This window comes from Rhyacophila brunnea, unplaced genomic scaffold (assembly GCF_057557595.1).
Source record: "Rhyacophila brunnea isolate RB1 unplaced genomic scaffold, BYU_Rbru_1.0 scaffold_1, whole genome shotgun sequence".
In the NCBI taxonomy this organism is placed as follows: Eukaryota; Metazoa; Arthropoda; class Insecta; order Trichoptera; family Rhyacophilidae; genus Rhyacophila; species Rhyacophila brunnea.
This window is the reverse complement of record NW_028232751.1, coordinates 29018602-29162780: the sequence shown is the minus strand read 5'-3', so window position 1 is coordinate 29162780 and position 144179 is coordinate 29018602. Positions and strand designations below refer to the sequence as shown.

The 144179-nt window shown below is 32.5% G+C and overlaps 5 protein-coding genes across 13 annotated transcripts in view; 3 read left to right on the top strand and 2 right to left on the bottom strand.

Moving 5' to 3' along the window:
• The window catches only part of Flo1 (flotillin-1), a 26504-nt gene extending 924 nt beyond the window's left edge, over positions 1 to 25580 (top strand). The window contains exons 2-9 of one of the 2 annotated variants that reach the window (XM_085943014.1): positions 7090 to 7256; positions 8469 to 8648; positions 11074 to 11157; positions 14263 to 14481; positions 17197 to 17357; positions 18825 to 19059; positions 19605 to 19769; positions 24830 to 25580. In XM_085943014.1, the coding sequence (XP_085799140.1) occupies positions 7090 to 7256; positions 8469 to 8648; positions 11074 to 11157; positions 14263 to 14481; positions 17197 to 17357; positions 18825 to 19059; positions 19605 to 19769; positions 24830 to 24847 (1229 nt within the window). In that variant the 3' untranslated portion in view covers positions 24848 to 25580. Of the gene's footprint in view, positions 1 to 7089; positions 7257 to 8468; positions 8649 to 11073; positions 11173 to 14262; positions 14482 to 17196; positions 17358 to 18824; positions 19060 to 19604; positions 19770 to 24829 lie in introns of both variants that reach the window. The other variant, XM_085943007.1, reaches the window with a different exon arrangement.
• Positions 25581 to 26993: 1413 nt separating this feature from the next.
• LOC147079663 (sulfhydryl oxidase 1-like) lies at positions 26994 to 44115 on the bottom strand. Its single transcript, XM_085942996.1, has one exon. It carries the CDS (start codon positions 43907 to 43909, stop codon positions 42062 to 42064), a length of 1848 nt encoding a protein of 615 aa, XP_085799122.1. The 5' UTR covers positions 43910 to 44115; the 3' UTR covers positions 26994 to 42061.
• Positions 44116 to 48199: 4084 nt separating this feature from the next.
• Positions 48200 to 92252, top strand: LOC147079662 (uncharacterized). Of its 6 annotated transcripts, none has more exons than XR_015070053.1 (10): positions 48200 to 48369; positions 49103 to 49165; positions 49757 to 49883; positions 54269 to 54539; positions 60075 to 60115; positions 75716 to 75793; positions 83200 to 83296; positions 83476 to 83587; positions 85247 to 85287; positions 90821 to 92252. XR_015070053.1 is itself a non-coding variant. In XM_085942974.1 (9 exons), coding segments are annotated over exons 1-9 (852 nt in total). In that variant the 5' UTR covers positions 48200 to 48308; the 3' UTR covers positions 90823 to 92252. The 6 variants fall into 6 exon arrangements, 3 of the variants coding, with proteins under 3 accessions (XP_085799100.1, XP_085799083.1, XP_085799092.1); XR_015070052.1 differs by lacking the exon at positions 90821 to 92252 and adding an exon at positions 88102 to 88300; XR_015070054.1 differs by lacking the exon at positions 90821 to 92252 and adding an exon at positions 85523 to 85627.
• Positions 92253 to 101279: 9027 nt separating this feature from the next.
• On the bottom strand, positions 101280 to 119741 carry LOC147079661 (rho GTPase-activating protein 8-like). Its single transcript, XM_085942945.1, has 9 exons — positions 119410 to 119741; positions 115136 to 115258; positions 110905 to 111026; positions 109671 to 109879; positions 107385 to 107702; positions 106484 to 106728; positions 103816 to 104016; positions 102432 to 102538; positions 101280 to 102030 (listed from the first exon to the last, which is right to left on the bottom strand). Exons 1-9 carry the CDS (start codon positions 119429 to 119431, stop codon positions 101860 to 101862), a joined length of 1518 nt encoding a protein of 505 aa, XP_085799071.1. The 5' UTR covers positions 119432 to 119741; the 3' UTR covers positions 101280 to 101859.
• Positions 119742 to 123497: 3756 nt separating this feature from the next.
• Positions 123498 to 140280, top strand: LOC147079660 (uncharacterized). Of its 3 annotated transcripts, XM_085942931.1 has the most exons (7): positions 123498 to 123585; positions 128998 to 129059; positions 129971 to 130042; positions 132102 to 132200; positions 138851 to 138895; positions 139284 to 139351; positions 140209 to 140280. In XM_085942931.1, exons 2-7 carry the CDS (start codon positions 129033 to 129035, stop codon positions 140213 to 140215), a joined length of 318 nt encoding a protein of 105 aa, XP_085799057.1. In that variant the 5' UTR covers positions 123498 to 123585; positions 128998 to 129032; the 3' UTR covers positions 140216 to 140280. The 3 variants fall into 3 exon arrangements, with proteins under 3 accessions (XP_085799057.1, XP_085799044.1, XP_085799050.1); XM_085942918.1 differs by lacking the exon at positions 123498 to 123585 and having other exon boundaries at positions 128855 to 129059; XM_085942924.1 differs by lacking the exons at positions 123498 to 123585; positions 140209 to 140280 and having other exon boundaries at positions 128855 to 129059; positions 139284 to 139491.
• Positions 140281 to 144179: the final 3899 nt, after the last annotated feature.

Here is a 144179-nt window from a genome sequence, read left to right as displayed (position 1 = left end):
TATTTATTGTCAATGACCTTGAAATGCTGCTAATATTTATTATATTTATACTATGCTTTAATCATATATAGGAGCTATTGGAACAGTTTGACTTTACTGTTTTGAACCGAAATTTAGCACCTGCATAGGTACTGGTAAAGTGAAATAATATGCCCATTATTACTATGGCAGTGTCTTTCTAGTCTTTCTATAAAGAATGACTAGGTATAGACTAGGTATAAATTTGAAGAATAGGATTGTAATAAATGCTAATATGAATATTGAAGTTATATTGTGATTTCGCACAGTCTTACAATGGTACGAATGATGTACTACAATAGCTCAAAATACATCTTTATCTTGAAACTTTTGTTTGTTCTTACAACCAATTGACGGCTATATGTTACGACCGTACACCCTGGATAAACGTCATATTTATATAGTCAATACTTGAAAGCATCTAAGTGAGATTTTTTGAGCATAGACAATCATCGAAAAAACCGCTATTATATGGCGAAAACGCTATTATAAGCGTAGACAATAAGTAAAAATATAAAAATCATTTACAATGTAAGTATAAAATTCAAACATTTTAAATTAACAAAATTCGCCGTGTAGCATAATAGAGTTCGCCAATGCATTTCATAAAATTTAAACAATTATAAAGTAACCTAAAACATTCGTGCACACACCAAAGCGAATTATTCGCCAATCAAGCTCGTATTGGCTTACGGGAAAGAGCACGCGACGTTCAGATTTCCGAAGGGAATTAAGTTATTATCTTACAAAGTTCAATATGGGGCGCTGCGATTGTTTGATGTTTCGGTATCGAGCATTCAAATAATATATCAATAATTTTATATTATCATTGATACAATTATTTGCTCCGACACTGCCATCGATTCGCATTTACCACGTCAAAATAACCCGAAAAAAGCACCCGCATCGATATGGAAGGTCCAGTCAAAAGAGTCTCAAAAAATAGCCAAATATATGACAAATTGATGGCTTTCATTGTATCTTTTGATCCCCTGCGTGAATAAATGTTACGTTTGTTCATTAACAACAGGTAAGTAGGGAGCATTACAGCGGCATTGGCTTTTTTGAGACTCTTTTGACCGGACCTTCCGTACCGATGGCGGGTGCTTTTTTCGGGATATTTTGATGGGGTACTTGGTGAATATTCGCGATGGTTTGTGCGAGCCTTACCTTCACATAAAAACGCTCTAAATAGATAAGTAGGTATGCGAAAATAAGGAACATTTTTCAAAATAACGTTATAGATAACAATATTTTAAATATAAAATTGAGCCGTGTTAACTAAACGACATTGTTATAATTTCTTAAATGGATTTTATTTACTCTTTGATTAGTGATTGTTCATAAAAGATTGTAATATTTATATCCATAGTCAGTATTCCGTATTAACGCATAACCGAGAAAATTAAGATTAAAAAAAAATACGAGGTTAGTTTGGTATAATATTTAATATGAAAGATAACACGCTTCATGCATATTTATGATATGTATATTATGTCGAAAGGTAAGTTTTAAGTAGGAAAAGTGGCATTTTAATGAAAACTAGTGACGTTTAATTTCAATCAGTGTGAGCCGTTTTATCGAGGCTATTTGACCGGGCTATTTGTTTGTGGAAGCGAAATGTTAATTATCATAAACTGGAGCCTGTTTTATTTATTATACATTTAATTAAATGAATACAAATTAAATACGGAATACTGACTATGGATAAATATTATTATCTTATAAAAACAATCACTAATCAAAGAGTTAATAAGAACAATTCAAGCCATTTTCACTCGTATTTCTTATTTTATTGATTAACTTTGAGTCGAAATTATCTGAAATAATAACAATATCGTTTAGTTATGTAACACGGCAAAATTTTATACAAAAAATATTGTTATCTATAACGTTATTTTGAAAAATATTCCTTATTTTCGCATACTTACCTAACTTTTCAGAGCGTTTTTAGACGAAGGTTTAAGCACGAGTGTCTTTGTGTCAAAGGTTACTTTATAATTATTTAAATTTTATGAAATGCATTGGCGAACTCTAATATGCTATACTGATTTTTGAAAACGGCGAATTTTATTAGGTAATTGAAAATGTTTGAATTTTATTAGTTGTAAAAGATTTTTATATTTGTTCTCATTGTCTAAGCTTATAATAGCGTTTAAGCCATATAATAGCAATTTTTCTGATGATTGTCTATGCTCAAAAAATCTCGCTTAGACGCTTTCAAGTATTGAGTATAGAAATCTGACGTTTATCCAGGGTGTACGGTCGTAACATAGAGCCCAATTGACTAAGGACACTTAAAGTAATCATGGCTTAAAAATAAACAACAACAAAAAAGAGATTGACAGTGCCATGCGGTCGTGAAGATTTGATACAAAGCGATTATTTATCATTCATCTAGAATGCAAAAGTAATTTCAATGTAATCTAAACGATATACCTATAAAAAGGCAATTACCAAAACCAGCGCGAATTGATTTATTATATCATTTACAAGTAATGAAATGACAATGTGAGAAACTTTTTTTTTTTTTCGACCATGTCCGATCCTAATAGGATCATATGGGCCTCCACATGGTAGAGGTTTGTATTAACAGATTTTGTTTTTTACGAGAAATGGATGTCAGCCATTTGCTCAACCTATTAGGTCCATACCCTGACTCACACACAAATTGAAAAACAATATGTGTACTTGCCAGACCCAGGATTCAAACCTGAGACCCACGGCGTTATAGTCCAACGCTTAAACCGCACGGCCACCATGGGCGTTAGATGCAAGCCATACGAAGCAAGCGAGCTAAAATATACGACTTTTATGACCTCAAATTTTTATCGAATCAGTTAATAAAAAATAAAAACTTAAACATTCGTGGAAAAAAGGTAAATTGGCTAAAAATTAAATGTCTTAAATATGAAAAGGAAAAACCATTTACCATTCAATATAAAAAATATAATTTTAGTGATGCGTACGAAACAATAAACGTTTTAAAAATTAGAAATGCTTTGCGTATCAACCAAATTTGTTTTGTAGGAATCGAAAACATTCCACAATTATATAAAAATCCATTAAAAATAAGTTGTGCCAAAAAAGGATTTGTTAGAATTGTGTGAAAAAAAGTAATACCGGACATTTTTCATTGGTGACCTCGACTTTCGTACGTTCTACTTTCGTACAATTCACTATTTCGTACATTTCCTAAAATTTAGATTTTTGTTGATAATGCAAAAAATGTGCGCTTGCATGCAGTCGCTCTTCTCTCCTCCGCTCCCCGTCACCTTCTCAAATACGTAAACAAGTTAAGTCTTGCGTTAGGTGCTGTGGAAATTGTGGAACTATATCTTCAAAGATTGTTTCCAAAACACATAGTGATGGATGAAATGGAAAGATCCTTGTCATCATGGATTGATGATCAACATCAAAAAGACTTAAAGTTTTTCAATTATTCTAGCCAAGGCTCTTAGTTTGCATGAAGATTGGAAGACTCAATTAAAAGAAGGTTATATGATGGAGTTTCAAGCAAGTAAACGCTGGTTCGACAAATTTAAAATGAGGTATTCTCTACACAATATTAAATTCACTGGAGAAGCTGCCAGTGCAGATAAAGATGCTGCAAATGAATTTATTTCCAAAATGACAAAATGTTTTTATGCTGAGGTCAATTGGGTTAATAGTTCCACTTATCAACACATTTCACATCTTCAATTTATGTAGGTATCAACAACTGAAAGTAAATGGTAGTAGTAGAATATTGGTTGTTATTAGTGTTGTGTAGTATCTGATCAGGAAAAAAATTTAGTACCTACATTACTAACGAGACTATATTCGATAAATTGTAATTGTGGATTGACACCAGTGACGTCCCGTGGGGGTAGGCAGATTGAGCGTCGCTTGGGGGCGGCAGTTACTTGAAGGGCGGCAAATCGGGGAGAATCATTTAGAATTAGCTACTTAAACTTAGTAATAACGAAAATATATTTCCATTAAAAAATCAGCTCACTAGTTGGATTTGTTTCAAACCAACTTATTAATTAACATAAAAGGTTCAACAGGTCTGTATTTTTTTGTCGCATTCGCGATGTCTAGTTTACTTCCGTTGCTCTTCGACATCCATGGTGACGAGAAACAAGACGTGCACAGATGATGCAAAATACTGTATAAAAATGGGGCGACATTTTGGCGCTGCCCAGGGGCGGCATTTTGTCTAGGGACGTCACTGATTGACACAAATATGCTTGATAGTGTTTTGAATATTTACTTGTATACAGATATTGCAATACTATCTCTTAGCATACAGATCTTCTGCGTGATATTGTAGGACAGTGATCAGCAACCAGCACCCCTGGATGCAGTCAATAAATGGTTCATCAAACCAACAACATACATTCTGTATATTTAATTATTTAAAAAAAAAAAATGTTAGTGGTAGAATTGGTAGTAACCTTCTTGTGGGTCCTGTTTATAATTGTCAAGCTTTGGCAGACTGTGTTAACGTTTTGTTATTATGTATGTATGGCATATGCGATTTTTTCTGATTTTTCATCTAAATAATAATAAATTAGTGTATTTGGCTGTCTATCCTATAAAATATTGGCGCGATCTTTATATTGTAATATTGTATGCTTTGGTTCCGATACAAGCCTAACATGTTTCATGTTCGAAATGGTCAACGTATATAATATTACCAAATTAAAATGCAGAGCCCCAACCGCGATACGAATGTTTACCCTGGACCAACGGGACGCGGCCGATACGGTTATTTAGAAAGCGCGGCGCAACAAGGTCCAGTCCCCCAAGGCCAAAGTACCCTCGACAACAGGTACCCGGCATGTTGCGTAAGCTCGAAAAACAAAAAGCCCATTACAGAAAAGACATACGTACCAGCGGAATAACCTGACTCCCCCCAGAACGAACTCGACCCCACCGCTCGAATATCCACCCCAATTGACTTAATAATGCGACTAATTAATGTTATGACCACCCGGGAATTATAATTGCGCCGGCATCTTTAAAAATATCAAACTTTCCCGCCGCAGTCAATGGATCACGAGAACGGTCATCCTAACGCCACCTCGTGACCGCTAGCGGTAAACCTAAACAACAACCCAGAAACTGCATTACCGACGACTCTCCGAGGATCCCTGACACCTAAGCCAAAGGTACGACCCCAAAGCCTGCAGAACCAGGGAGACAAACACCCAAGTGGACCCCCCGAAATACCCTCGGCAGACCTAAAAATAATCTGGTTTGAGATAAAACCTGCAGAGATTCGCCCCTAGCGGCGAATAGAAAACTCACGCGACCATTCAAATGTGATAAATCATCCTACGAATAATGATTGTTTTATAATAATTATTGACCTAAGTGTAAGGTAGTATTTTTTTTAAATATGCCATTTCTATTGGCATTTCCCAGTGGTTAAGCTACAACATAAGGCCGTAGCCATAAATTTACAAACGATAACTGAAGTAGGGAGTAAGATCATGCTAACGCGCGTGTTTGAACATGTACCTAACCGAACAAAATGATTTTTTAATATTTTATTTATGTAATAAAAATAGTTTATGCAGTCATCAAATGTTTAAAATAAATATAAAGGATAATAAGGCTTCAAAATTATATAAATAGATTATCTACAACGTTTAAGGAATGTTCAGGCTAATGCTCTGAAAATACCATAAAATCTCCATTTTGACCTACGTTGGGCATGTGGGCCGTTAAGAATATGTACTCTTTTTAGTATTACCTAGGATTAAGACTAGTAATATTACTTCTATAATTTAATATTGTGTATTACCTCTGTGTGCTGTATTAATAATTGTTAATCCATCTCTTTATCTGTCTTGTTTCAAAACTACCGTGCGATGACTGCCATCCGTCGGAAGTCGTCGCATTGTATTTAGCAGGGACGCACTCGTTTCGAGTCTTTGTCTCGATCTAAATGATATTAGCATTTCCTTTTTTTTGTTTGTTTGCAATAATTTAGTCATAATAAATATAAACATAATATTAGATAGACCTAGAAGGGGCTGTGCCTTACTTATCACCCGGCAAATTGACTAATAATCGAATAAATTGCTCTTATTTTTAAGTTTTCTTGTACATTTTTGGGTCTAAATATCGTAAGATATAAGTCTCTGTTTGCCCCAGGTCGGATTAACAACCGACGCAACCATCTACACGGTTTCCTCCCCCTAACAACTTTCCAACCATCATTCAAAAAGAACGATAAAGTCAGTCGTAAATGTGACCAACTAGACAAGTTGACGGATTTATATGAAAAACAAACTCCCAGAACAGGAGACAATTTCACCCCCTCTTGTAAGGTACATACTCAAGGGTTGTAAGGTGGTTTTGGGCAGCCGAAACCCTAAAGCTTAGACCAGTGGTTGCCTTTGGCCCATTATCTTCAAACAAAGCCTTATATTGACGGTATAAATAGTGTTAATTTCGTAATAATTTTTGTTAAGTTAAGATGGGACTAGAATAAATGTTTGATAGGCCAATGTATATTATAACCCGTGTAACCCATTCATAAAGTTTTGCCTTTGTGTTCTCCCCCCCGGCCAACCGATTCAAATCGTTTTATAATCCGTGTTAGACTAAGAATCGGACGATAAGTATTTCTTATGTCAATGCCCCAACCTAGCTTATACGATATATTTATAAATTTTTAACTCTGTATTTCCGTTGTCTTGTTGCATAATAAACGCCTGCGTGGCACTGTCATCCGAGCGTTTGATTTCCCCTTTACCTCAATAAGTAATCAATAAGACTATCATCCATCCGTAACAAATTCAATTTTCATGGCAAAATCTTTTCAGTATATTATGTACATTTAATAATTTTTGGAATCCACTGATTGAACCAATCTAAAATTGCCTTGAAATGCTTGCGATTTTTCACAGATGAGTGCGATAATGTGTAAAGTGTGCTTCAAATGAATCCACTTTGTCGAATAACGTGCAGTTAATTTAATCATTAGTAGCCCTTTTTTCAGTTTCACTTTGATATATTTAGGGTTCATCTATATAGAGAAGGTTTTCTTCAACGTCTTTGGGTAAATCTTTATAGGATGCTGCTACTCGAAACCACTGTTGGTGCCTGGAGGCCGGGCATTCGTCTGGCCATCCATTCAGAGAGTCCAGAGAATTTCTCTCAACACCATGACTCTTCAAGTAGAAAGTCCAACTGTCTACACCAGCCAAGGAGTGCCTATTTCCGTCACTGGTATTGCACAGGTATATGATAATACGATTATTAATTTTACTTTGTAAATATTTAGTATATGCTATATTAAAAATATTATACATTATTTTCCATTAACATTTTGGTGTTTGTACAGTTAATGCCTTGCTTTATGGCTGAGATACGTTTATGTAAAGTTTGCCATAAAGTGAAAGCTGTATTTTTAGAATTTATTTTTGTTGAAATTGCATTTATTTATTTCAAAATCACATTCCCATTTCAAAAATAAATGCGTTCTTCATTGGGATCGATTTGATTCATTCTTTGTTCAAAATTTCCCGTCAGGTGCCAGTCTTGAATATCGAACATCAAACGCCCTCACATCACTGAGAACCATGATAGGGAGCACTCAAGGCAATATGGTAAAATGGAGGTTCTCTGATGAGCAAGCTTAAAAGTGTGGTGAAATGAGAGGCTTAGAATACCTATTTTTCTGCAGGCATAGCACTAAAATGCAATGTAAATATCGTCACCGTTCAGGCAAAAGTCACCAACCCTAAAAACATAGTTTTGAGATATCGCAATTTGAAAGTTTGAAAATGCAGGAAAAATCAGATTTAAATGTTTTTAAGATTTTATCTACATTACATTATTTTCTCATGTGTTCTTAATAATTCCTTTAAGGTACTTTTACTTTTTGATGCTAATTAAAACATCTAGAAGATTTTGAAGGAGGTAAGGTAGCTCAATTATGGTTTGGTGACTTTTGCTTGTTAATAATCTGACCAAAGCGATCTTATTATAACAAGCTTAGGTAAACTATTCCTGTTTGGTTATTTTTGCGTATTTCAGACAAGTGTTAGAAGTTTTCAAATGACAAATCAGTAAAACTCACCATCCATAGTATAGTGACTTTTGCTTGTATATTTATAACGAAGGATTTATTTTTTTAGAGTCAATAATGTCTATTCACCTATAATGACTTTTGCTTGTTAAGATTTTATCGAAAGTTATTTAGTGGAAAACAAATAATTCGGATTTAAGCAATATTTTACTAACTAATGTACCGTGGTGACTTTTGCATCTTAAAGAACATAATTTTACGCTTCGTGTGACATACTCAACTCAAAACTGCCATTTTCAGGGTTGGTGACTTTTGCCTGAACGGTGACGATATGATCCTACAAGCTGAGATAGAAATAACACCCTGTGATGACTGAATTTACATGCGAAGAAGGGAGAATTCAATAATTTTTTTTTTTCAGGTTAAAATACAGGGTCAAAACTCCGAAATGTTGCTGGCTGCCTGTGAGCAGTTCCTTGGGAAGAGTGAGGTGGAAATCCAGCATATCGCCCTTGTCACACTTGAAGGACACCAACGAGCCATTATGGGGTCTATGACGGTCGAAGAGATCTATAAAGACCGTAAGAAATTCTCGAAACAGGTAAATTTACATATACAATATTGATAATATAAGCAACACAAATCTACAAAAACAATTAAATTCTGTAACATTCTGATACACATACCACTGATGTATAGAGCAAGCCTTATGGATCCGAAGGCAAAAAAATCTCCATTCCACAAAACCTAAGGCTATTTCTCTTTCTTTCCTTTATTTTCTGCTTCTTAAAATGTGCAGCACTAAGTAGTGCATTGCCTGCTTAACCCACGAAGTGTCACTGTGTAACCATGTTCACCACATCGTTTTCTCAAATCTTGCAATCAAACTAGTTACCGCTGCCCTCAGATCACGATCCATGTAAATGAATTAACTTGAAAGCATTTTTTAAATAAGCTATGGTAACATAGGTGCTTTCCAAAAACAATTTTTATATCATGTGATATAAAACTATTGATAATGTGGTGTGTATCAGCAATTAAAATTGTCTGAAATTATTCAATTTGTTTAACAGTCTGCAACGCAGTTTGATTATAATTACGATATGTAATGATCTATAACTTCCATAATCAGACAAAAGCATACTTTTTAAAAAAAATATATCTCAATGACTCACAGGAATATCATATTTATTGCTTGCTATATGGGATGTATCGACTCATAAATGGGCATATATTAAAAATTTGTAAGTACAATGTGATGGAAAAAGAAACTGATGCTAAAACCAATCATGCCACAAATTTTAAAATAGACACCCCAAATAATAAATTATATCTAATAGATTGTTAGCTGATTGATAGATAGCTTGTGATGGCTGAGCAGTAATGTATCGTCTTATAAAATATCAGGTTCGAATCCCATGTTTGACAAAATCACATTTGTTGTTTTTTCAATGTGTGTTTGGACCCATAGCATGGATCTAGTAGGTTTAGCAAGTGTCCTATAATCCTATTCTCGTTAAAAAAAAATTGTTACGAAACCTCTTCGTGAGACAGCCAAAATTCAATTTATTTGTTACATACCCTACGTCGAGAATATGTAGGAAATAGTAGATATTTATGATTTTCTTCAACAGCATCCCTATAGCAAAATTCACCTCATGTCACTGATATATTTTTTTTTAAATATGGTTCATTGATATTTGTGTTGTTCCCTTATTACTCTTACCTGAATATGAAAAATTGAGAATATGGTTATCAATCAATCTTCCAAAAAATATGTTTACATATTATTGTTACATGTTTCCTTCTTCACAACGGAAATCTAACATGATGTGTCCGTCTTCTCTAAAATTTCTTTCGAAATTGGTGATGACACTTAATTCAATTATCTATCAGTTCCATATTATATATCGACTGTGTTTAGGAAAAAGGGTGTAACCCTCGATTTTTCGAAAAGTGCTTTTATTAGATATTAACAATGTATACAACTAAATACACGTTCTGTAAAAAGGAAGTAAGCCACAAATGCTGATTTATTATCTAAATTCAGGTTTTAATCGAGCTTTAATTAAATTTTAATTTAAGGAAAAAAGCATTTACCCTCAATTTTAATGATTTTATGTAATAACTTCTTTAATTATTAGTAGAACGAAAATATATAACACCAAATCATTAACCATCATGCACCCAATGTCTGTGCCTATTTTTTTTATTAATATTAAACCAAAATCATTCAAAAAACGTTTTTTGGCTCTGCTGTAAAATTTGTTCTGTGTGGGTTACGCCCTTTTTCCTAAACACGGTCGATAGATTTTTTTTTTAAATGTAGATCCAATGTTTTTAAAAAATTCCGTATAAGTTGAAGTTTTTAATATTAACCTTTTTACTGCCTGTCTATTTCAATACTAAGTATGTGACGACATTCCCAATATATGTCGTTGTGTGTTCAACATATTTGTATGTTTAAAATAATGGATTTACCCCCCCGTTTCCCGTTTAAAGCGGGTCCTCCAAAGACGTAATTTTTGTATGAGCGGCGTTCCGTTCACGGAAAAGTCCGCGTCTTAAGACGTCATTGGCAGCCATCCGGTTAATATGGTTATCCAGAGGAAATTTACTAGATGTATGCTCAGTTAATAATATTATATCCAACGTTTACAAAACAAATATAAACGTATCCATGTGTAGATATGTTTTTTCAACTAAGGAATATTGTTGACTGACTGATTTGAATTGACCAATTCATTTTGCTCATCTAAAATAAATGAAAAAATCACAATAAATTGACTAAGGAAATCATCATTCTTTGCATAAATTTTGCATACAGGTATGATTTTTCAAATATTTAAAAGCAATTATAAAATATAATATGCATTAAATCAGGAAATATAATAAAACAAATATAGAAATAGATATAAAAGAGCCATACTTTGAAATTGGTTTGTCTCAAAACTGTGGGTTTATTAGCTGCACTAAGTACGCTTAGGATGTCATGTGCTTGATCGACTATCAATTTATTTACTTAGGTGTTCGAGGTGGCCTCAAGTGATCTGGTCAATATGGGTATAACGGTAGTATCCTATACACTAAAGGATATTCGAGACGAAGAGGTAAATAGTACTCATGTATGTAGGTCTTTTATTTTTGTTTACACATTTAAGTTATTGATGTATATTTGGCAGAATTATATTGAGTTTTTATTTCATTGAGCGGAACATTACGTGATTAGCTGATATTTGATTTGTGCGTAATGTGGTCTATGTATTAGGTTAAATACCCATATTAGCGATGCAGTAAATGTTCTCTGATATGCAGTATTCATATCAGATCTTCCAAATCAGGTATTATGGAGCTTTAAAAATTTTAATATAATTTTGTACGAATTACTTACGTTAAGTTTATTTTAAGTTCTGTGTTACACTTTTATATTCTTAAGATATTTCTCTGATTGTTTTCTAATACTGTGACTTACATTGTACCGTTGTGAACATACTATTATTTAGTCAATGACCCAGACATAATTTGATTTTTTCTTTTTTTTGCGACAGGGGGCCAAGGTATGTCTGACCATTAAATTTTATCGTCATGTCACTTCGTCAACATTCATTAAACACGCAATATTTGGCTAGATTCTGACCAAAGTATGTTATGCTGACAATATACCAGTCTTAAATCAAAAATACCTTGTTTCAAGATTGACACTGCTGCTGTAAATTAATTTGTAGCAACATTAATTTATTCCACAATACTTAATAATATGCCAAGCATGTTAACATAATGTGATAAAATGCTTCTTAAAATATTAAGTACTTTTTCAATGATATTAAAATATAGATAGCTTCTACATTAGACACTATTGTTTCAGTAAGTTAGTACACACTGTGTGGTGTTAATCAATTATTTATATAACACATTAATTAATGTGCCAGCACACTGCATATTATAATATTTAGCTACATATAATCAGCAGGCTTTCAATTGGTTGGCTCTTTAGTTGAATTTACGCCAAATCGTTTCACTCATTGTAACTCATTGTAACACTTGGCGATGCTTGTATTTTGGTTTTTATAGTCTTTACAGGGTTCTTCAGATTGAGCAGAGAGATAGTAATGAGGACAAAACTGTTCAGTTAGCCACTGTTATTCCTTTAATATCCATAGCTGTCTGCTTCAAAATTTAGGTTCAAATCATTACAGATTTTTAATTGAAATGTGTACATGTAGCTTTCTTTTGCATACAGATATCGATATTATTTTTGTATACTGAATATTTTTTCTAATATATTTGTACCATAGGGTAAACATTACTAAACCATATCGGGCAAATGTATATATTCATGATATAAATTAAAAGCCTACTTCTGTAGGACAATGTTGTACATAAATATTATTTTACGCAACAGTTTTCATTAATTATAATTTTTGAATATTACATTTATAGCAAATTAATACTGATACATGAAGATGCCGTAAAGCGAAATTCCGGTCACTTAAAGTAATTCCTATAAAATAGTACATCAATTAGAATTCTGTTTCGAATACAATATCATAACATCTATGTGGAAAAGGAAGGAGATAAGCTAAAAATTGAATAATTGATTAAAAATGCCAAATCAACCATAATGCATATATGCGTAAAGAGACAGTTCAGACCAATGCCCTGAATTGTAGACAACATAATTAAGTAACATGCCACGTTGTCCAAAACTTATTTTGGTCACCCCTGAAAAGTAGTGTTTTATTTTAGACATTTTATCCCTTTTCCTTTCACTCACAGATGTATTAACACAACCATTTTATTTGAAACAGTATTATCTTTCCCAGCATAACAATAATATTATTATTATTATTACCTATTCCCTAAATTCCCTTCCCATCTACCCTCCTGTCAAATCGCAATATGACACCATGTACATAAATAAACTATTCACATTTGGAAATGTTATTTGCACGATACATATAAACTCTTTAGGGGATGTATTTGTTATGTTGGTGGAATAGGTTTATCAATTTTGGGTTGCATGCAATTTTTTGTTGTCAAATGGTTTGTCTAGATTAAATATACTTACACAAGTTATTCCAATCAGTAAACAATTATCATTTAGATTACGTTTTATGTCCAAACTTTAAATGTTAAGTGTATAGAAAAGAAAGTCACACAAAACACGCTTTTTATGTTACACGGGTGTTTCACATTTGTTTAATAGATACTTACATACATTTTTTTTTTTTTACAATCCAACGTTTGTGTTTTTGTATATTTTTTTTACTTTTATCTATATATTTATAACAAGCCTCTTGAGAAAACATGGTTGAAATTCTATTATGCATGCGGGGGGTGTGTTACATATATTTTAATCTTCTTTATATCACTTTAAATTAACTTTTCAATGACCAATTTTGTCAGAGCACCATGGTAATACTTCCACTTTGTATCTGTTCGATGTAAATACCAAATATAGCTTTTCAAAAACATTAATACATATAATAAAAACAGTTTGGTTAGAAGTCAATTGAGTTAGCTTAGTAAAAATATCTATAATAGTTGGTGTTTTACCGACCAAGTATTATAATGTATATTATGTAGCCGTAAGTGGTTTTTTGTCTTCCTATTCCTTTCTTCTATCATGAATTTTCAGAATGAATTTGACAATTTATCATGTTGGCATTCTAATTGGAAACGTTATCAAGATGTAACATATTATATCTAGCAATAGAAGCTTTGATTAGTTAATTAACTAGTTTAATTCTCGATATGAAATCTTTCAAAATAAATTAATATATTTTCTATAAATGAATGTAGTTTAATTGTCTGACATATTGACAATAACATGTTTTGTAAATAAGTAGAACTCCCACTTCGTAATTTATTAAGTGTTGAATGAAACACGCAGAACAAAAAACAATATAGAATTACAATTACAAGACTAATTTTAGATGACGCAATCATTAATCAGTGAGTGTTACTAATTGTAACAATACTACAATCGGCAATATTTTACAATAAACAATTGTACGAAAAAAGGCAATTATATCTATATGCAAGTTATAATAGTTCTTAATGGTGATCAATCATATTCATACTTCTATTTGACTTATCATTTGTTAATGAAAAAAATTATTTGAGTGATTTTGATGGGTTTATTGAACTAACAATTGAAATATTACTAACACCTATTATGTGATTGTAAATCTTTGGCTAATTCTGTCATTCAGGGATATTTGAAATCATTGGGCATGGCTCGGACAGCTGAAGTGAAAAGGGATGCTCGTATTGGAGAAGCCGAAGCTCGTTGTGATGCTCAGATCAAAGAGGCTATCGCTGAAGAGCAGCGCATGGCTGCACGATTTTTGAACGACACTGAAATTGCTAAGGCCCAGAGAGATTTCGAACTAAAGAAAGCCGCTTACGATGTGGAGGTTCAAACTAAAAAGGTGACTAATTCAATTTCACACTCATTTACTATGTACTCATTTCATGATGCTTTGCAAAATAATGCTAATTTATCACAACATATTGGGATATTAATCGTTATGTCGCAAAACTTGCTCTGGACATTGTTAAAACCCCCTATTTTATAAATTTCATGACAGTAAATATTATGAGAAAATAAAATTCTAGACATTGACGTGTGTTATGAAGTGAAAACTGCTTTTTGTGATTTTTAATTAACCCGATCGGCGCGATAAGTTTCCATACAAAAGATGTGCTGTCCGCGGTAGGTTTTTCGAAATGTTATTCTTCGCTGTATTATAATAAATACGGCAGTTAAAAATTGTGGCTACAACTGTTATCATGCCTAGATACATAAGGATCCAAGTGCCACACTAAAACACATAATGGAGTGTTGAATTTCACTGCTGTGTTTACTTTAACCACTTGACTGATTTGCCCGAGTGTGGCTCGGGCGCGGATTCACTCGGCACACCGACTTGCCCGAGCCTCGCTCGGGCGTTTTTTTTGTTAACTTGTCAGGAATGTTTATCACGAGCCACATTCGGAAAGATCATATTTCAATTTGTTACGCAGTTTTTTATTTGTTTTGACTGATGTGTGATTGATATATGAGACATTTATGTCATAATACAAGCTTTATTTACAGCCGGGCAGAGTGGTACTGAGTATATTACGATTAGTCAATGACCTCAGTTGTTCATTCATAGTTATTTTTGTGTTAGGTATGTCGCGTGTTATTGTAATTTGAATTTAGTTACTTTTGTCATTGTGCACATTTTAGACGTGAGTTCGTAAAAAATAAGTATATATTATTCGTACTTATTTAGCTTCATTTTAGTTTTAGCCCACTACTACTAGCCTACTAGACAGTGCAAAGTATGCTGCTCACATAGGAATGAAAACGGCAAACGAATACGGAAGGAGACGAGATACTACTGTCCGGATTGTGATGTAGGGTTGTGTATTGAATGTTTCAAAATTTACCATACCAAAAAAACTTATTAAATTATTTCCGTAAAATTCAAAACATTGTAAACCTACATATCGGTTGTGATAAAATGTAAAAAAAAAACATGTAAAAAAAAATATAATAAAACGTTAAAAGATAATTTGACATTTTTCATAAAATTTTAAACATTGTAAAAAAGTGTTAATTTAATGTGAAAATTTTTAATAAATTGTTTAAAAAATGTTAAAAAAAATATCTGACAATTTTTAGACACTCTTCCTCACCAAAATCAAACTGGTAAGTGGTTAACAAAACTACCGTATTGTATTGCTTTGTTCGGATAAACTCTGTAGCCATTTTCTATGACAAAGCACTCGACTTCAAAACAAGTGCATGAAGGCAATTAATCACTGACTAATTTTATTTTACTCTTGTTAAAAACACTTAAAAATGCCATAAAAATTATTGAAAATAATAGCTTTTATTGGTGACTTATGAATTATTGTTAATTAGTGTAAATTTTATTGATGACAAATCCATTAAAATTGGATGGTAGTCACCAGTTTTATTTCGTGGCATAGATTGTGTCAGCATTTTACATGTTTTATGGGCCATTCTAATTTAAGCGTAAAGGTGAGTCCACACTGGTTGAAAATATTATAATAATTTTTTTGTTTTTTATTTTTAGTGAAACTTGGATTTTGTAGATTACTTTTCAGTTTTATTGAGCATTGTATTATGTTAGTGATTGTCATTTTATGTTTTGTAAAAAAAACAATATTTATTTTTTGAATTGAATTGCTATAAAAACTTTTTTTTGGGTAAGGTTTAAAAAATTTATAAGCATTAAATTGTACGCGAAGATAATATGTAATATAGTTGAAAAGTCAATATTCCATGATTTATATTATATTTTATACCTACCCGTGTGTGTTTTTTTAGCAAAAATTTATACGTTTTATATATTCCTTCATAGTAATTCGTAATTTATTGGTAAAACTTGCAATCCTCTAAAATATAATAATATATATTTTTTCATTCCGTGTGGACGCATCTTTACTAAATATTTACGACTTTCAAAAATGAGCTCGATTTATGACTTTGAAACAATTAGGGAGACACATGAGTAATAAATGACATAATCCAGAACACAAGTTCAAGTACATTTTTAGAAATATTACAACAAATTTCTTTTCGTTTTTTGGTTGTCTTTTTCGTATTCCCGCACATGATGTAAAAATCGCGGTGAATTCAACTTTACACGGTAAATACTCGGCGCACACTCAACTCGAATGAAATATATTTTGTATACCTACTGCGCAGCCGCGAAAAATACCGCGTAGATTTGAACTGATGCAATCGTACCGGCGAATCTCGATAGATCGAGGGGGTTCGAAAGATCGATGTTTATGAAATTAAAACAACATATTTTTGACAAAGTTATCGATATGGCGGTACGAACACGAATCAGAGCATTTTTCAATACAAAAATTAATACTATGCGTGAAGTATTTCCTACTTTACCGACATTTCAATTTTCGATATCAACAGTTGCGACATCCGCCCAGTATCAGAGCTTATGTAAAAAACAACATATGTCCCATCCGCGGCGATCGGGTTAAATACAAATAATCTCCAGAGCGGGTTTTGTGACTCGATGACAAAACAGTTTTTTAAAAGGCGAAACTACTCTATACTATGGAATTGAATAAATTTTAGATTTATACAATTTCTTTATCATTAGGCCGAGGCGGAAATGGCATACGAACTGCAGGCTGCTAAAACAAAACAGCGCATCAAGGAAGAACAGATGCAGATCAAAGTGGTGGAGAGAACTCAAGAGATCGCTGTCCAGCTACAGGAGGTGCAACGTAAACAACAGGAATTAGAGGCTACAGTCCGCAGGTTATTACTAGTTTCCTTACCTTTTTCACTTTCATACAAAATTTTATATTGTCAATATTATTATACTGTTAAATGATCTAAAATATTAAATGATGACTAAATTATCTCTATTCAACAATAATTCTTCGTGTCATTTATTATTTTGAATAGTCTTGCTGTTAGCTTTTATTGCAGTCATCGTCTGTTAGTGCAATTATCTCACTAAGGCTCACCTTCATTTTGCTAGATAGTATACACAGTAGCAAAAATCAAATCAAATGCAGGTCTGTGCATAACAGGTACTGTACGACAACATTATTTAGGCAACAACAGGAAGTCGCTCTTATCGCGTATAGAATATTTCACAGTGTTGTCATTTTTTGAGAAAACATATCCCGCGAAATTAGGTTTTAAGTTTATATCAATTCTATTCTCAGTAAGTTTATAAGTACATTAATTTATAAGTCTAATTATTGTTCAATAAATATCAATAGAATTTTTTTTTCAAATAATTTCACCTCTTAATTATTACTATTATATTAGGTTAATTAATACAGCGTAATTATTGAATTTGGAAGGAAATGTATCATTGAACCCACATTAACTGATAATATTGCTGCAGGTATTTATTAATTAAATAACTAGAACACAAATTATGAGTAAAAAAGTAGAAGTGAAAGATATAACATATTCAATATTATATTGATGACCCAATCACATGTTTTATAATTTACAAATGATGTCTTTATATCATATTTTTAGTAAAATTGTTGTAGAAACACATACTGTGAAAATAATTTTCTATAAATTAAATTATATCCACCTTACATAAATTTTAAAACAATATGTACCTACTTATCGGTTTAAAAATTAGGAAAATAATTAGGAAAAAATAGGATAATTCATTAACTAACTAATGATCATTTATACTTAATTATTATACGTCTAAAAATATTAATAAAATAGATTACGATACACATAAATTTATAATATACAAACATAATTTCCAGTATTTGGGGAAATATTTCTAGTATTACAACACTGAATTTTGACATACCTGACATGACAGGAACCCGTAAAATGGGCTTGTTGAAAAGTATTGTATAAGCTCGCCTTTTAAATACGACTCTTTTTCTTCTTCGCAATAAATCAAAAGTTTACTGATAATAATTCGAATATCATTTCGTATTGTTTTAGACATCTTTTGAATATAAAAAGCTTCAAATTACGTAAATCGATAGATGCGTCCAATACGAAGTGTCAAAAATGTAATGAAAAATTTGGGGGCGTTCCTAATTTGAAACCGGAAATTCGATTAGCTGTACGTAGTTCACAGATTTGCCACGTAGCCAAGATGAAGTTGCCGGACAATATGCGCTTTCATGACAGAAATACAATATATCTGTATATATTATCTTTGTTGGTATTTGGGTTGTCACCATGTTTTCTATCTCCTCCTTACTATTTCTTATAATCTTCCGCTTTCAGACCTGCTGAAGCTGAGAAGTTCCGCTTGGAGAAAATAGCAGAAGCTCACCGTGAGCGCACCATTCTTGAGGCGGAGGGCGAGGCTCAAGCTGTTCGAGCCCGAGGAGAGGCAGAAGCCTTTGCGGCTACAGCCAAGGCCCAGGCCGAGGCTGAGCAAGCTGCGAAGAAGGCTGAAGCCTGGAATGAGTACAAGGAAGCTGCTATGCTGGAAATGCTCTTAGATACTCTTCCCAAGGTATGTAAAATTCATCTTTATCAGCGGTTTTTCAAAATACCGCACTTTTAATTAGTCACCGTAAGGACCTAAAAAAACGACCATTTAGAACTCTCCTTCTTGATTGTTCCCTCGTGGCTGAGAATTATGACCACCTTGGAATATCGTCATCTTTTAACAGACTGGTTAATTAATACTTCTGAGGCATCCATGGCCGAGGCAGGTCCAATATCACATATTTTATTCTCTAATTATTATATTCGCAACAGAGTCATGTTAAGTTCAGTATGTGGTTGCTCAGCATACATTATGGTGTCTTATTTAATATATTTACGACATGAAAATGATGTTAGTGTTTTTCATGGTGTATATTGCATAATATTAGGTGCTTCTGTGTCAGTTTACATCAGTAATATGAAACAAATTAACCCAACTGCTCATAAATAATTATTTGATACATCGTGTCTCATGGACTGCTGCAAAAGAATTGTTTTACAGATGGTATAAGGTTTTGTCAGATAATGAATAATTCAAATTCTAATACTATTTTGTGAATTAATCCACAGGTGGCAGCTGAAGTGGCCGCGCCGCTATCTCAGGCACGCAAGGTGACAATGGTATCTTGTGGCAATGGAGATATTGGAGCTGCCAAGCTAACTGGAGAAGTACTGGCTATTGTACAGCGCGTACCGGAAGTTGTTCGGGCCTTAACTGGCATCGATATTTCCAAGGTAAAAAGTCATTTCAGATGTACCAAGAGTATAACCGCGTTATTTTGAAATTCATCATAACTTTTTTATCAATTTTACCTTATAATAGTGGTTTTACATACAAAAAGTACATTATAAACCTAAAATATTTATCATTTCGTTATTCAAAATGAATTTTGATCAGATCAAGCAAAAAATACTAAGCCAATCCAAAAAAATGTAATTTAAAACCTTTTTCCTAGATAAAACGATGGGCATTTATATTATTTACCTCAGCATGACAATCGCAATGACATTATTATTATTAATTATAATACAGTGAGTTCTCGACTTACGACCATTTGCACTTACGATAAACATAAAATGTTTTTTTTATGTGTTGTCTTCCCACATGCGCTGCTGTAGTATGTAGTTAGTCACTCTATGTGCGCGCTTGTGAACGGTAGCTTTCTCACGGTTTAAATTAAGAGTTCTACTTCGTTTTTACATAATCTATTTATGATTTTTTTACTCCCAAAATGGCTAGTAAGATTTATAAAAATAAGAGAAAGACAATAGACAATAGAGCTGACAATAAAAATAATAAAACAGCATGAATGAGTAGGAGGAGGCGGGGCTTGTTGTTACAAAAAAAGAAAAGGTTAAATATCTGAAATCCGTTTATCTTAACACGTTGATCGCCATGGGGGTCACCGGTGACCGGCATTGGATTACGTTCAGGGGGCCATGGGGGTCACCGGTGACCGGCAAAGAAGACCTGCGTAGAGTTGTTCTACAGCGCCGGCGGGCATGCGCGCAGTGCATTTTTCGATACGCGGTGACCGGCATGGCCCTTCTGTATATTACTGCCACTTGGCCTGAAAATATATCTTCCCAGTCACAAAATATAGGCTCACTAATGTAAAGAAGGTACATAATGAAAAAAAAAGTTTTCCTTTTAAATTTTAAATGTGTTTTCGTTGATATAAAAATAAAAATTAAATAGATTACAAAAATGTAAGTTATAAAAAATATGTAAATAATAAAAAAATAGAATAAAAAAAATGATTATAAGGTATGTATACCTATATTTCCAGTTTATGTGTATCCAGGTATTATACTACCCAATTTGAAAACTTTTATTCCGTATTTGTGCCTTTTCTGTTTATTATACTATCTACATCTAAATATAATTCGACCGCGAAATGGCACCATGCTCTCGTCAACACATATGGACAGGTGACCGGCGAAGTGGCCGGCCCGGCGTAATAGAATAAATTAACTTGTTGGCGCCGCGACGGACACATGTGGCCGGCACATCATAAAAACCAATATTTACGTAAAAAAATCATCAAAATGAAAAAAAAACATTATATTCTTTCATTACCTATCAAATAATACCTTAGAGACAAATAATCATTTTTTAACTATTTTATGTAAAACTAGTTGGCGATCAATGTGTTAAGACACATATTAATTATTACTAATTCTACATATATTTAGCTATTACAATACGGTTTATTTGTATCCATACATAGGTACCTTACAAAAATTACAATTGCATTAAAAACAAAAAATGAAAATTATAACAATGTGCCCCAACCGGGGGGGGGGGGGGCAAGTGGTTACAGTTTACCAACTAAAACAATAATTGAAAATGTATGTAAAAGTGAGTTTTTTCCTTGTGATTTTCTTTGCATTTATATTTAGTCACTAAAATCATAATTCTGACACATGAAATTAACTTTATCCCCACGAATACAGTAAATGTGAGCCCAGGTTTAAAGCAAGTATGATTCTCTAAATAGAAGCATTCTTCATTCTCTGAGTCCGAAGAAGATAACACCACTTTCTTTTTCAGTTTCTTAGTTCCTTGGGCCATGAAATATTTTGCTAAATTTTCTTATGTATGTTGCAAGCTCGTTTTCGTGATTGACAGAAAATATTTGGCGAGGTTTTGCGTAACCCACTAACTTGGAAGTGGTCGGACGGTTATCTTTACGTTCTATATAACATTGTAAGGTCATAAATTTTACTTTGTATGCTTGGGCAGTTTTTTTTCTAAGAAATATTCTGTTTTCAATTACTCCTTTAGCCGCTCTGTTGTAAGTTTCCTGGGAAATTTTACCTCTATCGGTTTTGTTTTTGTTTGTCCTCACTGTTGTAAGATTGTAATCTAGAAGAATAAAATTAGATGGTATAAGTACCTACCTATTGCAAATAAAGAATTTGTAGTAAAGTGGTAGTGAGTGGAGTTAATTCTTACAGTAACAACCTGCCCCCCCCCCCCCTCACCTCACTGTAACAACTAGCTCCTTTGACCTAAATAAAATTGAAATTGTTATAATATTGACACGGGAAATGTATTAACATCGGTAAATAATGAAAATATGAGCATAAATATGTAGATTTTTAATAGCATACTTTAAAAAAACTTACCTCTTATAGTTTGGTAACAATCAAACTTCAAATTCGGCCAACAAAAGTTGCTTTGAGACACGAAATTCACTCAAAATGGTTTTATTTCAACTGCATACAATCAATGCAGGCGACCTTTCGTCAGCAACTGCGGACAGGATGTTTACATCTCCTATGTGACACGTACGCCATAGGACCTTATAGCGGGAGAGTTATCTAGGATGTAACAACATGCCCCCGTAACAACTAGCCCCGCCTCCCCCTATGGGAAAACAGTGTCAAGCCTGTCACAGGAATTTATATTGTCACTAAGATTTGAAGAGGGTGATAATAATGTGAATATACATTCAAATAGAAACTAATTGCATGCCCAGTTTTAAAGAATGTAAAGGTCGTGTAACCTTTTTGTTGGCTGTAAATGTCACTGGCTATAGTACTTTTTTTATTTATCATTCCATAAGTCCAAGAGCCTTCAAGGGAATCGATAAGTCTACTTTACCGCTACATTATCGTTGAAATAAAAAGGCATGAATAACACAATACCTTTTTCAAGACTGGTTTGACAACTGTTTCATTCCAGAAATAAAGAAATGTGATGAAAAAATACAGCTTTTAAAATGTAATAGCACCAAAAGAACTAGATGAACTTACAGAACCACCCAAGAAATTTGTTCTAAAAGACATGGCTGCAGCTTTTAACCAAATTAATGATGCAATTAAAAAAATTAAAGTATGGACTCAGATACCAAAGGTACGCTGCTTCATTCAGCAAGCACTTGCCTGTTATAATGAAATTCGACTTATGACCTAGGTGGCTGCACGGAATCCCGTCATAAGTCGAGAACCCACTGTAGTCTCTCTGAAAACTAAGCCCTCCACCTTTTTGACTTCCTTATCGCTTGAAAATCACTAATAGAAATTAATTTCATATAACCATTGTAAAACTTTGGGTGATTAGCTGCTGAAACGCACTTCCCCTGATGGCAGTTCGTGCCCTTGTTCACATGTGTATCAACGCGTTGCCGTGAAGGAACAACACGTTTGATAATAATATGAGCTTTCTTAAGGAGGAAGTTTAGTATTACCCAGGGATAATACCTCTGTGAAGTGGTTATTCTGTTAGTATAGCCCTCTATAATTGGATTGTGTGGCGAGAACTCCATTGGCAAAAGCCGTTCCTTATCTCAGAAGACAATTGTCACAATCTAGTTAGTAGATTTTGTCATCTTGAATTTTTAGGGTGGGTAGTCTTATGGTTCCACTGTATATAGCAGTTGCAAGTGGTGGGTGTGGATGTAGGCTGTTAAGATCTGACATAAATAGTGCACACTAAACTGTATCAGTCCAGACTTCTTGGTATTCATTGAACTAAGACTACAAATTGCTGATGTTTTTAATGTTTCAATAAATGTAAAGCATTTGCAAACTCATATTCAAAATGTACCTACATTATTTTTAATTGTTTATATGAATTTACCCACCTTCTTTTTGCTTTTAAATTGAATGCTAGTTAAATTTATGAAATTAAAAGTTTATGATACAATAATTAGGCATTGAATCATGAAATTTTAGTTGGGATTGTTTTTATTATTGACAATTACCAAGTATGAAAATTATGATGCAAATTTCAAAAATTCACAAGGATGTTTGCAAACCTATGCAGAAGATATTTATTCATAAAATAAAATATTATCTTACTACCGCTAAATATCACGAAACATCAGTTTCCATCACTACCTAACCCTCATACAAATTTATGAAGAAAAAATATATAACAATCTATAGTATTTCGGATTCGTAGTAAATGAAAAAATAATAAATGTAGTCTGTGAAATATTTAATAGCTATTACAATCGATTTCATTTAACGATAAATACATTTTATATCACATACTCACTCTATCATCTCATTACCCTTTTTGCGGCTGCATATACATGACGGGTGAAGATGTGGTAACACAAATCAGCTCAGTGATGTCGAGTCTTTTTGATCAACTTTGATCATCATCCAAAACCACTTACCAGCTTTATTACAAACTTTTTAGAACTACATGACAATGGTTTTGAAACAGTTTTTAAATTGTATTCATAATCAGACAATTTATTTTAGCACTTGCAAAAATAAAATTCCATCCAAAAGAAAAGTAGTCGTAACATATTATATTAAAATGGTAAGTGGTATTTTGAGGTGTAATATTTTCTGCCATGCCAGATATTTCAATTTTGAAATATATTATTTCTACTGAATACTCAATGACATTTTCAAAAGATTGTAGTGTTGCTGTAATTCTCATCACATAGTGCTGTAATTCTCATCACACTAATTAGTGCATATAGTTGAATATAGCCAATCAACACATCACATTTTGTCTTTTAAGAAACAACACCGCGTAAGTCCCCATTTGGCGGTTTTGAGTTTTGAATAACATTCGGTAGGTAAAAAAATCCTACACCGTGTTCCTTCTATGGAAAAATTCTTTTTGAATGAAAAAAAAAATATTTTTTAACTCAACAGAAAAAATAAGTTAAAAGGTATCAATTTTCAATTTTTTGAGACGTTTTTTGTTTCCCCTGAAAATTTTAATTAATTGACTTCCGCGGTGTTGTTTCTTAAGCGACGATTTGCTCCCATATGGAAATTAACAGCAGCTTTATATAAGATATTATGTAATTATTTTTTTTCAGTCTGTCCGAGCTGCATAAGATGCTCCCCAGTTGCCTGCAGCTATTGTACCTTGAGTACCAATAAAGCCATTTGTCCAAAGAAAACATCAATGTTGTTAATCAAAAATGCTTAATTAATATTATATATTTATATGATGTACAGTATAGCTAGCGCAATGCTATTTTTCTACATGTTGTAATTTTATCTATGTTTATCCAATGATGATATTTAACACTTTTTTTCGTTTTGATATAAACATAAGAATCTCTTCTAATTGATGTAATCATCCCATAGAATAGTGTACTTAATCAGCGATTTCAATTGTTTTAGTTATTACTGTAATTCATGTATTGCTGTTAAGAATTGGAATATTGTGTTTGTTGTAATGTATTGTAATACCTCGTGGTACTAAATTTACCATAACCTCAGGAAATTTTCATATTATGTTCATTTTCACAAAAACATGTTATTACAATTTTAAGTGATTACATTAATGAAAAACCTCGCGCAAAATTTCGCCAAAAACGCATATTATATTATCGAACATGTTCTGTATGCTTCCTTAAAGGGGCCATTCTCAAAGTGTCATAAATATTAACAATGCCGTAACTACTGCAAATAAATTTTTAAAAATACAATATTACAATATTGATTTCTATAATCGTAAAAAATATTTTCTTTGACCTATTATGTTTTTACATGTACGCATGAAAAGTTTATTAGTCCTAAGATTTTTGTTGGGTATTTTTTCAATAAATATATTATACTTCATTTAGTTGGTTTCATTTTTCAATTCCCAGCTATCTTGTGAGATTTTAAAAAAATGATAGCATACTCGTTACATGCATCCTAGAGTATAATTTAAAAAAAATACCATTTCCGTTTCTAAGCGGAGCATATGGGGTGGAGATTATGTTAACTGACTTTTTTTAACTCATTGAGTCCTAACTCTGGTTCACAATGTCTCAAAATGTTTGCGAGATGCAAGATTCGAACCCACACACATGGCTTCGGAGATGGATCCTCTATTAAATACACCATCATGCTGTAGAGCAGAGCAGGGCTTGACACTCTTTTTTTAAAAAGACCTTTTAAAAGAGAATAAGTACAATGAATAAGATTTTTTCCAGGACGATGAATATATTTTTATTGGACTGGTTGATTTAAAGCAGTGGCACAACCTATTTGACAGAAGGTCCGCAGAGAGTGCAAGTGTTGAAAAATAATGATTGATTTAAAGTGACTTGATAACAAGCTATATTCTTTTTTATTAAATAGAAAAGAACAGTAAAGGTAGAATGTTTGAGGCTTTCACGGTTGTTTTTTATCATAGTAGATTTTTGGGTTTCCACCGTGTGTCCTTCCTTCTTTACTCGACATTGCAACGAGCCCAAAACATCGACTAAAGAAGGAAGGACACACGGTGGAAACCCAAAAATCTACTACGATAACAGTAAAGGTGCTAGACCAAATGAACAAGAACATAGAGCTAGAGCATTCTGTTCCTGCTCGCCTGGTGAACTAAAACCACAAAACAAGTTTAAACTAAAAGAGCTAGAATATAGAACACTGTGAGAGAATGCTCTGGCTTTCTTTCTGTGTTTTTGTTTGTTTGATTTAATCTATTACATTTGTTTGTTCGTGAGTGCACGACTTAATCGCGTTTTTTGTTTGAGTGCAATGATACGCAAAAGTGATGCAATATCTAGTAATCGTAAAGGTAGAGTCCGACCACGCAAGGTGTTGTGTGTATTTCCTGTTTGAACACGTCACAAAAAAAAGATTGCAAGAGTTTGAAAATTTAGAATTCCCTAATAGGTACTCAATAAATAAAAAATTCAAAACATTAAAATTGTCTTTCTTTTCATTAGTTTCAACGATCTACGCAACTTCCGGGTGTAAATGGAAGCATTGTTTAGTTTACTCGATAATATCGACATATTTTTACAAGTTTTACACCATACTTGAATTGCGACCGCTTTTCGCTGTCCCTGGTATAGACAATACTTAACGAATGTTAATTTTCACTATCAACGGCTGAAGCGGGAAGTGCACACCTAGACTGATAGCAGAGTACATTCAATTTATTAATCTCTGTATGTCAGTAGTGCATAATATGACAGCGCATTACACATTATATTGAGTAGCTAGATATGGGAGTATTCAAAAGGCAATTTTGAAAAAATAATTTATTTTAAATAGGGTTATTTACAAATTACAGTTTAATTTATAATAGTCAGTTTCTAAAATATAGATATTAACACAGGAAATTTAATTTTCTGTAAGGGACAACATATTATGTAGCTAATTGAATAATTAGGATTTTATTTTTTCACAGCAGCCAACTAACTAGTCATTTCAGAGCATTTTTTAATGTAGAACATATTTTAACCATATTAAGTGCAATTCTTAGCAGTAAGATATGACATTAATGAAACCAAAGCAAAATATATAGTACTCAATCCATATAATTTAATAACAATCATGACCAATTTCTTCACCTACTACACCAGTAATTACCAAACGTTGAAAAACCCTTAGAATGCTTTTGTAAAATCTCAGATAACATCTACTTTGTTGGCACATCATTTCAGATTTGACAATAGTAAAAATAAGGAAAAATATTTTCACTTTACATCTGAGTCACTGGGTACAAACAATTCTTTGTAAACATAATATTGAGGATGCTAGGCGAAATGGGCATCCTTATCAAAAAACGAGTTATTTAGGAGATTAGACTGTTCTTCAACACCGGAAAGTGTCGCAGCCGAAATTGTACTGAGACAAAAATACAACTATTTTTTGGTAGGGTATTTTGTGAAAATTGCAAAATGTCACTTCAGTTCATAATATCCGTCGTAAGTTGACGAAACCAGATGTGATCTTTATTAAATAATTCGGATTAAGTACTATAATTTTGTTTTAATCAATATTTATAAGTACTGCGGTGTAATTTTATTGAAAAGTTTGGCACAACAAAAAATGAACTGTTTCCCTTACATCAATTAGAATTTTAAGTGCCAGTGTACTAATAGTTCTCATGTATGCGACTAATGTCCAATTCAATCAAAGGACATGTTACATAATTCAGTGTAATAATTAGTTAACAATTTGGTAATCAATCACTTAGCATTAAGAGAAATGATTTATTTATCTACAGTGGGCGAAAGGGTAATATTTAATAATGGAATGTGTTCACAAAAATAGTAATTAGGGTATTTTTCTGTTTAGGATATATTGCAAATTAAATTATTCAAAGGGTAACCTTAAATTCAGTGAACAATCCAATAATGGAATACGTTTTGATACAGATCAGATGAACGATTGATCATGTGGATTTTTTAGAGGGCGTCCATGGACTGAAACCGTATGCGAATTAGAACCGTGTGCCCTAAACTTATGATTTCTGTTCATGAAATTATATTTTCACTATGTTTGTAAGTGTATGGTATAAATAAACGGATACGATCAGATGCTTATAATATACTTTGTGAAAATATTTATTTCTATGAACAGAAATCATAAGTTTACCTTGGCACACGGTTCCTAACCGCATACGGTTTCAGTCTATGGATGGTCTATAAGTTTCCAAAAAAAAGTCCACATGCTGAACATAATACCAAAACATTAGTCAGTTTCGATATAAACCAAAATTTTCAAGTACATTGTATAACTAAGTAAAAAAAAATAATGATAACTATTGGAATTTTATGTATGTTTCGAATGGGTATATCAATGTATATATCAAATGTCATATTCTATTGATCCCTAATCGATTGATTATCAGAAATATATGAATAGCAATTTAATTTTATTTTTTGTAACTATGTGTCAGCGAGTTCTTACAGAATGACCTATAGGTCATTCAGTATGATGAATATGACATCATGTAAGAAGCAGTATACTAGTACACTACGCAAACCCATATTGATAATAGATTCCAGATGATTTTGGGATCAATATTCGGTGACAGTAATCAAACAGCTTTCAGGTACAATGATAAATACTATATAACAAGCAATAGATAATATAATGACAACATTAATCATGAATTGTGTACGATTCAGGAATAGTTCTCAATACCATTTCAAGATAATTAAAATTAATCAGGAAACAAAAACTTTAAATTTATTCAATAGACCCATTAAAAATCTAAACTTATCAATACTTCAGTAATAAATTTTCAAGCCTTAACGATAAAGATAAGGTAAAAAATTACTTTGGTTCAAATTTTTTTCTCAATTCAATCTGAAAAAATTTCATCATTTTAGTTTAGATTCTGGAATAATCTTCTGTACCTCAGAACCAGAAAAGTTCAATTTTGCCAAAAGAGTTATTTATTTTATATCTGTCAAGCCCAACACAGTTTGAGTATATTCATAACAGAAACCCAAAATTCTTAAAGCAATATAGCCGTAATTACATTAACTTTCAGGGCATCAAATATCTTAAATTTAGTGTTCTTTTTAGAGATAAGGTAGTCTGGCTCTCAGATACAGATTAAATGTCTTTTACCTATATACAAGTTTTTATTTTGATATACCTAGTTATAATCATGCTCCAGGATATTACAGAAATATAATTTAAAACTTATCCTTCATTCCTGGGGACCTATTCTGGCAGTTGCATTAAACATTAAAATGCCATTTGGACACATGCATACTCACTCACTACTGAAGTGTATAACCATTCCCTGTTACTATGGCAATATTGTTTATGCGCAGGTGTAAGTTTTAGCTATAACAGTAAATGCGCCTGCAACAATAAGCCGGCTGACATTTCAATTTTATTTTCCTTTAGTTTGCATAAATTGGAAATTGTTGATAGAATTATGTAACAATATTTGACTATAATTAAATATCTGAGTTTAATATTTACAAAGGCATAGGTGTGATTTTTATTTGATATAAATTAAACATGACATTATAATTAAATCTATCAAAAAATGTAGAATCTCATTTACTTATGCTTATTAAAAGAAAAAAACATTAAAGATTGTTAACTACATAATATCATATATGAACAAAAAACCATTGAAACTTAATAGCAAGCAACTAACACAATTTTGTTACATGTACAAAATTAGTTGAGCTTATGGTTTATTTAAAGATTTAAACCTTGCATTGCCATATACACCAAAATAATAAATTTACATAACTATCTATACATCCATATACATTCAGCATGATAATAAATACAAGTTATTGTTTCATTATACTTAATCAGTGATTTTCAAAAAAAACTCGTTTCACAGCGCCTTTAGTGTATAAAACCCAATAATTAGTGGGATAGGTGAGCCTGTGTTCACAGTTTCTCAAATTTTGAAATCAATCTAAAAATTACTACATATCATCGGCAATTTTCTACAAACACGTATCTCAAAAAACACAACTTTTCAGGAGAGGCAAATAACATCTTTATTCTCTCAATTTTTAATTCAGAAATAAATTTTCTTCTATGAAATATCCATTTAGTACAGTTACACACATTTTCATGAAAATAATTTTATGTTTCTTCAATCTATCGCACTATACTTTCGACTGATCAGTCATATTGTCGGAAATACGAGAATGCGTTGCAACTTTACTGTGAATCATTCCACAATATTACTGCAGTAAACACGTATCTTGAGACTATTCACGAGAAAGAACTTCAGTATAATCATCTGTCGGAGTTCAGTATTCTGTGTACTTATAAACACGAGTTTATAATATTTATAAAAGTCTTTTATTATGATACGAGTTTCTTCTCATTGCTTAAATCTATTATGTCATATAGTATGTTTTGAGATATGTGTTAGTGGAATATGTGCTTATTCAAATTCTGAATTCATTACATCAAACAACTCAAAACTGACAAAAATTGAGATACGTGTTTGTAGAAAATGAACGATGATATGGTATCTGATATAACTCTGCATTTCATGTGATGAGGGATGAGCAGCCGGCTGCATGGAACTTTTGTTATTGAAAAAATACAGCCACCGAAGCATATGAACCTATCATATTAATGAAAATAAATCAATATATTAGAGATACTTCACTTAATATAATAAATATCGTGACATTTTTAACTAAGAAAGATTCATCAATTCAGAATGCCTTGCTAAGCAGCTAAGCAAATAAAATCGGTCCTGACATTTTCAAATGTATATAGAATAAATATTATATTGATCAATTCAATGTCTTTCCACCAAGAATTGGCAGTTAACAATAAGGTAATTTATTATATAGTTCCATTATTATATTTTGATTATAATATTCAATTAAGATTGCCTGGGATTCGTATATCCTGCAGTACCATTGGGAATTAAACTTGGCATTGAGACGCACATTTTGAAAACCTCTAGGATTAATAGGCAAGAAATCGTTCTTTATCTAACTAAGTATAAAACCATTTAAGGCATGGGTGGCCAACCTTTTCAGCAGCCGGGCCAGATTCTAAAAATGAGATTTCCTACCGGGCCGCGCAACCGATTTTTTTTATTATACAAAACAAAAAAGAAATATATAGGTATCATATATATTAATAAAATAAAACAAAAATGTGAATCAAAACATATTTATTAGATTAGACTTTTTTTAAATAAAAAATAAACAAAATAGTATAAAAATAATTACAAGATAAAAAGATTATTTTTATATACCACGTTTTTAAATTTTCTGTTGAATCATATAAACTTGACAATTATATGTATTAATTAATACTTTTTTTTGTACTTGATAGAAATACTGAATAAATATAGAATACTGAAATGTCTTTTTGACATTTCATATTGATTTCCATAGTAACGCACGTATATATTATTAATTTAGTTGCTAGGACCCACATAGCAACCAATAATAAATTAATAGTGAGTAGTAAATATTACTTTTAACGAATTTTTTTCCGAAACATACAAAACAGAATTAACTGAAAATGAATTCAATTCTGCTTAAAGATGGCTAAAAGTATTAAAAGAATGCATTATCGTCGTGTTCTGATATATTCTAAAAGTTTCAAATGTCTAGCTAGTCGGGAAGTTAGTTAAAAATTTCAATCGTCCAATACAAATCTTGGACAAACAAGAAAAAATTTGTACTGGAGAAACAAGAATACAAGCTAATAAAAACATGGTAATAATAAATTTTAGTGAGAAGTTTGATTGTGTGTGGCAGAACTAAGTGCATCAATATCGAAATCGAGTGAGGTTGTTCCTACACGCAAACAGTTTTCCAAATGCACATCAGTGATTCGTGTTCTCACTCGGGATTTGATATGCTTCATTCGACTAAAAAGCTGTTTTCAGGTGTAAGTGTTTCCAAATAGCGAAGTCATCATTAGAGCATGTTTGTAAAATGCAGGATATTTCTCCTTGTCCAAATATTGTTGGTAAAACTTTTCCAAACCAACCTCATGGAATTTCTCCATCAACTGTTCATCGCAACATATTTCACAATGTTCCATTTGTAAATTTCCAGGTAATAAATTCATGTCTACTGAGAATGGCGATGCAAATGCAGCAATAAGCACACGGTGCTTTTTAAAATCTTGAAATCGGTTTTCCAATTCAAGGTTCAAGTCGGATATCAACGAAGCTCCTGTGTCATGTCTGGTTGCAATAACAATGTAGGAAACTGCGTAAAGATTTTTGTCCTTAACTGTTGTTCCCAAATCCCAAGTTACGTCTGGAATGCGGAAATAATATTATACATGTTATTAATTAATTGATATTTTCCTTGTAGACGAGTATTAACATCATTTAGGTGGCTAACTATATCGACCAGAAACACAAAGTCGCAAACCCACTCCTTGTCTTCAAACTCTGGGATACTTTTTGACTTGCTTGCGAAGTATGATTGTATTTCTTGCTTCAAATCAAACACTCTTTTCAACATTTTGGCACGGCTCGGCCATCTTACTTCTGCATAAAATGTAACGTCATCATACTCTGAATCCAAAGACTTGAGAAATTCTTGGAACTGACGGTGATTCTACCCCTTTGACTTAATGAAGTTCACTGTTTTGATCACCACCTTCATGACATGGTCCATTTTAAGGGACGTGGAACATAAATTCTCCTGATGAATAATGCAATGAAAATTTAGCATCGATGTATTACCAACTTTACAGGCCTCATTTTCAATAAATTTTACTAAACCTCCATGTGTCCCAATCATTGCTGGAGCACCACCTGTTGTTAAACCCGATAGGTTGATGAGTTGTAATGAAAAGCGATTCAATGTCGATATACCAGCTCCAAACGAATCTCGCGAGCAAGTAGAGTCCTTAAGTGGATACAGTGCCGCTAATTCTTCTGTTTTGTTAAAATGGACATCAATACCCCTGATAAAAATCGCTACTTGTGTGGTATCTGTCAGATCTGTGCTTTCATCGAATGCTAGAGCATAACATATGAACTCGGATGCTCGATTTTTCAAATTATCTTCAATATGTTTTCCAATGTCGTCCACACGCCTAGTAATAGTATGACGAGAAAGGCTTATTTTTGAGATTTCTTTATTTTTCCAGACACAGAATTTCAACGACACTTTCCAAACATCCCTTAACCATTTCACCATCTGAATATGGCTTTTTGCTAGTATCGTGGCAACTACATAACTAGCTTTTATATAGCACGATGACTCTTGAGCTGCTTTAGTAAATATCTGACGTTGTGCAGAAAATTTTCTTTTTAAGTCATTTACTTGGTCTTGTCGAAATTGCCCTTTGTACTTCTCAAAATTAGTTGCATGTTTAGCCTCGTAATACCATTTAACATTACACTCCATCAAGACAGAAACACAATCATTGCATATCAAGCATAAATGGGCTTTGTTTTAAATTCCACGAAAAAATAGTTTATAGTCCATCTGTCTTGAAAACTTCTCAATTCTTCTGTGACTCTTCTCTTGTTTGGTTCAACATCTTTACTACTTGACGCCATTGTGGGTCTTCGGTTTTAACTAAAAAAAAAAAAATACCATCAGTCATATATAACTTTCTGACAAAAGATGAGATGGCATTGGAGAATTGAAAAAATATGTAAAGTCCATAAGGATCTGATTCGGGCTGATTCATTAGTAAAATTAAAATAATGTAAAACACTAAAAAAGGCCTTGAATTTTTTGTACAAAAAAAGAGAAATCTACAAAATTAAAGCCAAACATCATAGAATAATTAAAAAATTAATAGCTGGGTTTGCTTACCTTCACTGCACTCGAGCGACCCAATATCGAATCTCAATTTGCAAAATTAGCACATCTGATATTATTTTATTTTCGGGCCACAAGTTAACACCCAGCAGGTTGGCCACCCATGATTTAAGGTGTGTAATTTTACATGGATTAATATAATTTAATAGACTAGGTAGATAAATAATAACTATTCCGCAGAGGAGTCAAGTTAACAATAATTATTAATAATAATAGACAGTACATAAAGATTACCATAATAAAAATCTACACTAAAATTCTTGAAAATTATTCTAATAAATCAACTTTATATTTCATAAGCAAGGTATTAGGTAGATACTTAAGTTTATAATATATACAATATTTAATGATATTTTTAATATATTTTTTTTTCATGTTAAACAAACAATTCCATGAAAATTCAGGTAAAAAAACCAATATCACTACTTGAGAATGATAAAAATTATTTACTTCGAAACTGGGAATTGAATATTCTTATCAGCCACGTCTTGTCTTGAATTGACCCTTTAGTTAGTTTATCACTCAAATGAAACGAAGATTATCTCCCGTTCATTGCCCCGACAACGTACATATTTCTAAGTGATAAAATAATTTTGCTACAAATAGTACTAGTACACTTGCAAAATAGGTTTATACAACCACATACTTATATAAAATTATATTTAGCAAGCGCTTTATAAATTAATGTTGAGTTAATTAAAATTATGCATTTATATGAACCAAATATGTTCACTTCCAAAAATAAGAAATACATAAGGTCATGCCATAATTATTGTTTGCAATATTTTGTCGATATAATCCCCAGACTCTTTAAAACATCTCGTTATATATTGACAGTTTCAGAGATCACTATAAATAATGACGCAATATGTTAGCTAGACAATCGCAAAAACTATTATTCTACTTTGTGTTTATACATTGTGACATATGCTAAAAGAAGCCACTTATTAATTCTAAATTCACAATACTATTACAGTTAAGAAAATATTCCAACACACGGCAGCCTTATATTCTGATATTTTAACCAACATTAGATAATTAAAAAGATTTTTTTAAATATACTGAAAGTATTGCAAAAACCAAACAATACCGTAAAGATTTTAAACATACTGTAGGACATTTATGGAGCACATAGATAAAATTGACATCGCTTCCACGATACTTTTAAGAAAGGCACATATTTTAGTTTACATTTTAATTTCAATTACTTTACATTAGTATTATGGTGTATTTATAGCACTAAAACAAATGAAAACATGCTATACCCACCAATGTAACTAGAATTAACGTTAAATATTACTTGTATGCCTAATATATTATGAGCAAAAATGCTAATGCGTTATTAAGAAAAAGAGAAATTGTGACATAGCCTATCAACTATCATAGAATGTGTAGACAAAGATTTGCTAACCTAGGCCACAAAACATTTGAATTGCAAAGGATAATTTCAATCGACATTCACGCTTACTTGTCAGGTATGGATATAATATAAGGGAGGAATAAACCATTCAAAATAGTTGGAATAAATAAACAGAAATCGCGAACATGGCAAAAGATTTTGAAATTAATTAAAAAAAATACATGCAGCCATCTGCAAAATTTCTAATACAATAAATCTCATGAATGCAAAATACGCACTGCTTATACATATTATGTTAATGTGTGGCACATGCTTACCGAGGCCTTCATAAGTGGGAGATTTTTCTTCCCTCTATGGTACAATAAGATTTCTGGCTGGTGTTTAAACTTGTTACATTCCCTGCAAAGAATGAGTTATAACAAGCTTAAAAAGAGAATTCAGTAGGTAAAATGGGTACTTACATTAAAACTTGATATTTCACACAATCAACAAGATTTTTCTATTTGTCCCACTAGGAATAATTAACTTGATTTTATTAAAATATATGAATAGTCTAAGCCAGGTCAGTCAAAAAAGCATCAATACTTTCATACTTTCCTCAAGCCCAGCGCACATTACAATGGCTAAATGTGAATACAAATCGCAGGAAGTCACAAGCTAGGTGTACATTTCATGGATGGTTCAGATATGGGGATATTACTCCAGGGGGTGCAGAGTTGTCACACGCCGATCAATCCACAGTGCGATTAACAAGTCATAAATGTCCCCAAACAACACTGTCCAACCGCAGTCCTTTTGATTGCGCCGTGGATTGATGGATGTGTGACACCTTTGCTTCCTTCCGCCGAATAGTTCATAAAATGTACACCTAGACTGCAACTTCCTACGATCTGCAATAATATCTAGCCGTTGTAGTTGCGGCAAGCCTTATGGTTGCTGTGTTGACTTAGGATATGAAAAGAGTATTGATACTTGTCAGATTCCTTCTGATATACGTAAAAATCATATTTTTTTGCCAATATTGAATGCTAAATTCTATCAATACGATATCGATTTTCTATTCTGTTTTAATTACAGTATGTACACTTTCTTTACATATGATATTAAACAAATTTTCTTTCGATATAATGATGACTAGGCTAGTTTGCAGTTTACCCAATTTAATAATTCAAATATGAATTATTTTAAGGTGTAGCAATATGTGTGTGTTAAAAAAAATCATTTAACTGTTAAGACGATACATCAGTGAAACTGCAAATAATTTTCAACTATAGGCATGACAAAATTTTGGACTCGCTGGCATTCGGAGAGCGAACGTTGAGGTGTCAATACGTCAATTTGTTTCGTGATGGCGACGGGGGTATTAATTCTTAAATCGTGTAAAGATGACTAAAAACGTTACCCATTTACTTGAAAAAGAAAACATGTCAATGAATATATTATTATTGTTACTAATAGAACAATAAACAGAACATTAAATGAACGCATGTTGGATTTATATGACAAATTATATTTCGTTCGGCATGCGTCATTTGCACCCACGACCCGCAATCCACGCATCGCCTAGCCACGATCTTTTTAGACAATGCCTCAACTGAGGTATAGCCTTAAGTTAAATTGGACAAAATATGGGCTGCAATAATTATATTGTAAAACATTAATAACACGTACATAAACAGCTAAGTTCAATCAATAATAATTGACAGTTGATATAAACGCTTTCTTAAGGAGTGTACATATAATTATTTGGCAATTTGAAAAGATTGTAGGAAACGTAGATCATCCCACATTGAAAACAAACAAGGATCATTCCAACATTTAATTATTAACAAATAAGGGCCGTATGCATGAGATTCAAAATTACCTTCAACCTAAATAGTGCCAATTTGCATGCATGAACGCAAAAATTAGAGACACACACAGTCACATCGTAGTTAGTATGTGACGTCACATTGCGTCATACGTCAGAATTGTAGCCGTTTTTAACATGGAACATGTTTTACTCATGATCTCTGACGCAAAGGCGTTACGAAAAATAGACGTAGAATAACTATAGACGCGCAGCCCGCGCCCCATCCCTATTACTTACGTGTGTTGATTATTTTCATTTTACGTTCAGTAGCCTACATTCTGTGCAACGTATTGTTTGTCTGTTAGTATTACTTCTTTAGTTTTATTATTCTAATTACATAATTTTCAGAAAAGTTAAATTGTTTGAATCCTTTGGATTCGGTTACTTTGACAAACAAATTTTCTTTCAAATCTGGACAACCAGCATTCAGAGAATCAGTAGGCAAAGCATGTTCCATGTTTAATAATTTTAGCTGTCAGGGTTTAAGTAACCATCATCTGAGGGGGCCGGGGGGGCTAAGCCCCCCTGCGAGGAGCAAAGCGCCGAGTTTAAAAAAAATATGAATATAGACCCAGTGTAGGTCAACCTATTTTAAATATTTATTCCCTTTTTATAATTAAATAAATGAAATTGTCAAGAAGTGTGGAATTAGTGTCCGAGCTGCACTGTATAAATTGAATAATTATAAATGAATAGTTAATATAAACTATAAACATTTTTTTTTACAACTGTACAGTGTTTTTATAATAGAATTGAATATCGGACAAAGTATTCCCAATAAATATTTATTGAGTAATCAAATGGCAACATAGGTTTGCTTTCTGCAGCTAATATCACGTATATTAAGTAGGTATATTACGACTAACTTCATTTCTATTATTACATGTCAAAACGGAATAAATGACGGAAATGAAAATGGATTAAGATAATAATATGTAATGATCTCTGTATAATATTATCATTTTTATACCAATCACCGTATGACAACCTTAATGTTACCAGTGTGTTTGAGACTTTTCCCTTGTTTATTACAGTTATCTTACAATTAACTAAGTACCATAATATTTTGAAAGAATGAAGAATGCTTCCAATTCTTCCAATTGCATATTTTAATGCCAGATACAGCAGTATCTTTGAGGTCGTTACGTAAATCCATCTTATCTCAACATGGGAAATACTACGTTTTTTGATGCAATAGAAATACGAGAGCATTGTATCTACTATCTAGATTTTAGACTAGAAGACTTAGAAGCAAACGTTTGTTGTAATGAATGCATTATTAAAATGACATATAAAGCAGCCATTTTGAATAAGCAGTGATGACGTGATGTGACGTCATATGGCTACGACAGAAACAGTAGATCAACCGAAATAGCGGAAAATCGGATATTTAGCTTGAACGTAATTTAAAATCTCATTTATACGGCTCTTAAAGGGGGACATGCTCAGCGTAGGTCAAAATGGAGCTTTTGTTCTATTTTCAAAGCATGATCCTGGACATACCTTAAACGTTGTAGATAATCTATTTATATAATTTTGAAGCCTTATTACCCTTTATATTTATTTTAAACATTTGATGACTGCATAAAGTATTTTTATTACATAAAATAGTATTCTTTTAAACCTCTCGATCTAATATTTTAGAATATAGTCATTTTTCAGTACATCCATGTGCAGTGATATTAAGATTTTTTACATTTATTAATTTTTAAATGCATTTATAAAACCATTAGTAAAATTTATGTTGACTATATTTTAGTGAAATACTTACGATAAAAAATTATATTGATAATCTCTGTGATCCCAAATTTGACAAGAGAATTAGGCATCATAGGCATTATCAAACACGCGCGTTAACATCATTTTACTCCCTACTTCAATTATAGTTTGTCAATTTATAGCTACGGCCGTATGTTGTAGCTTAACCACTGGGGAATGCCAAAAGAAATGGCGTATTTCAAAAAACACTACCTTATTCTTAGGTCAATAATTATTATAAAGCAATCATTATTCGTAGGATGTTTATCACACTTAAATGGTCAAAAACATAGCTTATAATTAGTATCTTTAGAATTATCTTCAAATGTGTTAATCTTGCCCATTTTTTGAATAATAAAATGCCTAATTCTTGTCAAATTTGGGATCACAGAGATTATCAATATAATTTTTTATCGTAAATATTTCACTATAATAATGTCGATATAAATTATAAGGCTTCAAAATCATATAAATAGAATATCTACAAAGTTTAAGGTATGTCCAGGATCATGCTTTGAAAATAGAAAAAAAAGCTCAATTTTGACCCACGCTGAGCACGTCCGCCCTTAAGTGTAAATATTCTAACAATAAACGATATAAAAAATCATAAGTACTGATATTATATTTGAATCAGTATTGACAACCGCACTATAATTATTATAGTACAATACTATATATTTGATTCCACGCGAAGAATGTCAAACACTATAATTTTATTACAAATATGACAAAATACTAAAATTTTGATGATGAAAAATGTGAGAATAATCCTTTGTAATGTGAATACCATCCAATAGGTGAGGGCTCTAATAACAGAAGTGTCAGTTTCCACTTTCATAACATGTTGGTAAATTAACAAAAATGTTTTATTTCTTTCTTAAGCATAAAACCTCCCTGAAAGAAGTATTTAAGGTGTAACCTTACCGTTTCAATATAATTTACAGTCTTAAATGAAACATTTTTTTGCTTCCAATCTTGTTTCCCACTATACAAAACAGCTGCATTTGTTATAAACACAACAGTTAGGAACCACAAACCTTCTTTAATTTCTTTTATTTTGTTAACTGTCAATTCATGGTGGAACTGCATTGTATTGAGTTGTTTTTATTAAATAAAAACAACAACACAAACCTTCTCTAAAATAAAAGCCAAACCTAGGGGCCTTTCATCCAATATTTTCGAATGCGATTTTACGCCAGATGGCGTGCAAAACGTATAATTCCGTTCATGGAGATTTTGTACATAAGAATCTCACCGAACCCGAACACCTAATGCCCCTCTACCATAAGTTTAGCGAACCGATTGCTAAATTCGGCAGAGTCGATTTTTGACAGATTGCAACTGACAGCCCGCGTTTGTTGATAATTGTCATACCTAGGTACTTGTTTTCTTCCCTATTTCATTATGATTCAGTGAATTATTTTGATTATTGTCTAATGGTATTATCTATTTTACAATTGATCCTTTAATTGGTGCTTCATTTTATTCAATCATGAATGGTTTATTTATAGGTACTAAACTTTGCTTTCGTAGATGAAGCTAATTTACAATGCCGCAAATTTCGTGAAAGCGGCGACGCTTTCGAATGTAAGAGTCTCGTTAGTAAATACACATCAAACGTAGATTCATGAAAATCAAATAAATATAATATAATATTTTTAACAACTCAATTCACATGATTATGCTGGAATCGATTTATGCATAATAATTATATGGTAGGTAGGTATACTATCACGATAACCATTTACTTTCATTAGTTTATATTGTAATGATTATATTTATTCAATAACGTTTATTCGGTATTCGGATTATCCAGCCATAATGTAGTATTAATCGAAAAATATAAGAAATAATGAGTATGTAAATGCTACTAGAAAAATACTACTAGAGGTATCTCGCGGCAAAATACAAAAATTAAGTCCTGTGTCGTTTTTGTTTGACGTTTAAGCGTCCATAGACATCAAACTTGTTAAAAAGTGACCATAGAGAAAGATATTCTTCTGATTTTGGTAGAATGAATACTTGATCCAAATATGCGAGCATACCCGAACACTATGATTTGAGTGAAGCATAACGGAACACGAAGCGATGTCTGTATACAGTTTCGCAAGCACTTCCATGAACACTCGACTAGTTAGTAAATGGTTGTAAATGGAAACAGCGTAAGTTTGGAGGGTAATAAACGATTCGGTTTGGCTTATTCCATGGATAGGGTACTAGTTTAATGGGAAAGACGAATTTGTACAGAGCTATGTGTGCAGTTCACATGTTAAGTCTTCATTTGCGAATACTCTGGAAACATCCGTTTTGTTACAAATTCGATTTTAATTTCACTAATATAATACAGTCAAATTTGGTTATTACGAGGAAGATGGGATCGACTGAATTTGCTTGTTATAAACGTTACACGTTATATCAGAGAATAGGTATTTTTAAATGAGCGGCCACATAACACAAAAAGTCGAAAATAAAAAATCTGAAAACTATCGTAAAAATCCATAAAACAAGCATGGCATTCATAAACTACAAAAGAAGTTGTTTATTGTACCTACTGACTTCACAAACCTTGGAGTTTTTACTTAATTCAACAATTTTGTCAGCGAAAACACCAATTAGGAAGGTACTTAGACACTTAACTAGTGTCATAAACGTAATGCAATCCCGGCGGCATCCTGTCCAGTCCCGATTTTATTACTTAGGGTCGAAATGTTTTTAAACGATTGACACATTAACAGTTTCAAGAAAATTTTTGACAATATTTTAGCTCAGTATATCCGATATGTTGCTCGTTATAACAGTGAATGAATGTATGGAGAAAATCATAAACCAAAATGTTAACAAATGTTTCCTCTTTACATCCGAGATCTCCCTATATCCGTGATCGTAATAACCGAGCTCGACTGTATATGGATTAGAAATTGTTTTTTTATAAAATGACTTTACCATGATGTATGTAGTTGTTAGCTATAGTCTATCACTATCTGATCTAAGTTTTTGGACTGAATATGGAAAGTCACTTTTGTTTCTAGAGCTAAAATTATTAACTTGAAAAATTTGATTGTGATCTTCAATGAACTTGCAACCATTTTTAAACTTTACCAAATGTATCATGAATGTACGTTTTTTTCTTATAAATCCTTTTTGACAGAAATAAACGTATTATAAATATTAACATGATAGCTGAATAAATATAAAGCAAACCAAAGAGAGCCATATCAAGGGAAGAAAGTGGAAATGTCAAGGGAGGGTGAGGAACAGCACCGGTTAAATTCAGCTGAGAAGTTCCGTAAACATCTTTTAGATAAAGCAAAACTTCTGTGAGGTCCCAACCGCCGGCAGTATGACGACATTTGGGACAATGTTCTGTAACTGGGAACTGCTTTTTTGGATGTTGAGGATCTTCTGTTATATCCCCAGCTAGACGATGATTCACTTCATTGTGAGCCACCCACAACCAGAGTATTGCTCCGTCATTCTCTGCAACTGTGGTCAACTTGTTACGCACAGCCAACGATTGAAAGTGTTCTGAACAATCACTGCACCCGAAGAAATACTTAACATAACCATGCATGGCGCGAAGAACTTCCGATGAATCTGATGTTTTTAAATTGGCAGCATTTACGGTCAAAACATGAAATATTGTCCATAGTGCGCAAGTAAATCCTCTAAAGTGTGGAGAACTGCCTTTACAACCGATCCATTCTGATAATGTCGAGTAAATAGGAGCATACTCTTCTTCCAATTTACCAATTGTAACAGACAGCTCTTTTCCTGTCCACTCGCTTTTATCTTGTAACACTCTATCTCGTAACTCAGTGACAAATATCTTTCCATTAGCTGTAAAAGGAAAATATTTTGAGAGTACTCTCAAATAATCCCTTAATGCTTCTAGGGATTCACCTGATATAGATTTCTTTTGTGTAATTTCATGCGATAGCGAATATCTGAGACCTGTTTCAAGATCGGCTTGGTACGCTACATCACCCAATTCAATAACTTTCTTGTTTAAAAGTATACTACCATTGTGAATATGCGATGAGTAATTAATTAAATCTTCACTAATAAATCCCTGTTCAGCAACTGTTTTCGGAATTATCAGTTTCTTTGATTGCATATACATTAAAACAGCTTTTCTGAAATTTATTCTACTAGAGTCCTTCGGAGTGAGTGCATTTGTAGATAGATCTCGTTCGATCGCCACTATGCTTGGAAATCTTTCGATGATCAAAGATTTTGCCAGTTCTGAAGTGCTGGAAACTCTCCTGATTGATATTCCAAACACAATTTCCAAGTCAAGGATGACTTCACTTCCTACAGTGGAATTCACAGTCTCAAAAATTAAAAACACGGCTTTTATATTGGGTGGTAAACCTGTCCATACATCGGCTAAATTACTAAAATTCTCCAAAATGAGGGATGGCCATTGCTTGCCTTTCCCATCAGCCTGCTCTTGTTGCAATTTAACAATAAGTAATTCTCGCAACTCTTCAGCGTTATTGCCTTTCTTTATAGCCTCACCGAATTGTTTTACCCCTTCAGTATAATTCTCGTGAAAGTACTTTATGGTCGGGTAGCCGAAAATTTCAAATTCTCTGCAAATATACTGGTTCTTATCATCAGCACAATCGATGGCTCCGATTGTCACAATATGGTGCCAATTATGCACGTCCGACGCGAATTGCCGCCATTCTGGGGCGAATCGTTTACAAAAGCCGCACCAGCTGTTATAAAATTCAATCACCCATGCATGTTGTTTACCATAAACTTTTAAATTAAAATTGTCTTTTGAAAGTATTTCCAATTTGTCGTCAGCATTATACAACCCCTGTGACTCCAAATTATCCTTATTCTTGGCTTTCTCAAAGAAATGTAAAGAGCCGCTCTTTACATTCGACAGCAAAGATAAAACGATGACGGAAGTAAAATAAATTTTCATGGTAGATTAAAATAAAGAAAATATCACATAACAATGGGTTACGAAGGTTTCTAAATTGAAAATATCACAACGAAAAAGACGCGCAATTAAATATCGTTTCACATTTTCATGTTATCTAAAAGTATGTTCTAATAACTTCCACTAAAAACTTTCCCGTTTACAGGCCACGAAGTGAGTGACATTAGTCAAGTCTCAAAATTAGTGTACACTGCGATCAAAGTGACACTTGGGGCCAGTGCTGCCAACTGCCATCCTTACAAATATTTGTAATTTATGATGGAGACACACCGCAAACCAGTGTTGCCATATTTTTCTTTGCTGATTATAGTACAAAGACGTAAAAATTATAGTATTTCTGAAAAATATATAGTACAGGAACATTTTTCGTCTTCAATCCTTTAAAATTATAGTATTTTGGTATATTTGGCGTAAAATTATAGTATTTTACATTTTTCGCGAAATCAAAATTATAGTATTGTACTATAATTATAGTACGGTTGGCATCACTGCCGCAAACTCGCAAAATTTACTTAGCCCAGGCGCGCACGATGACAGTTTCGTCGCTGTCACTGTATTATCTATGGTCACTGTCTTCCAATCGAGCGCGCGCACGGTGACTAAACTGTCACCCGTCACGCTTTCATTCTAGCAATGGATTTCGAAGACGCGGCAGTGATTTGTGCTCATATAATCAGACATAGAAAAAATGCACGAAAGAGACGTTATTGGGTACATCACATTAATAATGAGAGGCTACTCAAGGGAAAGTTTTACATTTTATACGAGGACCTCCGAACCTGTCTTTTTATTAAATAAAACATAAAAGAATGGTGAAACCTACAATCATTATTTTCATTTATGTACCTAGATATATTAAAGGTGAATTATAACAATAAAAAAACAACTATAACAGTAGGTATGCACCCACTGAGCTCGTACATAGATGACAATTTTTCATTTTGTAACAAATAAAGTAGTTAAGTAATAAAAAGTTTACCGACAAAGTCAATGCTTGAAATATAAATAAAATGATCAATTCAATAAAATACCAGTTACCTACAAAAAAAACTAAATAATACTATTATTTATACTTCAGAATTAAGTGCAAAACTGAGGTTTAAAAAAGCTAGAAAAAAATATTATAAAACAAAAATCCTGTTGGCAAATAGGTACTGCATAATATTTATTTTTTACATTATTAATAACCATGTCTTTGCTTTTTGTACCTACAAGGTGGTTGTTAGTAATTTTGAAGAATCACAAACACCCAGGCTTTGAGAAAAACACATAAATATTGTCTCTAGGTACCTACTGCAATTATTAAATATGATATTTTCTTAAGTTTATTTGACTGTTTTAGGCAATGTTATGTTAAAAAGGCAAAGTTGTAGCATTTTACGGTACTAGGAACTTTAAAGGAGGAGTTGGGATATTATCAGATCATATTATTATGTTATAGGTCTCCGATTCATCAGCGATACTGATGCTATTTGTATGTCCTCCCGTCGAGCGTAGTGTGTTGAAGTGTTGTGTGCGCGGGCGTCTATAAAAAAGTACAGACACGGTGACAGTTTCGTCACTCAAAAGTCGCCGGCTGGAGGAACTAAAGTCACCCCAATGTCACGTTGCTTCGTGCGCGCACCTCCATAATATTATATTATATAGTATATTATACTTCAATGTATTTTGACACAGTGACGAAACTGTCACCGTGACAAAAGTCAGCGTGCACGCTCGGGCCAACACAAAAAACTAGTTGTATAGAGAGTACAGAGACTGAAAAGTTTAACATGAGGTCTGGCAGTGGCGCTTGTGTCGTATCTTATCTATGATTTTCAAGTTCGAAGATTGTGAATACTGAAACGCGAGAAGAGGGGATCTAGTTCTTCAAGCCGCCGCCCATCACCGTAAACTTTTCGCACTGTACCTACCTTATAAAAGCCGGCCAAACATTTAATTTAAAAATATATTTTTTTAAATAAAATGTTAATATGTTAAACACTGAAGCTAAACACACTAGTATGTATTATTAAGTGTGTATTTGAAAACTTACTGGATGAATAGGTACTAATAATTTACTATATAGCCGTATTACAAACGTCTCAAATTATCGATAAAACAGTAAGCGCTTGGCCGTAGTCATAGGGCGTGTACGACGCGGAATAAGTGCGGGGACGGGCACGGGTAGAGTGTCCGTAGTAGCCCGCGCGCGTCCGGTCGTGTTCAGCGTCAAATCAGGGATTGTAAACCATAAACACAGAAAAGTTTTTACTGGAAAACTCCTATTTGAAATGGCAAAACTTTGCAGCAAAATATGGGGCCAATGAAATCAATATGGGAAGCACTTTAACAGAAGAATTTTATAACTTATACAAGAAACTACGGGAACAACCAGACAAGTTTTTTGAATAAGAGTAACATGATAAAATATTTGATTAAGTATATTCTAATTTTATTGATCTAAGTTTTTTACTATTCTTTTTGAGTCATTTTTTGCAATCCGACTATCGCCTTTCGGCATCTTCAAACACCACCAATGGTGGATACACACTATCATCTAATACAGTTAATTCCTGTTTATTTGGTAAATTTATATTTATGAATTTAAATTTAAATTCCATCAAGTACCTTTTGGTCGATTTTATAATTTGATTATATATTGGATAATATTATATAAGTTAAAGTTTAAAAATGACTTTTCGATTCATATGGTGTGAATATAGGTGTAGAGTATACGCTTCATAACTTTGCACCCCGGTTCTAGGATGGAAATGATGTACCTATTTAATATATTCTAAAAATATTTTATTTTTATTATGTTTATATTTTTTTATTATAGAAAACAAACAGTTACATAGATTACAAATATGTATAAAATAGACTAGAAAAAAGATATTGCAACCAGCAAAGTTTCCATATAAATTATAATATAGTTAAGCATATTATAATTATTTAAATACAGAGAAATTAGATAAATAGATAAATGAGAAAGAATATTGAATACCTAATAATAGACAAAAAAAAACATTTTTTAAGTACCTTTATAAATATAAGTAAGAAAAGTATACAATATTATATGTGTATTAAGAATTATTGAAATTTAAAGATATTATTTTTACATAATATAATATTATCTATTTATTTATTTAGTACTACATATTATATTAATACATGTGAATATCATTTGATATAATTTTATGCGACGTAATAAGGCAAAGAGGCGTATCAGTGTAGTAAAAAGTGCAAATTTATAAAACGTATAGGTACCTATTTTACATCACTTCACACTATCTATGCTTTGCGAAGATAATACCACAAATGCACCTGACGCGCGCGGTAAGCTCATGATGGTTTGAGACACCCGCTGCTCGCTCGTTTCCCGCATTGTCGCCCGTCCATTCAGTGCGGACATCTCTATGCGCGCAGTATGGGAAGAGCCCGCCGCATGTACGATCTTGTCTGCGCCAAGATACATGCGCGAAAACAACACGCGCGAACACCCGTCCCCGCGCATTGTCTACGGACATGTCGAGACGTGTTCATACGTTTGAGTTGGACGCACCGCCGCCGCCCCGCGCCCGCCAAACCACCACGTCCGAGCACTAACTTAAGTGCAAGAACGTAGTGGTCGCGCGGGGGCGGCGCGGCGCCGTCTTGCGAAACTCAAACATATAACCGTGTGTAACATGTTCGTAGACAGTGTGTTTTTGGGGCATAATACACACGGTTATACGTTTAAGTTTCGCAAGACGCCGCCGCGCCGCGCCCGCCAAATCACTACGCCCTACGGCCGAGCACTTTGTCTTTTGTATATAGTGTTATAATTTTGGAGGCTCTGTACTGTATTTCCACTTTGAAAAGATGGCAGCACTGCTCTCTTTTCGTTTCATTCAGTATTGCCATGTCTACTGAAAATTCAGTAAATCTACTGATATTTGTGTTTTTCCGTAATTGTAAGTAAACTGTTTAAATTTTAATAATAAATGTGAAATGATTTACGTACGCCCTTTTTTGATGTGTGACACTTCTACATTGACAAAAAAACATTGTAACTCTACCCAAGAGCGCCATATTACCCACTAACTGACTAACATAATCATTGTTTATATACAATGAATATTATAAGTTGTTGTTATTCTTATTAGTCTTAAATCATATATAATATACCTAGTACTACATTTTCCAAAATCTACTGATATTTTATGGAATCTACTGAATTATTTATCAAAATCTACTGAAATTTTTAATTTTGACTTGGCAACACTGGTTTCATTTGTAATTTGCAAATTTGTATACAGCGTGATACAGCGGTAGACGTAGAACGATCATTATTACAATATAGTTTTCGAATTTATTAAATTATATAAATATAAGTTGGTGTGTGCAATGGTATATTGAAATGGATCCATCTGTCAAAGATTCATCAGGGCTAGAAATTCCGAAAGGAAAAGTTGTCCGAGGTTTGTTTTTTGAAAGTTTTTCTATGGTACTTGCTTGTAGGTACTTGTCAAACTTCGTTGAGTTGTCATTTTTGATATTACACCTAGTAATTTTTCATTGTTAGTCATAGGTCAACAATCACCTTCGATGGTATTGAATTTCTCAATATATTGTCGGTTAATTGCAATATTATATTATGCTAGGAGTTATAATTTATTTAATTTTCAATGGTTGGATTTTCGTAATACACCGCTCGCTATTAACAAAACAAAACAAACTTATTATTCACGCTCACACCATTCGACTAGACACATTTTAATAAATATTCGGTCATTTTATAGTACTTTATATTGTTTTTGTGATCGAGGTCTTTTGAGATGAAAAACCAAACCAAACACTACTAAGTAGTACTGTAACCCAAAAATAAGTAGGTTGTGTTTGATTTTGGTATGGATTTTCGTCTCAAAAAACCTTAAGGGGCCCATAAACGAGCATCAAAAATTGCAAATTGCCGATACAATAAACAAATCTAAAATTAAATAAGGATTTTGATCGTGTCCTACTTAAACAAACGTGAGACAATAAGTAATATAAACCAGAAATTAGTTGTTATTGATAATTGTTTTCAGATTAGAATTCATAAAAATTTTGATTACTGATGTAAGTGATTGATTTATTTTTGTCAATAGTTATCTAAACAAAATTCCTATCCATTGTCCCTTGTATACATTCTACCTTTTCTTTTTTGTTTAGCTCGTAAAGAATGGTTACTGCGGACAGATGAAGAATTGGCGCAACGGTTACAAGAAGAAGAAGGTATATTTTAATTCTATAATGAGTTCATTCATCTTCCTTTGTTTAACTTAATAATCTTTAACATCTCAGGCCTTGTAAAAGTAGTAAAAATCAGTCTTTCATTCATTCCATATACAGGTAGCCCTCGATTCTACTTTCGCACAATTTGCTATTTTGTATATTTCTTATAATTCAGATTTTTGTTTGTAATTCAAAAACTGCGCTTACATGCAGACGCTTCTCTCTCCACCGCTTCTCGTCACCTCATATATGTAAAAGGGTGGTATTCAACTATCTCTTGTCAAGTTTATAAAGAAAACACCCGATTGCTACTACGCCTCGTTAACTTTATTATACCCATTGAGAAATATATATTTTAAAGTACACTTTTGATGTTTTTTTTTACATCCCTCTTCTTTCGAATATTCAATATTCGAACATATTTTCAGGAACTAATTATATGCGAAAGTCGAGGGCCATCTGTATATTAAAATTAATGACTTTTGCATATTGTCTAATGATTTGTCTGCCCCTATTGGGCACTGCATCAAACTTGGACATAATGTTGCCAATAGTATACCAGCTTATTTATCATGGCTCCATTACTTTTAGTTACCACCCACTTACTTCATAATTCTTCGAGGAATCAACAAATCAGGAAAGATTTTCCTACAGCTGCAGCCGCTCAATCAAACATTCTTGAAATGGAAGAAAGACGAGCATCTATTAGAATACAGCAGTAAGTATATCAGATAATTTATCCTAGGGAGTCTGTACAAAACTGTAGCTCAGGTGGTTTAACAGCTGAAACCCACATTCTTCGATAGTAGCTTTGGCCATTGTGATGTGCTTGGCATATTGTGAAGGAGGAATACTTGATGTGAGCCTCCCATGACTGACTTTTTGTCACCATCTTGGTATTTCAAGGGCTTTTGATTGCAAAATATTATGTTTAACTTAGAATTAGTATTTGGCACCAAAACATGTTTAAACTAAAAATAAATTAAATCAGTTTAGGTGCAGCTCAATATTTATTTGCTCAGAAAAGGCTCATTTGTCAAAATATAATTATATATTTGATTATAATTTGTTTTTAAAAAGATCTCATATAACCATTGTTAATATGTAAAAAAATCAACACAATCCATGATATACTAAGTGCTTATTACAATATAAAATACTGGGTACACAGTATTGTACTTATATATTTATTTCTTCACAAAACTTGACTCATAAAATATTTTACTTATTTCAAACTAAATCAGATGTATGGAATAATTCAGGTAAGAATATTGATTTTACAATGTAGTATTACACCTTTAGCTTTTTTTTTTATCTTTTAATTTTTGAAAGATAGATTTATTTATTTTCAATTTTGGTAAATGGATTCACAGTATTATATTATCCAATCATTCCCCAACAGAAAATCCTAAGATCTTGATAGTCTGTGGATTTGATTTGAGTTGAGGTAGACCTTTCATTTACATAAATCACATGGTTATTTTATTGGCAATAAAAACTCAGGGATTGATTTTATAGACGGCGGCAGCAGATGATTTATTTGTCAAAAAAAACATATACAGTTTTACATAAAACGATTTTTTTTCTAGAGTGAAGTGGTTAGATGTGTAATGTATTTTAGATTAGGGATGTGGGGAATGTTCTTAATTTAATTGTTCTTGAGGTATAGTATTACAATGTTCCACTTGATTATATTACATGTTAATTCTTATTATTTATTTATCTGACACTGGGTTAAACTTATTTTTATATTGTTTTAAATGCAATTGACTGTTGACTATTCTTACCCTTACTCATGTGGGTTCTTATTCTTAGTTATTTTTAAATTACTGTGGAACCTGGGCTAATCATTAACTTAAATACGAATACACTAAATAGATCAAGGCTTGAGTGATCGCCTACCCGGTGAATAGGGGTATTTTCTCTTTCATCCCGGTAAATCGACTGAATTTAGAGGTAGGTTAGGTTATCGAGTTTTAGAATGTTGTGTCAAAAAGTCTTCAGTTACTAGAAAACTTTTCTAAAATTGACCATTGAACGCTTGATGGAGAAATGTATCCCTCATCCAACTATACCGTTACATTGATTCCTGGTATTTTGGAAAATCTTTTGTCGTGGGGGATGTAAGTACCTGTTAGTCATGTGTCATGCAATTATTTTGTGAAATGTTCTCAAATTATTCAACGATTCTATTAGATTTTATTTTTCCCTCTAGTACTCTGCTTTTATGTTCAAAAGTGAATTGAGGCACTATTAACACATCCAGTTATCACCAATTATTTTCATTTTATTTATATATTGTTGGTTTTTGCATTATATAATATCATTTATAAGATGATAGTATCGCGCATTACATAGCATATCTATATGACTAATGTTATATCCGCGCAAGAATTTTCAACCTATCATGAGCATTTTGTGTATGTAAAAAAAATGTTTACCGTTTTAGGCTTGGTAATTATTGTTATAAATGAAATCCAACAAGTTATGGCACTGGCAACATATCTGGTGTAGAGAATGAAGTTTATGAAAAAAGAAAACAAAAATTAGACTTTAATGGGTTTCAGATGATAATACGATTGAATTTTAGTAGGTAAACTTAATTTTTCCCATTATTTAGTTATGCTAATTCTTATTCTAATTTATGCAATTTTGTTAGGATCACCCATGATGTACCAGTTCAACATCACTGATATAGTATTATAGCAAGTATATACCTACTGGAATCCTAGCATTCTAGATAATAATTAATATTCATCAAATAACATTGGTTTTCCGACATCAATAGTATTAGTGTTAACCTATTTCTTGAATTACTGTGTTTGAGTTCCCACAATTGATTGCGTTTTGGCTAAGCGAATGTTACCTTTCAGTTATTACCTACCACTGTCAAAGTAAAATATGCAACAAGTAGAAGGTACTCAAAAGCATCAACGCTTCATATTCCCTTATCTCATCTGCACTGCGGACTTCATCTATGTATAATTGTGAACCTTATTTTGACTGTGGTATTGTATGCTTATAGCATTCCGTGAACATCTTTATTGCCCTCTGCGACTTTACATAATTTTCTGTTATGTGTATTGATTTATCACCATTGTTTAAATTTGCGTAAATTATGTGCGTTGATAAGTTACAAATTTTCTAAAACACCTTTTACCAGCAACCACGTCCTCAAAAGTAAAAAATATAATGATCACTCTCTGGAAACACATTGTATGGTTTCTTTTCTTCATTTTAGTGCTCCTCAAATTGTCAAAATTTGACAACCATGCTCCTGCATTATTTTTTATATATGAACTAATTTTCCATAAATTTGGAGGTGAAAGGTGATGTGTAAAGATAATAAAACTGAAGTGACCATTACTTATTTATTTTAATATTGATTTTTCTAATTTTTATTAATTGTTTCATTGGTTGCATTTCTTTCAAATATACTGATGTTTCCCCAGATTACTCGCGACCTCCAGAATCTATATAAAACCCCTGATTTAAGTACCATGAATCGACAACAAGGGTGACAGTACATGCTTCGTATGATTCTCAACATGCACTCATCCGGTTATTGCTTTCGATGATATTGAACGTTTTGCTAAGAATTAGAGCATTCATAGAATGTCAAATTACCTTCAATCTAAATAACATAAATTTACATGCATGGACGAAAATACAATGACGGTCGCTAAACCTTACTGTTCGGCTTCTATATATTGACATCTGTTTGACGTGTACGCCCCGATATAGAAGCCGAAGTCTAGTTAGTGATGTCATATCAGATCATCACGTCATCATCATGGCCAATTTTTCAATTTTGATTCTATATTAATTTAAAATTTTGAAATTGTCAATAGGTGTGAAAGTGTTCATAATTATAAATGAATAATTAATATGAACTTTAAATAATTTATTAGTTACTTTATCACATTTATTTTATAGTTCTAATGCATGAATGGATAAAATATTTCTAGTAAACATTTTCAAATGGCAATACGATCTTTGCGCGTTTGTATTGACATTTGGTACCTATTATTATTGATCTTTCTTTGATATCTGCCGATGTAACGAGAGTTTTTGTTAAATATATGATGAATGCAATGAATTAATGAAAAGGAGACATCTTTGGTTGACTGTGTTCACTGGGAGATGTCAATCGTGAATCCACGTTTGAACATGTCCGTAACCGAAAAAAGTAACGAATAGCATTTCAAAAGTTAAAATTCAATATCCCCTCCCCGTATCTAGAGTATGAATTTACCATATCTCTGAGATAACCTTTTTGCAGTCGTGATCGTCTATTCGATTCTATTTCCCGATTATGTAGATGCCTTATGGAATTTGCAATATGAGCGAGGGTGTCAATTCTCGCAGCAAATGCTTGTAGTCATACTTCTAGTGCACTCTTTTTTGACTGACAGGACTGGAGGCAGCCATTTGCATTTTGTCTACACACACATTGTATTACGCAGTGATTCACATTGTGATTACATTTTTTATGAGATTCATACCAGTATTTAGTTTGAGTGAGGTTGCAACGTATCATGCATATGGCTCTTAGAAGAGTTATCTAAAAACAAAATTCATGACTACAATAATGAAGAACAAGAAAAAATATAGCTGTATTATGTCCTCTTTGTAATAATGGTTGCAGACCTCTGCTTTTGAACATTGATAAATTTCTAACATATTATACATAGCATAAATGAGAATTCTACCATTTTGGTTAATATTAATTTATGTATCCCTGATAACTACTTGAAAAATCTAATCATCAATTGTTTCAAAGTGTTTCTCACCTGCGATTAATAATGGTACTTTAAGAACAATCATTATGTTCAAACCAATTGTTTTAGCTATATGTATATATTAATTTATTGAACATAACTTACATGAGAGTGCGTGTAAATGTACATTTGATTAGTAAATAAATTGTTAAAATAGTGTGTTTAACTCACTCGATAGACTGCTTACTGCTGCCACAGCTCATTGTATGTTTATTATAATACTCCACCACCATTTTCTTAAATTATGTTGTTAAAAAAATTATAGCGTGTAACTAATATTATTAACTACTAATATGTCGTTTAAAATAAATGCATTTTTCAGGACGAGGGAGGATGAATATTTTGCTAGAGAGCTACAAATGAAAATGAAAACGGATCTCTCAAGTCAAAAGAATTCTTCACGTCGTGTTTCGAACCACGACAGAGATATTGTAACTTTAGGCATACCCTCCAACGACACAAGCCTAGAGCTGCCCCCGCGGAATGATACCATTATTAATAATGATCTAGATGAACTGGTTGGTGCATTGGGAATTTGCCATGAAGAACTCATTCAACAACAACAGAAAATGTTACAAGAACAAAGAGATGCTGTGAGTATTTAATTTCTGGTAGCTTATATAGAACCATTACCTTATGCAATTGCAAATAACATAATATCGATGTTGAGTTGTTAAAACCTCCGATTTAAGAAGGCAGACTTTCAATTTTTGTATTGTATGTGTCTGAATAACTTGATTTGCCTAAATAACAGGCAGTGGGAGGCCCATCATCATCAAGTGTTTGTAATGGCTCCATTATGATGACCATGTACATCTGAGGTACTACAATAAGTTATAATAAGCACATTTTCTGCCATTAGTTTTAGAAAGAATAAAAGTGAATCTAGATAGTTTGACGAAGGGACAACCCAAAAATTACATTTAACAGAAGTAATGCATAAGTTGTAATTCATATTTAATGTATTATTGATTTGAATGTAAGTGACTACACTCTCCATCTTCCCTTAAACACTCCTGACTCTACATGGTTTGACTGTCGATCAGCCTTCTCAACGGGTCACCCCGCTCCTCTCGACATTCTACTACGCATCAGTGAACGACTTCATGAGTCGGTGTAACCATCTGAGGCATGCAATGTTTGCTTTTAACATCCTGATACAGCATGCCTGAAAGACAAGACAGCGCGGACTACACAAATGGATGTTAACGGCACTAATAATAATTATGACCAATGTGGATGCGAGAAGTCGCAGTAACTCTAACGTGAGCATCCATTGTTACAGTGGCAGTACAAGTATTTATCGCTAAACTATAAGTGCAAAGTCTCTGGGTATGGAAAATGCATTCGGAAAAGTATGGTGGTCCACGGCTATATTTTGTTAACTACCCGTGCTCTCACGCCACCTTAAGGGGGATCATATATGCCAACAGAGAACCTAGCGGAAAAAGCTTGTAATTTGAGATTTTTTTTTGATAATTTACAATTTCAACTGTATTAATTAACCTTTCAGCTGCCCGGCCGATATACAGAGTTTATACTAACAGGGCCCAAGAATTATATATTTCAATAAAATAAAAAATTCTACATAAAAATATAGCACTCACATTGATATGATGTCATGAAAAGCTCCAAAAACAAATTATTCATACGAAATCTCGTAAATCTGTCATCACATTTGCACTAGAATTAGGGTTGCCACAAACCACTTCACTTAAAAAAAATAGTTTCACGAATAAAATAACTTCACCAAACAGACAACGATAAATATTTACAATAAAGAAAGTTTATAAATATATTTACTACACTATATTTATACTATATTTACACATATAAACAAAAAAAAAACACTAAAAATTTTCTTCCGTATGGAAAATTTCAAAACAAGGCTCGAAACATAGAGCAATGTCACATTGTTTACATAAATATCTAGTTTCTTTACGTTTTTTATCAGTTTTGGAATTGAAACACACATAACATCGTCGAGTAGCATTGGTGTTTTTTATTGTCGACGGAATTTTGCCCAAAAAATGGCGTTCGGTAAGCCTAGCTGGCAATGGAGCCTTCCGTTTCAAATTCTGCCGTGGTTCAGTCTTATGATCTTCGATCAACTGTGTCAGGACATGTATTTGAAAATCTCCCAAGGGTTGATTCTTGCCAGTTTTTTCTTGGTGGATGACGTGGGCATTCAGTAGACACAGATCAATAAGGTGAAAAAATACCTTTTTGTACCACTTGATCGTTTTTCTGGCACATGTGACGGAAGAAATGACCATGTCACCATGATCCACTGCACCCATGTTTTTGTTATACTCTACTATGCACTCGGGTTTCACAATCGGTTCTTTCGATTTGTAATCGACTTTTCCTGTCGGCTTAGTAACATTGGTATGCAGAGTGGTCAACATTGTCACATCTTTTTTATCTTTCCAAGAAAGAGCCATCATATCGTCCGTGTGAAACGATCCGGTTTCACCTTTTTTTAATTTGGTGGTTTTTTTTGGCATCCCGAGTCTATTCCGTCTTACTGTTCCGCAAGCATTTGTCCCATTTTCATGCAAAAATTTGCAACTGGTATAGTAGTCCAACAGTGTTGGACTACTATACCAGTTATCGATATATAACGTGTGGCCCATGTTCAAATATGGCTTCAGTAAAGTGGCCACAACATTTCCTGATATGCCAATATAGTTTAGCTTGTCGATCTCCGTTTGTTTTCCCGTATATATAATTATATCTAAAACAAATCCAGTATGGCAATCGGCCATTACAAATATTTTTATCCCAAATCGACTAGCCTTTGTTCGGATAAATTGTCGAAACGAAAGTCTACCTTTGAATAAAAGAAGACTTTCGTCAATACATATGTTTTGATGAGGGTACAATAGATTTTGAAAAGTGTTTTTCAATGAAGTTAAAACCTGTCGAATTTTAAATAAACGATCTCCTGAAACCTGTGCTTCGTTATCGCAAAAGTGGAGCATACGAAGCAACATTTCAAAACGATTTCTTGACATAGACTCCGAAAAATACGGTGAAAATAAGCATCGTTTTGTTGACCAGTGTTCTGTTATTTTATTTCGAGAATTCCGCGACATCAATAAACAAATTCCCAAAAAGGTATAAAAATCATCGGTGGTACAGTCTACCCATCGCTTCAAACGGTCACTCAGTACACGCATATTTTTGGTGGCAAACACAAATTGTCTATTCGTTTCACGAACTATCATCTCCACAAATGATACACTAACAAATAATTTGAAATAATCCGATTCACGAGCATTAGAAGGCAAATCTGATTTGCCTCCCGAAATATTTGAATCGAATGAAAAGATACGAGGATCAAATGGGTCCGATTGCCATGAAAACGATGGTCTTTCGATACCATTTAAAATGTCTGCAGGAATATCGTCATCACAATCTTCAATATCATTTTCGTCGTCACTCGGTTCGTCTTCAGATTCGATTGTTTCCACGAGCACTTCAATCAAATCATCATCCGAATGCTGCATCAAATGCTCATCCATTTTGATTACAAATCGTCAAAAAATACGTGTAAAATAACTTAAAATCACAAAAACACTAAGAATACACTAATATTCAATGAAATGTTGTATATTTATAACAAAACTAAATACATCGAAGCAATCACACAAAGTTCTACTAAAATATCACGTAAAAAACTTCGTTACAAATTAAAATAACACTAAAGTACACAATAAATGTCAGATTTTTTGATAATACGTGGTTATAGAACTTGTATATTGAAAACAAAATTAAAATAACTGAAAAATGATCATTCGCATGTGAAATAATACACATCAATGAAATATTCCGAGCGCGCGCGTTCAACACTAAAAATATGGGCAGAATGGCGGGCGATAGTTTGGGATTTCCCAATTTTGGCAGCCCTAATTTCGTAGAATTGAAATATGTCTGTGGTCACTGTTTTACCCACGATTTGTTTCGAATTATTTCAATAGATGTCACTAGCAACACCAAAATTGAGAAAAAGTCACTTTGACATTTAAAAAGGCGCGAAAATATGAATGCGTATTTCGTACGTCACGGGCGTGTATCGCGCGATCTACTATGACGCTCGTCGTACGTCACGGGCCGCTATAAGGTTAATAAATATGTATCTAAAAACATTAAAAAGATTTTTTTTTTTAAGTCAAAGATAAACTTACAATTATTGTAAAAAAATGTGAATTTGTCTCATACCTATTTGGTGGCTATAGCTTTCGTTATTATTAGGTACATTATTTTTATGGTTATATTTATTATTAAAATTTAGTTTGGTAAGTTTTAAAATTTTCGCCGTTTAGATTTTTGACTAATTCATAGTTTTAATATTTTTTATATCTATTTTAAAAAACATCAATTTTTATAAAAAATAATAATGTTTCCAGATACATATTTATTAATTAATACAGTTGAAATTGTAAATAATCAAAAAAAAATCTCAAATTGCAAGCTTCGTATTTTTCCGCTAAGTTCTCTGTTGTCATATATGATCTCCCTTAAAATATCAATAACAACATTTTTCTGTGTGCGCACGCCTGTGTAAATTTGAAGGTTGCCGACCCCTGGTAGAATGGACTGTAATGTATTTGAATTCCTTTGAGCAGCTTGTTTAGCTTGCCTACTCCACATGCAATTTTGTTAGATGAGCAATATTTCTTAGTTCTCACTAAGCTCTGAATAAAACCGAATTCAAATTTAATTTAATTTATAAGTTGAGAGAGAAAATACGAATTCTCAGGATAATCAAGTTCTAGCAATCATTAATCAAAAATACATTTAAAAAATGACACTTTCATTATCATTAAAACGTAGTTTTTGTGGAAGTAACAAAAGATAGGATGAGTATTTATTTGATTTTTTTTAAAATCTTCTTTAAAATGATAGGATTGTATGCAAGTGACAGTATTTGCATCCTTCTTTTTTTTAAATCTTGAATAAAATGGATATCAGAATAATACCTTGAATTTCGAATGGTTTCAATATGTAAATAATGAAACATATTGATAAATATCCCTTAGATTGCTTACACGTTTAACCCTTAACACTCGAGTGCCGCCATATCGGCGGCATTAGAAGTTTCCCGTATTACTCGAGTGTCGCCGTAGCGGCGGCACCGCCTATAAAGTCATTTTTTGTAATATTTTCAGAAATTTTTATAATGCGATTTCAATCAAGTTAGAATGAATAATAATAGGTTATGTTATTACATTTATCTGAGAAAGAAGTCGGCAAAAGAATACTGCGTGCCTAATTTCAACATAGTATTTTTATCGGAATCTTCTCTTTTTTTATTCGTAGGTCGTCGCTTGCAAGCAATGTTTTTTTGTCACATAAATTTTATTTATTGAACGTTCCCAGACTAGAGTGAAGTGTTTGTCACGCATGATTTTGAAGTGTGTTTATATTTTTTATTGGTTCTCGCTTGCGCAGGGGCGTCTCGTATAGTTTACAGTTTTATATTTGAATACTGTTTTTGATGACAATACTTACTAGTATATTATGCCGATTCGGAACCTATATAATGTGAAATACTCTAATGAGTCAAATGAAAATTATTACGTATCGATTTATTATTTTTTGAGAAATCTTTTGATAATGTGTAACGCACTGGGAATGAGTTGTTATGAGCCCGAAACTAATTTAGGAAATTTATGAGACAGCCGCTTATATTACAAGTGTATTTGAAGGCAATTCATTTGTATCATATTTACAGTCATAATGGACGATTTACACTTTATAGCCAGTTCTCTACATACCGCTATTTCATTACGATTCTGTGATAAGCCAGGATTACATATTATTGGAGATTGCTTTGTGAAATACCACACAATGAAGAATTATAAATAAACTAAAAATAAGTACAGTATATTCATTATAAATTTATTTTACAGAATAAAAAAAAAAAAATTTTTTTTACATTTTTTTCACCAATTAAATGTTTTATATTGAAATTATGCTTTGTGCGGGAAAAAGTCTCGAGTGGGTGGTATGTACCTATAAAAAAAATTTCGAGTGGAAAAGGTTAATATATATGATGATTCTGGGTAGCAACAACTTTACAGTACAAAAATTAATTTTAAAATTATTTTTTATGTACACAGAATAGATACTGGTGGTCAAAAGAAGAAGAAATAATCCACAAGTAAGTATAGGCATTATAATATGTCTGGGCCTACATTGTCTGTACGTAAATAAATGTCTTCATGTGTCTATGTGTTCAATTTCATGTGGTTTTTGTTTGTTATTATTTCTCATCATCTTTGAAAGACCATAACACTTATGAAGGGTCTTAACCCTTCTTACGTGGCAACTGACTTTAGTCAGCCTATGATGCCAGCCAGACTTTAGTCAGCGGATGACCCGCGCGTCAGCTGACTAAAGTCATTTCGATTTTTGTTTTCCTAGTACTGCTTTCGGCCAGGTGTGAAAAATTTGAATATTGATTTAATGTATTCAGAAATCATCATTCTCCTGACATCTGTCGATGTATAGTATAATCTTTTGCTCTATCTAATTTAAATAAATATTTTTCGGGAGCGTGTCTTGGCTAAAAAAATATCACTCATCAGGTCACTTCTAATTTTCCGCGTATATTGGTTGGATCGCTACTCAGTGCATGTGCGCTGAAGACATTTTACTGACGCGTTTGTAACCATACGAGTTCGCGATATAATATATTATATTGTTTTTTAGTGATTGAAAAACTAATTTGTGCGTAAACTGTTAAATAGAATATTCGAAAGTTACGAGGGTGGGTCAATAAGTCCTTAGAAAAGCCGACAGGTGGCGCGACTAGTACTGTAAGCGGTTTGTTTTCATGCAGCGGCACTACCGATTCAGTATGCTGCGAAGTTTCAATCAGATTGGTCGGGTTGTTGTGTGTTTCTCGTACATTTAAAAAATAAATTTGCTTGTTTACAAAAATGGAGAAAATTGAGTTTAGAGCTGTTATTAAACATTTTAATATAAAAGGGTTAACAGCAAAGGAAATAAAAAATGAGTTGGATTTAGTTCACGGCACATCTGCTCCTTCACTTGCAACTATTTATAACTGGTTAAATGAATTTAAACGTGGTCGTACATCAACAAAGGATGAACCACGCTCAGGACGTCCTGTAGAGGTGACTACACCAGAAATGATCAATAAAATCCACGATATGGTGTTAAGTGACCGAAGATTAAAGTTGAGTGAGATAATTGAGGTTACAGGGATCTCAAAAGGTAGCGTCATTTCTATTTTACATGACAAATTGGGCATGAAAAAAATTTCTGCAAGATGGGTGCCGCGTTTGCTCACAGTCGACAATAAACGCAATAGGGTGGTGGCCTCTAAAGCCCTGTTGTCGTTCATGCAACGCAATCCGGATGAATTTTTTCGTCGCTTTGTGACTGTAGATGAAACATGGATACACCACTATACTGCCGAGACGAAAGAACAGTCAAAGCAGTGGATTGCGAAAGGCGAAATGAATGATGTCCAAAGAAGGCGAAAACCGTAAAATCAGCTGGTAAGGCTATGGCTACTGTATTTTGGGATGCACGTGGAATTATTTTCGTTGACTATTTGGAAAAAGGAAAAACAATAACAGGGGATTATTATGCATCTTTATTGGACCAGCTAAAAAACAAAATTGAAGAAAAACGGCCTCATTTAAACAGGAAAAAAATCCTCTTTCATCAGGACAATGCCCGTGTTCACACATGTTTACGATCAATGGCTAAAATTGAAGAATTGAAGTTCGAATTGGTCGACCACCCACCGTATTCGCCAGATTTAGCCCCCCCCCAGTGACTTTTTCCTTTTCCCAAACTTAAAAAAATGGCTAAGTGGTCAACGTTTTTTTTCAAATGAAGAAGTCATCGATCGGACAAATGCTTATTTTGAGGACCTTCCGAAAACTTATTTTTCTGACGGTTTAAAAAAAATTGAGAAACGTCTAACCAAGTGTATTGAGCTCCAAGGAGATTATGTTGAGAAATAAAAAAAAAAATACAAAAATAAAAACTGTTTTAATGCTTTTTTCTAAGGAATTATTGACCCACTGAGATCCCCGGGGTTCCAGCGGCTAGCTCAGGAGTCCATCGAACCCCGGATTCACAAAAAAAAGAAGTTATAAACGATTGGAGTGTAAATAAAACACGGTCTTTCGTGCTCGTAACGTGGTCTTCTTAAATTTAACATTTTCTTTAAACGTTTACATATTTTGTTTTAACAATAAGTTTCGCAGGTCCTATCCTCTCGGAAAGAGGACGCTTACTAATTACTTTTTTTCTTTTTCAAACTTCGCGTACCCACGCCATTCCAGCAAAAAGGACTCTCGTGATTGGCCAAATTTTATCGCGTGATCTTTGATTCGGCGAATCACGAGCCTGACCCTGGCGCAGGCGCGTCGAAATTTGGTCGTTGCCGACAAGCGCGGCAAAATTTATTATATTTAAATACTTATATTTAGTCTTAAAATTATCGCTTTCATCCATCATCATTTATACTTTTTAAATTAAAAAAAATACTTACGTGGTTGAGCAAGGAATCAGATTAGATGTTTTATGAAGCCGTTTCTAGAGGTCAGGGTTACGTTTCGACTTGAGCTACTAAATGATTATTTTACACCGGGAGAAGCCCGCCTGTAACAGGGGTGTATCATTCGCCCCATCTGGATTAAAGTCGAAAGGTATGCCCTGATCTCATCGGCCACCCATCCAATTCCTTGTTCATCCGTTAAATACATGGCATGATAACAGTTTATATAAAAAAAATTCAACTACAATCTAACTATTCTAACAAAAAAAAAAAAAACAACTAACTTTACGTATTGTTTCTATATTTATTTTAATTACTACTTTCCTGCTCAAAGCAATGCTCCTGAATAAGTCAGAGTTTGATTTATTTTCCTTTCTTATCATTTGTCATAATTTATTATTATTTTATTTTTCTCCTGTAATGTCGTGCGTTTATTTTGTTTTCGTAATGTTTTTGTTATTCTTCTCGTTCTTTTATACTAGTCAGCGGAGGGGTCGTGGAGCTGCAGTCTTCGACTCTTGGGCTGTCCAGTTTTTTTGTATTCCGAGAGGCTACATTTGTAGACGTTTGGCCCTCGTTCGGAATTATAGTTTCGTGTTACGTTTTTCTTCTTCTGGTGCAATAGGAGCGTACCTCGTTTGGCGTCGTCTGCCTTTGCAACCAGGGCGTGGTAGTGGCGTTACTATTGAGCCAGGCTCGTTTCGAGCAGCGGATATCTTTCTGTGGAAAGTTTTCCACTGATCTGCTGGTCTCTGGAGTATCACCTCATAGATGGACAGGTACTGTGTCTCCATCTGTTCCTATTACTGCGGGCAAGGCATCGTATAGCGGTACAACGGCCAGGCTCGTTGACGGCGGCACGGCTTTCTCACAGGTACTAAGTAGGATGGTTTTTCACAATAAGCATCCATTTCCATTTCTTCTTCTTTCTTTTCTTTGTAGATGGTTACACTTCGGAGGTACCTCTTGTTGTTTCACGATATCTTTCAGGCGTCACGTCCCTAGACTTCTCATGAACCTGCGACGAGAAAGGAGAGTGCGCACTCTCCACACCAATCAAGCTTTGGTATCATGAATTTTTCAGCTACGCTGCCTTCTGATGCGCTTACTTCGAGAGGTGGCTCTCTTTATGCTTCCAAATTGTCTTCATCTGTATTTATTCTTTTTCTTTCTTTAGTAATTTATTCGTTCATTAGACTTCCTGTACTTCAAATTTATTTGAATTTACTTTATTAATTACTCCTACCCCATACATTAAATAGCTACTAATTTTATATAAAATCTTCCCATTGTACTTATGGTACTTACTATCACTTTTAATATTTTACCCTAATACCCATAATTATTTTGCAACATTGTATTGACTGTATAAATCACATTGATATTAAAAATTGAAATATTCCACCCTCTCATTATATTTATTTCTGAATCAGTACACTTAAAACTGTGTAATTAACTTTATTTTTAGTGAAACCCGTTTTATTTAAAAAAAAATTGTTGTTTCGTTTTACGCGCCCGACATCCTATTCCAAAGCGCGCCGCGCCGATTTGCGGTGCCTCTCACGTTTTATTATTATTATTATTTTTTTTTTTCATTATTGAAACCCCGTTGAGAAATTTACGGCTTATTGACTCATTTTTTTTTTTTCACAAGCATACAATCTCTACTTTCATCCTCTTATACCTAATTTTAACTTATTATTAAAATTTAACATAACAACTATATATATACACTTCGTCGAGTGATGCCGTATTATTCCCGTTCCGTTTTCGCTGTGTTAAATTTACGATTGGTAATTTGTAAAGAAATAATAGTGACGGTCGTATACTATTTTCTTCGTTTCTCTTTGGATTCAAATTATTAACACGGCGTAACTTTGAAACAGGTTTCGCGCTACTGTAGAATATCCTCTTTCCCGTTTATAAAATTGTTTGCGATTTTCAATGTTAACGTTTTCGAATTCATTCATATTTACTTTATTTGAACGGAAAGAATTGGCGTCACTTTGCGAAGCGTTATTTTTAAAACTAGAATGTACATTTTTCTTACTAATGAACTTAAGTTTACAAGGCTCAGAAAGTGGGTCCTTAATTAACTTTGTATCCGTAATTAGAAGAATTTCCGGATGTTTTATTCGTATAATCTACACATTTCACTTCCAACAGGAACTCGGCGTTCACCCTTGACTCGAGGGTTGGCGACTGGTCCTGCTTCATCTCCTCGTGGTCGAGCCTGCGCCCGCACAGCTTCTTTGATTCCTCTCTGCTTGCGCGCCTTCTCAGCCCTCTTTTGAGGCTCCCTGGCCTCCCGTTTCCTTTTTCTCTCCTCACCGAATATCCCGTGGTCGAATAGAGTACACAACATGTTAGTGATACCCTAGGAAAATCGGCATTTTGCTCGCCGTTTTTCGTCGCGAGTGGGCCGTGGCCTCTACGAGCCCTCCTCGCTGGATACCGTCGATGATGTGTCTGGTCTCCATAGGTGGGATTTGTGCAGCCATTCGCCGTACTTGAGACGCGCTGGTGCTACGGTCTCCAGCACGACGCTAGGCGCGGTCAGCTCCGTATGTGGACTGTCTTCGAACACCAGAGGAGGGCTCTCCCGGTTTGATGTTGGAGACAGCACTTCTTCTTTGATAAGGGTCACGTCAGAGTCCACTTTTTAGTTAACCATTTCTTGGTTGTTCCGGCTCCTGGATCATAAACTTTTATTTAGCGTTCGCGGGCGTAAATTTTATTTCGCGGGTTCGGAAGAATCCATGCGATTCTTCGAGCTTCACGTTGCCAAGGCGCCATTGAGATCCCCGGGGTTCCAGCGGCTAGCTCGGGTGTTCATCGAACCCCGGATTCACAAAAAAAAGAAAATTCAAACGGTTGGAGTGTAAATAAAACACGGTCTTTCGTGCTCGTAACGTGGTCTTCTTATATTTTACATTTTCTTTAAACGTTTACATATTTTGTTTTAACAATAAGTTTCGCAGGTCCTATCCTCTCGGAAAGAGGACGCTTACTAATTACTTTTTTTCTTTTTCAAACTTCGCGTACCCACGCCATTCCAGCAAAAAGGACTCTCGTGATTGGCCAAATTTTATCGCGTGATCTTTGATTCGGCGAATCACGAGCCTGACCCTGGCGCAGGCGCGTCGAAATTTGGACGTTGCCGACAAGCGCGGCAAAATTTATTATATTTAAATACTTATATTTAGTCTTAAAATTATCGCTTTCATCCATCATCATTTATACTTTTTAAATTAAAAAAAATACTTACGTGGTTGAGCAAGGAATCAGATTAGATGTTTTATGAAGCCGTTTCTAGAGGTCAGGGTTACGTTTCGACTTGAGCTACTAAATGATTATTTTACACCGGGAGAAGCCCGCCTGTAACAGGGGTGTATCACCACCCTCGTATATTCATCAAATTGAATTTACAAAACATTTTTACAGAAGGAATTGATAATATATTATCCACGAATAAATAGTTTTGGAAAATAATTTGAACAAGGTGTAATTTAAATATACGAGTCCGCGATTTAATATTTCTCTTTGTTTATCGTTGATTAACATTTTTAAATACTATTAAGTAAAATGGGAAAAAATTGTTTATTTACCCTAGTTATCAGTCATTCATAAAGAAAAGTGAATTAAGTGAATAAACATTTTCACACAATAAAAAATTTCTGTATCGGAAAAATTAAAAACATTGTGTGATAGCATATTTTGTGTGTTCGATTTTTTGTGATTATTTTAAAATGGATATCCCTGCTAATTTGTGCGATGAAATGAGAGAAGCAATTCATGATCCTGATTCAGATTACAAGTTGAGTGAAAATGAGTACTACGATGATTCAGATACTTCCAGTGCCCCATCAGAAAGTTTTACTGCCGCAGCCTCTAATTCAAATGTAAATAGTAATGTTGATGATCTGTATTCGTGGACTGCTGGGCCTTTCATACCGGTTGTTCACGAATTTGATGATTTGTTTTCTGGAGTCAGCCCGCACACAAATTTATCAGATAGCTCTAAAGAGATAAATTTTTTGAATACAAATATAATGGACAGAATCATAATCGAAACAAATAATTACCTATTATACAGAAGACATTAAAAGACGAGAACCGTCGCCGAAATCACAAATGCATAAGTTTCGGAAGTATTCAAGATATATCTGTTCCAAGTGCAATGTGCCGTTATGTGTATGTGTTTTAGACAATATTATGAAAAGCTTAATAATTATTGAAATTTTGAAGTGCTAAAAAAATATTATTACGTAGAACATTGGTGTTGATTTTATGTGTTCTGTTTAGGTTTAGTGTAGGTATAGTGTCATGATTAATTATTATCAAAACAAACTAATAATATTTAAAAGTGGGGTGTAAATTATATGTTTGTTGAAATTTATTAAGTGGTTTGGGTAGATAGAATACTGGAGTGTTTATCATCTGTCATCGGCGCACTTGTCCAGCGACGATTAGCATGTGTCATGGCGGCACTAGGGTAAGCTGGCATTTTTTCTATGAAGCTTATTTTTAGAGTCACATAAAATATTAGGTTCAGTCATAATCATTTTTGAACTTGACACCAATTTTTTATGACTCTCTTTGTGTATGTTTGACTGACATTAATTACGATTTATTGATGCTTGAAATCACAACGTGGACTGTTGTATTAAGCCGGGATTCGTAACGCTTTGAAAGGGTTAATTAGCATCGACCTTAACCATTTAGATAGATTTCAGAGGTTTTGTAAAAATATTAAACTATATTTTATTAGGCTATTACGTAAGTAGATAGACCTAACTAGTGCAGTCTCCCTGTTCACTGCAGAGCTCAGCATTGTATCTTGTCCCCAATCGTTGCTGTCATCGATTGACCCATAAATATGGCAGAGAGATTTCATTCAAAAACGTCTAGTGCTGTCTCATTTCCAGTTCATGTTCAGGATTCCGGTTTGTATGTTTACAAGGGCTTTAAAAGTGTCTTGTCATAATCTTCATTGTAAAGTATTGGTGAGAAACAAACTCAGTTTGGCACAGAATGTTCCGGTAATGGATTCAGAGCCCGAAATAAGTATGAATAGCTCCAATTCGAAACATGAATTTTAATATACTTACAATATACACTACATTTTATAAATTATGAAACCGCCAAGGAAATGTGGAATCTCTTGAATAGTTTAGTTAATAATATACAGTCGAACTCAGTTATTACAATCACGGACATAGCGAGATCTCGGATGTAAAAACATTCGTTGACATTTTAGTTTATGATTTTCTCCATACATTTATTCACTTTTATAACGAGCTACTTATCGGATATTCCGAGCAAAAATATCATCAAAAGTTTTGTAAAACTGTTAATGTGTCAATCGCTTAAAAACATTTTCGACTCTAAGCAATAAAATCCGACTGTAGACCGATGCCGCCGGGATCGGATTACGTTTATAACACTAGTTAAGTGTCTAAGTACCTATTAGGTGTTTTCGCCGACAACATTGAAAAAGTATCCACGCATATGATTGAAACTTCATGTAAAAAAGCCAAGGTGATGTCAGTAGGTACCTACCAGCGTTCATGACAATAAACAACTTCTTTTGTAGTTTATGAATGCCATGCTTGTTTCGGGCAAAAATTCTAATTGTGTATTTTTGTTTGAATTGCGACTTTTTGTGTATGTGACCGCTCATTTAAAAATACCTATTCTCTGATATAACGAGCAAATTCAGTTGGTCCCATCTTCCTCATAATATCCAAGTTCGACTGTTGTTTATATTTGAAGGAATGATGAGGGTATGTAGAGATAAAGTCGTAGTTACTCGAATGACCCGAGGAGAGAGGTTATTTATTGATACAAGAATAAATAAATACATAAAGATGACAGAGTAATGTTATAATCGCGTGTACAGATGTACTGATAAGATTGACTATATTATTGAACTGACTGACTATGTTCCGAGATGATTAATATAACCGAAAGACTGGGAACAAGTGAGTGACCATGGTCTAGTGAGAAGTGAGAGTGACTGTTATCACGCTGTCTTCGCTATTTATATAAAAAAAACAATCAATACCTTACATGAGTCACCGTTTTTTATCTAGGTTAATATTGAGAAACCAGTTGATCGCAATGTTAAAGGACTTAGTGGTAATTTAATAAAAATCGCTGATGCTAGATGAAGAAATTGATAGATAAGTTCCTTAGCTATGCCAATTGAGGTGCGGAGGATGAGCTAATACAAGTTCACCGGTGACCAAGTCAAGTAAATCGACTTCAATGTTGCATAATATCAAATTGTACATAACTTTTTCAACATTTTGTAGATCATGATAAAATATTTACGTCTATGTTTAATAATGTTTTTAGCGTTTGATGGAGGACAAGTCAAGCCAAATATTCAAATCATATAGAATTTCTATGAAAATAATTATTAATTATGACATTTTATACACCATGTCCATGGGATGTACATACACCAATGTTGGAAATAAAATGGTTATATCTTTTCATATAAAGAAGTTACATGTTTGAATCTTGTTCCACGTATAAAGCGTATAGATGGCATGGGGTAATGTGAAAATGATCATATTCATTTTTTAATTATATTATGTCACTTGTACACGTTTAATCTTCTACACCTCAATTAGTCCAATGAAAACAAATAAGTATGACTGACAAAGTTCATTGTACACGATTTATGTCAGATCTCCACCCTTCACCACTGCTAGATAGCTGTTGGGTTCAGATTGTCATAGTATTTTTAGATATGTTCTTTCATAAAATTCATTTAGGGTTTAAGTAGAATAGAGTGTGGATGTTTAAATGATTATTTTGTGATTTACTCCTGTTGACGGATAATTAGTAATGATTACCTACTGAAAAATGTAAAATTAAATTTGAGGTAAGCAATTGCAATTATTGTCGTGTATTGTGCTCAAAATCAGTGGTTTTATTAAATTTGCATAACCACCTAGCACCGTCTATAAGTCGTGTTTGTAATTTAATTAATGATCTAGCTTGATTAATTATAAAGCTGCCCTCTCCACCTTGTCGAAGATAATAACTTCAGACCACATAATATATTAGATTTAATTTGCATGAATCATAGACAAGCCAATATTCAAAGGCTAGAGCAGTCTAGATAACAATAATGTCAATCAAGCAAAATAAATGTTTGCTCTTTCCGAAAAGTAGGTATCTAGTATTTTTTTTTCAAAAACGAAAACAATTTTATGGGAAATTATCAAAAAAATGCAAAATTCAAAAAAATCCTGTCTTGCTTTCATATTTATCTATTATTTTATTTTTTCGTTTCGTGTCTTTCTCATATAATAAAATCACCCATTTTAAGTGTTCCGCCAATAATTTTAACAAATCATTACACCACATCTAACCAGCCGTAAGACGCGATTTACTAGTTTTGGTAAATGGATTTTGGAAGTTTAACTAAACATCCTTATGCCGCTTTTAATTGGTCACTTATCAATAAATTATTGTGAGATGATACCAATCCTAGTTTATTATAAAAATGTGGTAAAGCTCTATAAATTACAAAATATAATAATAATTATAATTTGGTTGTTAATTCCTTCCAACATGAAATACCACTAAATAAAACTATACTCTATAATCGGTGAAGGTGGACTGAATCAGTGGCGGCTCCTGTAATAACATGCAAGTGCAACGCATTGCCTGAATTTTTAAGACATCGCTCAACTTTTCGTTGTTATTCATATTATGTATACCACTCATTTCGCAAAGTAGAACATGTAGCAGTATTATGAACATTATACTCCTTTCATGTGCGCAAAGCGATTCCGATCCAAATACGATTTTCAGTTTGCAGAGGATTATTGTAGTCATTGTATAATTTTAAAAAAACGGTGGTCCTATGTTCTGTAGTGGCGTTTTGTGTAGCATTTTTTACACAGTTTAGATTGTCGCACTAAATTAGGGCTCTAGAAACAAAAACGCCAGTTCCTGTTTTATAACAATGTTAGCGAGTTAATAAAAATGTTTTATATCTCTTTTATATTTATAATTTCTAAAAAAATGTATTATAAAATGTCATATATCGACACCCCCAACGAACAAAGCAGTCACTCAATTTTTGCTGTTTTGAGTTATGACATCACGCATACTAAGAAAAAAATACTCTTTATGCCTGTATTAACGTTGTATCTCTATGTATACCAGTTGCAGAGATATGAACTCGAAAAAGGTTGTAATTGTTCGTAAGTCATTGGTGTATCGTTTGTATTTTATTCTGATAATTGCAGTGGCCAGAAAAAAAATTGAGTACTGTACGACAACATTATTTAGGCGACAACAGGAAGTCGCCCTTGTCGCGAATAGAATATTTCACAGTGTTGTCATTTTTTGAGAAAACATATCCTGCGAAATTAGGTTTTAAGTTTATATCAATTCTATTCTCAGTAAGTTTATAAGTACATTAATTTATAAGTCTAATTATTGTTCAATAAATATCAATAGAATTTTTTTTTCAAATAATTTCACCTCTTAATTATTACTATTATATTAGGTTAATTAATACAGCGTAATTATTGAATTTGGAAGGAAATGTATCATTGAACCCACATTAACTGATAATATTGCTGCAGGTATTTATTAATTAAATAACTAGAACACAAATTATGACTAAAAAAGTAGAAGTGAAAGATATAACATATTCAATATTATATTGATGACCCAATCACATGTCTTATAATTTACAAATGACGTCTTTATATCGTATTTTTAGTAAAATTGTTGTAGAAACACATACTGTAAAAATAATTTTCTATAAATTAAATTATATCCACCTTACATAAATTTTAAAACAATATGTACCTACCTACTTATCGGTTTAAAAATACTAGGACATTTCATTAACTAACTAATGATAATTTATACTTAATTATTATACGTCTAAAAATATTAATAAAATAGATTACGATACACATAACTTTATAATATACAAACATAATTTCCAGTATTTGGGGAAATATTTCTAGTATTACAACACTAAATTTTGACATACCTGACATGACAGGAACCCGTAAAATGGGCTTGTTGAAAGTATTGTATAGGCTCGCCTTTTAAATACGACTCTTTTTCTTCTTCGCAATAAATCAAAAGTTTACTGATAATAATTCGAACATCATTTCGTATTGTTTTAGACATCTTTTCAATATAAAAAGCTTCAAATTACGTAAATTGATAGATGCGTCCAATACGAAGTGTCAAAAATGCAATGAATAATTTGGGGGCGTTCCTAATTTGAAACCGGAAGTTCGATTAGCTGTACTGGAGGGATTGTAGTTCACAGATTTGCCACATAGCCAAGATGAAGTTGCCGGACAATAGTTTTCTGTATTTACTCGTATGCTGTGAGGGTTTTAAAAGTTAATATTACCCACAATTTTTTGGAGGTTGGCCTTACACGAAACAAAGGGGATTCAATGCATGCCCTTATTGAAAAGAGAAAAAGAAATCAAATTATATATGTGCAGCAACAATGGGTTACTCTAGTCAGATGTGCAAAAACAAACGGAAAACTATATTGTGTGATTGAAATGAACCAAAGCAATATATATAATTTTAAGCACCTTTTGCCAACCAAACGTAATTTACTATATGATACGAACAGGGAGAAAGTAAAGTGGTCCAAAATAAAACATGTTAAAAGAACAGTTGATAACCCGCCGGAAGAATTACAATTACAGTATGATTTTCTTTCCGATAAATTGGTTTATATCATCTTAGCAATTCCGCTAAATCAAAGATTTCAGGTAACAGAATGACACGGTCAACAAAAATAAATACTCATTCAGAATCAATCGATCGAGCAACAATGCCCACTGATATTATAATACCTTTCGCATACAACGGCAGTTTGGCTATTACAAATGCAAAATACAATGACTTGAAAACCCTCTGTACATTTAAAGTCGTTCCTGAGATATACCATGAATATTATAATACTCTTAAATACACTGGAATTACTGAAGAGAACGATCCATCATCAGAATCTGAATAGGAAAAAGCTTCAAATATTTTTCGCCATGTCCTTTTCACACATGTTCATGGAAAATAATCAATCTTGCATTCAACTTTGTCAAAAATTAGACAAAACATTAATATACTTAATTACCAGCACTAACTACGTCTTTTAACCATATTACCAGTTATTTCCTTTGCATTTCGATATGAGAACTTTTTAAACATTCATTTTGTTATCTTGAAAAATGAACAAAAGTGAGTTACAGCTTTGTTCATTGTAGGTGTCTATATCAATACGTTAGAGGATGAACCACGGAAGTCACGTTTGGACTTTTGTTCAGGAGAGTGATTTTAGTGTAGGTTAAATGTTTGAAACTCTATAACTTTTTAAAGAACTATAGTAATTAGGGTCTGTAAACGGTATTATTCATAATTAAATTTATTTTTTACCATAGTATAGATAGAAATACCAAATTATTTAGAATTAATAAATTAATGGACTTCCGTGTTTTATGTTCTAACACATAATGTAGAAGTACCATTAAGCAATACTTCACCTATAGATAATACACGGAAGTCCATCAAGGTATAAATTATTTTTATTTCCTGTACATCATATTATTAATAATTATTTTATTATAAATACACAAAATATTTCAGTAAGTCTAAATATGAAAAGGAATTATATATTTTTTAATTTACATAAGTACAAGATTATTTGAAATTTATTATTGCTCTAGAAAAAATCAACGCAATGAGAATTATTCCGGGACATTAGCTGATGAGGAATTATGTGGAATTCTATCATAAAATTCTTGAAATTCTGGAGATATCCATTGTTTCATAGTTTTCAGATCTTAACCGGACACGGTGTTTTGCCTCGAATCTCTTGGTCTAATAGAATCTCCGACTTGCAAGGGTTTTATCAATCTTATTTAATTGCAGCTGCTTCCTGTATGCGGTCTTCCAAAAGGTGTCTTTGAATTTCTTTTTCTTCAAAAGAAATATGTATTGACATCTTTAAGACTCATCTTAGGGCTATCGCAGGCATCACAGGTATCATTGCTTGGCAAATCAAACCCGAATTAATTTTTTATTTTATTTAATTAAAATCCATTTTGAATAGCTATATGGTGATAGAGCCACAATTTTGGGTTCATTTATGTGGTTATATTCTTTGAAGAATAAATCAAACATTTTGTAATACTTATTTATGTATAACTAGCTGTATCACCCGGCGCTGCCCGGGAGTTACGTAGAGTGCAAGAGATTGAATTTTAAAAAAAATATAATATTTTAGATTTTTATTTTTTTGTACATTTATTGCATTTAAATATCTAAAAAAGTAGTATAAATTCTTTTTATTGTTATAAAACTGTCCCCGGGGTGCAACGGGTTAAAAATGAAATTCAAGACCCCGACCACGCACTCCGGCTCTGATGCGTCCCCGGGGTGCAACGGGTTAAAACTGAAATTCGAGACTCCGACCACGCACTCTGGCTCTGATGCCACTACATACAATTATTGTCTGTGAGTGAGGCATTCCGATCTACGCGTAACACGTCGCCCGCGCCAACCTGGCGGTTATTAATTTTTCTAGTCTAACTTCCTCTGACCTCCAATCAAGCTGAAATAAACGCCAATATTTTTTAAATGTACACATTCTAGCGACATTTTCAATAAAAAATGGGGATTGCAGCTTTAACTTCCGCGTTTCAAGACCTTGTACGCGGCGACTTTTTTTCCGCAAAAACTGTAAAACTGTCCCCGGGGTGCAACGGGTTAAATCTGAAATTTGAGACCCCAGCTCGTCAGCCCCCGTCTACGGTCCAAATTTTGTCGAAATCCGACTGCGCGCGTGGAATTTTACAAAGAAAAACGAAAATTATAGTATAGATAATACATACCTACCTAACGTTTGTTGGACTTCCGTGTTTATGGAATTATTATAATGGTTTATTAACATTTTTCTTAGAGCATAAATATCGTAAAAAGGACACCCGTTGTTTATGCACTAAAGTGAATTGGACTTCAGTGATTTATTAATTAGCTATATCGGTTAATTTACTACTTATGGACTTCAGTGTTTCATTCATTTGTGTAATGGAATAAAAGAAAATTTTCTGCATATTTAACTCAGAAACGGTAAAAACTGGACTTCCGTGGTTCATCCTCTAACATACAGATATTATTAGTACTTATATAAAGAATATTTATAAATACTTTTTTTCAGAAATTGTACCTATAAGAAAGATATGAAACATTTTGAATAACCAACATTTTACGAAAATAGAAACTGCCACATTTTTTTCTAAACCACTCAAATACATGCTTTTAATAACATATAAATACATTAGAAGTTAACTGAGTTTGAATGAAGGTTGATTTACAATATAATATTATGCTAGTTCATTCTATAATTTCACATAATTTAATAAAAATGAGATAGATTGAAAAATAAAAATACTGCTTTGCACTTTTAACAAAGTGATTTACCATGACCTCATCCGATTTACTTCAGTTTCATATTTGGCTGACTAATTACATGAAGCAGAAAGCCATAAAGCTAGACATTTTAGATTGTTCATTGATTTTAAATCACTCTAGATGTTCATTAGCCCTCTATTATCAGAAACAGCAATCTCATATAATATAAGTAAACACTAAATACAATATTGATTCTTCGCAATTTTATGAATGAAATCGCGAGTAGTTTTTTAACATGAATTTTAATTCATGTTAAGTGTTTTTTCTAATCTAATACTTTTTTGAGAAATAGATTAAATAAACCAAGCAAATTTAATTTACCTTTTGAAGAAGTTAGACGTTTCAGCCATTTTACACTAAACTAGGTAGGTGTCTTCTCTTTATAGAAGGTACACCATTGCGCACTACCAGAAAATACAATTCTGAAGAGCACCGGCCGCCACTGGTCTGAATAATCAACAAAATTTTGAATGTAATTAACACCCGTGCGATTTACATAAAATTTCGTTATAATCGGGAAACTTTTGAAATTTGACATGCAAAAACAGTTTGTTATATTTCAAAGTTCACATTAATCGGGTTCGCTATAAATCAACAAAATCATATAATTCTTGTGGAACTTAATTGTGATCCGGCCTTTTCAAATTGTTTCGTTACAACCAAAAGTTCGTTTTAGCCAGGTTTGTTATAAGTGATTACTACTGTAGATGTATTTCAATTATTCTGCCTGTATTTTAGGAAATGGCTCGACTTCTTGACACTGCAGAGACTTCGCAAAATTCTGATGAGAGAATTGCAAGAAGGTTACAAAAAAAAGTAAGTTATCTTATTACTTTTGATAGGTATAGGCATTGAAATAAATTCGTAAAACATAATTAAGTACGAATATAAATTTTAATCAATATGTACGACCATACTTTCAAAATTTATAATAATTAAGGGAGTATTTAGTTATATATCAGTATATTTGACAAGTCCAGTAAACTTTTTTGACGAGTGACGTATGCCCAGTAAGTAAACAGAATGTGGTTTGAGATTTGACGTTTCCGTAACAATCTGACCACTTCTGACAATCAGAAATCGTTTGATATGAAATATCAAACTACTTTTCTCTGATGCTTTTGACTAAAGACAACCTGTCAATATGACAGTTATCAACACAGGACCAGGATATTTCGTATCCATCATTTTATCGACATATTACGTGACCTATGAAGAGTATAATATTATTTAGGATTAAGAAAAATTGAGAAGCTAAATCAGGACTTGACATGTAGACACTTTCGTAGACCATAGAGCATTTGGGGATTGCAATAACTTGCGATGTTATTTTTTATCTCCGTAAAACACAGAAATTACATCTCAATTATTTCGTGTTTTTAGTATGCAATTAAAAATATTGATCAGGTATTCCTGCCTATTAATTTTTCTGTTAACACACTTTTTAATTACATTAAATTAACTGCATATTTAATTAACATAAAAAGTATTTTTCTGTAGGTAGGTACCTACTTAAGAATGATGTACCTACATATCTTTAGGATTATGAAAATAAAACAATATTAACTGTTAGTATAATAATTGTTGGTCACCCTATTTTCAAATAAATAAATCATAAAAAAGGTCTTAATTAAGTACACATTTTTATTGCAGTGTTACTAAAAACCCTGGTTAGGCAAGTATATTGCATTGTTTTTAACACAAATGCCATGTTTATGCATTGGAGTAAGAAGGCAAACAATATATTTTTTTTATTCTCTTTGAGAGGTAATAATTTACATTACATTACATTTTCTGTTTCACCATGCGCTAATCAAAAATGACATTTTTGCCGGGGCCTAGGACACTGCATTCTTCGGCATTTATACATTGTGAGATATTAATATTTTAGATATTTACACTGTAGGAGTTGTATTAAATTAGGTATATTATAGTTTAGTAATCAATACCTATTATTCGTAAGTTATCCTATGCGAATAAGAAACCGCTTTTGTTGTTACTATACAATTATTCCAGCCATATTCTTCAATCCCAATATCCTTCAAGCCAATCACATCATGTTATTATGTTGAAGTCCAACAATTTATTAACATGTATATGTTTTACCGCCCGCCACGACTATGAAAATAAAATTCTGTGCACAAATTTCAAATGTAACGCAGAATGTTACCAGCCGAGTGGTCGAACGCTCTCTTCCAATCACCGAAGTGTTGTGAAATTATTCAAGTATTTTTCAAACGCCATAATAATTATTACATTATTCTTTTTTTGGTAGATTTTCAGTTTGATGCGTAATTTAGTGGTTTCATGAATGTATTAAATGTTTCAAAGCTGACAAAAGAAATAATTTAATTGAGACCTATGGTTTCTTTCAGTACATATTAGACTTTTAATAGTCTAGAAAGGTGAAGAAAAAAAATTCAAAATAACTAGCAGAACGTGATTTCAATCCACGGGCCTCTGGGTTATGAGCCCAGCAGGCTTCCGTTACGCCACTCTGCTGGGTGTCATGAGTGACAAAATTAACGTATATAAATTTAGACGACTATCTCTAGGCTAATTTTTATTTATTACTAATATGTATTTCTTAAATTATTTTTATATTTTATTTTATTACTAGCTGACCCGGCGAATTTCGTACCGCCTCAGAATCAATAATCTTGTGTTAACTTATTAGCTGAATTAAAATACTCAAAATGAATTAAGTTCAATAAATGTGCAAATATCAAATCAAAATGAAATAGATTAAATAGTTTTGGTTGGTTCAGATTTCGAAGCATGATAACTACCAAGTCAATCTTCAGTTGTAAATTGTGCGGTGGCAAGCCAGGCAGATCCAATAAGTTTAAAAATTCAGTTGGATAGTTAGTTGCTTCGTCTTCGTTTATTACACAGTCGATAGACTTGAAGGAATGCATTGGACCAACGATTTGATTTTGAATTGTGAAGTTTAAGTGATCCACATCTTTGTTCTTTACCGCAAAAATTGCTCGTTCACTCAACCAATTGAGATTTTTGTGGTTAGCAATGACGTTCGGGAACACTTTGTTGATGAGGTTGTCCTTCGCTGAGACGAAATTTAAAAAATTCTGCGGAAACGAAATCAATTCGTTCGATTCCTCGACAGGAACACGGCAGTTACCGATAGTCAGCAATTGCTTAGAGAAATCTTCGGCAGATGGATCGTTTAGCAATGCAAATCGCATGTTCGTCGTCAGCTGAAGTTTCTTCACATAGCGCCACAGAGTCTATGATTTGAGGCAAGCGTTCATTTCATCGGCAGCGGTCGATCTTGGAATGACTGGTAGTGTTTGGCGGAAATTGCCAGATAGTAGAATCATTGCGCCACCAAAACATCTTGAGTAATTGCGCAGATCTTTTATAGTTCGATTGAGTGTTGCCAATGCGCATTTGTGCGCCATTATGCATTCATCCCAGGTGATGATTTTACTTGCTACCAAAACTTTGGCCATTGCTGAGTGTTTCGCAATACTGCTTGTCGGTGTTTCAGTCGTTTGAAGGTTTAACGGCAATTTCAATGCTGAATGAGCCGTTCGGCATCCTTCTAACAACGTGGCCGCTATCCCAAAAGAAGCATCTGCTACAGAAATTTCGGATCTCGCACGAACAGTGGCCAAAATCAATGACATGAGAAATGTCTTCCCAGTTCCACCAGGCGCATCGAGGAAAAATAAACCACCATTTCCATCATCAATTGCCTTCATTAACATATCGTACACTTCCTTCTGTTGGGGGTTCAACATTGGTACATTCGATCGAACCGATAGGTTCAATGCATCTTGATCATATTCACGTTCACGTTCCATTCATTTCACGATGTGGCGTTGGAATTCCTAAGTTGACTAACAAACTGCCGCACATGAGATAATACATGTCTTCGATCAAAAGCAAAGCCTGGTTATGTATCTCCTCATTCACTTCGAGATCGGGATTCTCTGAACTGACACGAATTCGATGTAAAATGTCTTCTGACATGTCATCCTTGTACTTGTTCCACAGTTCAGGTGGATTTGATGGGAAGCATGTCGAAATAATAATAGCAAATAATGTGCGTATCTGACTTTGAGATGCAGAAACAATTGCTACAGCGATTTTCATGTCCCAATGAATATCGTTTTCAAGCAAATTGAGCTGTTGACATGCAGCACAACATGTTGGACACACTACACCATTGACAGTTCGAAGTGATTCAAATTATGTCGGCCCACGAACATTTACCATGAACAACCGCAAGTAGAAGCATTCGTCATTCTTCGGATGAACTGTGTAAATGCGACCAAGAGCATCATTAGAATGCACATCCGGATGATCAGGAACCGCATCGCCTTGCTTCCGACGTTGAAATTTCTTCGATGAAGCGTTCCAAGTGTAATAACGTGGCATCTCAGAGTAGAGCAACGTTCGTGCAAACGGATCGCTTTGACAAATTGAAAAGAAACTGGTCAATGTTGTCTCTGGAGGTGTTACAGCACGTTGAGCAACATTCGATGCATTAAAATAAACTCGTTGACCATTCTCCAGATGCACCGCCAAATGTACAGCAGTGGGATGACGTTTATGAATGAGGAATGAGAAAATACGCCAAATTGCTTCATTGCAGCTCACATATTGACAAACTTGATAGTGCGTGATTTCATCGTTGGTATTGAGAGTTTGAACGCCAAAAACCACAATATCGCTGCCTTTGGTGACATATTTGCAGATGTATTTGATGTACTGAATTGCAATAGGTACTCATGTATCAGAGATGGCGGTGTATACGGATTTTTTGTGATTTTCTTACTTTTCCAATGCGCGAGGAAGCTTCTCAAGGCCGAGATGAACAAAAAAAAATTCACCGAAATCAGTCAATCAGTTCTATATCATCAATAGACATCATCAAAAAAGCCGTTCCATACGAAATGAATAAGAAAATGAACGTTCTTCATAATTTCTTTTTCCGTGAAATTTTCCGATGTTTTAATAGTTATTCTGCTATTCAGGGCAGAGAAAAATCCAAAAAAATAAAGATCATAAAAATCGGTCCAGCCGTTTTTGAGTTATAAAATAAATGGTGTAATTAACCCGACTTTGTTTTATATAGATAGATAGATTAGATCTTCTGGCTCGCGGCATTGTAAATAACACTAAAAAATTAATCACACAATTCAAAATTACATAATGAAGTAATTATTATCGATACGCACACATTCACAATTTTGATAACCTCACAAAGTGAAAATTTTAGAAGGCAACTTATCGTTTGAAAATCACGATCAAAATCGCTATTTGTCTACAACAAAGTCTTTTGGTATTATCTGAGGCTGAACTGAATCAACTGTCAAAAACGCCATGTTCATACTTTCTTTTGTTTTTTTGTTTCTTGTTTATTGTTTCTGTCATGTATCAGAGATGGCGTTGTATACGGATTTAAATTTTTTGTGATTTTCTTTTGTTTCCGTATGCGCGAGCTCCATCGTTTAAATTCATTGATATCAGTCAAAAGCCGTTCGATACAAAATGTATGAGAAAATGAATTTTCTTCATAATTTATTTTTTCCGTGATTCATCCGATGTTTTAATAGTTATTCTGCTATTCAGGGCGGAGACAAATCCAACAAATCAAAGATCATAAAAATCGGTCCAGCCGGTCTTGAGTTATAAATGGTGTAACTAACCCGACTTATTTATATATTATTATTAGATTAATATGAATTAATTTATATTTTTAACCCAGAGGCACCTAGTGGAAAAATACGAAGCTTGCAATTTGAGACATTTTTTTGATAATTTACAATTTCAACTGTATTAATTAATAAATATGTACTTATCTGAAAACATTAAAAAGATTTTTTTTTAAAGTCAAAGATAAACTTACAATTAATTGTAAGTTTATCATTGAATTTTTTTTTTTTTTTTATTTGTTCATTATCTTCTTCATATCGACCCTTAATCGGCAGAACAACGTAAGCGACACTTTTTGGTAAATTGCGTTTTAAATGGAGAACTGTTCAATATCACCTAGCGCATAAGTGACAAAAATATTAGAGCCCGATCTCAATCGCGTGACATTTTTTTAGGGTCTGTGCCTTTTAGCGTTTTAACTTGTATCGCATTATAAAGTAGAGCAAAACAACGTAACCGACGTTATTTGATAGTGTAAGCTACGGTACGGTTTATTCGGTGGTCCGTCTGGTAGTGAGTTGTGCGAAAACCGATTTGGGAGCAAAGCTCGCGCCGTCCAGTAAAACTGGCTGAGATAAAATAAACCTGGTAAGAGAGTTTATTAATCAATAATTACCCGCCGTTCCATCTCACTACTGTCGGAATAATCTACGAAGAATAGTATCTTCCTGTAGATTTTTGAAATGTTAAAAATGTATAAGTATAAAATTTATACTGAAAATTTGGATTCTTTGAATGAATCCACTAATGTCGTGATTCGGAATGTTTTCAGAAACGTATTTAATAGACAGTAAGTTCAACTTGGGTTTTCATCTACCAAAAAAGATAATAGTGTTCTTTTTGCGAGAAAGTAACAAATATGTCTGGTGACGAGAGACTTCGGCTAATTGAAACGGATACTTACAAATGTCCCCTTACCGTAAAGGATAAATGCAAGGAGATGTTCTTTAATGTTCTGGCCAAAAGTAAAAATCACAATGACGTTTTGTGCGCAAGTTTTGACCTCGAGAAGGTGCTAAACACTCCCTAGTCGAAATACGCATACTATAACGAAAGTATCTACGAAAGTGGAACAAATAATGGATACTGCTTTTTATGGGGTGAAACTGATGGTAAACGTGGCAGTAATGAGATCTCAGCAATCATGCACAAATCTTTGGACAGGACTGACAAAGCGGGAAAAAATCAAGGAATTATTATACTGTGATTGGTCAGAATAAGAACCGGGCAACACTGGGTATGCTATCTTATTTTATGAAAAATTCAACTTTCATTGAATTGATAGAAATACATTTTCTATTACCAATGGGTCTATTCTGTATTTATCGACCGCTAAAGTGATAAAGTGATAAATATTATCAAACTTAGGGTAGGTTTGTATTATAGAATTAGCACTTATTGTAACAATTACAATACGTTGATTATAATTGTTGCAATAAGTACTAACACTTTTATATAAACCTACCCTAAGTTTGATAATACCAAATATTGTACCTACTCTGGTGACAGTAGGACTAAACTGTTAGACCTAGAAAATGTCGTCAGATCCCGATCAAGTGCTGTGATGCTTTAAGCGCAGCCACCCTTGCTGTATAGTGCTAAATCACCAATATCGGAGATCCAGTATAACGATCTTAAAAGTCTCTGTGTTAAATGTAATATCCCTCAGCGATGACGGATGAGTTTATGAAACTGCCACATGGATTATCAGTGGAAGATACTATTATATATATATTATCTTCCGATATAGATTACCGGAATCCGATCAGGAAGATGTGAATGAGGATAATACAGCGATTACTGCTTAAAAAATGTGGGACAATAATTTTTTTGTAAAACTGAATAGTTGATTACAATTTTATTTTATCATAACTAGTAGGTCCCCATATTTAATTATGTACGAGTAGATACATACCTATTTCATTTTGAAAAATAGCAATACCTGATAATATTAATAATATAAGCGAAACCTTAAAAATACCAATCATTTATTTTTATTTTACCTATATGTGATTAAGTATCTACAAGCAAAAATATTAATTTAAAAAGTCAAAGTATTTTTAATTTATTTAACAACGTCCCCTTTCGTAAAATAAATGGGTGCTTATGTTATTTATTTTAATACTTAATTAGTAATGCCCTGTGATGATAATTAGCATGAAATTTATAAATAAAAACGACTACGCCAAATAGCGTAAGCGACATGCCTGGAAAAAATATCGTGTCATAGACATAAGCAAAACAGCGTTACCGCCACTATCTCGAAAACTAAAAGCACTATTGCAATTGTTTTATAATTTCCGTATAGGCAGTAACCAATTATTATTAACCACATTAACAGAATTCATTTTTGGAACTAATTACGGAAATAATTTAAAAAAAACCTTCTCCTCTAAAATTTATGAATTGTCGCTTACGTTGTTCTGCCGATTAAGGGTCGATATCTTCTATTTCCATTTGGTGGGATGTTTCAAACTATCATAATGAAGTTCTGTCTTTTAAATGGTAGTTCAATTAATATTTTTTTGTTTGTTTAGGAATACCGCAATGCACAGAAAAAAGAAAAAACCAAGGTTTCGAAGAACAATAACCAAATTGAAATAATTTATGCCACTCCTGCCGATCGTTTACCAGGTAGTTTGATTCAACATTTCTCAGATTATATCGATTATATCATACGAAAAACTTTTAAAATATGTTTTTGTTCATGTACCTCTTAAATAATTGTCGTTGAACTTTGATTATATATTACTTCTTCCCACAAAATTTTTAATTGAAAATTATATCAATGTTTATTTGTTTTAAATGAATAGATCCAAACTCTCTGTATGCCGATCCTTTGGAAGCATTATCATCTTTCGACGGAGAAGGAAGTCGAAGCCATCGTGCTCCACCTGAACCACCTCATCACTCCGGCCGTCCAAGGTATTACCAGAATATTCTGCTAAAAATATTGTAAACAGCAATGATTCGGTTTATTTGGCTACCAGAATATTACAATAAAACTTTTAACTAACAGCAATCAAAGATATTGCCCTCAAAGGAAGTCTCCGCCTTCATAGAAATTATTGATTTGTAAAAATGGAGCCTTTATATGTAATGTAAACGGATGATAATAGAGGTACTAAAGCGAATGATTAAATCAGCTGCAACTCAATTCACACCATAGGTTCGTTTGTAATACATATCATACTCGTCTAAGAAGATTTATGTGAGAGAGATATATAATTATAATATACATATGTTACACCGAATGTGCGAAATTAACTATTACATGAAATGCGCAAAATTTTGGCTAATTCATGTAATAGTCAAGACTGTTGCCTTATTCATGAATTAGGTAAATTTTCTGCTGAGTACATGAATTCGCCAAGGTATGGAATTCTTGAACTGTCAACATGACAGAAGAAAAAGTAAATTTAATACGGATGGTTTTATTAGTTATAATTGAACATAATATAATATTATTATTATTAGGTTAGGTTAGGTTTTGTAATTCTGAATTAAACTATTCAACTGAATGTCAATTTTGAGGTTAGCTATCAAGTGTCAACAAACTATCACAAACATTCAATCGACCATTGCACGTTTGATACCCAAGCACGAATCAAATCGCGAAAATACTTTTCAATAAAATTCTTCCGTTATCATATTATAGTTCTAGATTTTTTTTTGCGCATAGTAAATAAAAATGAACGTCATTGTAGGATGACATTTGACACATTTGTTTAGTTTGATTAGACCACCGGAGCGCGATCATCTATTTTGACCATAGATAATATGTACATTTTGACCAATGCATGAGCATTTGATACATTTAGTTTAGTTGCAAAAAATACCACCGTAGCGCTACTATCTAATTTATCCAATACATGAACTAGGCAGAAAAATTACTGCCGAATTCACGCACTCTTCAGATATTTTGTCTAATTCATGAATAAGGCAATGGGCTTGCATTTTTCATGATTTAAGCAAAATTTTGCCCATTTCATGTAATATTCAATTTCGCACATTCGGCGTAACACATATAGGTACTGAAGCCATTTTTGATTTACTATTCTAAAAACCAATGAGCCTCCAAGGGAATCGATAAGTCTACTTTACTGCTATATTATTATCGTTGGAATAAAAAGGTACGGGTAACACAATGCCTTTTTCAAGTCTGTTTCATTTCAGAAATAAAGAAATATTGTGTTGAAAAAGACAGCTTTTAAAATGTGATAACACTAAAAGAACTGGATGAACTAGGAGAACTGTCCAAAAATTGTGCTAAAAGACACGGTTGCAGCTTTTAGCTAAATCAATGATACAATTTGAAAATTTGGACTTAGATAGGCACAGATAGATTTTTGAAGGTACACACAGCCTCATTCACCAAACGCTTGCCTGTTAAAATGAATTTCAACTTACGACCATTTCAACTTATGACCTAGGTGGCAGAACAGAACCCCGCTGTAAGTCGAAAACTCACTGTAGTATAAAAAGTTTGATGTCACCTCACAGCAATCAATGAAAATTTATTTTGGATTTCAATAGTTTATCCATCTTTATACCTTCATTTCACATTCATTTTATAATTTTTAGGCTAGCAGAACCAGAGCCGAAACACCCAGCTGAAACACATTGTGAGTAGAGCTTGTGATTTCTCGAGATTTTAGAATTCTTGACATCAACAATATTTGTTTTCTCAAAAATTCAAGATTGATTTTTTGATTTCTTGAGAAACCATTATTATTATGAAATTACCTTTGTGATTTTTTTAAGAAATTCCGTTCAAATTGAACGTTGTAACCTTTTTTTTTAGCTATTTCGCTCAAAAAAAAACCTAAGGAATTCCATTCAATTTCTTTTTAATTCCAGTTGCCTAGAGACAGTTCTCAAAATTTTAGAGAATTAATTTCTCGATATTTGAGATTGTCCTTTTCTGATTGTATTCGAGTTTTCTCAATCACAACCTCTAAAATTGTGAGTAAATCGACTCGAAGTATTAATCTAATTAAGTACCATTATATTATTCGTACTATGTAGATTGTCAAAAGTATTTAGGTCTTAATTAAATTTCATTGTGTTATGTTTATGTCTATTTCTTCTATAAAACTTCTCATTCTTTGATCAACAAATAAAATATATTATGAACAATTACGATTATAATGGTCTAATAAGAGCCTTTGCATATAAGTTTACGAGGAGTAATGGTTAGGTGCCTAGTCACTATAATTTAACAAGTATATTTATTGTGTTTTAATAAATAAAAATCTCACAAGTTTGCTTGTACATTAAGTTGTTGAATACGCCCACACATTGATCTATCAAAATAATATGATATACATGCTTTTGGCTCAAAATGCCACTTGTCCATTTTTTCTCAATTGTCATTTAGTCCCCACATTTGTTTTTCTATATCAAATAGATACCAAAGTTATATGCATTCTAACCTATTATTGAGTTTTATCATTTGCTTATTATTGTATAGTATTGATGTTACATTTAAAAAAATGCGCTTCCTTTTTAACAGTTAAATTATGTAATAACTCTGTTTAGAGATGGTTTTGATATTTAAATATACTTCTTTCTTACTAATCATGACTATAACCAATGTTCCACATCATTTTTCTATTGTGTATGCGGATCATAAGGGGCCCGTAAACGAGCAGCAAAAATTGCAGATTGCCGATACGATTGTCAAAAAAATTATGCAACTATTACCCAGTTGCTGGGCAATGTATGACCTGTCATCCGTGTCGGGCAAGTGAGGCTGATGTATTTTGTGCGTACACTTGACAAAAACGGCCGGCAATGAAGTTTCTGCACCGTATCTCGTCCTAAATAATCACATAAACAAATCAGGGTCATACTTAAACAAACGTGAAACAATAAGTAATATAAACCAGAAATTAGTAAAGTTATTGATAATTATTTATTTAAAAACTTTACAAGAATGAAAAAAATTGACTTTTAGTAGGTATTTGTTAAATACAATTAGTGCGAAGAAACAGAAAGTAGATACAGTTATGAAGAAAGCAACACTGATTACTATTATACTGCCAGTCACTCTTCGATTTTTGCCAACTGGAGATTCATAGAGGAGTTAAATGTTTTTATTCAGGGTGTTCAACTCTTCGATTGCTTACATTGTTCCAGATCCAGACGCTTGTGCAGCTTTGATAATTGGCCTTTTCATATTTTGATCATTACCTATATTGTTTGCCTTCCACATTCCATAGTTCAATACATAAATAAACCTCGTTAATAAGCTTCAATACCCTATGGTGGTTTGTTCATTTATTCATTGTACGTAGTGTAAATTGACGATTAGTAATAACACCATAATAATATTAATAACGACACAGCAAAAAATTATAATAATGACGTATTGTCGAATCGGCTGTCACTACATACAATGTTTTTATTGTTGCTACTGGTGAGGTCAAACAGAGATGCATACATGGAGCAGAGCGTGAATGAAATAGATTTATTTAGCAATTATTGCCGTATTTTCGATTGCGTTCGATATTACATATATCGACCAACCATGTTGCCAGAGAGCATGGGCATGGGATTTAAAATTTCGGCAACGTAGACTACTATTGTCGTGTTTTGGGGAACTATTAACGGTGACACAATTGCCGTATCAAATTGTTGTAAAAAGTGGCTCGTTTACGGGCCCCCATAAACTCATCTGAGCTGTAAATAGTATGCAAAATAATTATGTGTGCATATTCCACCATTTTTTGTATAAATAAATGAATTCGTAAAATTATTATGCTACGAAATAATGTAAAGACTAAAATAGAAGAATGTGACAACATTTGTCGTATGAGAATGTAAAAAATTTGATGGGTGTAATACAATGTCAGTCATTGTTTCGTCTTTTTAGGCTGATAAACAATCTGATATCACATACTAATTTCTACGAAATTTCCATATGAGGTGGTTGTAAACATTTGTGTGGACAAATATTTACAAGTGTGCATACATACATTTTTGGGCGAACGTTGGTTATAAGCTATTCTGTCTTAAATTGTTGTGATGATATTCGAAAAATTATTACATTATCCATAATATGTGTAAGTATTGTTTCAACGTATATAATAAACATGGCATGTTCTATAAATACTCCGTCAAGTTTTCATATTTGTTTATAACTATGTAATTCTAATATAATTAGATGATCCAAATGTAAATGTTTATTTTCTTTGCACACATTTTCGGATGAAGACTTTCATTTAGTAAAAATCATTTAGAAACTCATGTGTTTATTACATAAAAATATTTTCATGTCATCACTCAATTTGATACCTAATCCCACTCTATTTACCTAATTAAAACAAAAATGTAACATATATTTTTATAATAGCTTTCTATTAACATTGTAAATATTATTGTTTCCAGTAAGTACCTTATAAGATTACAAAAATATTTATAAATGATAATTTCAGGTCAAACAGATCAAACAATGACAGTCAACAATAATACAAATTCTAAATCTCTCCAAAAGAAGAAAGGATGTATACTGCTATGAATATGATGCTTTAGTATAAGAAATTTATCGTCCACATTTACCGATTATTTATATATTTTTCTACAAATAGAATACCTATTGTGTAACCCAAAGAATTAAAATAAAATGTATAAATGAATGGCTTTGCTTTATTATTTTTTATGCCGTGTATTCATAGTACAATTGTTGAATTTCTGGCGAAGACACTTCCCCACCTCTTTAATAGCATATTAAGAGCAATTATGAATTAATTCTCCTTTGAATTTTACTACAACGCATTTTGTCTAGTAGAGTGAGGGTGTCTCCATTAAGGGGGGACATGCTCGTCGAAGGTCAAAATTGAGTTTATATTGTATTTTCAAACCATGATCCTGGACACTCCTTAAACGTTGTAGATAATCTATTTATATAATTTTGAAGCCTTATTATCCTTTATAGTTATTTTAAACATTTGATGACTGCATAAAGTATTTTTGTTACATAAAATAGTATTCTTTTAAACCTCTCGCTCTAATGTTTTAGAATATAGTCATATTTCGGTACATAACTGTGCAGTGGTGTTAAGATTTTTTACATTTATTAATTTTTAAACGCATTTATGAAACCATTATATTGATAAAAAATTATATTGATAATCTCTGTGATCCCAAATTTGACAAGAATTAAGCATTTTATTATTCAAAAAATCGGCAAGATTAACACATTTGAAGATAATTCTAAAGATACTTATTATAAGCTATGTCTTTGACCATTCAAGTGTGATAAACATCTTATGAATAATGATTGCTTTATAATAATTATTGACCTAAGAATAAGGTAGTGTTTTTTTGAAATACGCCATTTCTTTTGTCATTCCCCAGTGGTTAAGCTACAACATACGGCCGTAACCATAAATTGACAAACTATAATTGAAGTAAGGACTAAAATGATATTGACGCGCGTGTTTGAACATGTACCGTTTAAAAAAAAATAAAAAAAAATTCGGTTAGGTACATGTTCAAACACGCGCGTTAACATAATTTTACTCCCTACTTCAATTATAGTTTGTCAAGTTATGGCTACGGCCATATGTTGTAGCTTAACCACTAGGGAATGACAAAAGAAATGGCGTATTTCAAAAAAACACTACCTTATTCTTAGGTCAATAATTATTATAAAGCAATCATTATTCATAAGATGTTTATCACACTTGAATGGTCAAAGACATAGCTTATAATAAATATCTTTAGAATCATCTTCAAATGTGTTAATCTTGCCGATTTTTTGAATAATAAAATGCCTAATTCTTGTCAAATTTGGGATCACAGAGATTATCAATATAATTTTTTATCATGAATATTTTACAAAAATTATCTCGTAATAAATTATACTAATGGTTTCATAAATGCGTTTAAAAATTAATAAATGTAAAAAATCTTAACACCACTGCACAGTTATGTACCGAAATATGACTATATTCTAAAACATTAGAGCGAGAGGTTTAAAAGAATACTATTTTATGTAACAAAAATACTTTATGCAGTCATCAAATGTTTAAAATAACTATAAAGGATAATAAGGCTTCAAAATTATATAAATAGATTATCTACAATGTTTAAGGAGTGTCCAGGATCATGGTTTGAAAATACAATAAAAACTCAATTTTGACCTTCGACGAGCATGTCCCCCCTTAAGTAAAAAATCTTTACGACCTTTACTTTTCATATAATGCTTAGCATGTTATGTTGGTGTAAATTCTACATATAGAATAATTTTAATCGATTAAAACTAACAACTTTTATAAAGGATGATTTCAACTCGGGTCGTCAAAACCGTTTTTTATAGAAAAATATGTTTTAACAAATTTTAAATGAATTTCTATCAAGCACCATCACCATGTCAATGACATGTTGGATGATTACGATACACAGAAAAAATAATTAGTGTTCGCCCCATTTTATCTAGAAGTGACTAAAGCTACTACTACACAATTGTATTTAAAACAAATAAATAAAATTAGTGTTCCTGCATCATTAAACTCCACTAGACAAAAATATGTACATTCATTGTAGATCAACTCATTTATTTTGAGTAGAGACTGATAATGTAAATGAGATAAATTATGATTATTTGTAGATGTAAATATTGATTGTAAAAAACATGAAAATTATAGACAATGTAAATAAATATAAGCACCAAACAAGCATACTTATGGTATTTTTCACCAAACTCGCTCTCAAGAAGCACGGTGAAATTTAATACCTAAATAAATTAAAACCTCAAATAAACATAAACCAAAGGATCAATATTATTCATGCTTATTACTTTTATAGTACATAATGATATCCATTTATTTTAAAAATGCCATTAAAGTCTCAAAGAAAGCATATTTATTGTATTTCAAAACTTAAATTCTGAAATGATTTTGCTTTTAACAGATTTTAAATAGGTACTAATATTTTTTAATGAAGCAGCTTATTAATATAGTAGATTAAACTGACTCATTAAGCTACAGCTAAAAATAGATATAATGATAACCACCAAAGAAATATATATTTAGTTAAAAGCATAAATATAGCTTGTTTTATATGCATGAAGTAAATCATTGCTTTTTTTACTTTTTGTCAAATACGAGTCGAATATACTGACAAGCTACATAATCATATCTTCAATTTCAGAGTGCATCAAGAATTACTAAACCAGTACATCAGAAAATTTTGAAAAATAACTACAAGTCATCCTACAATGCCAGAGACAGATCGTAACACATTTATTACTCACCTACTTTGGTTAGATTAATTATAATTTTCTTTGCCTACATGCAAAATATGTTTTTTGGCAAATGATTAATTTTTTATGTTTAATTGATTTTATTTTGATTTATTCAGTAGGGCATACATAAGACAACTTCGGGAAGTATTGGGAATTGCTCCTGAGATATTTCTAGCACCAAATTAAAATTCCCATGTTATTACGCTGTAGGATACAAGCCTGTAAAAAATGTTGAACCTGTAACATAAAAGCTCTTTCAAAAAAAATCAATCACATTGATCATTCTCAACTAGCTGAAAAAAATATTCTTCACTATTATTCCCTTACCATTATATCATGGATGCACCAATCTGCAGATCTTCACAACTCACACTTCCATCCTTTACACTCTTCCGTCTACCACTCTACACCCGTTATGCAGACATATACCGTGGCATAATGAGCGTTAGGTGCCCTTCAATGTGGTGCTGAAAGTGTCTCAGGAGCAACCTTCCAAGACTTAAGTTGGCGTGCACTAGTGTGCGTGATTCCTATTTTGATATATATTACGGTCAATCTTCGATGAGAATATATCTTCTCGCCCGCCGTAAATTGCTGCAAACTTTTTGAAGATGGCAATTTTCCCTTGTAGATACCAAGTCACAATGGTCGGTTGGACCGACTTGAAATGGTCTTCCTTTACACTACATACACACTATGAAATCGTAAAACATGTAATTGCGTTTATTTATTATTGAAATCCATAATTGACAGATGTTAACACGTAGTTGCCAGAGTATTGAATTAACAATTGGCGGGTATAGGTTCAGATCTCCACCGGAAAGTTCAAAATTGTTTGCTCCAAGGAACAGGAGTCTGTTATACCCTTGAATAGATGACAACTAATCTGTCGATCAGTCTTTTTAACTCTGTCTACATTGTCGTACTGTGTGATCCATCTTGAACAGTTTAGCGAAAAAATATCCACAAGATCATGACCATAGTATTAGGAAAAGGAAGGTAGAAGAAAAAATATACCAATTTTAAGGTTACTAAAAATGTACATTTAATAATATGTTATCTTTGGAAATGTAAACGTAGTTAATACAACAATATAGAAGTTATGATAGTGTCTGTAAATGTTACATACAATAAACATACGTAAAAACTATATTGAATTACTGGGTATACCATTGTATGTTGAGTATAACATAGAATCTATATTATTACCTAATTAAATAAAAGTATTACTAGCATGGTATGTTTCATACACCAGTGCAACATTACTAGGAAAATAATATGTTTATTTTTTTAATTTATAATCATAATCAATTTGATAAAGAAAACCATTAGTGTGTGAAAAGAAAAAAAATACATTATTTGGCTCTTACCAGCCCAAAATTAAATCACGAGGAAACTCATTGAAAATTAATGTTAAATATTTTTTACTACAAATAGTTGTATCATGGTGCATAGCTCAATAATCCTATTGTTTCACTTTTTCTATGATAAATGGTATGTTTTTTTACAGAATGTTTCATAATTTCTTCAATAAATTCATCATAATATAACATTTTAGTAATTAAGATATAATAATAATATAATTATAATATATTATATTATCCATTGGAATTCATAATGTTTTACGCATTTTTTAAATATATTTTATAAGGTAACATCAATTTGATTAGAATGCGAAATGCACTTGACATACGTACATTAATTATTTTTTAATTCCGGTGAAATTTGATTATAATTAATTACGCACATGCTTGAATCGTAACATAAGACTATTCGTTTGGGCAAGTTTACGTGCCCAGCGCAGTGTGTGGGGTGGGGTTATGATATTTTTTCGATATTTTCAAAGTGGCATTAAACAATATTTTTGGTAATAACATTTTTTAATATCTTGCTTGATACCCCCCAAATGCATTACGCGTTCCAATAATTATGCAATAATTTTATCCACTCACGGTGCGTAACGATGAACAGATGATGCTAAAAAAACATTGATCCCAACTGGTGTCAATCAGAACATAAATAGAAAAAAGTAATATTTTGTGTAGGCCATTGATTAAAATTCAGTTCAATAATGTCTATAGATATTGTATTCACATTGCAAGATTATATTTTGTTCACCCAATATGTATCCATTCGTTTTTATAAATGAAATCGACAAAATTACTCGATCACCAAACTTCGATGTTTTTTTTTAAGTTTGTCAAAAATTTATAACATCATTTTCTTTTCAAAAGCTTCTCAGCGTTAACTTAATTCATGATTTCAAAAAAATTATGTGTGGTATTAAAGGGTTGCAATCAGTAGCAGCCAGCCGGTGATCTTCAGAATAGCATTTTGTGGTAGTGCGCAATAATTTACCTTCTATAAAAAGAAGATAGCTTATGTGTAAAATGGCTGGAATATCTTGTTGTTCAGATAGTGAACTGAATCTTGGTTTATTTATTCTATTTCTCAAAAAAGTTTTAGATTAGAAAAATTAATCGCGGATTGTACATACTATGTGGATTATTATTTATAATTTATCAAAAAATATTTACAAATCTAGATGCTTATCATTTATAAAATTGCAAAGAATCCATATTGTGATCAGTGTATACATCTATTAGTGAGATTACTGTTTCTGATAGTAAAATATTAATATGAGGCGTCTAATTCCAAAAAGCGTTAACTCCACATTTGGTCAAAATCGAGAAAAAAATATGCACGTATTCTTTGTATAATTTTATACAATATGTATTGATCTATAAATTCCAAAACGCGACATAACCCTATGAAAAAAAATGAAAAGTCTTGATTTATTACAAAAAGCGCCAAGTCCGTGTTTCATATTATTTAAAGCTTGGTTTATTTCGCTCGAATTTAAGTCAACCAATAAGGGAACATTCAATATTGAAAAGGGCGTCTCCCATGCTGTACCATCTGATAAACTCATGACAGTGCCACAGAAATATGTGCCTTATGCAGAGTAAATTAAAAAATGAGGTACAAATAGCGCCATGACCAATTTTATAATAATATGCCTATATTTATTACATTTAAGAGTTTATCGGCTGAAACAAATTGCCATTTGGTTCTAATTTCGACATAGAATACAACGGAAAAAATAATCTCACGTTAAAACAAATAATTGAAGCTTGAAACATAAAAACGTTGTTTCCCGAAAATATTGAATTGTGGACTGTCGCTTTTTGTATTGATTTAAAAAATATATAAACCACACATTTTGGACTGTCGTAATTAATCAACTGATTAGTCAGCCAAATATGAAATCAAAACATATGAGGTCATAATGAAATCACTTTTGTCACACAAGTGCAAATCAGTAAATTTTTTATCATCTTTCTCATTTTTATTAATTTATGTGAAAATATAAGATATTTAAATTGTAAATCACTAAGTTTATATCTAATGAATTTATATATGATTAAAAGTATTTCTTGTTATATTATTTTTGTTCTTATTCCACTACAGCCTGCTACTCCTGTATTCCTGTTGTTTTTTTATTATAATGAATATATTTAAGGAGTTTAGAAACAAAAACGGCAACATTCTATTTTCGTCCAATGTTGGTGAGTCGTTAAACTGTCATGTATTTCTTAAAGGTACAATTTAGGAAAAAAAGTATTTTTAAATATTGTTTGTGTACGAATAATATATAGTAACATTATATCATACTAATATTTTCAAAAATTGGAACTGGCATTTTTTCCCCCAGAGCCTTCAATTTATTAACGGAGATGTATTTCTTAATAGCTAGTTCGGTCGCCGCACTAAACGGATGTATGAGAAACACCAATACATATGGTTTGTAATAATGGTACATGTTCCCATATTAATAACAATGACAAGTTGAGCAATGTCTTAAAAAATGTAGGTAGTGCGTTGCACTTGTATGGTATTAGAAAGGCTGCCACTGGTTGCAATTCCAGGATTTTACCACAGTTTAAGAAACACTCTTTCAGTGATAAATCTTATAAAAAAATATCAAAATATTGGAACTATTTGTAAAGGCAAATAATTATTCATTGCATTGTTTTACAGTATTTAGTGTGATTTACTTGCATAAGAAAAAATGTAAGTACAGTAAACTCCCAATTATCCGTGCATGATCTTAATTTTAAAAAAAATCGCTCGCTTTCATAAACATGAAAACAGGAAAATTCGAACTGATAGAAAGATTTCTGCAAACAAACCAAAATCACAGGTTTTCTTAATAAATTATGAGTATTAAACATGTTAAAATAATTATCTGCTTTAGAAATGTATAATAATATGTAGTATTTTAAAAAGAAAAGACCCTAGTTCGGATTATCTGTGTTTATCCATGCCGCTTTTCCCCACCATTAGCCCGGGTAATCGGGAGTCTACTGTATTACAATTGGTATGTTGACTTCACTTTTCTTTATGAATGATTCCATTACAATTTAAAAAAAAAAATGCAAAAATAGGTATAAAAAGAACGTATCATTTGGGGATTTAATAATTTGATAAATTTACAAATCTTGCCAGCCTTGATTAAACCATTAGATTGGTAATATATTTTTAATACATTTTTATGATTTGCCTGCGTAAATTTATACACATGGAATGTTAAGCGATTATTTATATAATCGATCACATTAATTTTGAAAGCAGTAAGAAAATAAATAACCCATTACTGTATTAAAATATGCCGTACACAAATATTAATTTTTTACTACTTATAGGTCAAAATTCAATCCCAAAATCTTGGGCGTCATAATATGCAATAGTACTGCATTATAGGAAGTGTTGAAAATGGATGTATGTATAATATTTATGTATAGACATGAAAATACTTTTTCTATTCAATTTTTATTATAATTAACATCAATGGCATTTGACCTTTTATCATTAAATGGAGTAAATTCACATTTTACATTCATTCGTCTGTTGAGACCAAGTACTAATTGATAAATATTCCATTGAGATAAATTGAGACTGTTAGTTTCAAAGTCGATAACACACCATATTCTGCCATTTTGAGATAAACATAAAAACCGTCAAGCACATTTAACTTTTTAACTGCCGGTAGGTGTACCTTGCACGCCACAAATTTTATTACAAAAATAAAACCTAAATATTATATCGTTTTTGAAAATGTATTAAAGTTAGTTCATTAAAACTTACCAAATAAATGACGAGTGCGCAAATTGTGCTGCCATTTATTCATAATAACAAAATTAAAATGTTTACGACACATCAGGGTTGTCACAAAATTTGTCATAGAAAATACGCGGACTAAATTATATGTCAAAAGTAATTGTTTATGTAAGTTTATTATTTAAAGTATATACACACACTAAGATTTTAAAAAATTAATAGTATTGTATCATATGATAGGTCTCAAAACAAGTATCCACGCAGAGAGCCACTTTGCACTGATATCTTGATTCTTTTCTTAATTTACACCACATTTCGAGTGCTTAAAGTCAGACAACGTTATCTACAAAAAAGTGTTTTTTTTTTTTTGAGATAACGTTATTTTACATTTACGGCTACATGATAGTCAAACAACGTTATGTCAATCTTTTCAAATGTCTTATTAAATCGTCAGTAAAGTTTAACGCTAACTACATAAGTTACCCTTGTTTTCATATTTTTTTAAAACTATCCCTATAAATTTTAACATCATCATAAGCAAGATAAATGTACAATACACAATAAATTATAAAATATTAACATTAGGTTTTAAATAAACATTTCCCTTGTCAAGTTACAATAATCTAAAATAACGATTTTTGGCTCTCCTGTAAAGTTGCACTTTTGTAGATAGTGTTGTTTGACACTAAGCCCTCGATTTCTTCATTGCTTTAGCTTTAACCTCTTTTGTACGTAATTTACCCATGAAGTGCCTCTCTGTTAGACGCAATGGCAATTCCGACTTCCTTTTCCACGGTGCGGATTTGGAGGGCACATCAGGTTTGTGCTCATGTATAAGTTGCCGAATTACTTCCAACTGAAACTGCGAGCGGCACACGTTTTCCTGTTTTTTGACAGCGCAATATATGGGAATTTGATAAAGAAAGGTCGACAGGTGGGAAAACATTTCTTTGTACCACCTCATTGTTTTTCGCGATGAGTGTGTACTTGACAGAACCATGTCAGATTTATCAATTGCACCCATATTTTTATTATAGTCCTGAACACATTCAGGTTTAAATATTGGTACGTGTCGGTAGGTGGTTTTTCCTGTATCGATAATGTTAGCCAGATGAAGACTTGTGAGCATCGATACTTCCCTTTTATCCTTCCAAATTTGTGTCGAAATAGTATCAAAGTGAAAAGCTCTCATTTCCCCCTTCTTTAATTTTTCTGATAGTTTTGGCATTCCTTTTCGGTTCCACCTAACACTACCACAGGCATTTGTATTTCGGGCGTGTAGTTTTTGAAACAAAGATGGACTGGTGTACCATTATCTACATACAGCGTATGTCCACTATGTAAATATGGCTCTATCAGTGACATAACTACACTGCCTGAAATACCGATGTGTCACATATTTTGTCGATTGTCCAGTATAAACAATAAGATTTAAAACATATCCTGTAGCACAATTACATAATATGACAAAAAAAATTATACCGAAATGGCTGGCTGTCGACGGAATATATCGATGAAACGACAACTTGCCCTTGAAAAGCAACAAACTTTCATCAATACATAGATTCATGTAGAGATTCGCAAGAAAGAGGTATAATTCTCCGACTGTTACGTCTATCCAACAGTTTTAGCCTCCAACTCAATTTGTTGCAGTAGTTTTTGACGTATTGGTACTGCTTATTGGATTCATCGGCGATAAAATTCATAAGCGTGCTGGTCATAAACACCTTGCAAAAATCTGCATTTCTGGTACCAACACTCTCTATATCCGCTCCTAACCTTGAGCTATCTAACGAGTTTGTTATAGGGATAAAGTCATCTGTTTTCCATTCAAAAACTGGTGCAGATTCATCAAATCCGGGAACGTTCAACACATCTGATTCCTCATCATTGAAGTCGAGATCAAAATCACTGTCAGATTCGGCAATGAGGGGAATTTACGTTTCAAGTGGTAAAAACGAATTATGTTTAAATTCTGAGTATGTGAAGATATTCTCTATTTTTACTCCCATTCGGCCAATATTTCAGCCCACCATACCTATGCAAAAACTCCCACTGGGCCGATTCAATTGGCCGAAAGTTTGGAACCAAATTTAGGATTTATTACAATTTTTTTTGGTCATATTTCGTCTGGTGTAGACAAAGCATTAACCCTAATAACTCACAAGTCATAATTGCTCTTGCTGTGGAAGTATTTTTCGGGCCAAAGAGGGTCGTAAAAAATATTGAAATATTATTTTTGAGCATTTGAATTTCTTGTAATTCTTTTGGTTGTTTTAAATATCATATATCAACATAACATTTTGAATATTGTGATTTTTATGAACATGACTGAACAAACAAGGAATGTTTACTGTTCTTTTGATAGTATGGTGAAAAAATATATAAATATATTATTATAATGGAATTTAGTGCTTTGAAACTTATTTTTTCACATCATACTTCATTCCCATATTTCCCACATTCCCACAGTTAGTCATCGATACTGTACCGAATTATCATGCGATTTCGTGTATTGAATAATTCTTGAATACCTTGACACTATACGATTTTCTTTTGATTTAATTATAAAAATTCTATTTCATAGAGAAATAATATTTTTTTTTCTGTTACTAGGTGAGAATAGATTATACATACTATAAAATTTAATATATCAATTATGAATAAAAAAAAAGGTGTCACATTTGTTTTGTAGTTCACACATAGTTTTATCCTTTCATTTCTAAAAAGTAAAAGCTAATTAGTAAGAACACTGATAATTCAAAATTCGCCGTAATTCGAAATTTTCCCGAAAAAAAAGTCCCTTGAACATTATTTTTATATAAAACCATACCTTTAATTCGAATTTCGCAATTCAAAATGATTTCGGGGTCCTGGCAGATAAAAATATTCAATAAATCGTAATAAAGTACACTATTTCATGAGCCAGCCATTGAAAATTGTGACAGACTTTTCTTAAAACATCAAAAATTACTTATTTTATGAAGGTAATGAAAATAGTCCTGACATTTCATGATTCAATTAGGTTCACGTCTATGATCGTAAATGAAAATCAAAAAAAAAAAAAAAATTAATTTTAATATTTCCCCCCATACATTTCGTAATTCGAATTTTTTTTCGATTTTCGGTCCCATGGAATTCGTATTAATCTTTCTTACGGGGCAACTGACTTTAGTCAGCCTATACGCGCGAGTCATCCGCGCGTCAGCTGACTAGTTAAACTAAGTTTTTGGCAAAAAACGCTTGGGAGTTTTCACATATGCTAGAATAAATCAGGTAGGAGTATAAGGGTTAAAATAATTGATTGACGTTAGTAAAATCCTGTTTAAAGCGGTACGTCCAAAGACGTTATTTTTGTATGAGCAGCGTTCCGTTCACGTCTTAAGACGGCTAAAAACAGCAAATAGAATAAATTTTCTTTTTGCGAATAAAATAAAAAAAACAAGAAAAGCATTATAGCAAAATACAATATTCTTGACGTCATTAAAATTAATAAAAAATCATGTTTAAGATAAACGTATGATATAAAAATGGCAGTTAATAAATATAAACGATATTGCAATCAATCTCAAATTAATTATATTTAACTAATAAACGGTCTGAATTTGATATTTTATGAATAAACACACCAAAAAAAGTAAAAATCGATGGAAACCAACAGCCTCAATTATTTGGTTTGATCATGAAGATCAGACTTCAATAATAATTAACTTAAAAAATATGTATGTACCTAGTAAATTATTTTTTATACCAAATTACAATGCACTTAAATTCAACTAAGGTATAATGTAGTAATTGGCATCTGATTTCCATAAGGAATAGAGTGATAATAATACAAAACATTTTTTTATTAATATGTAAGACAAACAGAATGGTAAATTGCTTAAGCAAAATAATTGTTACATAAATAAATTATTTTTACAATTAAATCGAAAGAAAATGTAATAAAACATAATAAATTAATATTCTGCAGTCAGTTGACGTCCTTTTTGTGAAAAAGTATTTTAAAAACTTGATTGACTTATCTACAATAGAATTATTCTATCTTATATAAATAAGTCTATCATGTAACATTACAGTTCATTTAATAAGTAACAATATTTTTTACAAATAATGTTTGCTTAAAGTAAGCTGATTTTTTTAAAAGAGAGACATGATATACCTAACTAGAATAAAGAAAGTTTGAAATGGTGTTCAATTTTTAAAAAGATTTATATTTTATATACCGTTGTAACAATAATAATAAAACAAATTTAGTAATGTAATTAAATAAATTATTGTGTAAAAAGTATTATCTTATTTAATGGAATATAAGAAGACAAATAAATAAAGAAAACATTACAAGATGCAATGCCATAAAAAAATATGTACATTGTACAATAATATGTAATGAGCTATGTACTTGACATAGTTCGTATGCAGAGCAATACAGTACAAAACCAGTCATTGAACAAGCATAAAACTATCAACATTTAAAACTTTTCATCATTTTCAATAGCAGATAAAGCAAGTGACCAGATTTGTAAAAAAACCCAAGCTGACAAAATTATATAGCTTGGAAATGTTATCTAAATAACCATCAGACATTACCATTATTCATAACATTTGGCTATCCACTAATCTTGGTGATAAGGCCATTTATGGACCATTGCATCCACTCTTGAACACGCTTGGAAGACTTTTATCTAGAACCAGGGTCAACAATTTAGCATCCAAAGATGATCCTTAGATTGCCCTCACTTGCATCAATTGAGAAGACAATTCAATCTACTGCATGATATAATATCATCTATTGACAGATGAGAAAGGTCTATCCTCAATTGAGGGTATCTTTCAACAGAGCCTCGTCCCTTGACATTCAGGGCCACGCCAAGTGTAACTACACAAATTGCCGCCCCCACCTCCATATATTTTTTTAAAGAAAATATAATAAAAAAGTAAAATATTATTTCTACTAAAACATTTTTATTATAATCGAACATATCTGTGGGTCTATTCTATACACAAAGCGGCTATCGACGGTAGTTTATTATATTTATGCTACACACCCCTAAAATTTGTGCTTGGCGTGGCTCTACATTCATGCAGAACAAATCTTTCAACCAACTAAATTACTACTTTAGAATTGCCAGGAAATTAGGCTGATCTAAATCAGATAGAAAACTAATGGGTTTTTATGATCTCGGAGATAGAATATATAATGAAAATTCACATATATGGTGTAATTAATTACGGTCTGGTTTCATGATCAAGAATCAAATGAAAGTTGCCATAACCTAATTATCTCTGTGGTTAAAAGAGTAAAAGGTATTATCAAGGCTAAAGGAGGATCAATAAAATAAAAATGTATTTTTTGTAAATTGATAAAGCAATCAAATTATTGATTCCAATTAATTTGTACAGTACTGTATATCGATGGGATTTTCAAATTATGGTATATGCCTTGATAGCAGCCGTAGTCCAGGTTGCTTAAGGCGCTGGTCTTTCATCCAGGGCTCAGGGTTCGACTCGCGGTGAGGTCAGGATATATTTGTGATTTTTTTGAAGTGGGTTGTGATCGTTTCACTTCTATTACTAATTACACTACTGTCATTGGGGCTTAATGGCCTGTTGTGGTATTAAAAATGTATACACATATTTTTTTTTCATTACTTAAAAAAGATGGTTGCCGACCCCAGATCTAGAAGAATGATGGGACTTGATAAATGAGTGACAGTGGCACAAAACTAAGAGTGGAGGAGACAAAGGTAGGCCTACGTAATACACTGGATAACAAATGTGCTGAAATGATAATTTGTAACATCATCTACATGTAACATCAAACTTATATAATGAATATACTCTCTTGATTTTGTAATAGGAAATCAGTAAATGTATTAATAGGTGCAATCGCTTGCAAGGACATTTGACCTGAAGGGGGCCAAACTAAATTTGGACCAAAAACAACCGCCAAATTACTGCTAGTCATCTTATTCAAATCACACCTGTCCATTACCTGAAAAAAACAAAAAATGAATTTGTAAAAAAAAATACACCACATTATAAAATTAGTTCCAACCGGGGGTGGGCACTAACAGAAAGGTATGTTTTAGAAAAAAATATATTTATTAGCCAATAAACGAAATTTCGATCTGTTTTTTTGCCCCCATGTTTATTTGTTTCCAATAAATCCTCGATATAACAAACTAATGCATGCGCAAAACATTGTTTACAAACAGTGACTTGGATTTAAACATGTATAGCATTAACAGGATGTTTATAATAATTTTCATATTTGACTGAAAATTTTATTCATTGTATCAAAATCTTTTATCAATATCGAGGTTTTGCAGTACATACTATAATATAATATAATATTGCATTGCCATTTGAGTAAAAATAGTGTGAATTAATTACCTTCCATAAGAACTGCATTATATATTTCAAAAGTTTATAGTTGTCCATTGGTAACTTTTCTAATATCAATATCTTGACTTTCCTCGGCCTATCCTCTTTTGACCAAGCTGAAAAATTCAAAAATTCATGTACATGGGAAGATATTCAACTACTAAAATATGTAGAAAGAACTACAAATGTTTGTATTACATGGTTGAATTAAACTATAAACAAATTTATATTTCCTGTGTTGAGACTGTTGTTTGTAAATAAAATTTAAATGACAGCACCCTAGTGAGGTACATGCATTAGTTACTTACTGACACATTTTTATTTGCGATTTAGTGTAAATTGGTCATCTAAATAATTATTCATTGTACAATAACCTTTTTTTAGGCTTGCAACACTAGGCCATTTTTAGTTACCGCAATGAGGACATAGAAAAAAAGTCTCAGAGCGCAATTTTGAATGGATGTATCTCCAAGAAGCAAAATTAACATGCAGCTAATTATTTGATTATTAGCCTCAGAAACCTCTTTTTCAGCTTTATTCTCATTTACTCATAAAAGTTTCATAGGTTTTTCTTCAACATCTTTGGGATAAAACCAATCATTTACTATCTACCGCTTTAATCAATCAATCAAATTTAATGTTTTATATTATTATATAGAATAGATAGTAAACTTAGTATACAGAATAAAAACTATAATTGAGGCATCTAATTACAAAAAGTGACAGGTCCACAATTCGATATTTGCGGGAAACAACGTTTTTATGTTTCAAGCTTCAATTATTGTTTTAACGTGAGATTATTTTTTCTGTTGTATTCTATGTCAAAATTAGAACCAAATGGCAATTTGTTTCAGCCGATAAACTCTTAAATGTAATAAATATAGGCAAAATAAAATTTGACATAGCGCTACTTGTACCTCACTTTTTAATTTTTCCGCATAAGGCACATATTTCACTGTCATGAGTTTACTAGATGCTACAGCATGAACTACGCCATTTGCAATATTGAACGTTCCCTTATTGATCGACTTAAACATGCGGAAAATCAACCAAGCTTTAAATAATATGAAACACGGACGTGGCCCTTTTTGTAATAAATCGAGACTCAAAATATTTTTTTTCGTAGGGTTTTGTCGCGTTTTGGAATTTATAGATCAATACATATTGTGTTAAATTACACAAAGAATACGTGCGTATTTTTTCTAGATTTTGACCAAATGTGGACTTATCGCTTTTTGGAATTAGACGCCTCAATTATTTAGTAAGCACCAATAATTAAGTGTTTTGATCATTGTCATCGATAAATGTGGAATTTATTATCTAGATCCAAAACACACTGTAGGCATTTGATTATTTTATTTATAATAAAATATGTAACATAAAACTGACGTACTTTGAAACTGAGTTATTTCATCATAAAGATCGAAGGTCATAATTGGTTCTTCCAAGTCACGTAAGAATGTCTTTAAGAGTACTGCTGGTACATGAGGGTTGCCATCAAAAGTGAGTTCTCCACCAGAATTACATATATTTTGATACTCCTTTATAAGATTGGCATTAGCACAGCGACGGAAAATGCCTTCTGTTTCGAGCGCTGAAAAATAACATGTTATATGAATGCATTTTAACATTTTCAATATAAAAAGATACATTAATATGGCATGTTATAGTGTTTGCAGTACAACTATACATTAAATAATGCTTTCAATAATATTAATGGAAAATAACATAACACCATACATACAATGTCTAAATACGCGCATTTAAAAATTATTTACATTTCGCCACATTGCAAACAAGTATTTCAATAAGAAATAGGATAGCTAATTATATCTAGACATATATAATAAACAAATAAAAAAAGAAATTGCTTGCAGCAAAAACAATTAGAAAATAAGAATACAACACAGATTAAAACAAATCCTACTGTAAATCAAATGTAAAAAATATTCCAAATTTGATGCAGTATCTACAGCACGTGTTGACGAAGATGTGTAAGACATGGTAAAACATAAGCTATTTACCAGAAAAAAAGTTAGATTTTCGTCCAAATTCAAAATATGTGTAATAAATAAACACACTAATTACGAACGTTATTTTCACACGAACAAGTAAAAATCAATCAAATTTGATCATTATTAAAATATTGTATCTTAAATTAATTTTATTGTTCCAATATTACAAGGCACAAAAGGCCAGCTTGTTATTTGTTGTTTATGATATAAAAAACACTATATTTAACACCAAATGTGTATTTTACAAGCTAAATTCCTACTCAAAAATGTTAGATATGGCGAGAAAAACAACAAGTTCAGAACGCCGAGTATTACATCTTTTAATTTTGTGACTTTAATTAATTAATATAAAGCAATAATCATTTCCATGAAAGCACATTCAATACAATTCTTCTTTTTTTGACATACATGTTCGTGATGATAACCACACACAATAATATATTACAAATTATTATTATACAAACATTATGCCCATGCACACAAAATGAAAATCAGAGAGATACTGATATTCATTTAAGACGCATTGAATAAACATGAAAAATATCAGGAAAATTAATATATCAATAATACAGGAAAAGTCAAAAGAAATGCCCATCTTTGTTATGCTAAGGGCAACCCGACATTAGGCGCAATGTACACTGAAATTAGACTCGATATCAACATAGCTATAAATCATATGCCAGTAATGTTGCAATTCTCTACCGCGCATACAACCGCAAGAAGTGACCTGTCAAAACGAATAAATGACAAAAACACAGTGATTTGTATTGGTGTGTAAGAAAATGAGATAGGTGGAAATATTGGATACATTTATTATCAGAAATATAAGAATGCAGTGTTTCAATTGTTGGAAGGATATTTCTTAAGCTGAAGTATCATTTCATTATGGTCGCCGCCAATTTGTCATTTTCGCTCTTTCATGATCTAATACCGACAGGCTCCCCACAGTCACGCAGTAGTCATGTATACTAGCTTGATAGCTGACTGGCATGCTGGATAATAGTATGGATTCTATGCATGGTAACGGCTGGCAACTTTTTGAACTTCACACAAGTGGCATTGATTCCAAATTTGTTGCATAAGACAGATTTTTTTCGACTAAAAATAATGCATTCACTCTGTGTGCAACGGTATATTAAATTATATGTGTTTAGTCAATGCCAAAGCAAAAAGGTGTCTATTTACATATTATACCGGTAAGTTCATAATTCAAAAACAAGTGGCTGGTCTTTTTTTTTCGATCATGTCATAGTTTCAAATTAGAACAGTATGCCCATTTTCACTATCTGATAAACCGTTTACTGCAATAAATATGAGCAAAATTGGTAATAGTGGTAAATATTTGGTACACTTTTGAAAGAAAATTCCTCTGACGTACAGGCCAACCAATGATGGTCACAAACGGAGTAAAAAATACAATGCTGAGCTTTAGTCTGTCTGAAAATTTCAGCACAGTTCTATAATTGTGAGACTGCTCAAGTTAGGTGATATGATGTCTAGCAATTTAGTAGGGCGCAAAGGTAGGTCAAAAATTCACTGGCTATATATATTTTTTTTTTCGACCCAATCCTAATAGGATCATATGGGCCTCCACGGAGTGGAGGTTTGCATTGGCAGATTTTTGTGTTTTACGAAAAATGGATGTCAGCCACTTGCTCAACCTATTAGGTCCATACTCTGACTCATACACAAATTGAAAAACAATGTGTCCTTGTCAGACCCAGGATTTCGAACCTGGGACCCACAGCGTTATAGTCCAACGCTTAAGCCGCCCGGCCACCGTGGGTGTATAGACATTGATTAATTGAACCGTGGAACCATGAGAACCGTATCAAACTGGACATTAGCCACTTTGGATAAGGACAGGTGGAGAGTTGTTGAGAGGGAGCCTGGACCTACACTGGGTTATCACACTACTTTTTTAATTTTCATCATATATGACCAAAAACACTCACAGTGATTTCAAAATAAATATAACAATACTTGATTTTAATGTTAAATTTTACCATGTTTGCTTAATTACATTGAAGTATATTCATATCATACCATCAGGCTGTGATAGAAATTCTGCGCACTGCCTCACAATTGGGGGAATGGAGTCAACCATAAGGTTATTATTATCTCTTATGAATTGCAAAGACACTCCGAATTGTTGGGTTGGAGGATACTCCTGCAGCACACTAGGTACTTTGCTTCCGTCCTGACCAGGAAACTGTGGGTGTTTCCCTGCTGTCAACGATGCAGATGCCGCAGCCGCTTTGCTATTCTTGGACAGTATTTCAGAATCGTGGCTAGAATATTCAAAGACATTAGTATTGTACAACTTACATACTTTGTTATTAGGTAACAGAGATGTTGAATCTTTTTCTAAAAGAGCATTCTTTGGTTTCCCTATCAAAATTGCTGAAACAATTTCCAGTTTGGCGTAAATGACATTTTTTTAAGAAATAATGAAGTGTACTTACTCATCAAAATTTAAATGTAATTTAGCAGACCGGAAGTCCTTTGTTTTGCCTCACTTTTATATGTTTAGGTTCTATCTCCAATGAAGAAGGTTTTATTCAACATCTTTGTACTTACATTAGATATATATATATATATTTAAATATCTTTTTCCAGGTATACTGGTAATATTTTATCTATGGATCTGTTATTTGATTCTTTAGTAAGGGGAGATAGATATACAAGTTGACTCTATTACTGAGGTGCTCAGGAGTAAAGTATGAATATGATATTATGATATTCAATAATTACCAATGATTAATGATAAATTAAATCGGTACATATATTTGCTGAGTTTTCCCTGGAATGTGGTAATATAATATGGAGTTACATATTATATATTTTTCTAAGATTATAAAGAATATTTTCTTTCAGGATTTTATTAATATACAAATTAAAATGTGAGAGAAAATATATATCCGTCAAAAAAATATGGCATACTCACTCGATTACAAGCTGTGGAATACATATCTTGTCCAAATTGATATGTTGTCTCAGTTCATGCAGGTGATTAACATACATCATTTTCTTTCCAAACTTCGCACTTATGGCAGGTTTTAACATTTGCCACACTATTCTTATGAAATTGGTTGGATGAACTAAATACAAAGCTTTCAAATTCTTTTTATACTTCCGGTCAAATGCTTTATACGCTTGCCATAACCACGACAAAGATGGTTTATTTTTACTAGTTAATCCGTAATGAAAATATACTACACTGTAGTCCTGTTCAACATATTTGTCTAATGTGAACATCAAGTATCTGGAAAAAAAACAATAATTTCATTTAAGGGCGATGCTTATACCAGCTGAATACCAGCAGAGGAACAGCGGAAAAATAGGAAGCTTGCAATTTGAGACATTTTTTTTATAATTTACAATTTCAACTCTATTAATTAATAAATATGTATCTGAAAACAATAAAGAGATTTTATTTTTTAAATCAAAGATAAATTTACAATTGTAAAAATAATGTGAATTTGTTACATATTGATGCCACGAATAACGTTATTATTACTTTATATATATGGTCATATTTATTATTAAAATTTAGTTTATTAAGTTTTCAATTTTTCACCGTGTAGATTTTTGACTAATTCATCGTTTTAATATTTATTTTAAAAAACATCTCAAAAAATGTCTCAAGCTTCGTATTTTTTCGCTAGGTGCCTTTGCTGGTATAAGGATCCCGCTTAATCCGGTAAGGAACTCATAAAAAACCACATTGTCCTAAGAAAATAACATTAAAATAACTTACAACCAGCGGCGGCTGGTCTAACATCATACAAGTGCACTGCACTGCTTGCATTGCTATGAAACATCGTTCAACATCGTAAATCATATTTTTTCTTCATAGGTTTTTAATATTATCGCTCACTTATTGTAATTCAAACCATAAACCGATGTGCCAATGCATTTTTTTATTACTTTTAGCCATCTTTAAGTAGAATTGAATTAATTTTCAGTTAATTCTGTTTTGTATGAAAAGTTATTTCGACACCATTATTGGTTGCTAAGCGGCTGGTCCTAGCAACTAAATTATTAATATACACGTGCGTTACTATGGAAATCAATATGAATGTCAAAATGACATTTCAGTATTATTTCTATCAAGTACAAATTTTTTTGATCGTTTAAGCTAGTCAAGTCAAGTTTACATGATTCAACAGAAAATTTAAAAACGTTGTATATAAAATTAATACATATCTCATTATCATGTGTGTTGACTAAATGCAAAATGATGTCGGTTATTTACAATAGGTATAGAAAATTATTAATACATGAATTATTCTAGTGATAAGCTAATAAATCTTAATACTATTTCACAAAGTGCAGTTTCATAATAATCATTATTCATTCAGTGTACAAATTGCTAAAGATAATGTACTTATATAAAATAAGATGGCTTTCGTTTAAAGTAAGAGGCATTTATCTACTATAAGAGATACAATCGTTTCTTAAAACTAATCCAATAAAGATTTAAGTAAATCGCAACATGTTTTACCAAAAATATAAAATATACAGGTAATTTCCCAAATGTCAATAACATTTTGTTAAATCATAAACAACGCCGAATTGATTTCATTTTTCAATAAGGTAAGTTACCAGCGCACCCTCAAAAATTACAATCTAAAAAATCACCGGCTGCCACTGCTTATAACATAAACATTTTTATACAAGTATAATTTTTTAAGACAACTTATTATTTCTTAGCAAAAATCCATTCGTATGGTGTTAAAAAAAATTACTTCAATTCAAAATCTTCAACAAAAAAATAATCAATCCAATATTAATACTCTTACAGTTATGTGTAAACATCGCTTGGTGTGTGTGAAATGGTTGATGGTAAGTTAAGTTATTTTACAACTCATTCAATATTCAAAGATTGTTTAGAACGGAGTTTCAGAATAGCACTTGTTAGAATAGTTCATAACCTCAATGCAGTATGCATAATAACATACCACACAAAGACAAAGTTTACATATACAGTAACGGCGTGAAAGGGTGCATTTACTCGAACATATGCATATTGTAGGCCTTTGGGGATTTTGTCTCAGTATCACTCGATCTCCCTTTACTACCGATGACCATTCGGATTTTCATCATACTTTTCTGATATTACTACAAGTTACTACAATAAGAAATTATTTTAGGGAGCCCAAGTTTACTGTTATTAAAAACCTTACTAAAGATAGTTTTTATTTTGCTATATAAATTAATTCATTCTTACTTAAGCAGCTTATCCTGGTGTAACTCTTTGTTGGAGGGTAATCTACAAGCTGACACCACAATGATTCTTCGGCCTACAGCATCGTCTCCCACTACTTCTATTAAACCTTTACCATGGAGTTCAGCAAATGTATCACCGTCTGCTATTCCCAGTTCATCGTTCAGACCAAAAAAACCAGACTCATGATTCGAATCTGATTCGCCCCAAACCTAAAAATTAAAGTTACTTTTGAATTATGTTGCCCATTGTTATGGAATTAAAACACACATCCACTTGGTCTATGACATCTATGTAAAGCAGTTATCTTTAATGTGTCCCAGTTTTAAGTTTCTTCTTCCAATAGCACTACAGCCCAAATGCAGTGTCTTGGTCTCCACAATTCTCCTTCTTAAGGTTTCAACTACATCAAATATAGTTGCTTATATCTGTGGCTTGAATATCTATGCAATTAAAGCTCAAATTGAATTAACAGATCTCACGTTGATCGTCTGCCCCGATCGTGAAATATCACTCTGAATCGTTCCCCGGAGTCGTCAGCAAAATAGAATATTTCCTATGTTTAGTGCCTGACTCACTCGCCGATTGGTGAGAGTCGAGTCGAAGATTACTGAGAATGTACGAAAATATGCGAATTAAGTGTGAGCTTCTGAGTAGAGCTGCACGTGGTGTATTCTGTCTTGCTTTTGACATAATGCAAATTTGACATTTACATAATGAATGCTGCCTGACTTTATTCATTATTTTAATAGACAATAAACAAAAATAATATGCTAAAAAATAAAATCGACAACTTGTTACTCGTCTAAATTTCTCCAATAGTTACCATTGACATTTAAGTAACAACATTATGAAGAACGACTGTTTGGTGTTGCCACCAAACTGACCTCAGATATATTTTTTTAGTTTAATTGTTTGTAGCTGTTTTAGGTTAATTGCTAACATTAGCAACTGAGTGTATATTATGCACCAATCAAATCAAGTGTCAACATGATCAAGTTGATAGTGGAATTATTGTGCCCTATAATTGCTATTTAAAATCAATGATTGGCGTACATTGTTCGATCCGGTTGGGATCTTGGATATTTTAAATTGAATTATATTTTTACAATATTATTATTCTGGACATTACTTAAAAATATAGTCCTGAAATTCTTAGTAAAGAACAGATGAAACACATATTTAACTTGTTTTTATGACATTACATTATTACTGAGATTTTAAGATGTTATGATACCTGAGGATAAACTTGTGGAGCTCTAGCTAATTCCTCTTCAAAATTTTCTTCTATAGTACCATCGCTAACAGGGCTCTCCAAGTAGTCTCCCATTGGCTCCAATAATGTAGACGGAATGGCCGCTAAAATAAATACAGACACATCTTCAATAACATCATCCTAAGCTGTAAAATGATCATTTAAGTACACTGGCAGTGTAATAATAAACTGGGAAGAAGAATATTTTTAAGAATAAACATCATTAAACCAATTATTACAGATATATAAATTTACAAAAACGCTTAAAATTATGTAGGTACTTATACAAAGTGTATCATTAATTTACAGGCATATTCTCAAGGACAGTGTCTAGAATCAGAAAGAAATGACTACAGCGAGTGAATTGATAGAAATAAACCACCGCCAAAGAATTTATTCGACAAGCTGATGAAAGAAAAAGGCCAAACAGTACTTCAGCTACCACCATACCAAAAATGTGATTGGGTCATCATATATTTAATATGTTATACCTTTCACTTCTACTTGTTTAGTCTTAATTTGTGTTCTCCCAATTATTTAATTAATAAATACCTGCAGCAATATTATCAGTTGATGTGGGGTTCAATAATTTATTTTCTTCCAAATTCATACCCTGTATTAATTAACTTAACTATCATAATAGTAATAAAACCTGTTCTATGCCAGGAGGTAATAGTATGGCCATATACGGAGGGCCGCGATTTTCTTTGAAAAAATAAACCTTAGTAAATATACTTTTTTTGGCATTATATTAATACTATATCATATAGACTTACCAAATTAATACACTATGTGCCCATTTACGGCATTTACGCCGTCATTTATCCAAATAAATCAAACTTAATGATTCACAAAACGTCAGGGTTGTCACAACACTTACACAGTAAAGATGAGAACATGATAATGTATGAGAAGTAATTCTACAATATGCTAAAATTAATAGTCTTCTACCGTGTGGTATGTCTCAAAACAAGGTTCAACGCAGAGTGCCACTTTGCACTCATACCTTGATTCTCTTTGAAGTTTCTTGGATAAACACACCACTCATCTTGCCATTGTTTTGACTTTTTTTGCACATGGAGGTGATTTTGCCATAAAATGCCTCTCTGTGAGACACAATGGCAATTCTGAATGTCTTTTCCTAACTGCAGATTTGGAAGACACAACACGTTTGTATTCATTAAGTAATTGTCGAATGACCTCTAATTGAAATTGTGCTAACGGTACACGTTTTCCAGTTTTTTAGCAAAACAGTATGTGGCTGTTCAACAGTGAGAGGTCGATTAGATGGAAGAGCATTTTTTTGTACCACCTCATTATTTTGCGTGTCGAGTGTACACTTGACAGAACCATGTCTGATCTGTCAACTGCACCCATATTTTTTATTGTAATCTTGGACACATTCCTGTTTTATTATCGGTTCATTCCGATACGTTGTTTTGCCTGTGTCAGTAAGCAGGGCAGGACGAAGAGTTGTCAGCATAGACACTTCCCTTTTATCCTTCCAGATTTGTGCCGAAATAGTGTTTGTGTGGTACGCTTTCATTTATCCTTTTTTCAATTTCTCCGTATGCTTTGGCATTCCCTTTCGTTTACTCCTTATGGTGCCGCAAGCATTCGTTTTCCTAGTTTTTGGAACAAAATTGGGCTAGTATACCAATTGTTGACATACATGGTATGTCCCCTGTCCAAAATGGTTCCATGAGAGTCAAGACTACACTTCCTGAAATACCCATGTGCGTATGTGTTACATATTCGGTGGTTTTTCCGGTGTACACAATAAAATTCAGTACATATTCGGTGGCAGTCACATATCACAAAAAATTAATGCCAAAACGGTTTTCTTTTGATGGGATATACTGGCAAAATGACAAATTGCCTTTGAAAAGCAGCAAACTTTCATCGATGCACACATTCATGTAAGGATACATGCACTCCGCAAACTTTTTTTTGAAATAGTCCAAAAGGAATCTAATTTTGAAACTCTTGTCCCCACTTATTTGCTGCGTATTGTCATAAAAGTGGAGCATGCGAAGAATGATTTGAAATTCATTGCGGGACATCGTATCTGAGTAAATCGGAGAAAAATCATTCGAAAAAAGATTCATCAGCCGGTACAGATTCATCAATTTGTGCAGCTTCATATGCACTGGAAATCAAAACATCTTGTTCCTCTTCATCAAAATCGACATCAAAATCACTGTCATCCGATTCAACAGTTAGGCCAACCCTGTACATCAAAACTTCAACCTGTTCGGCATTTCTGATGTACTTTGTGTTCCTTCCATTTTGATTAGGAAGAAGATCAAAAGGTTTAAATGTTAAAAAGTTCAAATATCCCAGAAACTTGACTTATTATAAAAAGATATAATACAAAAAAGTCAAATAAGTTAAACACTATGTGAATAAAATAAGTCCCGACACTAATATCTTATAAAATAAACAATTACCGACACACAACACAGATTACGAAGGTTTAAAAATTACGAAAACGTACCCATAAATTACGAATAAAAATGCCAAAAGTCTAAAAGTAATTATTATAAAACTATCATAAAAGAAATGAATTATAAAGTGAAAATATTTCAGCCGCGAAACCGAATTAGATACGTTAAATACGATTACGAATATTCAACTGGTATGTATCCGAAGATGTGTCACTCTCCTATTGAGTAGTGTATATTCAGGAATCACAGTATTCCCCGTTTCTCGTATGCATAAGCAAACCATAATTTCGATTACATCTACTATAAGTAAACGGAAATCCCGGTGTGCGATTTAATAAATATTGGACCCGTGGCACAACCCTAATAGTGACGCGTTTCGGTAACCCAAGAAACCTTTTTTTAAAATTGATGTTTCGTTGATGATAATATAGAAAATGACAAATGTAAGTATTACACCATGATCCTAAGAGATGTCGCTGTGTGGGCATTGAATTATTCAAAACATTGACCTGGGCCGATATATTGCGTTTCAAGTGGAGCGTCTTTGCACACGCATTTTGGCTGGCTCCGATCTCGGAATAGAAAAGCGTGCCAAGACGCTGGCGGCAGTTATCCGGTTAAGAGGTAAAATTATTTGAAATTATTTTTCTAATTGTAAAGTGAATTACTGAGAATAGAATTTTTATATATTAAAAACCTAATTTTGCCAACCTGAGAAATATTCTACACGCGACTACAGCGACTTCCTGTTATTGCCTAGATCTCGTTGTCGGGACAGTATGTTTATTATCACCATATTAATGATATAATATAGCATGTGTCCATTCACACCTAGGTGCGGCAGGTTATATGAAAGTATGGTGAAGCAGGCTAGTATGGTGGAAAAGTATGGTGAGGCGGGCTGGGCTGGTAATCAATTTGTGGCAAAATTACCACGTTAACATTATATTATATGGCTACATTATAATGACCAAAGTAAATCCTCCGTGATGCCCTGATTTTTTTTATCTCATCGCTATTTCTCGTAAGTTGTCGGTTGTTGGCCTGCTTCATTCAGTTGTATGAGAAAGCCGATTCCTTGCACCTTTTTTTATTTAATCCCTCTGTGATTCATACATATGGTGCTGTTGTTTTGATTGAAGATAAATAATTTATGAAATATGTAAAAATTTGTTCTTTGAACGAATTCGACAAAACGAAACTCAAATGAATTTAAAAAAATCTAGGCACCGATATTGTTGTATAAGTGCAGAATAGTTTTGGCTAAATTTATTAAACAAACACCCACAACATGAAGCAATGTAGTCTTTGGCTCCACATGGATATTTAAATTTTTTCAAATAAATTCTTAATATTTTGATTAATCATTTGCACTTAAAACATGTTTATTTTTGACATAGGTTTAAAACTTAGGACTACAAAAAATAACTAAACAGGCAGAAGAGGCTCATGCAGTGCCTACTAACTAATTTTGGTTGTCACCACAACTGTGCATTGTACAACATACTGTGATTGTACAACCTGATAAACGATATAAAGAAAAATAAACTTAACCCATTCGCTGCGGACCTTTTAATTACCACATTTAAATAACATGCAAATTATATCCAATGGTCACCTGATAGGCAACGCACAAGTTGCTGCGATAGACGCAGCGAATGAATGTATGTTAAGAGATATATTGTTACCATTCATAGATTAGTATTTTCCAAACTAGTTCGAAGTTGAATATATGGATAAGTTTTTTTAATAAATATCTGCAATACCTGGGCTTCCAGCTGTATTTAATAGTTCGGAATCATCAAACTCTAAATTCGGCTCATAGTCATGATTATCAGAAAGACTGGGCATGGGATCATCGACTTCAGGAGCCCACCCTCGGACATTACCTGGAGAAAAACAAAAACAAAAACATTACAACAATTTCAAGTAGTATTGCAATACCTATAAAATATCCATTATCAGCAAAAAGTTTATATTTTCGAACATAATTATTTACCAATCGGAGATTATTATTTGTTCCTGAACACTAACTTAAAAAATGACGTATTGAGAATCTTGTTTCATGAATTCAAGATACTTAGATTGAGGAGGGACAGATTCTTCTGAATAACTCTGTTCAACCAAATCACTTCGGACGTTCATATATTCCACCTATGTGAAGATGAGTATTATGCCTAGACCACACCAGAAACTTTTGTCGCCAACCTCATAAAATTTAACGACTATGTCTCGGAATAGGGTAATAAAATCGAAGGTGTTGCTACTTGTTGACGTTGCTCATTTGTCCACACAGAGAGGCAACGTGTTGCGGCAATGTCATTTTTTCTTGTAAGCCACGGAACGTTCGCCTGATTATTATTATTTAATCGAATTTGTCGCGAGTCGGGACAAGCTATACCTACCTATCAAAAGGCGCTCGATATTTGCGACTGGGACTCATGCACTCTTTAATGTAGGTACCTATTACAGTGGAAAATATTATAGGTACTTATTTATATACTAGTAGATGTAGGTAAATAGATACCTACTTCAATTTGGTCGATATCAAACTTTGAGAAAAAGACACAAAAATTATTATTTTACTTTACTATAAATTCTTAATAAAAAGATAAACCATACCAATACGATAATAATCAACATCATTGTCTTCATCTATGGCATATTATTTTAAATCAAACCTCGATGTAGATGTAGGTAGGTACATGTAAACACTTATAAGTAGGTAATCATTCTTACCTATCAGAGAATTATGGTTATATTTTTTTATTGCTCGCGTGTTATAATAATGATGCAATTAGGGATTTCAATACCGGTATTCAATTATTTAGCGATACCGAAATACCGGTTTCAAAAATCAATCAATGAGTCACCTGTACCTCGACCGCGCACGAAAAGTGACACACGGCTCAGTTCCATAGAAAAGTCAAAAATTTCAAGTTTTGAGCTATGTTGGCCATTATAGTGGTATATCGCTCCTCTAAAAAAATTACAACTCAAAAAAATTACAAAATGTCATCGAAGGGTCCATGTTTTTGTCACTTTTACTTTTACTTTCACACAAGTACGTGGAAAAAATGGTCAATAACGAGATTTCTAGTTTTTTAACAAATATAAAAATATCAGGCATGCTTTTCCATGTGCGACTGACTTATTACTGCGTCGCGTATTATTTATGATTATAGTAAAATACTATTATTTTGATTCTGTAAACAATGTAACAAAATACGTAATAACTAAGTAATCAAAATAATTGCTATGCTCCCATTGATGGGCAATGGCTACCTACACGGAGGAATAAAGAGTAAAAAACACATAGTCGATATCACTAAATTCCAGTACCTACCTACGTAGCACTTCGTATTAAAATCAACTGGTATGTGAATTTTATTAACAATAATTTTATTATTAATGAACCATTAAGTATGTTGCTCGCTCTTTGACAAAATACCGACGCTCCAAAATTTTGAAAATAGCCTATAATATACTGGATTATTTGTTAGGTTACGTTATCATTATTGAATTTTGCCGAAATCACCTATGAAAATTGCTGCTGTTCCCGCCTAGCTTCCAGTAAACAAACTTGTACCAATAATTACTACATATACACTAGAATTAAAATTAAATTTCCATCAAGTACCCTCAATTATTTATAAGACTAAGGGCCGTATGTATGAGATTACCAAATTCTTTATAAGCTATTTAATCGATGTTCCACCATATAGCATATAGCACTGTTTGTGACGTAAGCAATCTGACGTCACACATCATTCAAAACGGCTGCTTCATCTATCACTTTCAAATGTCATTTTAATAATGCATTCATTACAACAAACGTTTGCTTGAGGCCCTCGTTTATTTTGTAGACTCTGTAAAACATTTGCGAACTTTAAAAAGAGTCCCTAGTCGTGCTGTTTACAAAATACGTATAATTTTGATCCATAGTCTATAATGTAGATAGTAGGTAACTTATACAATGCCTCGTATTTCGCTTACAAAATGCAGTATAACTCATTGAGAGGTAAGATGGATTTACGTAAGATTACGATTAAATATCTCCGCTAAACAACCGGAAAGATAGGTACCTACTGCTGTATCTGGCATTAAAATATGCAATTGGAAGCATTCTGCATTCTTCAAAATATTATGGTACCTACCTACCTAGTTAATTATTGTAAGATAACTGTAATAAACAAGGCACACCTCTCAAATACACTGGAAACATCAATAGTGTCATACGGTCATACGATGTCATATTGGTATAAATGATAATATTATACAGAGATCATTACATATTATTATCTAAATCCATTTGCATTTCTGTCATTTATTCTTATTCTATTTTGACATTTCTTAATAGAGTGATTGAAGTGAAGTTAGTCATAATATGAATGTATTGCCACCAAATGGAAATGCTTACTGGCAATAATATATCCTTTAGTACAGTAGAATTATAAAATAACTGATAAATTATTTAAAGTTCATAATAATTATTAAATTTATATGGTACCGTTCGCACACTTTCAGAGACATTTACAATTTCAAAATTTTAAATTAATGGTCAGGTAAAAGTTTGCCATTATTTGGACACCATGACACATTATGACGTCACATCGTGACGTCGCTAAACAACGAATTACATTTGCACTCATGCATACAAATGAGCAGTATATAGCCTATAAAGTATTTGGGAATCTCATGCATATGACCCTAAAAAGTTAATCTTTGAGAACGATATATAAGTAGTGTGTTTTGAAAATCAGATAATCCCCTAATTGACACAATACATTGTCATAACACTATGATCTGTGTATAAATATGTATTTCAAGATAACAACCCACTCAAGTTAAATAATTTATCGGAGCTAGGTACCTGTGGCTTATCGTCATGTTATCCACAAATACAATCTAAAGGAAATCATGACAAATAAAACACCAGGACAAAAGAGGTGGGTAGCCCACATAGTGACAGGTTGATGCTTTGCAGATGACTAGAAAAGCTTTGTAGTCGAGAGAATTGTAGATGCATGGCCTTCAAATCACTCTGTTCAATTTATGTTATTGACAATGGCATGATAAAGAGCGGAAGAATTAAAAATACAGAGATATTATAATACCAAGTATTATTATAACCATATTTCTGTATTCTAGATCAATGTTTCTGAACCTTTTTACATCCGCGGAACACAAAAAAATAAAAAGTATTTACGGACCTTGGAATAAAATAATAAATATTTATATTTACACTCTTTTTGAAACAATTGTCGAAATATAATACAACCCCACTTCAAATGTTGGGTTTCAAGGTAAACCACGTTTATTCCGGAAATGACTTGTTAATTTATTGTGAACCCTTGTAGGTGCACGAGTTCTGAAAGATATTTATTACTTGAAATTTAATATAAGCTTTCAAAAATGGATACTAACTATTTTTGAGCTGCAGAAAATTTTTGCGACCCACCCAAAAATTTTCGCAGACCACTGGTTAAAAAACTATGTTCTAGATTACCTACACTCGTGGAAGTACCTAGGTATATAAGAAGGTTTATGAGAGATTTTAAAATTTATAAAATAGCCAATATAATGATTATTTGTTAGGTTAGGTTAAGTTATGTTAGGTTAAGTTTTCATTCTTGAATTCGTGAACTTTGCCAAAATCGGCTATGAAAATTAGCGCGGTTCTCGTCTGGCTTCCTGTAAACCGACTAGAAGTAAAAGTAAAGAGTATACCATGGCATGGTGAAATTCATTGCAAATAAGTAATTAAAACTTTCATTTCCACATTAGTGCAGAATTAAGTACCATAAAATTACCAAAATTACATATCACTTCCACACTTATGATCTCCCCATAGGTTTTAATATAAGTAACCAATATATAACGATCTTAAAAACAAAACAGCCATTATGTGTATGTAGATATTATAAGTACATACTTACCCATCTAATATCAACTGTTTTACTCCAGAGTGTAATGCCAACACATAGGAAACATTAAAGGTAATGGTTAAAAATACAATTATAACATTGATAATACTTACCATCGGTGGAGCGTGTTTCCATAATATAATAAGAAATCCAAAATTATATTGTTAGTTTGTATGTGACGACTACCTGCCAAATGTCACTGCCCAACCTCTGTGACGGTTGACATTTAAGGAGCTCATAATATCTTGTCAAACAAGATCTTGATGACACAAGTTCAAGTTATTTAACTAAAAATGATTCTTCCTGTTTATATTTTAGATTTGTGCTTTCAAATCCAACTCAATATCGAATTTAACAATAAACTTCTTTAATCAGTAATCATCACACAGATAACGTCACAGATACAGATTTGCTACTCTTTACTATCAAGTTCATGTTCGTCACTAGCCTGCAGTGTTGCCATCTTTTTGTATGCTAATTATAGTCAGTGTTGCCATATTCTCAAAGTGGAATAATGCAGAGTATTTCGGAAAAAAAAATAATACCTACCTACGCAAAGAAATTAGTACGAAATTGAAATTTACATGCGACTTTAGGCATGTATTTTATTCTTTTGCCTACTTTTTTTAGGAATTTCAAAATAATTATATTATTTTCGGTCTTTTAAATCGTACATAGTACGCGGCCCAAAATTATAGTACAAATACTATAATTATAGTACGGTTGGCTTTACTGATTATAGTAAAACGTTATAAAGTTATGCTATCTCTGAAAAAACTATAGTCCAGGAACGTTTTTCGTCTTGAATTCTTCAAAATTATAGTATTTATAGCATATTTGGCGTAACATGGCATAATATTGTATTATATACCTACGTACTGTTTAACATTTTCGCGTAAAACAAAACTATATGAAATGAGAAAAGGGTGTTCGCTAATAATACTATTATATCCAAGTTACATAAATGAACATACTGATAATTATTTAATAAATGGATAGGATATTAATGGGATAATCATAAGGAGTTAGTAAGAAACAATTAATAATAATTAATGAGGTATAACAGTTTTATATGCTAACAGCCATGGCTCTAGGGATACATTCAGGCGTTTTAGGTTGAAGCGTGTCATAGACTTCTAATCTGTCTAGTTTCCTGACTAGAACCAGGGTGAAGATGAAACTGAGAGTTGGAACGCTTTTTCCAGAACCCAAGAGTTCATCAACTCCTAAATCTGGAAAATGACATAATATGCTGACTATCTCATTTGAAACTATTTCCGGAAATCTAAAGAAGCGTTCACCAGCAGTGGTTTCTGCATAAAGGGTACGCGGGCTCCGGATATCATCTTCACCAACGATAGGGGCACCCTCCGCCCTCCATACTTACTGAATGTCTCTTAGATCCATCCCCACCTCAATGTGATTGGTTGTTTAGGTACCGTCAACTTTGGGTAGCGCCTTTACTTCCCCTGGGAAACTCTCTTTCAGTTGAACGTAGTCCTTTGGAAGTGCCTCTCCCATAGCTGGAGCTCAGCTGCCTTCTGAATTGACCCTCTTCTGGAAAGGGCGCCCTCTGAGCTACTGCGGATGGAGCGGCTTACCTAGACGACGTCTCTTTAGGTGCCTGTTCAGAGTTTTCCCAGTCCCTCTACTTTAGGAGAAAGACAGCTAGTTGGCCTGGTTGAAGATTGCCTCTGAGCTAGGTGGGATCTTAGAAAAATCTCCCGAGTGAATGTGTCCTTCACCAATGACAAGATTACTTGACGCCGGTCCTGTATAATTTCGACCCATTTCCCTATTATGTCTCATGTCTACTCAATTACAGTGTTGCCAACCGTAATATAATTATAGTATTTGTACTATAATTTTTATCCGCGTACTATGTACGATATAAAACTGGTATAGTAGGTACGCCCAAAATACTATAATTTTGAATATCGGAAAAAATATGTAAAAAGTACTAACATTTCGATAATTCCATTCGATAAATTGGTGCAAAGTACTATAATTTCGCAATATAAGAAGATTTGGAGAACTTCGAAAAAAATTGCTCAAAACACGTAAAAAATCCCATGACTTTGATTTAAAATGAAATTTCTTGAATTCTTCGGTAAGCATTTTGGTCGGAAGAGGTACCTAAATAAAAATAGGTCTCGGACTTTCTAAATTCTCCGTTTTTTTTTTCTGAGAAACAAAAAACCTATACATTTTCAACAAAAATGACAACACGTACTATATTTTTCCCTAAATACTATAATTTTTGAGGCTCAGTGTCTTTAATTCCACTTTGAAAATAAGGCAGCACTCCAGCATCTCCTATATATTATTATCCTAAGAGATTTTGGAAAACGCACAAACTTTTTTATTTAAATACCATTTTGTTGATTATTAAAGGAATTCACTTCAATTTTTGGAGTCCCGAATTAACTTCAATTTGAATCCGGCACGATCTAATAGAACTCGATACAATCACAGATAATATCATTATTAAATCGCGTTTTATATCCGTCACCATACATTTTAAAATATATAAAATTACAGTAACCTTTCTTCTTCTTTTATATCATTAGAAATAATTATTAATAAGTACTCAATAAAAATTAAATTACAATAATGTTCCTTTTAATAATGACATTATGCATGTGTTTGTTCTTTGATCACTAAACTTCTAAGTGAAATATATTATTATACTTATAGTCAATTATGACCTTTTTACGACACAATTAGGTACAATAAGTAACTACCTGCTACCTTTTCTATTTTTGTACATGATAAAAATATTACTTTTTTTATTTCCTCACCCAGATAATTTGTTAAATAATAAATTTAGCATGTTGGAATTTATTCATTAATATATTAAGTACTTTAAAGAATTTAAAAATAAAATACCATTTTTGTTCCTAAGCAAAGCATATATGGACACACCGCTTCAGGGTGGTAATTACAAGTATCTTAAATGACATTATGAGAAATAGTTTTCACATTTTTTCAATCTAATGGGATCTTCCCCCATTGAATAAATAAAACGTATTATAACGCAATAATCTAAATGTATGAAAAATTAGACTATCCTGTAGTGGCGATGGGTGGAGGTAGGGTGGATCCACCATAGATAGTACAGACTAAACTTTGTCAGTTATACGTATTTGTTTACATTGAACTAAGACTATAATTTACAGATGGTGTTGGTTAGTTTTTGAAAATCAAATTAACCCTGGGAAAACCAAGCCATAATACGTATCTGTCAATATTTTTTTTTAATTATGCTTTTAAATCATACATCATTTTGGATACCTATTTAATAGATAGAATAATATTTTAACTACTATTGTTTGGTTAGGCAGGGTTTAATGAATTATAAAAAACTAACCAACAACGTTTTAGTTCAACGAAAACAAATAAGTATGAATGAGAAAGTGCAATTTATAAACATATTAGGTATATTCAATTCAAATGTCAGTGGTAGCAATCGGCGATTGCCAGCTGTTCTGCTAGGCCTATCACTCTGAAGTGGTGTCAGACGATATTGTGAAGGCCAGACTCCAGAATAGACTACGCATATGACCCAAAATTTATATTAGCAGTAACGACTTGCAAATAGTAAAACTGACAAATCAGCGAAATGTCAAACTGTCTGAGGTGAATGAAAATCCATCACGAAGGGAAAACTATGGCGCCGCCTATGCATACTTCACAATTATATTACTATCCAATACCGCCAAGCTGTCTGCAAGATCTAGCGAGACAGACTGGCGACCGCCAGCTGGCTCAGCTATCTTTCATAAATATTCGCAGTGCCGCCCAGCGTTGCCATGTCTACTGAAATTTCAGTAGATCTACTGATATTTTTGGCAATATACTGAATCTACTGATATTTTCTGAAATCTACTGATATTTCTCCATTTCACAAAATTCCCACCAGCCAGGAAAAAAAATTAGCCATCTTTGAAAACTTGGGAACTTCGAAATTTTTCTCCTAAAAAAACGAGCCGACCATGAAAAATAGGGAACCTGCGTATAATATTTTTCCTAAAAAAAACAAGCCAACTATGAAAATCTGGGAACCTGCGGCCCGCGACGAAATTTTTTTCCTAAAACAGAAATCTACTGATATTTTGTCGAATCTACTGAATTTTTTTTACACATTCTACTGAAATTAAAAATTTTGACTTGGCAACACTGGTGCCGCCCAATCTATGGTGCCGCCGCGCCGCGACGCCGGTGCGGCGGCCATCACAGTCTTGGCACTTCAACTTATAATTTTTGCACTTATATTTAAAATTACCTAGGTATGTCTGAAAGTATGAATTCTTTAATATTCTAAGTCTGAAACATTCTTATATGTAAATAATCAATTCGTTGTTAGTTATTATAACACAACGATACGTCTGCTCAATATTATGATATCAATCGTACACTGTTAGCGTCTAACTCTAACAAACGTCAAAAATGACAGATTTATGTCTGTTGTGTTTATAGGTACCCTCCTTTATCTAAACGTGTAAATAGTTTCTCTTGATTTGTGTTTCATACTCTTTTCTTTTATATAAACGAATAAATCCTTTTTCTAAATTTTAAATTTTGTACGTAGTATTCATTGTACGACCTACATATTTTTCTATAATCTTAAGGACCTACCATATCGTCGCTATAGGATTTGTTTCCCGAATAGACCAAATGTCAATTTTACAGGAGACGAAAAACAAATTTCATTGTCGTATATTTAAATATCAGTAGATGTATCAATCATTCTTTTTACACTGTATGATTGCAACATTATCTAAGAATAGATTCCAAGAATAATATACTGTTATAAATCATTAAATGCACAGAAAATACGTTTTATTTACAAGTACTCACTGTGGATATTCGGGAAATTTTTAGCACTCTCTCAGAATAATGGATATTCGGGACCAAATAAGGACGTTCGGGATTTAAGACCGTAGCGTATTGCTGCACGGCCCACGGATTACTGAGTGGTCAAAAAGTACACGCCTCAAATGTTATATTTATTTACACGATAATTGTTAATAGTTACTTCTACTATTTAAATACTTAATGTTCGTAATCACCGAAGTTTGTATGTAATAATAACATGCGGCAATCGCTTTTTCGGTTTTTTCGGATTAAGTACCTAATAAAATAGTTTTTAAGTAATTAACTATTTTTTTATTGAGCGAATAATTCACAAGATTTAAGAATGTACCATTCTAATAATTGAACACACATAATTTTTAAAATCACTTCTGAGAAAATATATTATAACCAATAGAAAAAATCTTTTTGAAAAAAGTAAGACACCCGGCAGGAATCGTCCCTGCATCTCCTGGGTTTACGACCCAGTCCACGAATTATCCACTATGCTATGAGGTGACATACTTATGACGACAAACTTTAACTATTGGCCTTTTAATACCTGCTCATCAGTATTCTTCAAAATCAAGCGACTATCGGCGATCGGTTTTTGTTTATTAAATAAAAGTAGGTATCACTAACCGACGTCACGGATTTCTCGAATATTTTATGATGGTACTTACTCGTACTTGTTAACAATTTTATATTAATACTTGTTCCAAAAAAAAAAAAATTATGTATATATTATATCTGTATATTATTATACTCGTATCTATATATTTCTATAATTAACAATTAAACTTATTACAAACCACCAAATAAATATTATATATTATTTACTATTGGAATGACAACACAAAATAATAGCATCTATAAATTAATTACCATTGGCTGCCAATATTAGGTAGGTACCAATATCCTTAGTATATAATATTCACCAAATAAACAGTTACTAACATACATATTAAATTTAATTAACTATCAGCGCATTCAAAAATAAATAATAGCATCGCCTTTATTTTCATAGAAATACCTAGATTAAAAGTAAAATAAAGACAAACAATGTTTGATTAACAATAATTTGAAATAATAATTATTTTTTACGTCATAGTAGTTGCCGGGTCATACTGTAGAATTCATATAACCGTTGGGATTTTGTGTCATTTATCAAAACAAAATGCAGTTATTTAGGTTAAAATACTCACTTCCATAACTTTACTATAAGTTCAGGGCAAACTGGTGATGTATCAGCTATAAATGATCTCTTCAAATTTTATGAATTCACTATTAAAACAATAGTAACTTTAAAAACAATATCAATAAGACGAAATTTGAAAGAGGCCCCCGGACGGCCGAAAAATATGAAAGTGGGCGTGATTGTTTTAGAGCTAGACAGCGTGAATGTGGGAGCGAGATGCACGGCGTCTGCGCGGTTTGATTGGCTAAAAGTCATATTCGGGAAATAAAAACGCAGTCAGAGATTTATTTCGACCGAAATTAACTTGGATATTCAGGTACGAATAGTTGGACATTCGGGAGAACACCACGGAGTAATTGTAACTTAACATGGCGTATTCGGGTTTTTTAAAAAAATATCTCTGTTCCTAGATAAAAATATATTGTTTTTATAAATGATTTCGGTAGAGTTCGATAAAAGAAATTGAACTGCATTAAAATGTCGATTTCGACAAAAATGGATATTCGGGAAACAAATCCTATAGCGACGATATAGCTGACCGCTGTAATGCATTTTTCTTTAAGTAGGTATATAAATTATTGTAAATTTTCGTTCAGTTCTTGCACGACTTAAGTGAGATTCAACTCTTAAAATTTACTGTTATCAACATCTTTAATAAAATCGATGTTTGTCTTGTTTACAATCGAGTAATTACGTGTCATCAGTTTCGAGGAAACCACCCCTTGCCTTCAGTACCTAGTGCAGTAGGTAATACTAATGGTTTTGATAATTTTTTTTTAAAGTGGCTATGAAACACGGTTTGCAAGCTTAAGTATTTTTCACCATCAGTATCGAATATATGATTATCTACTCTTTTAGCGCGGGACCTCCGAATACTTTCTCACTCGCACAGCGGCCATCGCCTTCAGTCAACGCGGGCGCCCCCGCCACAGCGCCTTCCCACTATCGAGTCGTTCCCCACCGAAGCGCACCGGCTTTATCAGCTGGACGGCGAGGAAGGGGTCGCCTAGTTGGGAATATAAGGCGCTACACGGCCTTGAACAAATCAGTTAACCTTGGGCCAGCTTGGCCCTGACAGCGTAGTAGTCTTGCTTACACTGACAACGGTACACACGGCTTTCCGTGACTCTATCAGTGTACAGTGAGCTACTCTTGCAAACCCATCTCAACATAGTAGTCTTGCTTACACTGACAACGGTACACACGGCTTTCCGTGACTCTATCAGTGTACAGTGAGCTATTGTGGTGAGCCAGGTACGAGCTCAGGTTTCGCCATAGTTTCGCCTTCAACAACACAACGAACCTTTACGAATTAGTTTATTAAGGAAGTACCTACTTTTACCCTTATACTCTTCCTTTTTGCTGTACCTTCATTTTCTTTACATCTTATGTTTTAGGTTTAATTGGTTGCATGAATCTTAATATAAACTCTCTTTATCTAGTTTTATCTGTCAATAAATAATATGTCTTAAAAATGTCCAATTATTATGTTGACTATAATAGCACATTAGTTAGCATGATTCACTTGGTGGCCTAATGCCTTTTGTGTCATGTAGCTTATCTAGTCGAGAGATACCTATATAACTTTTCAGAGATAATTCTAAATAAAAATGATTAATACTTTTTTGAATGTCTCTTCCAAGTAGCATCTTTTCTAATCCTTCTTTTTGTCAGAACTTAGAATATAATTTGTTGTGTCATTTACATCTATGTTTGATTCTTAGCCATTCTTTTATATCACAAATGATTGTTAAATTCTACTCCAGAAGAATGTACAGCTTCCCGTAAACCAATTGTACAATTGTTGCAAAATTTTTGCCGCTACATAAACAAACTTGCACAAAAATTTGTATAAAATGTAATGGATGTACACCTATAAAGACTCCTAACAAATGAAATGTATTTAGGACAGTCCACATTGTACAAATATGTAAATCAAAACAATATTCCACGAGACAATAAATCACTACTTCTGATGCCACAGTTAAAATTTTCCTGTCAACATGAATACACCAGCGTTTAGGTTAGTGCATTTGTACATGTTTCCATTTGCAGCGGAATACGAAAAAACATGTGTATTTGTATAAAAATATTTTAAATTTTGTTATATAAATGTTTGTAAACAGTTTTTATATAATGTTTATTTGTTTACGCCGTTTACAGTTAAATGTCATGCATTTGCCCGCAAACAAATAAGCAATATATGCCGCCCCTGAAATATGTCCGAATGCACTAACAAGCGAGCCTCGCATCTCTTCATGAAAATTTTTACTGTTACATCGGAAATAGCAATGACATTAATATGGATGAACCATCTGGAAAAAAAAATGACACTTTCTTTTTTGTCGGGTCTGCTGAATGGCATAATCTGTTCTAACGCCGTTACAATAAAAGTGATATTGCTATAAATTCCCGATGCTTTTTGTCGGGTTTGCCGAATGGTTCGGTTCGAACAGGTTCGCTCAAATGAACATTGACACTAGAAACACTGTTCTAACGCGGTTACAATAAAGGTCACATTGCTAAAAATTCCCGATCCGTGATATCGCATATTGGAAATTGCGTGACGTCTACCTATACATGTGTGAATGTCGCAATGCGCGAATTTACTTGCTAGCTACTGTATTGAGTGCGTTATCCATTAATAATGTCATTGGGAAATAGTGACTCATCTTATCTCGTGAAATGTTGATTAAAACTTACAAATTTGTAAAAAATGGACTTGTCAAAGTACATGTCATTTGATAGCAATGTTAGTAGCAAGTTTTATTAATTAACAGATACATGCGGCGAATATACTAAATTGCCTATATACTTAATATTAACAATAATTTGATTTTGCCATTGGAAATACCGTATTTTGTGCTATTTATTGCGTCATATTTTTACAGGTCATTGAATTGTGGAGAATAATTACCCAGCATGGCATCTTTTATGACCTGTCCATACTGGGAGTTGAGATAAGATCATGAAGAAATCATGATCTGCGTTGCAGATTTACTCATTTTCTTGCGCATGGCGTTGAATCAAACATTTTTTGATATAGCTTTAATTTTTTCATAAAAAGCACCAGATCAGTGATGGTAACATGTTGTACTAATTTGTTAGTTACAAAATAATAAATTCTTCTTCAGTGAGAAATTCTGGCATATGATGGTTGACAAAACTGAATTTGACAGATAATTTTGTATGAGGTATTGGAACCCCCTTGACAATCTTTACGTTCATTCAATTGCTTAATTGATTTGGATAATCTTGATATGGGTCTAGGTTAGTCTTCCTTGTGCGAATGTTTAATTTAATCTACAAAACATATTTTAAGAATGGTTTGCAATCCTGGATTTGAAAACACAACGAATTCTTAGGATTAACTATCATCACATACTTTTTTAACTAATCTATTTTTAAATTAAAGAAGTATCTATAACTAAAAAAATGCAAAAACATGTCATTAAATGTGAAATATTTCTATGTTCTAAAACCATGTGGTAAAAAAAATTTTTTTTTACTAATCACAGGATACCGAGATTGGATATACTAATTCCTAAATCCTAGAGTTGAAAATTCTATTAAAGATTGTGATCCTTAGTGAGGCCCCTCCGTCCCGTCCCTTTGACCATCATAAATGAGTGAATGATTATTGTTGCAGGTATTCAGAAAAGGAACAAAACTTCTAAAATAATAATGAATAGAAGCTTTGGCGGTCTACAGGTAGGTACTCAAAACAAAAAGCCCTTACTTAGCCCCATTTTAAATTGTTCCAAGAGATCCAATAAAAAAACATCAAAAACAATTCTACTAAGCTGATTTCTCTTATAATATAACAGCGCATATTTTTATTGTTCAAAGCAACCATAACTCATTGAATTTATGTAATTTAATTAACATCCATGAAACATAATATCTGTAAGTTTAATGCATCACCAAGATATTACACTAAAGAAAATTAACAATGGATTTTTAACAAGTTTGTCATGACAACTTTACATTCGTCAGAATATTAAGTAACTTGTGGTTTGTTTTCAAATTACACGGATTAAGTTGACGAGTTGTATTGAGTTTATATATATTTAGAGCTTTCAGTTGATGTTGCATTTATGTGCTGAGTGCCGTAGATATTTTATTACATTTGTGATATGATCACTCCAAAATAAATTATATTATGTATTGCGTTTGCGAAAGGTACATCATGCACACAAGAAATAAGCTAAAACAAAAAACAAGCCGCTGTAACCCATTATAATTTTATGTTTTTGTATTATTATTTGAATACCATCTGATACTGATATTTTACAGTATCATATGGTAATGTATTTTGTCTTTATGTGGCAAAACCAGTAATATGAACCCTTTAATAAATAAAAAATCTGGATTCATTGCTATCTTTGTAATTTTTTTGTCAATAACAATCATTGATACAAGCAATTTCTCTGAATTGATATATTAAAGTGTTTTTCATGTATGTAATTGTTGCATTTCGAGAGCGATTTATGTGAAATTCCGATTTATGAAAATTTTAATTCATCATTTTTTCAATTATATGTAATACAAATAGCAAATAACAAACATGTTCATTGAATCAATATTCAATGTTGGCATTCATGTGAGTGTTATATTTCCAGGACTGGTGTCCACGTGAAGGTATTATGCCGCAGTCAGGCCCGTTGAGTCCTGGCAGACGAACCAGCTTCTTGGTAATAAAAAATCCACCTCTTGCATTCATTTCACAAGCTATAATTTTTATACTTATGCTGGCTGTACACATGCATGGATTTACTGCCAGCAAAAGCGTACAAGTTAAATAGTTACGGCAATAACTGTTTTACACATAAATGTATGATTTGACCATTGTAAAAATGATGACAGAATTGCGAATGACAAAAAAATGTTTGGTTTACTTGTACAACGTGTAACACTATACTTACATTAAAAAAATGAGCACCCGAATGAGAATTGCCTTATCTACGAAACTTATTATAAAACATACATTTAACTGGGTACTAGTGATTCATCTGCATCTACATTATACACAATATTGAAATTCCTACAGATATTTTGTCAAACTTTTTACAATGAATTGAAAGGTTATAACTTACCTGTCAAATTAATTATTCATTTTATTGGCATTTTATTTATTGCTTTAACTGAACGTTACAGTGGTATGTTTTTTCAATATAATTGGAATGAACCTATTATTATAAAACAATCAAAAACACCATTGGATCACTATGTACGATCAGAATAATCAAAGTTGTCTAAATCAATCTATATAAATCTATCAACAACTTCGACGTCAATCTAAAAAATAATAAATTTTAGTTGAACCTCTGTTAACAGCGTTTCAAGTTTACACTTTAACATTTTATATTCAATGAGCTTTACTAGCGCACGGGTTACTATTGGTTAGAAGGTCCCTAACTTTTTCGGTCTATGCACGCCTTTTATTTTTATTGTCATATTACGAGAAGTAAATCTATGCATATGTAAAATATTCCCATTATCCTGTTTATTATATTTTTTTTTTTTTTTATAAATACTACCTTTAAAGTTTCTCTTATATCATTATGTCAGTTCACGAGAGACCCAAGTTGGACAAGACTGTTGACTGTATCAAACTTTTATGTGATAATGTTCAATTTAGCCAGTGTTGGGGATGCCTTCAGCTTTTCAGCGCCAATTCTGACAGCAATGATGATAGATATCATGGGCATGATATGCCAGTAGCCGCACAACGTTAGTAAATATTGTACATTTACAGAATTAAACCACTGTTTAGAAATTTTTTAATAAACCCTTATTTAAACATACACATTTGAATTCTAATGGATTTGAGTTTTGTACTATTACATTTGAGTTGTTTTTTGTGACTTGGGTTTCGCCTTTCGGCATCTTCAGGCGCTGTGTATAATCACCAAAAGACAAACACACACTGACAACAAAAACTATTAACTCTAACTTATATAATAAATCAATACAATAAAGTAAGTAAAAACTTACCACCTATCTATTGAGTCAAGGATCCAATAAAAAATATATAATAAACAAATTATGAATAGTTTGTAAAAAAACCCCATACCTTATCATTAGTAGTTATAAACAATAAAAATACTACACTCAAGAGGTGTAAAATCGTCCATTCTGGGAACAATTGAAATTAATCGAGTCAACTAATGAGATATATTTATGATATCAGTCTTTAAAAGTTATTAGTTAAACAATTAATATTAAATAATATTCTTATATGATACCTACTTTTTTATTTTTTATAATATTATCTTTAACTATAACAAAACCACAAATAAACCCATCTAATATATATATTTATATAGGCAACACGTATACATACCTATACCCGCATATATACATGTATATGTTGTATATCAATACTATTGATCATATAGTCTCGCATGTAAACCATCATATAGGATATAGCAATGGGCTATTTGGAAAGCTAAGTTGATCATTCAAGATAGGCACGCTCTGCAACAGTGCTCTATTTCTAATTTTTCTTGGTAGAATAATTTATAATCATCTGCATGACTGAGACTGTGAAGTAATTTTGTACCTTTTTCAATGTCAAACATAACCCGGGTCGCAAAAAACGACTCAAATGGAATAGTCCAAAACTTAAATCCATTAGAAGTAAAATTTAAATTTTATCAAGTACCACGTAACAACGTACAAGTAAGTCGATAGTATTAATATAATACACATTTGAATTTGAAAGTTATTTTTTATGTATTATATTTTCAGGACTGGCCATCGTATGCTGGGGGAATGGGGTATTATAGACCCCATAATTCATCTAATGCATGGCGAATGATGGAGGCTGTGTATGAACAGCCAGAAACTGTAAGTTATATCATTTTTAACCAACAATTTATTCACATTAATATTTTATATTCTAAATCAGTTATAAAACTCTCATCAATTTATCACAACAAACGATTAATATTAATTTGTATAAGCAATTTAATATTCATATTTTGTGATTGTTGTTTTGAGAGTCAGGCCCAATGTGACTAAATATGCATGAAAAGAAATAGTATCAATATTTGGCAGTATCATATTGAAAGACAGGTATGGAGACTTACAACTATTGTGTTAAAATTTATTAGGCCTATCCCAAAAAATAAATCCTTCCAAAATAGTGAAAACAATCCTATAGGTATAAAAATAAATAGGTAGGTAGATGTAAAATATATTATTTAATAGCAAATGTTAACCGTTGTCTTTAAAAAAAACTACTAACATTTGTGTATTTAGGTAATTGAAGATTTTTGCAACTTATGTCACTGTTTTTTAAAATGTGTCAAGCAACGTTTTCGAAATACAGCATTCAAATGGTGTTCTAGGTAAAATGAAGGATATTCACTGTATTTTTAGTGATTTTGTGTATTTTTTAATATATCTCTATATTAAAAGGTCCGCAGTCCCCATTCACTGCGGACCATTTAATTAATATTTAATTATCACATTTAAATAACATGCTAATTATATCTAATGTCCACCTGATGGGCAACGCACCAGTTGCGTTGGACGCAGTGAATGGGTCATTTTTATACGACCCGGGTCGGTGTGTCAATTGTATTTACCATTGGTGAGCGTGCATAGTGCCCGAAGATGCCGAAAGGCGATACCCGTGTCGAAAAAATGAGAAAATGAGAAAGATTCAAATGGAATAGTACAAAACTTAAAACCATTAGTATTTATATCTATTTGAATTGCGGAGTTGTCAAGTATCGCGACATACGATAATAAAAAAATGCATCGTACTATTGTTAAAATGTTAAAATCGTTGAAATAAATAGTGCGCAGGCGACTTTTTTAGTATTAGAGCAAATTTGTGATGTGTGTTTATCTCACTTATCTGATTGACCCCCAGGCTAGACCCCTGTTAGCCCCCCCCCCCCGCCTTGCGGGGGACATGTTTGTAAATATCGTTGTCAAATTATGGTTGTTTGCGAAGGATTATTTATAATTTTATTATATATCCATCGTTATCAAAAGAAATTATCAATAGCAAAATATCGATGTATCTTTCATAAAGTATTGATACTTCAAAATATCGATATTTTTGTTACGGTCCTGCACTCATGCGTAATACGGAAGGGGGCGTGTTCATAACAAAAGTAGTCTATGGTTAAGGGTTCCTTAACTCTATACTCAGGATTGTCTATAGTTAAGTCATCCTTTTCGGCGACTTATCCTTAGGAACGATTTCTTAGATTCTGCATGCGGCTCTTAGTATTATGAATAAAAAGCGATATGTCACATATTAGGCCTTTTAAAATATTATATTATAAAGCCTATTTATTATAAGGACAGTATTCTTTCTAAGCTTTATTATAAACTTGCTAGACATTTATAATCATCCAGAGGTAGTTAATAAATAAATGTCAAAAGTTAAAAATCCTCCTCCTGTAAAATAGCATTTTGGTTAATTCGCCCTTTTTACAAAACACCGACGATATTATGTGGATAATAAAGTTGTGGGGGGCTAAATTCACGTGGTCCTATAATCTTACCTTAGAACAAATGTGTATTTATTCCATTCATGTGTATTGTTGTGTGTGCGCGCCACGATCTGCGCATACGTTCTTTTTCTTTCAGTGAGTACCCAACACAGTTTCACTTCGACCTCTAAATAGATATCACTCGTCGCCATGCGGAATAGGTAATAATTCTACTTGGCGGTGGTTTATACTACACGCTTAAGTAGTTGTAATATTGTTTTAGGTTTTTCATGCACTATTTTTTTAGATCTAAATTTCACTTTGTATATTACATGGATAAAATGCTTTTGGTGGATTGAATTTATTTCCAGTATTATGAAAAATTTTGAAAAAAACACATTTTCAAAAAAACTAACCAACCATCGAGGAGAAAATATTTTGTGACCTAAGAGAAATATTTACTCTTTGAACAAATAGTTACAAACTTAGATCTGAGAAAAGGATTTTTTTCTATGACTCGCTTTCTGTGTCCGCCATACACTGAAGAAACCATATGATAATAATATAGACAAGTACAACGTAAGAATAAGTGCGGACCTGCGGCTTGGCTTGGTGGTGATGGGACTGCATGGCTTTGAAACGATCAACAACGATAGTCAGGCTCGTTGAATGAGCTCCCCATCGGAGGAACAATCAATCCTGTAATGCAGTGGTTTCCAAACTTTATGTTAATACGCCTCCCTTTAAAAAAAATGTAATCATGACACCTCCCCCCCTTTTATTTCATTAAATAATACAAACACCTTTTTAAATATCCAAAAATGTACTAATACAAAGATGAAAAAAAAAAATAATTATAAAAATAAACAATACTACTTTTATTATATTCATTTTTAAATTAATTTGTTTTTCTTGCGATGGATGTGCTTGTTTATTAGCACAAAGTGTTCTTTCTCTACTAAACGGGATCGATATTTGGATTTCATAGCAGGTAATGGAGAAAATCCCATTTTGCATAAATTTGATGTTACGAATAGTAGCAGTACTTTACTTACAACTTGCATTGCATTTCTTGACAAATTATTAACAATGAACAAATGAAACAAAGTAGCGCCTAGTAGTTACTACAAGAGTAAATTTGTGATGTGTGTTAATCTCACTTAGCTGGGCGATCTACCACGCCGGCCCCTCCTATACCCAAGCCCTCAGGCTCGAGCCCTGTCAGTCCCCCCCCCCCTTGTGAGGGCCATGGATTCTATATCCACGCGAGCTTTGTTAAATCGAGAACTTATAAATAAATAATGTGAGTAGTGCATTAGAAAACTATCCACGTAGGTACTCAGTAAATAGATTTTTGTTTGCTTCCATATATCTGGCGCAGAAATCTTTTAAAAGTGGAAACATGACGAACTTATTTTTTTTTTGTAATTTTGATTTCCAATATTATGATTTGACCCTTTTATATCATTTTATCACGAGATACGAGTAGACAGCGCGCTTCGCAATAGTATAGAAGTGATGTATTATAAAATTAGTCTTCACATCTTCAGACAGGTTTGCAAACAACCTTTTATAGTCGTAGTAGATTTTTGGGTTTCCACCGTGTGTCCTTCTTCCTTCTTTACTCGACGTTTCAGGCTCGTGGCAGAGGCCATTATCAAGAAACGTTGAGTAAAGAAGGAAGAAGGACACAGTGGAAACCCAAAAATCTACTACGATAAAAAACACCGTGAAAGCCTCAAACATTATATAACCTTTTATAGGACGGTTTTTTATGTAGTTTATAACTTGCGGCCGTTTTATAAACTATGCATTTGCAAGCTGCAAACCTGTGGCTACACTATTGTGTTAAACTTCTCGCACCTCCCTTTGCATCCCTGTTTGGAAATCGCTGCTGTAATCGATGTCTTCTAATCAACACGAGCACACAGATTGGTCACTCCATCCTGACCACTAAGCACAGAAAAAGGACTTCTCGGCATGCTTGCATTTAGAGGTACCAATATACAGTGGCTGTGAAGTACTTAAAGGAAATATCTGGTTGAAACTCAAATGCACCGGGAGACTAATACCAAGATGATCTTTAATCTCGAATAAATAAACTCGAATACACAGAAAGAAGATTGAACTCGAAACTACTGTGAAAGAAAGTATTGGTAGGATTAATAAGTGGTATCTATCTCCATCCAACTATATTGAGAAGGACTACTGCCTCGCTATTGTATCATCCGCTCTAGAAGAATGAATATATAAAGTGCATCTCTGATGAAATCAACAAGCGAGGCAGGCTAAATGGAAAAGAATTAAGAGTGGGATAGAATACATGTTGAGTTCCTCAAGTTACAGTCCAATCGGAATTCTGCACTTGATGTTCCGTCTGATGATGAATGTTTCCAAATAAGAATGCTTTCCGGAGGGCTGTGTAAATTAGTAATGAGTGTGAGAATGATTTTTATTTGAGCTTTCATCACCCCTGAAGTGTTTATGTTTCATCAATTTGGGGTCATTTACCTTTCTTCCTGACCCCTGACTTTAGAAAATTAATCACTCATGTTCTTTGCTGTCTTAATGAAAACATACATTTTCCAAGCATGGATAAAAACTGATCATTTAATTTTTTTAAGACCATGTAGGTTTGTCTCCTAGAGTGTGTCTTTACAGTCTATCCAATAATGAAAAATTAAATCATTCATACTGTAAATCTACAGTAAAATTCAATCAGCTTATTTTTTATAAAACAACGGTTTTAACGACAACTATTGACCATCCTATTGGACAAGGTTACATAGGTTTTAAAATTAAAAATAATTACAAGATAAAAAGAACTTTTTATTTACAACGTTTTTAAATTTTCTGTTGAATGATATAAACTTGACTTGACTAGCTTAAACGATCATAGAAAACTGAATTGTCATATTGACATTTCATTTTGATTTCCATAGTAACGCACTTATATATTAATAATTAAGTTGTCAGGACCATACGCTTAGCAACCAATAATGGTGTTGAAATAACTTTTCATACAAAACAGAATTAGCTGAAAATGAATTCAATTCTACTTAAAGATGGCTAAAAGTATTAAAAAAATGCATTGACATCGTGTTCTGATATATTCTAAAAGTTTCAAATGTCTAGCTAGTCGGGAAGTTAGTTAAAAATCGATTGCAAGATTTGTACTGGACAAATAAGAATACGAGCTAAGAAAAACATTGTAATAGTAAAATAGTACCAAATATAAAGGGTCATAAAAGGTGTCAGTTCTTTGTATTAGACCCTCGTACTTTACCACAAGCTTATCTGCACAAACCGGTTTATATTGGGAAGCCCTTGTGTATGGATGGGAAAATTGTATCTCGCGCAAACCAAAAAACGCTGTAAAAGTAGTTTGCACAAACTATACAGCGCAGGCAAGTCGCTGTCGTCTAGCTGGCTGATTATGGTCTGAAAAATACACATTTTCATTAAGACTGCAAAAAAAGAATTACAAATCTCACAATTCTAATAGTAACATCAAAGCTTATTATGTACATTGTAAGCCACCATTTTGAAACTTACTTGTTTTATTAGTTTTAATATTAGGCATGTAATTGAGAGTTATGATGATTATTTAATATTATATGCGCCTGTACTAAGTAAATGTGTCTTCTGTTCGAATATCCCTCATCTCTGCGGGCAGTCAATCCTATCAACTGTCATTATTTGTTTGTTTTTGGTTGTGTTTGGAACAAACTCTTGAAATTTGGCGTGTTTAGAAATAATATTATATTGATGGGGTGGACTGTGGAGTGATGCTTGTTCATAGGCAGAATACAAAAAAAAAGTTTTATTTGTATATAGATAGATGATATTGGAACTAGGTGACTAGATGACAGATGAGAATGATATCATTGTGCATACATAACCTAATGCTTCCTTTTTATAAAGCAATATTGAATTCAAAATCAAAATACAATGAAGTATATATTATATTAAGTATATGGAAACCACAAGCAAATATTAAATCCAAGTCCATTTTTTGTATAAAATGAGCTGTTAATGCCGTCTTGTGGAGAATTTCTTAACGTATTTTTCTGTGGATAAACATTTTCGGAAAAATAAATCTTTGTCTTAAAACGTGTTTCTAGTAAAGGTGGTCAGGGCATTCCATGTGCATGAATACTGGGTAATATGTATTGTATTGTTCTCAATTGAGTAATTGTCAAATAAATGGTAGTGTTTATTAATCATATTTTTGTGTTACCTAACAATTGATGAAGATTAATGTATCATAATAATAATATTGTATCTCAATAAAATATATTAATTGAATAATAAACAATTGAAATATAGCATTTTTTGACTGATGTGAACTTTTTTACTTTACATAAAAAGATTTTTATCTATAAATACACTTTTGGAATAAAGTAGGTACATCTAGACATGATTGTCCATTATTTTGATCTGCAAATTGAAAAGTCTAGGATTTATAATAATAAATTTACTCTTCATGATCTGACCACAACAATGGCACATGGAATGTTTTTTCCCCACAAAAAAATGACTTTTTGAAAAAGATTTTTTTTCAGAAATAGGAAATGGAAATATAATATAATATTTTTAAGTGAATGACCTATTATGCAATATAATAAATAAAAATTATTTAAAAATTATAGTGAAAGATTAATTATTGTAACAAATATTCAGTGTGAAACTTTAAAATCGATTTACTTAAAATGAAATAGATGTAACATATAATGATATTTGCTTGTGGTCTTCATTTGTATTATGGAGTGTTAAAGATTAAGTAACAGTGGACATTTACATTTATTTCTGAGAAATTCGCAATTGATTTAAAGACCATTAAAAATAAACATAATTTTAAAGACCAGAAAATATTATCTTTTGTTAGTCATATATTGGAAATGCTTCATTATTTCTTAAATTTTGCAAAAAAAACAGCCGGGCTTGCAGACTCAATAATTTATACTATAAAGCAATAAACTTTATGATTCATTGACCCCCACTACTATCAGAAAGTTATTAAAGCTCTCAATGATTGTATTTCAGGTATATTCCCGAAGACGTTCGGGTGACCAGGAAACATGCATACCGGTAAGTCTATTATTATTGTTATAGTCCTGTTTACCCATGAAATATTTTTGTTTTGTGACATTTCCTAATTTAATTTTCAAAACATTCTAGTTCAGTTTGAAAAAAAATATTTAAACAATGGCACACACCCGTAGTAGTCGAGTGGGAGAAAGTTCGCATTATATGACAGTGGCCATGTGTTTGAATCCCGTATCAGGGAAATTCATGAATGTAATGAGTTGAGTAAATGCCTAGATACCATGTTTCATAAAAAATCTATTAAGAAACCCTTTTGTCACCTACAGGCAAGGTTACATTTAGAGCTGGTATTTTTTTTTTATAATACTCATGGTGTGGATCTTGAATGTTTTTAAAGTGGTTATTAATTTTATATGTATATTATTTTCAGACGCGATTTATCATTGGGCGTCAGGGGACAATGAGCAAATCATCGAAGTGGCTAGTGATTGGGAGTCAGTAAGTCTATTATTTTTAATGATTTTTTGATTTAGATTCCCAAATATGAGGCAATCGTGTAGATTTTTATTATATTACCTACCAAACATGAGAATTTCATACTTTTTTTGTAATTGTTGTTTGGAGACGTCTGTTGAAAAAGTGTTCGATAATTATTTAGATCAAAGCATTATGCCAACACCTTTCCATATAAAATAAAAGTTGTCAAAGGTTGATAAATGAAAGGAATCTGTCAAAATCATTAGTGATCCACATTGGCTCGATGCACCAGTTCAGTTTAATAAATGTAGTTAAATTGTTCATTCCTTGATAATACAATAATTATTCTTTTCATTGACCACACTCAACAGTACGTAAATATCTGTTGATAATATCGTTGGTATACTGGCAGACAATGTTAAGTCTAAAAATACAGTTTTGAGATAATTGACTTTTAAAGTTTGAATACCTGTGTTAAATACAATTAACCACAAATTGTTAGGACAACTAGTGATCAAGAAAATATCTAAAATTATATTTTTTTTTTTCAAAATGATAGAATATAGTATAGATAGATAGATAGATATATATAATAAATAGAATAGATAGATAGAATTTAAATAAGTCTGATAATACTAAAAAAGATATTCTAAAACTGTAGCAGGGTATATTATTCTCCACAACATTCAGAAAATGGGAGGCCTATTTTACGTTCTTTCCCTCTCACACTGCATATTTACAACTACAGTATAACCTCGATTATTCAGAATAATTGAGAATAAAGATAGTACCGCGTAGGGACTCTGAAGTATGATGAGCAGCATAACGTCAATTTAACTGATTTTTAATTGTATGTTTTTAATACTATTTTTTTCTAGCTACTAATTTGTTGAAATATTTCACTTATTTTGGTACATAAACTTTGAAACACTGTAAATTATGAGATCTTCTCTCATAAATATATAGTTGTTTTTATCTTTTTTCTTCCAATGGAACTAAAATGTGTCAATGTCCAACTTCAGAGGAATTACTATATATTCTGCCTGTTACCGACTATCAATGTTTCTCTTATATTACAATTATTCACAATTACTCTTTAATGTTGTGTTCTTTAATCACTTACTAGGTGATCTAGGTATTATGTAAAAAAAAATCATATTATATATACAGAATCAATTTTTGTTTATCTTTTGACATAGATTTAAGAAAAACTTACATAATCATGTACTACCTATTTGTGTTCTTTGTAATATCCAAAAATGATAAATAAAAATATTGTTTATCAACTTTCTGATTTTTTTCTGGTCTTCCAAACTATTTTTGTATGTGAAATGGAAAATTACTGGCGACAATCAAATTTAACAACTTAAAACCTATGGCTTGACAGTAAATGATTTTTTAAACCTATTTAGTTTTTTTTTTTTATGAATGAAAATTATATTATATTGATAATTTCAGCCATAAAATGAGATTAAAACTGATGTTATATATTATAATGTACGGGTTTGGGAAAGTTATACAAGCATATTGATATTATAAAGTAAATAAAAAAAATCATAGACGATCTGATATTCTTAAACTAAATATTCTTACACACATATTAGCATAATCAGGGCTTTTTTTGTCATGTAACGTGGTAGAACGGCATTCCGGCACCTTTTTTCATGGTATCTTTAATGTTTCAAAAGCTAAGACGAAACAATGTTCGCGCTTACTTAGTACAAGCTAATTTTCCTGAATCATCTCATATGAGGAGACATCCTGAAAAACTATATCGTTTGATATATGCATTGAATTCTATTACAATTTCTTCAAGTGAAAGTGAACGCAAATTTTCGCAAATGAATCTAATTATTACCCCAATAAGAGCTTCGTTGAAGACCAAAACAGTTTCAGCACTTTTGTTCATCAAACTCGTCGGACCACCTTTGACACTTTTCGATCTTTCAAAATACGTTGATCGGTGGTTACTCAGTGGAAGACATTCGGCCATAGACTCTAACACTAAGAAAAGGAATCGAGATGATTTGCCAGATGAGAATTGGACTGAACTTTGGAAATCACCATGGCCCCTACTAAGGGGAGGCTGACAGGGTTCTAGCCTGGGGGATCGACCAGATAAGTTAGATAAACGCACATCACAAATTCGCTTTAATCGTAAAAAAAAACGCCTGCGGTGCTAATTTCCTTTGGGCATATTAACATTTTAAAATATGTGGTTATGTAATTGCATTTTTAGGTTAATGTTTGTTGATACATTGAATACTCTTAATTTTACTTCTAACACCATTTGAAAAACGCTACTATAGAGCCCCACACTGCCTTTAACCTCAGTGATAGGTAGAGGACCCGCTTCAGGATGTGGGCCCATGGAAATCACTATATACCTACTTTTATTCAAGTATATGTTGTTTTTACAATTTTATTTTCTACAACTTGTTGTTTATTAGTTTTTTTAAATTTTTATTGCGCTTCGTGGCATAGGAAAAGTTGTTTTAAATGATATTTGAATATAATTTTCTTTAGTAATTAAAAAGTTTGGCAAGAAGTGAGATTCGGCACCTTTGTTTTTCAAAAAAAAGCCCTGAGCATAATTATGATAAATATAGACAGTACACAAGAATAATATATTTACATACATGCTTCCAATAAAGACTCTGAATAAAGTCAATTTTGTTTCCAATCAATAATAATAACTGAACATATATAATTTTGAAAACACTTCTGAGAAAATATATTATAACCAATACAAAAAATCTTTTTTGAAAAAAGTAAGACACCCAGCAGGAATCGAACCTACATCTCTCGGGTTTTGCGCTCATGCACATAGACGACTATGCTATAGGCGTCATGCTTAGTTGTGACAAATTTTAACTAAAGGCTCTTAATACTCTCTGAAGCGCTTTCCAAATTATGTATGTTCAGTTATTATTATTGATTGGAAAAAAAATTATGTATGTTCAATAATTAGAATGTTACATTTTTAAATCTTGTGAATTATATTGTTGAATAAAAAAAAATAGTTAATTAAAAATAATACTTAATAACATAATCACAAAAATATTTTCACATAAGAAATCCGCGTCCTCTTCTTACGAAAGTAAGAAAGTACGAATGTAACATGAAACAATAAATCAATGGTAGTGCGAGGAGAGAAAGGACATGGTTTCTCATTTCAACTCAACTGACAGTTTTATTTCACATTCGCGTATCAAAAACTATTTTTTTTTGCTTGAAAATACTCATGTTATAGCTTTTCAGCAAAAGTATTGCTTGCCTGTATATACTCCAGCATGACCTTTTTTGTAGGTAATCCTTCAGGATATATTATATATAATATAATATAATATATCAGGCATGGTTCTTAAAGCTTAAAGCAAACATACATGTAAAGAAGACAGCTTTCTATGATTTAATTATGAAGCATTACAGAGGGAGATAGGGAAGTTTAGCGGTGACTTTCTTCGATGCAGATGATGCAACCGATTTGTTAAAAAAATTAACGGAGGCCTCGAAATAGTTCAAACCATGTCATAATTATTAAATAATACAAAACTTATAAAAATGTTACCGAAAGCATAACAATCCCCTGAAAATCAAAGGGCCCCATAACTAACAAAAAAATTTACCACCAATATTATTGTCATCTTCCATTACATTAATGCACTAGGTTTTTAATTGTTTTTATTATATTTTTTATCATAGGCCTTCAAATCATTCATTACGCTGGGCCTCCACGTTCATAAACCCGCGACTGGAGAAGTTCAAAGTTCAATTTTTGTTCATTATTTTTAATTAACTACAAATTTAACATTTAAATATTTGAAATTATTTAAAGTGACTTTTGTATGTCTTTAAAACAGTCAGAAGAATGCCAACTAATTCTGCATTTCTAGTGACATCATTCAAAACCAATTTAATTGTATTTGAGCAGCATGTTGATACCAGATGGTGGTATGACACAGATTACCACCGCAAAATGGTTGACCTAACCATTGCCTGTCCCACCAAACCATAGCCTGCCACAACCTACTTGCACTTAATTGCGTAAGTTGCACCACAGCCTACTTCCGCCCACCGTGACGAATGGCCGTTCTCAAACCAGCGGAGCCTACCTCCACCCACACAGTAACAATTCTTCAGCTTCCTTTCAGCCTTGCCCTTAATAATCAAAGTTAATAATCAATGACAGCCTTGCGTTTCTTTTTGTTCAATTGCCAATAACTAAATGTAAATTTATTGCCATATTTAACGTAATGTCAGTAGCCACATTTCGTAGCCGTGTCTTAATTCTAATTTAACTTATTCGCATCATAATATTTAAATATAGAATCATTGACCATAAATAAAATACGTTTAATAATTCAATTCAATTCATTCCAAATAACAGCATAATTAATTTAGCGCGCGTGCATGCAGTTGCATAAAAATCTTCGTTTCACCGACCAAGCGCATTCTAGGCAGTCGAATATTTCACATAGCATTTTTCTATTATTTTTCATGTAACTTTATTCCAGCAAAGGCCTGAGTTTGTGTGCGAGGGAGACAAATGCATGTCCGATCCAAGAACGCCGCTCTCAGAGAGGCACTATTTTTTCCATAAGGAATCAAATCTCACTTCCACATGTCCAGACGGGTATGATCAGCCTCAGAATCCCTAGCCGACGTATCCTGGGAGACGTAATGGTATCAAAAGATGCGCCTGATGGAGACGAATCGAAATACGTCACGCGTGTCTTGCGGTATTCCTCTTGCAGGTGCGCCGGCGCGTTGTAAAATTTGAATTTATGATGAGGTTTCCAAATCTTAACGACGATTTGGCATTTTAAGAAAAAGGCAAAAACAAAAA

Excerpts from the sequence above, each read along its gene's own strand:
- LOC147079663 (XM_085942996.1), bottom strand. The coding sequence starts at position 43,909 with ATGAAAATTTATTTTACTTCCGTCATCGTTTTATCTTTGCTGTCGAAT.
- LOC147079662 (XM_085942957.1), top strand. The coding sequence starts at position 48,309 with ATGGATCCATCTGTCAAAGATTCATCAGGGCTAGAAATTCCGAAAGGA. Across the intron at positions 54,540-75,715 it reads TACAAGAACAAAGAGATGCT|GAAATGGCTCGACTTCTTGA; the intron begins GTGAGTATTTAA and ends CCTGTATTTTAG. Across the intron at positions 83,297-83,475 it reads TCCTGCCGATCGTTTACCAG|ATCCAAACTCTCTGTATGCC; the intron begins GTAGTTTGATTC and ends TTAAATGAATAG.
- LOC147079661 (XM_085942945.1), bottom strand. The coding sequence starts at position 119,431 with ATGGAAACACGCTCCACCGATG. Across the intron at positions 111,027-115,135 it reads AAATACAGCTGGAAGCCCAG|CGGCCATTCCGTCTACATTA; the intron begins GTATTGCAGATA and ends TATTTATTTTAG. Across the intron at positions 107,703-109,670 it reads CACCAGGATAAGCTGCTTAA|ATACTTGATGTTCACATTAG; the intron begins GTAAGAATGAAT and ends TTTTTTTTCCAG.
- LOC147079660 (XM_085942918.1), top strand. The coding sequence starts at position 128,982 with ATGATTATTGTTGCAGGTATTCAGAAAAGGAACAAAACTTCTAAAATA. Across the intron at positions 130,043-132,101 it reads GCAGACGAACCAGCTTCTTG|GACTGGCCATCGTATGCTGG; the intron begins GTAATAAAAAAT and ends TTATATTTTCAG. Across the intron at positions 138,896-139,283 it reads ACCAGGAAACATGCATACCG|ACGCGATTTATCATTGGGCG; the intron begins GTAAGTCTATTA and ends TATTATTTTCAG.